Raw genomic sequence first — 121,896 nt, forward strand, 5'->3', positions numbered from 1 at the left:
TGCAGCGGATCACAGCGATGCGATTCCGCTTTCGCAACTCACGGGAAGTTTCGCAATTTTACCATTGCCCAGGCGGTCCGAAACGATTCAAGCTATCGTGCCAATTCCGGATGCCCTCGTTTCCCGGACTTGTGTGACCGGAAATCTGTCAAGAGGAGCACAATCTTTCCTCTCTCCCGAGATGAGATATCTCGAGCGGAGGGGAGAGCATGCACAATTGTTCGTCTCACATGTGGTCAATTTTATATTTTTGCGGCTTTGGTTCCCAAAAGGCTATCAATGTCAAGTTTTATACGAATTGGGTTATTCGGTCAAAATTTATCATTGATTCTTTTTATATTAAAAGTTATAAATTATTTTAAAAATATACTTTTTTTTCAAAACATTTTTTATATTTAGATATAGTAGATTAAAAAAAATATACATAATACAAAATATTAATTCTTTTAAAACCAAATTACAAGTAACTTCTTATTTTTCTTAAATTATTAATGTTGAAAATTTTGATATATCTATATGACAATAGCAAAGATCTGTTAATTAAAAATAAATTAAATAACTCGTTGCCGAGACGGGTTTATTAGAAATTTATTAGCCATTGGTTATTAATTTGATCATAAACTTCAAAAGCATAGCTGCAGAAAGAAACGTAACAAACAGCAGAGCGGAGAATGCAATTCCGATGATAACTGTCGCTCGTTAACGTAGCGGCACCCTGTAATAAACCTTCGTGGCCTGGCATACGATCGAGATTTGTCTCGGGTTGTAGCCCTTAATCTCTCATCGCGATCCGCTGGATCGCTCTGGAACGAAACTCCCGTTGCAGGTGCAAGCGGGAATGACTAATAAGTTCGGGTAGCGTTGCGGGAGAGAGAGAGAGAGAGAGAGAGAGAGGGCATTACTATCAAGTAGTAATACTTGGAAGAATAATTAATAAGTGCGACTTAATTATCGATCGCGCAGGATAAACATTTATTTCTGAAGCCTATTTTCAATTTTTTAATTATTTTAATCTGATGCATTGCAGTATGCTTCGTGCAATTGTACATCTAAAAATTATCGTCCTTATCATGAGAACGTCTAATTCTAGATATGCAGATGACGAGTGATGGTTGAAATTCGTGAAAGAATTTAAATCGTGGAATAAATCATAGAGATTATAAATAAATATGTTTAAAAGTTTCTTCAGTAAAAAATTTTTCTATCGATAATCAGAAACATAAATAGATAATATGAATCGAACTTGCATAAAAATTTCATAATTCTATAATTATATTATTATATAATAACAATAACATTAAAATGTAATATTGTAATAACACTGCAATTTTATAATATTGCATAATATTTATCCCATGATGTTAACTAGTTTTTTTTACAATATATATATATATATATCTGACTTTATAAATAAATTTCTATAGGAATATAACAATTAAAGATCTAAAAAATTTAATGATGTATAATGTATGATTAAATTTTTGAAATACAGTTTCCAGATTGTCGAATAATATAGTTGTGATGCTGAAATCACAAATAAATTAATCACTTCTTTTTCCGGCATATTAATTTACAAGGAGCAAAGAGTATAACTGTTTGTAATGACCGGTTTGACCAAATGAAAACACGCTGCCATCGAACTTTAATTCCTATCTGCAAGGAGCAAATTCCCCGATACCCGTGGCACAAATTACATTCTTGCCTTATCTCTTGTCGTTATATATTTACTATAAACAGGAAGCGGGGACGGCATTCTCGCGTGTAGCAGGTGTAAGCTAAATCGTCGCACAGAGCGAGTATAGGAGATTTAACGGGGAAGTGGGGGCGCGAGTACGGGTAAAGCAATAATTAACCGGTACGAATAATTATGAGGATGCGCGAACGGGAAGGTTTGGCGGGAAAAGGGAGAAGAAGGGTGGAGGGAAAGGGGGAGGTTGAGTAGGGAGGACGCTGACATGTCGAGAATGCATGAAGATAACATGTTGAAAATCCGGTCTCCTCGCCGATTCCCGTTAACTTCCAGGACTTGAGTCAATCCGAACTCTCATCGCGCCACTTGTCGCGTGTCTCTCGCGTGTACACGCGCAAAGTTTGTGAGCGGCTGCAGATTTCACGTACTCCTCTAACAAACTCTTCCCGACAAAGTGTTGTAGCGCGCGATGCAAAATATACGGGCGCGCGAACAACACGTTTCACTTTTCCCCCACTTTCGCCGTTATCGACATACAGCCTTCTTAAAGTTATGCATATGGAATTATGTTTTATACTGATTGTGTCTATCGATATATAAGCCTAAAAATCACGTACATTCATATGAATGTTATAGATCAATTTGAAAACTCAACTTACAGCATTAAATCGCAAGAAATTTATAGTTGTGGAAATCTGTGAGAAAAATCATGTGACTTTTTTAGTGCCTTAAAATTGTAAGACATACAATATGATTTGTCGTAACGAATCCATCTCGGTGAAACATTCGATGTTCAAGACATACAGCTTAAGTTTTTTTCTTTAGAATCGCCGTTAAATTTTGTATTTAAATGACGCTAATCTTTTATCAGACAATTCAAAGTGACAATCTTCTTTTTGATACGACAAATAACACACGATTGATATATTATTAATATTATTAATATGAAAAAGATTGAAACGGATAATATATATCTTTTGTAGTACAAATCTTTGTAGTACAAAGAAATTTCTTTTAAAAGATTTCTTTCAGAGGAAATATGTAATTTTGCTACATAAAAATTAACTCATATTATTTATAATATTAGTTGTGTTATTTTTTTTTTGTTCTTATATAACATAATAGATACATCTTGTTGCACGACTAATTTCTTTGTATGTTGTATCCATTTCAATCTTTCTCACATTAATAATGTATTGATCCGTATCGTTTGTCGTACTCATATATAAAGAAGAACATTATAACTCTGAATTGCTTGATAAAAAGATTAACGTCATTTAAAAATATGCGATTTGAAAACGATTATAAATAGCAACTCCAGCATAAGCTGGATGTCTCGAACACGAACGTTTCACCGAGGTGGGCGAATTCGTTGCACGAAATGCCTTCCTTCCTCATTTGAATTTGTAATCTTTTATTCGCGCATGAAGTCTCTCAGCCAGCGGGGGCTAGCCACCTGCGCTCATCTTTCGCTCCTAAAATTAAGTAGTTTCGTTAACGCTCGAAGAGTTGTGGTAACGCTAAAATTTTCAGAAGATTTTTAAAAATTAAAATCATTATCTGCTTTACTTCATTATGCAGTCGTGCATTTTATTTATTTAATTTAATGTTTTCTTATTGAACGGGAAAAACACAACAGATGTGATTTTATTTTAACACATAACAAATTATGTAAATTGGATGGGATTATTTTAATTTTTTGTTTTCTTTTTTAAAAACTTATATATATAATTTTTCGTGTGCTTTAATCTTTGCATATTTTATTACTCTTTACTCTTTTCTAGAATGGAGTTAATAATTTAAATAAAATTTTGTTTTAAAATAGAGAAAAGGGGAGGGAGATAAAAAGAAAAAAAGACAGAGAGAGAGAGAGAGAGATAGATAGATAGAGAGAGAGAGAGAGAGAGACAGACAGACAGACAGACAGACAGACAGACAGACAGACAGACAAACAGAGAGACAGAGACAGAGACAGACAGAGACAGACAGGCAGACAGACAGACAGATAGAGAATTTAAATACAATTTTTCTCTTGACCAACTTATGCAAGATTATAAACAAGTATAAAGTTTCCTGATATGCAATCATTAATTAAATGCATTATATTACCGTATCGCACTTTTGTATCAAATTCTAGATAAGCAAGTTAATGAAAAAAGTTTACTTTATTAATTATAGATCTTGTATGTGCGTAGAGAGGAATTGATCTGATCGATCACTATCCTCGAGAAGGGTGGATTTTCGAGCTGTTTCTTTCTCTTTCGGGCATGTTACTAAAATCCACCAGTCACGCTCGATCAGAGACGCGTGCACCAAGGATGCACCTAAGAATGCACCAACCGGAACGGGCACCCGACACGCGTTCGCGCTCACAACCGACTTCCCTTCCCCCAGGTAGAAAAAAAAATGTAAGCGGATCCGTCATTGGCGTACAGTTAATATTTCTTGAGCAACGATATATAAATTGTAAGAGAAAGTTGCAGGACAAGCAATATTTTTGCTCTAAAAAGAAATGTATTTCATATATGATTGTTCTTAAAAAATTTCTGTAAAACATTTATTTGCATGAATGTTTAAAAATATGTTTAAAAATAATATTGTATAAAAAGAAAAAAACTTTAATGCAGAGAGAGAGAGAGAGAGAGAGAGAGAGAAAGAGAGATATCTATTTATAGAGAATATTATAGAATATATATAGAATATTATATAAAAAAATTATATAGGATATTATATATGTATAGCTTGTATAAAAAAAAATATTTCGAAGTATTTAATAATATTAAATGCATATACATGTTTTGTTGTAATTTTGAAAAAAAATTATTTCCGATAAAAGATACGTGATATTAATTCATTATATATTTCTTATTATTATTATGACTGACGTTTTAATTTTATAGACATGAAATAATTGCTTTGATAGGAAATCTTAGGGGCATATCGGAATAGATAGTCATTACGCCAATGCTTGGTGAGCACGTGACTCGGGCACACGCCGGCACGCGCCACGTTTCTCACGGAGAGCACGCGCCTCTCGCTTATTCCGTGTCTCGTTCCCTCTCTGAATCTCTTACTCCCGCGCTCCATTCTCCCCATCTCTATCTCCTTTTTGTCACATTTTCTTCTTCCTATCTTCTTTCCCTTTTTTATTTGTCTCAAATACACTCTGCTTTCATGCCCCTTCGATTTCGCATCTTCTCTCTATTTTTCCGCTTTGTCTCTTTTCTTTTCTCATATTTTGTGATCTCACATTTTCTGGTAACGATTGTTAGTTTTTCGTATTTTTCATATTTTATCTCATTTTTTTATTTCGTATATATTATACTGTTTCTATTTACTTTTCCTCTCTCTCTCTCTCTCTCTTTGTCTGTTTCTCATACTTTTCTGTTCCTATTTTCTCAATCAATGCACAGAATTTTCTTTCTTCGTCCATATTTTTTTGCCCTGCATAATTCATCTTATTCTTCTTAATGCTTGGGGTTATCCTTCATAAGTTAAGCACAAGCATAAAGTTTTCGCCGATTTAAATTTATTATACAAATTTTCTCTCGGTATTAGTTATTTGTCGAAAGCGCTGTACAAATATCTTAAAAAAATCAATCTTAAAAAACCAAATCATATATAAAAACCTAACATATATCTAAAAATATGTGTGTGCACATATATTATAATATTAATTCATTTGATCAATATTATATGATTAAAAAAAAGAATAATAATAAACTTTCTCTCTCTCTCTCTCTCTCTCTCTCATTTTTATTTTAAAGTTAAATAATTTTCACGCACTTTATCTATCGACAAAAAATTACGCATTTTTTTTATTTATAGTACTAAAAAATTTGGAATTCTTGTATCAAAAATTATTATGATTAGATCTAATCTAATTATATAAATGATTAGATTAGATTACCAGAATGATAATTTGATTGACAAATTATATAAACCGATTTTTGACGAATTTCTATATAGAGCGGTATATGTATATTATTCTTTTGACATCACAACGACGCGTACACGCACGCACGCGTGTGCGAAGCCAAGAAGCAGCTGCACGAGCCAACGGTCATATACGCCCGCACACGCTTTGCGGAGAATGGCGATTAAATAAAACGAACAGCGGAAAACGTGAAAGAGTCGCGTACGTGTGAAGGAGAGTTAATGTGTCGCTGGTAGCCCGGAAGTGTCTCTAACGATGCTAATAACAAAACACCTTACGATTCGATTCGAAGTACGTACTAACGTTTTGCTTGCGACGCTACAGCATTGCATACAATGTTATCTATTGTGTACAGCTAATATTACAATATTATGCTTATTACACCTCGAAAACGACGTTTAAGAAATAAAAAGAAAAAACAGACAATTGTATATTTTGGTATGAAACATTTTGAATGATTTATTGCCTCTTTTATCCTTCGCGAGAAACTATCTTGATAAATTTTCTAATATCATAAATTAAAAAACGCGTATTTTTTCTTCGCGGTGTATATCATATAATCGCAAAAAGGAGTGAGAGTATACTTGACGTCTATTGAGTTAAAACCATTTACAACGGCGACAAAAGCTGGTTAAAAGTCGTGGCCAGGAACACCTGGTTCAAAGACTGCTGTAGATAGAGCCGTGTATGGTGGTCGTTCATCTCCTGCAGGGTGATTAAATGAAGCATCACGATTCATGAAGGAAGCCAACTGTGAAACGTTGGTTGCGCCCCTATATATGTATATGTATATATATTTCAGAAACTCTGGACAGATTCGTTCGAATCAAGAAGTCAATCGCACGAATTTGATACTATCCAATTTGTCACTTAAAAATGAATACGCTAGTAATATAATACTTTGCGTTTAATTAAAAAAAATATTATTTGATTAAAATCTATTTTAATTTTATGTTTATAATGAGGAATCATCAAAGGATTTCGAGATTGAAAGACCAAAAAAAGACTAAAAACCTTAAAAACCAATGCAAAACATCTTTTACATACAAATAAATGCAATATTACATAGTTATGATTATAATATATTATATTATGTAATTTAATAATATATTTTATATTATATAATTTAAATTATTATAACAACAGATGATATTGATCAAGTAAATAAAATATGACAATATTTATTAATTTTATTATATTTTTAACTATTAATTTTAATAAATATTGTTTGAATTACGGGTGTGTGTGTGTGCGTGTGTATGTTGAAGATCCACGCGAGAGTTATAAAGAAATAGTTATCGCGATGCCAGCATTTTCGCCTACTTGGCGGAGTACACTTCATACATACATATATGTCATCACTTTACGACCGGTTACTGAAATACGATATTATCTTTACATTTGTGCTCACTGATGGCCTAGCTCAGTTTTATTGCCGCTAAAAACGCCAGTCTCGAGGAATAATAATATAGTATACGCACATCGCGAGATGATTTGTGCCTCGTCGTAAACCGTGCGCCTATTCTTAACATTTACATCTGTGTTTAGTCGACATCTACATCTATTTTTTTTTAAATCAAGCTCATTTAATTAGTTAAATAGCAAAACGTAATGATTTATCCAATAGTAAAATTAATACCTTTAAAATCATTGAGAAGCGCAATTCTATCCTTCTTTAATTCTTAATATCTTTTTTAGATATCAATTATTGTAAAATTTTTTTTTATATAAATATAGACAGATATTAATTTTATCGGTGGAAATTCAATACATTGTTCCGTTTATCTAGAAAAATTTTAATTAGGTTATTTGATTCTTTATAAATCGCATAGAAACGTATATATATTGTTGCATTGATTCGATTATTTTCATCATCTCTTTGAAATTGTACAGAGCTTCACGCGGTGTAACCTAGATCCATTCGTACAGGTACACAAGTGACAGTAAGAAAGATAATTCACTTGACAAGTGCATTAATCAATCCATCGCGCGAGAAAACGGAGCGAAAAAAAGAAGAAAAGAGAAAAAGATCTGTCCTCACTCGATTATGCAGGCCGTTCTCTCGATATACGGAGATACCGTAATTACCACTTAATAAAGCAATGACACAAGAGATATTCGGACCGATATGATACATTCGACGGATATGATACATTCTTACACATACGCAAGTACACGTGAATACGGATCTTGTTTTATATTTCCGAACGTGTGCTACCGGCAGATCGAAAGAGAAAACCGATCATGGTGTCTATCCATCAACGAGACGCGTGTAATTGATAATTAATGTTCTTTCGTTTTTTTTTTTTTTTTGATCTTTATTCTCACTTTTCTCCCTCTTTCTCTCATATATTTCCATTTCGCTTTTATAATCTATGTATGTGTACCTATGAGAGAAAGAGAGAAAGAGAGAGAGACTCATCTAAGGTAGATTAATGCATCAACATCGCATAAAATGCTCATGCGTTAGCTTAACATGTTGCAATATTCTAATTAAATAAAAGCATTTGTCACTAAAATCGGGGAAGGCTTTTCAAAATTGAAAGTGTTGTCATTTTAATTTGCAGCCACTTCAGCTTTTTTCATTTAATAAAATGCAATTATCAAATCAAAGAAAAGAGATCAGTAATTTTAGAAACATCTTATTTAATATGTTGCATTACAGGGTTGAAATTAAGTTGCGCACGTATCTATCGTATAGGGTAATAGCGGCTAGAGAGTAATCGGGAAAATCCCGGAAGAACGAATCCCGGAATGCCCATCAGAGGCACGCGACTGGCACACGACGCCCAGCGAGGGTGCGCATAAGGTGCCCTTTTTTTTTTTTTGGACCGCCCTTCGCGTATGCGAGTTTGTCTGTGTGCGGTGTTTGTCTGCGCATGTTGTGTGTGCTCGAGGAACCGTGGTAGATCTAGAGTGGTTACTCGGTGTCATCTGGCAAGCAGAGGAGCCCGCAAACCCTGAAAACACATGGGTGTTTTGTGTCGTCGTGTGCACTCCTACTTATAACGCGAGTCTGTGCGCGTCGACATAACGGTTGAATCAGTCGATTTGAACCGAATACCGGTGTGCGTGGCGTATCGTATGCGAGAAAGAGAGAAAAGTATTGCAAAACAAGAAGAAAATTCGTTTATGTTCAAGTTAATTTGATTTTAATTCCGGGAAAAAATTATAAGTTTATTCGATAATTCATCGATTTTTTTGAGAAATTAATTTAAAATTCGTCAAAGCATAAAATTAAGGTTTTTATAATGAACTCTGAAACACGAAGCGAGAATTTTTTTTTTAATATTAATTGTATCAAATTGTAGATAAAATTCCACTTTATTAATAATTTAATCCAATTTCACACTACACTTAAAGAAATAAGAAGATTCTATGTTATAATTTAAGAAAAAAAAATATATTTTGTGTATATATTATGATGATTATTATATAAAATTTAATTATCATAATTTACCACAATTTTTCAAAATTATCAAAACTACATATTTCTTTTTCCATGTTACTTTTTAAGAACGTCGCTTATTATTGTCGGAATAATGTACATCCATGCGGTACGATCCGCATCGCTGATCTGGAGCGGTTAATCAGTTAGCCACACACACTCACACATACACAAATACGCACGCGCGCGACAAACCGATGCGATGCGCCTGATGGTTTTTAATGCCCTAATTGAAAGAGGCTGATGAACCATGGGCTCTGTTGATCGGGGAATTGGGATAGTCGTATAACCTGCTGGAACGATGAAAAAGATACAAATGAGGAAACGGAATGGCTGGCATGGAATCTCATTTCATTCGACTGTGCATTCGAATTAATTTTTAATTAACATTGCCATATGTTATACTTTGATTCAAATATACGCGTTGGCTATGATTTTATATAAAATGAGGAACATATGCCACCTAAAATAGTTTTTAGCATTTTGATAGTACATAAGTTTTTAGTATATTATTATAATAAATAATTTTTGTAGTCTATGTCATTATTAAAATTAATTTAGATTTAAGAAAAAGAGGGAGAATATATATAAACATGTATGTGTGAAAAATCATGTTTCTTGAAAAAAAAAATATTTTTGATATTAAAATTGCTTTTTTTATGGAATGAGAGTCTCACGAATAAATAATATGATGGAGTAAAATCAATTATACATATTGAAATAAGTAAATATAGAGTAAAGACAAGGCGTTTCATAAACTGGGAGAAAGAAATTGAGAAGAGATATATGCCGGTATAAATACAGGGGTTCGACGATACCACTCAGAAAACGATATTAATGATTCGATTATGCTTTCTCTACCTCTCTTTTCTTCTTATTCTCTCTTGTCTCGTCGTGGGTGGCGGTCATCTCATAACTTTCATGCGTATGTATATACATGACCAGCAATATGTTACATGCACATATATATATTCCATTTACCAGATTTACCAGATAGTCTTTCAACTACATATTCTCCGATCATTTTGAAGACGATTTTAATTCAAGGAAAAGTCGATGGACGAATATTTTAATTTCTGACATTATCTTAATTCATCCAAAATTATACATTGAATTTTATTTAAGATACATACTAAAATAATATAAAATAAAAAATAAAATTTTGCAGTCCACTTATTTAGCTGTTTCTAATATATAAACAAATAAACAATTTTTTAATATTTCATATTCTTTAAAAAAAGATCTGAATCGATAAGAATAAAAGAAAGCAAAGAAACTTCATCTATAATTTCTTAAATAATGCTGTCTATAATGTTTGTTGCGCAAACTGATAAATGATATATACAAGCCGCTTTAATAACTTACATTTATAAAATATGATAACAATTATTGAAGACTAGTTTTTCATCAGCGTAACTTTCATGAGCTTGGTCTTATTGAGCGCGGTTTGTATTTTCCACAAAAAAGTTTCAAATTTTAATTGGACACAATCTTTTCTGGGTTGCATCAGTTAATGAGCACGTGGATTAAAGGAAACGCGTGCGCGCTGCATTTCAAGTGTAATAACTCAAGCAGCACAGTCGAATCATCTCCACATGTCCACCTCGATAAAGCTTCAGCGACGCTGTCGGAATTAAAGATGAAGTCATACGAAAAGATTTATAATCTTTATTAATCTTGATATTAACCTTTTCGCTACGGAGCGCTTGCGCCACAATGTGATCGCTGTGAACGGACCGCATTACTGAGTAGTTGACACTGAAGTACGGACGTGGAATCGTGTCCACTATCACTTGCGAAAAATATTCTCTTAAATTTTCTTTTCCCATGCTTTGATAATGGGTCTAAAAATTAAATACTTTAAAACTCAACATATTATCACAAAGGTAGAAATTGAATATTTACCTGTGAATTATTAAAATTAAGCTAACAAAATTATTGTTGAATTATAAATTCGAGTAAACCTTTTAATCACCACTATTATAAACTGCTGGTATATATCCGTCGCTGGCAATGTTCTAAAGAAGACTGAAACTGTGTATCGTTAAAACAAAACACAATATTGTCTTGTCAATCGTGTTTTATTTCATGATAGTCAATTGCTTAAGGCATGCAGCGTTGCCAGATACTCGATTAACAAAAGTATCTCATGTAAAGTATGAAATCAAAGTATATATGGTATGAACGTATATATACGCTCTTCGTACCCACGCGCCCACTTTTCCAGAGCGTATATATACGCTCTTCGTACCCACGCGCCCACTTTTCCAGAGCGTATATATACGCTCTTCGTACATGAATGGTCATTCTTCGAGGGCGTATATATACGCCCGTCGGAGCGAAAGGGTTAATTTTGACAATTTTTTCTTTATGTAAAAATATTTGTCAATTATAATATATACTAATTTTTAAATTTTCAAAATTTTACACTGCTAACATAATTAATGCATTTAATGTTATAATAATAAAACAATTTAAAATAGTTGTAATTATATAAATTTTAATAACTGCAAATAAAATTTTTTTATTATCCCAGAAGTATGTTTGTACGATTAAAGATTGAGATTTCATTATATATTATAGCTCATTATAATTATAGCTATTTTAATATATAAGCTCCAAATATTTTAATTTTGTTTAAATCCTTTGTGTTTAAATAAAATTTTTTTTTTAATAATTGTAATAAAAAAAAAATAAATTTGACACAATTATCATATATCCTAAAAAGATGAAAATAATTAACAAAATAATCGATTTTATTACAATAGGCATGCAAAAAAACGTGATTATAATATTATTATTAATGTGTATTATTACATATGCGTAAGATCGTCGTTTATCTCTTCACAGCACCTGCTATATACACTATTTATATATGTAGCATAATAATCAGCCGTTACAATGCCATCCAGTGTGTGACGTTCGCTTTATTTGACCGTAAATTAACGAAAAGTGAAAGCGATCAAGAGAAGCGATCTTGCCATGTAAATTGTGCTTGCGTCGCCGCTTTTAATGTGACAACTGCGCAAAATTAAATGGAGACATCTCGATAACATCATCTTGTTTCAATATATATTGAAATGGTTGCGCGAAAGAAAGATTTATATGTTTAAAAGTAATTTTACATAAAATGATATTTTCTATCATTTCGCATTTCTTTCGATTTGTACGTTATAATCATAAGTTATTATTGTATTACAATATTTTTATATGCGCATAAAAATATGATTACTTAATTCTCACATTACCCTCGGACATCGGATGACATAATAACCACATGCATGGCGAACGTTGGGTCAATTTTAATTTGTAGTTAAATTTTAAATATTGTATGTATGTATATACAGAGAGAAAAATATTAATAAATAATGCATATAATATATATATATATGCATATATATATATATATATATATATATATGCATTTATATGCATACATAATTTTATTTTTAAATATTTTTCTCTCTTAAAAAAATACTACTTGTACATAATAATTAGGTAAAAAATTACACAAATAATTTGTTATTGATTTTTTGTACAATGCATTTATAAAACATGTTTCGATTATTGCATGAATTTTATAAAACATTTTTGATATGGATCATGAATAATTCAACGTCTACTAGCGGAAAATTAATAAATCTAATCTAATATATTTCTGCTTTATATTATTTATATTATAATCCTATCTATGACATAAGCAGAAAAAAAAAATTTATTTGGCCAGAATTAACGCCTAAGTATATGTGTGTATAATAATTTTTGACGATATATTTTTTTTATCAGTTGTTTATTTTATTCGCACTGACATCGCGCGCGTATGTACGACACGCATACAAAGACCGTATGTAAGGAGCGAAATTATTATATCTTGGGTCAGCTTTCGCGATTGCGTATGTGCGAACCAGGCTTCTCTTGGTCATCTGAGAGAATACGCGAGACACATGGTTGAAATTATGGAAATTGGCCAGCGTGCCATGCATCGGAGTGTTATGACGGTGTATGTGTATGCGATCGCGCCGATGGCAGGCACGACGGGGACTGGAACGATTGAACTCCCGCGCGGAGAGAAGCAACGTACGTATATGGAGAACACATCAGGTATCATTTGCCATTTCGACGCCATTAGACCGGCCGAAAACGCGGAACCGCGTTTTACGGACGTCTACTTAAGTGATTTCACCGGCGATTAAAGTCACGTCTGTCCGACCAATTCGCTCTGGATAAAACCGTGCCATGATCATCACCAGAAGCGAAATTGGGCCTCAGATGCATGGTCTCACGAGAAACATAACTTGCTATACAAATGAGAAAAATTCCTCCTTTCGTTGAGATTTATTCCAAACTCATATGTTACCATAAATATTGAAATGTTAAAATATCAGTGTTAAGCTTATGTCAGCATAGGCGACATGTTTCCGAGATAATTAGATAAAAATAATTAAACCAACCATCTAATTAAACCAACAAGTAATTTAATTTAAAAAATATATTGATTTATTTAATTATACCCTTATTTTAATGTTGTGTATATTTTGAGATAAAATCATCTAAATCTGGATTTTTTAACTTGTAAGATGTAAAATGCGTATCCACGATATCTGCATTCTTATTAGACATGGTTTAAATACCAAGCATAATATAAATCATAATTAAATATAAACTATAATTATTTAAATAATCATTTAATAATTCTATATATTTATAATTATGTTTTATATTTATATTGATATCAATTTATCTATAATTGTTTGTAAATTACAAATTTGGACACAGTTTACTCCGAAATATGGAAATTCTCTAGAAACTTCTTAAAAACTATATTCAACTAACTAAATTATCATTAATGAAAAGCGCGAAAAAGCTCAAATCCTTTCTCGAAGAGGAAATCGTAGGGAGGGAGTGAGAGAGAAGGGTAACGGTTACCAGCTGCACATATGTGCTTCGAATCTGCACCTGACCATTGAGCTTCTTTTCCAAGCGTGATCAGACACTCCATCCATGCGGGTTCGTTAATGAGACACTCTCCTCGACTTGAATTTGCCCCTCTAATGAGGGGTTTTCCTTTTCCGTTACCAACAGATTGTGATCTACCGTTCGCACGCATATAAAAAGGTGCGTCTACGTGAAGCTCGATTCCGAAGCTATCTCAATTTCACGTTTTTGATACAGGAGTTGTAATTCGGTAGCATTTTAAAGAACAGCGGTTTGAAAGAGAGAATCCGTTATTAAAGTACATAAATTCGAATAATGCACAATGTATATGCCACATATTTTTAAATCGGAAGCTTGCAAAATCACTTTGATTTTAAAATTAACGAGAACGTAATCAGTTTATAATGAGTAAAAACTGTATTTAAAAAAAATTTTTTTTTTAAATAATCTTATAAATTGTATTTTTTTAATTACATATTAATTTTTATGATATCAACTTATTTAAAATTTGATTAAAATTTGAATTTTTTAAGTAATAGTTCCGAATCGTACATTTCTCGATGATATCCAGCCGATCATTCCATAAATTTTACTTAGTTATTAATTACGTAATTCAATAATATAGTAATTTACTCTGTCAATAAATTGGTTTTTAATTAAAATTTTATGTAACGTACATCATCATTCTTGGTTCCTCTTTCTGCCACTACTTCTCTCGTTTACTCGTCGACAAAGATAAAATATGATTAATGAACTGTTTATGTCGTACATACTCTTAACTTTTTGTCATTGATTTTATGCAGGTTTTACGCAGGATCATTGCATTTGAGAGTTGAAATCTCAAGCTTAACAATTAATATATCCGCATTACAGCATAATACATATATCATTATTACAGCGCAAACACGAGCATTGATTTGATATTTTCATGTATCATCGTCATTTATTTTTATACTTTTTCATGTTTACTATTTGTAGTCGAAGAAAATATGATGCCTATCTTATTGGTTGTATATTACAATTCGGTGCGAAAAGTATGTCTACTTATTACGTCTTCATGTCAAAGAAGAAAAGATTTGTTAAAAAAAGCGATTTTTTTTAAAGTTAATCCTTAAGAATGTATGTAACGAGTATATTTCTACATTGTATTCTAATTGCATAAAAACATGTATTTCCAGTTGCTTGGATTAGGAATATTTTGCGAAATAATTCATCATAAATGTTAGAATAATACGCAATAAAGTAATTTCGAACTATTTTAATCTACTGTTTTTTGTTTTTACATGTTTTTGTTGTCTTTTTATGCTCACTTTATGCTAACGCAATTAAAAAGCCAATAAAAGGGATACTTGATGACGACGACGAGTGAAATTACAGACTAGTTCTTTTTTTCGAAGAGGGATAATTGAAAGGGTGAGAAGCAACCCGTTATTGCCTCAGGGTTGAATGAAAAGGGTAAAACCGGCTCGTGCTTCCGTTTATGGCGCCTTAAAGTATGGGGTATGAATGAACTTGTAGAAGACCCTCCCCTCGCTTTTGGCCAATGAATGAAGTCGCAAAACTTGTCGATTCCTGACGAGACGCACGCTCCTCTTCAATGAGCGATGAGAAGTGGTTGTTGCTTTTACATTGTTACATTTACTAGCACAAAAATTTTTACTTGATCAATTGTCGCGGTCGCATAAGAAGTGAATGAAAAAGAATTTTAACGATTTTAAATATGTATCGCAATTATAAAACGCAGCTATTCGGCGGTCGAGAACGATAATAAGGACCGGCGCTTTTATTAATGAAGGAATGCGAGAACATGGGCCATTAATCCCCTCCCTCCTACCCTTCCGGATCGGATCAGCTGTTCCTCGGAATTCTTCCTCATGGTTGCGCGTAAAGCGAACACGCCCCTTAAATCTCTGTGGCGGATCATAAAAGCTAAAACGACTGCAAGATATGACAATGAACCAGATGCCTGTTGATCCGCAGCTCAAGCTTCCTTAAAAATCAAATATCATGATTGCGAATAATATTTCCGTGATTTAAATGCCTTTTCAAGCATCATGTACTTTAAATTTATGAGTGTGAAAAATATCATAACTGTTTATAGTATCTATATTTTATTTTATTGTGATTTTATTGTTATTATTATTCCAAGTTAAATAAAACTATGTTTTAATAATAATAATAATAATTATTATTATTATTATTTAATATTATAATTATTTAATATTATTATTTAATATTATTATTTAATATTATAATTATTATTATTATTATTATTATTTATGATAATGAATCAATTCTTAAAAACTGCTGTGATAGAAGGCAACTTTTAACTCTTTTCTTAAGTATAATCATTTTGCCATTGATATTGCAAAATATAATTATCAAACAACAAGTAATATAATATTCTTTGGTCAACGTTAATAATAATGAAATATAATGAATTGAGTGAAAATGAATTTCTATATAATTATTTCAAAAGTTATGTAACATGTAAATGATATTTAGAAAATTACAAAAATATAACTGTAATGATAACAGCAATCAAACTAAATCGTTTCAAAATTGTGAAAAAATCTGAAATAAGGTCATTTCATAGTAAAATCGAGAAGCAACAAACTTGCAAAATGATTTTTTTTATCATCTCCCGATATTTTTTATGGTCGAGATCGTCTGAATATGGAACGGCGCAAAATAATAAAACAGTGGGCAGAATTTATGTTGAGTCCGCGGTTAAAACGCACGATTATAGGATCGTGAAGGGCTCCGACAAAGGCGAGAAGACCGTAATTGACTGCGCCGAGGCATATGATCTTGCCGATTTATTCCCATGAAGCATGAGTTAAGCTTGATTTAAGCTAAATGTCGATACTGAAATGCCACATATCCTTGCTGCCTTCTCTCTCTCTATATTTTGATGTCGTTAAGGAAAGTAATTAAATTATCATACGTTAACTATCATTGACTGGGATTTTTTGAAATTCCCGAAACGAAAGACAATCTCATATGCTTCCATTATTGATTATATGCCTTTTTATATGTTTTGTAGATAATTATACACTACAAGATTATTATCAGTTAGATTAGAAACATGCATTTTTAAATTTTATTTAAATACGTATTTCGAAGTTCATTAATATAGTATAAAATAAGTTAACAATAAGATAAAAAAATAAAGATGGTGCAAAATAAATAATTAAATTGATATCTCTTTATGATATACTTATAAAATTTTTTAAATTATTGTTGATTATCATTTATTTTAAAAAGCATTCTTATTTTTTTATAAAATCATAAAATTTTTATTTTGTTCTGAAAATTAAGGGAAAAATAAAATACACTATATTATTATATTTTATTAAGAAAATACGAAAAAAAAACGAATAGGATTCACGCACACTTTAATTGTATACGAGAATCATATTACTTAAGCATCGTAAAATTTTAGGGAACGAAGCCAATTTTCTGACACCTTGCAACGTATCTGCTCATGGACGTAGTATAAGATGATAAAGGGTGTGCACCCATCTTAAAGAGCGTAAAATCATTAAGCAGCGGGGTATTCAGAGAGGCTATATTGCGCTAGGCTATATTGCGATCGTGTTACAGGCATGTAAGAAAACAGCTGCTAACTCGATCCAGCGGGTCTCCTTCTTGGAAGCTTAATTAACTCATCTGATCTCTTTAATTTTCACATTCAAAGTCACGAGCTCAGATTTTATTTAACACTCTGAAAATATTAAAAAAAAAGAACAGTCATTTATATATTTATATAAATAACACATTAACAATAGCGTACTAATGTTTACGCAGCCAAGGCCGAATATCATGTTATTGATAATATATACATATTGTGGTATTCGACTTTGGCCTGCGTAAACATTAGCTCGCTATTGTTAATGTGTTACATCATTCGCGCGGCGACACTCGAACAGTAAAGTAGTAGAGCGTGAGACACTCTGTTAAATTTCCTTTTTAAACGCGATTGGAACAAACATTGGAAAATAATTTGATATAATAAATAATTATGTACCTTAAATAATATGTAATTATATCGCAAGAATAAATCTCGAGACGCGTATTTCGTGTGTGATGTATGTATATACAATTAAGAGTTGAAGTAACAGGAATCAAAATTATAAATTATTTATTTTGTCGTGATCTTTCTGTTTCCTTATAAGCAATAATTATTTCTTTAAAAATATTTGAAGGCCAATTATATTTCGTCCAATGCTTTATCGTCTCTTTTTGATTTCAATTTAAATATGATTCAAATTGAGAACACGCAATAAAATAGTCAAATCGCAAGTCCGAGTAATTAACATAATAATAAGCTTCCTGATACATTAATCGTTTATTAAATAATTTATTAAATAAGTGATCCATATAATTTAATATTTCGCTTGTACGCTATATACGTCATAATACGCAAAATATTTTTGGCTGCGAATTATCAATAACATGATATTCGGCCTTGGTGATGTAAACATTGGCGCGTTATTGTTATCGTTTTGGCTTATTATTCATACGGTGACTCTCGAACAGTAAAGTAATAGAGCGCGAGACACTCCGTCAAATTCCTTTTCTAAATGTAATCGCGAAAAATATCGGGAAATAATTTGATATGATAAATAATTAATTATCTTTTACCTTAAATAATACGTAATTATATCGCAACAATAAATCTTAAGGTGCATATTTCGCGCGTGATGTATACACATATAATCAAGAATCGAAGTAACAAGAATCTAAATTATAAATTATTGGTTTGTCGTGATCTTTCTCTTTCCTTATAAGCAATAATTATTTTTTTTTAATATTTTTTAAAAATATTACATAGATAATTGTCATAGCCGCGGAAGGCTCGTTGTATCGTTGATGCTGTCATCGTACCGCGGACGGTTTTCGCGTCGCGTGTTAACACAGCATTGCCACGAGTCGCACAATGGCTCATATGTGTCGTTTAAAATATCTCGCGCGTACAAGTGCGGAAGTAATATAACAAAAGTGCGGGAGTGCCGTTTAAAATATTGTGTGAATCAATCTGAGAGGAGGAGGAAGTCTAGGAGAGGCATCGCGCAACGGTGGAACAACTCTGTGGTAAGTAATTTATTATTTATTAATTCCGTATTTATTAATTCCGTGCAATTTAAATTAAACAATTAATCACGTAATTTGATTTTGTAATTATATGATTTAAACCAGAGAGAATTAGAGAGAAAGGTTTTTACTTTTAGATTATAGCTTTTATATAAAAGTATTAGAGTTATTAGTAATTTTTTTCAAAATTTATAAAATTATTTTATTGATCAGCTTATTATTATATACAATACATCGAATATAAAATTCAATGCGTATGATAATTTTTTTTAAATATTAATTATTTTAAACGTTATTTTAATTAAAATCTCCTATTTATATAATGTTACAGATCAACGATCCTGACATCCTGAGAGGAGGAGGAGGAGGAGGCCTAGGAAAGGCAGCTTGCACCGGCGGAGCAACCCAAGGGTGAGTATTTATTATTTGTATATTGTTAAAAATTACATAACGCATTAATCTGGTCTCATTATTTAAATTAATTAAACAAAAAAATTAGAAACAAAGATTTTTACATAAATCTTATAAAAATTTCTATGTGAAACAAAGATTTTTTAGAATTTATTTAGAATTGTTTTATATTTATGTATCTGCTTATTATCGTACGCATAGGATATAAAATTCGGCAAAATAATTATAATTTTTTGAAATTTTAATTATTTTTTGAGCGCTGCTATAATTTGAATTTTATATTTGTATGTTATAGACAACGTAGCCTCAAGATCAACAATTCCGCTGTTGCGCATCAGTGCTGGTGAGTGATAAATTTTATTTTATTTTGAGATAATGGATCTGTAGATATTGTAAACGCAAATGTTTGCAAAATTGTAGATTGTAAATAGATCCATTGTTTCAAAATGGATGGGCTAGAATATATTAAATCAAATAACTTTTAATAGATTTTTTTTTAATATACATTGAAACATAGTACAGATATATTTTAAAATATAAATTAAAACCAGACTTTAAAAAAAATACAAAATATATTTTTCAATTGATAAATTTTATATAATTTGTTGAATAAAGAAGGCGCTAATAATTTTATAATTATATGAAATAGTAATAATAATTATTTTTATGTTGTGCCGTTTTCTATTTTTTCATAGCCCATTCATCTATATTATCATATTAATAAAAGTTTTGTTTTAATTGATGTAAAGCTAAATTATCAATTTATTAAATTATGTAAAATACATAACTGTCTTATTAATTTTATTTTAATATAAATTATGTATTATTATAAATAATATTATATATTATTATAAAACTATATATTAATCAATATTTTAATCAATTATTAAATTTGATTGATAACTTAGCATTAGATAAATTAAAGTAAAGTTATATTGAAACAATATTGCGTGACAAACTGTCATGCCATTAACGAGCATAAAATTATGCTCACCGGCGGCAATAATTAGCCAGTCATGGAAAGAACTTTTTTTCTTCATTGACCTCCGATAAAGGTCAAAACTAATCTCTGGCTACGTATAGCCAGGAATATGGCCAGGATCAACGAAAGGTAAGTCCAACTGGCTCAATGGACGGTGTATTCTATTAGGGCACGCGAATAGAACACGCGAGCAGGACGCGTGATCAGGATATGTGATTAGGATATGTTCCTTAAAATTTCGGTAATCCCTGATTCCCGCTGACTTAGCAAGCACAAAAGTGTAGGGTTGTTAAGACTATCTTAATTTACTTAAGATAATATTCTTAAGAAATTAATAAAAATATAAATAAATAATTTAAAATAAATAATAAAATATATAATATAATAAAATATATAACATAATAAAAAATATTTACTAGGAATTTAAAAAAATACTAAAATTACTAAAATATTGAGGAAATAAACAAAAAATAAAATATAAATAATATAACGTTTAAATTTATTTTCATGTAAATTTAAAAAATTGAATTAAAATTATCGTTCGTAATAGATATACTGTCAGATTTTCGCAAAATATTATATACCAAAAATCGAGATATCTCTTGCAATATTGGTTGGAGTGTAAAAATTAACAGTAAAAGTTAAGAATTTCTTTTATATTTCGTGGCGTGTTAAATAGGACTTTAATTAAAAAGCCGGAAATATAAAAAGATCTATTTATCCATACTTTTACTTGTTCAATACTTGGATATATTTTTATACAAAAAATTATAATGTCCGAAATGCAGAAATCTATTTTATTATAATTATTTTATTTTCCTATAATTTTAACCTTGTGTTAATTTTAACTGTGTTTTTTCAAATCTATAGAGTCTTAATCATTAATAGCGTTAATTAATTTTTCACGTACACACACATATTTATAAAATTAATTATATGTAATATAATAATATATATAACTTTAATTACCGATTTTTTCAAATTCAATTAAATCAAAATTATACATACATACTTAATATTTGAATTGTCAAATTAGCAATGACTAGCTTTTATTGATATGAAGTATGTAGCGCAGTATCGAGATAATCAATCAACATTGAGGAAAAGAAGCAAAAACTTGCGAGTATCGATATTAATTGTATTATTGATTGCAGATTTACAGATAAAGCTTTGGTTTATTTAACAAAAACAAAATTTGATCAAAATATAAATGTAATTATATAGAATTTGCTAAGTTTTTTGTTTTCTTTTTTTTTGTATGATGACTCTTTTTCTTTTGTGTAGTTTATTATTTTATCCTTTTTACGACATATGTACACATGTTATCTTGATGTATAATTCGTAAACAATTAATGTGACCAATGCATCTTACTGTAAAAGGGAATCATGTAGAATTTCTTATAGATCATCGGTTATGAGAGTTTTCAACCTTAATTGTATTTCATTATTCGATATACCGATGCAACATCGATAAGGACTCTTGGTGCATAAGTTTATCATTTCTCGCGACTTTATCGTCCAAAGATCTTTAATTTACGAACCAGCGTTTTTATTTCTTATCTTCTTAATTGGTATATATTTACGGCTTTAATTATCTAGCATATATATATCATCTAACTCTGAACTAATCAAGACAATTCGACAAATCCAGGTGAGCAATACAAGATTATTAATGCATATATGCAACAAAATATCGCGTCCTATAATTCACCGGTCTTAAAGATTCTGTCTTTCGACTTTCTTTATGTGTATCGTATAAATTAAACTTGTAACCAGGTCGAACATTTATAAATGCTACTACGTGCGGCTACAAGGTGACGCGTGTTCGCAAGGAACGTTGTACGGTAATTTAACGATATCGGGCATCCTCTGCTTTCACGAGATACGTGAACAAGGTGTCGTAAATGCTAAAGGTCAATGTGCTCGCCACTTAATTATCGATTATGTAAATACTTTTTCACAAGACAAGCGCCTCTGCGTATCGTAACGTTCTTTCTTTCGCGTTTATCTGTAACTTTAATCTCCGCACTTTGTATTCGTATTCTTCATATTTTTCTTCGCTATAATTTTATAAGAATTTTATGAGACTATTCTTTGCTTGCTTGCTTGCTTGCGGCTAAAATCAAATGCGTCACGTCAAAGCACATATTATAAATTTTGAACTTTGCTCATTTTGGAGATTTGGATTATCTTATTTTTTCTCATTATTGAATCTTATACCTGCAGGTTCTTCCAATGTATGAAAAAGAAAAATATGACATTCACGATTGCGTACTACATTTGCATGAATAACTTGTGTACAAGATCTGATCGTGTTTCGATCGAACCCAGTATCGAGTTACATTTGCATAATAAATGTATATAAATATCTACAATTTATTATTTGATATGAGACACAAACGTTTACAATATTGGCACCTTCATATTTCGAAATATATATGTATGCATCACTTCTCGCTAAGGTATAATAAGGAATGAAATATATAATTTCTTCAAAAAAAATTAAAAATATTTCTTTAAAACTTTCTTTAGAATAAAAGAAATTTGATTACGAGAAATGATTCATATTTTATATTCGGAGAAATAATTTATTTTAAATTGATTTTTTCTTGCATCCTTTACAATTTTTTAATTACCTCTTTTATGTACTAAAATAAATGTATCAGATTTTATATTTGATATAAAATAATAATTAGTATTAATTACTTAAGATTAAAACATGATGGAAAAATAAAATTATTATTCTTTTTAAATTTAGTATATTTCTTGATCAAGAGAAAAGTTGATAAATTTAATTATATGTATCTCTTTGACTATATTATATTTTAAAGATATTGTTATTCGAAGTTTTTCAATGATATGCTCGTTTGATACGAATAAAAAATATTGGATGGTTGTATAATTGACATAAGGAGTACCAATACAACCTACACGCATAAATAATTATATATATATATATATATATATATATATATATATATATATATCAGTTAAAGTATAATAAAAGCATTTAATGAATTCATTAGCGCAAAATATACAAGTGCCATCATACTTTATTCGACATTTATTCATGTGTTAATAATTGTAAATTGCTTAATCTTATTGAGATTATCTTCAAAAATATATACTCTGATAAGTTGATACCATTAAAATAATACATATTCTTCATATATTTCTCCATTTGATTATCACTAGTCCGCGGTACAAAACGCGTCATAAAATTAAGCGCGCTGGCTTCTTATTTTCGCGTGCGCTAAGAGACGAGATGCGAATGTATACTGGGGCCATGTAATTTTATAACTCAAATTCTGTCTAAGCATTAAAATTAAGAATCTGTTGTAACAGGATGCAACTTGTATCATTTTCATACTGATTAGTTATGAGTTAGTACCTTCTCAAAAGTACGATTCGTCGATTCTTTCGTATTAATTATGAATAGGAATTTTTCAAAATTTTTGTCTTAAAATCAATATTTTGTGTTATTTTTTCTCTTCTTTCTCTCTCTTTCTTTCAACAGTTTCCGTAATTATGTGTATATGATACAGTACATTACAATATATAAGATAAATGACTATATAAGCGTTCTAAGTTTAAACAGCATTTCTCTCTCTCTCTCTCTCTCTCTCTCTCTCTCTCTCTTCTCGATAGTTGAAGCACAATGCTTTAGGCAGTTTCACTACCGGCACGATACGTCATCATTGCTGACTAATCTCATTCTTAATTTGACATTAATCTTTATAAACCGGTACTGATTATGATAATTAATATTCGGTCGGTTTGTCGCTCGCGGCGCAACGTCTTTTATGCCGATTTTTTGGCCGCTCTCTACATTTTTTCCGCTTTGAGAATCATTCTTTTATAAATACTAATATTATAAATATATTTTATAAATAATACTATTTTTGATAAATAAATATTTTGTTATTATAATTAAGATATAATTTCATGGGATATAGCAGAATAATTATATTGTAAGTAATAAAATACGGAATTACGTTAATCATCCTGAATGTCTGACATGTATAATTTTTCTCAGAAAATCTTTCAAGAAAAATGTTATACGTCCAATTGGACATTACAGGTTGCGAGTAATCAAAAGTAATTGCTATGTTAATAATTGCAACTAATAAGCAACTTTTGCCGGAAGTGCATATGTAACGTGATAATGCAAATAATAACGGTTTTTGCGTTCATTGTTTATTAATACAGCAATGTGCAAGTAATTCCCGATAAAAAATAATTTTTAGCAATTATTTGCAAATAAATGAGAAATAACTATCATTTTTAGATAGAAACTAAATTATATAATTTCTCTCTTTCTCTCGTACGCTCTATATCATATTATTTTAAATTTTTTTCAGTCTTCAATGCAAGTATTCTTGTCGATACCAAATATATATTATTTATGTGAAAGTTTCTAACTCTCATAATTTAAGAGGATATAATATATCTGACGTGATCTTTGCATAATGCAATCGAATAAATTCTCCGATCTATTTTTGAGTAACATTATTCTTTGTCATTTGTGCATCGAGAACGAAAGAATGATGTTAAAAGAGAACGAAAAGACGATGTTCAAAGAGGATTACACAAACCCCGAAATCTAGTAATCCCACCCGAGAAGCAAAAAAAAAAAAGAATAAATTGGTCAGTTAATCCAGCAGCGCGTTCTGGCGAACGGCTGTTCATTCTGCTTCTTTTTCTCTTCCTGCTTACACACGTGCGCAGTAACGCAACGTAAGGCCCCGATGTGCCAGATGATAACACCGCCGGGAGTAAGACAAGTATCGTTGAGGATATCACGTAACGTCGTGTGTGAAGTTAATAGGTCGAACGAAACCCCGAAATATATTTTCGGTATAGCTCTCGGATAAATGACTTAAATTTCTGCGATTAATTATAATAATAATATAATATTTTTTTCTCTGTCGCGTTGCGCAAAATTATATCACTTAAAACCAAGAGAGAATCATTTTTTTTTCTTTTTTCAAAAAAGCTCTATTCTAAAAAAATTATGATCAAGTGTTGTCACACATTTCCTGATTCTTTTTTAGAAATGATCCCCATTATGTATTTACTGATTTTTTAAGGGGGGGGGGGAGAACAAGAAACTTATAGGTAGAAAAAGACATTTTCCCGAATGGACGCGATCGCGGTGCTTCGATTGAAATTCCAATGTGATATATCAGCGCAGTAATATATCTCGATTTTGATAACGCTTTTAAACGAGACCGAAACAAAACGAAACCGATTGTGTTGAAACCTTCTCTTACACCTGGAAGTGACTGCCGGTTGGGATCACCCTGAAGGTCCATCCGAGAGATCGCCACTTTCATAGCGGGATACCAGGTTGAGTTACGAGATAGCGAAGAAGAAGTAGGGGGCACCTGTGCGGCAGGTGACCACTGTAGAACACGACAAAACTTCAAGATGCTTACATTTTCACAATGCATACGGGTCCAATTAAGCTATACACATACACACATACACACCCGCGCACAATTCAATTTTACTAACAATTATTATTTATTTTTGTCATTTAAAAAAATTTTTTCCTCTGTATTTTAATTAATATACATCTATATTACTTATATAAATTGCATTTTATAAAATATTGAGATTTTAAAGTTGTGATTTATAAATAAAATAATAATAAGAGAGAAAAATAATTTTTGATTAAATAATAATTAATCAGCAAATCATGGAACATGCATAGAAACAATTAGTAAGTTTTTCGGATTTATTATCGCATCCATAAAAACACCTTCACTGCACCGCAAATTGACTGCCTTCGTTTCGCTGATTCATCGCACAAAAAATGGTCGTTTCGATTACGGGCGAACGCTTACTACGGCCACTTAAATTCTTCATACTTCATAAGTGGGTTCATAAAACTGACTATTCGAACGCAAAATCGATATATAAAAATTATCGAGTTCCCATTTCCGAATTTTATAGCAAAAACGGTTATTGCACCGAAAGATATCAGACAAATACTATCAGCAGAATCAATTACAATAGAATACCGAAACTTTGTACGATTATAATCAGCAGTATTTATAAAACTTTTAATATTTCACACTAAGCAATAAATTGCCACATACACATAAATGGGAAAAGACGATAAATTCCTCCACCTCCTCTTTCCAATGTCACATATTGATTGATTTAATGAAAAAATTAGATTTATAAATTATTATTATATATTTTCTATCCGTGTTTGTAATTTTTATTCGTATAAATTTCAAATTGATTAATACGCAGGATATTTCCATGCGATGCAATTTAACAGAATCAATCATGACAGCCAAATACCATCAATGTATTTCGACCAAATATCAATTACAGCGCGCCGAGAGGGCAATAAACGGTGCAATCGTACTAATTAGAAGGCGCGCAATAGCCGCTTAAGTTTCGTTCTGTACGAATCTGCGCGTAATTTACCGGCGCGAGCCGGCGAGGTGCAATTAAAAAAAGGGTGATCAACCGGCCGGCGGTGGCTGGGAAAGGACGAACCTCTGCAGATACATAAAAAGGCTTTCTCCGACCGCGTTCGTTAGGGCGCCGTGATTGGTTTCATGACGGGACAGGTGCGTATCGTGAAACGAAGGTGTACAAAGGGAGATTCTGCCTTCGCCGCCAATATATTACTAGCTTTTGTTACATAGAACGTCTCTCGAATCTTTTATTCATTTGTTCGATATGCTTTGAGTTTGTTTAGAAGATTTCGAAAGAAATTTTCAAGTAAAGATCAAGCAAATTAACGAAAATGATTTATCACAATTTATTGTGAGACACTCACTCATTTTTCAATTAAAAAAAAATTGCATAAAACCTAAGATTTATATATTTATATATAAGTTTTTTATTAATTCTTTAATAAGTGTAAATTATTTTTTACTAATTTTTAAAAATATTAAAATGCTTAAAAAAATTTAACAAAAAACATATTTTTTTATTAAAGTTTTGTTCATAAAATTTGTACTTTTACAATTAAAAAATAGTGTATTATCAGTAATATTATTAAATATTACATATATTTCTGTGCAAAATCACACCGATATGTAGATAGCGCATATATTATCTCTATATATGATCATCATCAAAATTCGTAATAATGAAAGTTTGTGACGTGTCATCATTATGATTCATTATCGGATAAAGAGAACAAACGGATCAGCGATATTTAATTGCTGATAGCGTGAGCAGAAAAATTGTTATCCATAAAATACAAAAGAGAAAAGAACGCTGGCTTCTCTCTGTTTCTTTCTGTTAACGCACTCATATGCGCGCGAGCGTAAAAAGAGTTAACAAAAGAAAAATTAATATATAATTTTTTGACGGATATCATATTAATCAGTCGAATAACTTTAATCGTGCTAAACAGCTGATTGTATATTTTGATATAATAATCTGTACATAAAAAACTGAAGACGTACTATACGATCACGTGTAACCATAAGAAAAAATATTTTTTCTTTCTAATTAGCAAAAATTAAAATTCTTGTCTTAATTTAATTCAAATTATTTTCAAGATTTGTCGATACATAGATATACATTCGGTCGTTCATATTATTAATGCACAGATGTATCTTTTATAAATTTCAAAATCAAGCAGATGAAAAGATCCGCTATTTACGAGATCCATTCATCATCGCAAGGAAAACGGCGTGGCGACATCCATAAATGACGTTCGAGATTGTAAATTGGCTAATTAAAAAAAAAACATACGGAAAAGAGGCGAAAGCAACGTTAGTTATCTGATGGAAAAGGACAGGTTGGTATTAGGAATAACTTAAGAGAGGGATATGGGAAAAGAAGCAGCGTGACTACGATCAGCACACATGCTTAATCGATATTACAAGTCGTGTGTGTTTAATTGCAAACTAAAATATTTAATCGTATTCAATCTATCCCCAAAATTGGCTGACGTAACAATTAGCATCAACAGCTTACTGAATCATGTTCCGCAGGTTCTTTACGTGTATAATATGTAATATACATAATCAAAGATAAAATCATCAATTTTTTTTTTTTCACAAAACATGAATTAATTAATGCCATGTCTTGCTTGAAATAATATTAATTATTAGTGTAAAAAAATAACTTTTTTGACGTATTTAAATGAAAAAAATCATCATAAAAAAGAATAAGAAAAGTTTGGGAAAAAAATCTTTTAAAAAAAAAAATTATCTTTTCAACATATAAAGTAATGAAAAAAATTACGAGATAAAGATTAGTATTATAGAAGCCACATATTAATGTCACTTTAACATGATGGTTTTTTTAATTTATGATTGTCTGGTGTTCATGAATGCATTATAATCTCTCGAATTGTTTTCTAAAGATGATTTTTTGCACACCTGGTGTGCAGACATCATCTGTAGACAAACATGTGGATCGAAAATCTCGTCGCAAACCGGATGGTATGAAAGAGCCTTGACTTCATCTTCCCTCTCTTCATCTTTTTTCCACTCTGCACTCTTCATGGTCGATATCCGGTGCCTAAAGTCTAACATCTTTCGATCTTTATTCGCGCAGAAGTTTTCGGAACATTAATCGCGCAACTGCTGTTTGCTCTTCGAGCTCGACGCGATCGAATCTCGTTCGCTTCCTATCCTCTTTCTTTTTTGCTCTTTTACTCAATTAATCACCCAATTTTTGAGCCTTAATAGAAAGTACTTTCGATTCTCATCGGCTCATCGACGATGAGCACGATATCCCCGATAATCGAATATGTACACAGAGAATTTTGAACGACGATTAATCGTAATGGCAAAATGTGCGTCAACACGCACAGTGAAAATTTCGTATATAAATTAACACGAGCATGTTTCGTGCATGTTATAATTTTTTAAATAAGCATTTGTGCCGAAAAATTCACAGCGCGATTTTTGTTCCTTTATACACATATATTTATTTGAACACATAATTAAATGTTAATTACATGATAATTATATGTTATTCACTAATTTACATGTAAATAGAAAGAGATTAAGAGACAAGGGAGTGAGAGAGAGAGAGAGAGAGAGAGAGATTACTACATATATCTTTAAGATTGACAGACAATTGTAACATTTTTATATTTCTTTATAAGACAATTTTGTCGTCGCAGAATATAGAAACAAAAACAAATGTATTTCTATATTATTTTGTAAAAATAAATCCATTTTTTACACGAGGTATCTTTCGATAAAATATTCGGAGACCTAAGACATCGTATCTACATGTATACATAGCACGTCAATATCGATGATTACACCGCCGCCGATGAATGGGTCAGGCACATAAAAGGGGCGTGTAACTAATCCGGTGTCGACGACATCATTACCAACCTGACGCGATGTGCCTCGAGCGTGTAATTAATATACACAGGCTGCCCGTAACTCAATCAACAAGAACCCCTTCCCCCCCCCCTCCCCGTACGATATCTCTCTCGTTTTCTTATTCTCTCTCTCTCTCTCTTTCTTCCGTACTGCACTTTCCGCCTTCTATGGCTGCATCGACCGCTGGCTGTGAAAGATATCGATTCCTCTCTGCCGCAATACCGCACAATCGAATACTGCATCACCGCCGAAGCTGCTCTGGGCCTGGCACGCGCCGAAAGCCGATTCGTCCGTTTCCACGGTCGGTTGCCCGGCAATTTGCCGGTTCGCTACCTCTCCAAAAAAAGAAAAAAAGAAAGAGAAAAAAAAAAAAAATACCCGGGGGCCCCACTTTATTTCCTTGGCTTTACTTTACTTTCTTCGCAACGGTGGTTTTTGCGTACGGAAACGAGTGCTCGCGAATACCTCGATATCTCGCCCACCAACAGACGAAAAATCAGGATTCCCTTCTTATAGAATTGATGTCACATAGATAGAAGAGAAATATTTCTAAAAATATCATTGTCTATTATTTGCTCGCCCACATAGACAAATAATAGTTCTCTATCCCATACGTTTTTTCAAGCTCTAAAAGTAATTTTGTTTCCGATTCACAGTATTATAATATTAATAATTAGTATGCAAACTCCATACTTCTTCTTTTAAATAAATCTAAAAAATAAATGTACTATATATAGGTGTAATACGAATTATATACTTTCTCCAAAGAGAAGTGGTCTCTTTTTTATGCAATGGAGCCTGTGATCTGTTTGAAATGAGAGTTGATTAATTCTTTTATAAACATTATAAATGTATTCGCCGCACAGCGCATTAAGCAAACGTCGCGCGACGATGCATGACTCGAAGAGTAATGCACGGAACGTATTATGCAAGTAATTCGCTACACGAGAGTACTTTTAAACGGCGGATATCTCGGGCCGCCGGCGCGCGTAATTAATCGATCGCGATACTGATAAATCAAGGGGAGCAAACAAACGCGCAGCGTTAAGTACGCGCGAATTCTACTTTTCGCCCGCCAAGGAAGAGAATTGATTCGAGATACGGAACCTGATACCGTTATACAAGTACGCATATAAATGATCGTCCGGCTCGTAAAGCACCCGCGACGTTTTATAAATCATTGCAACGAGAATAAATGAGAATGCGGCACTGCGTTTATCGATCATTTCCGGTCTGTCGATCGCATCGATAGACAGATAGCTTTGTAAAGGATACATTATCGTATTCTTAGAGTACGCGACGATCTAATCATATGACATTTTAACTTTTTAACCGTAGATTTTTTTCTTTAAAACTTGATAGAGAAAATTGTTTGTCAATTGTTTGTCACATTTATAAATTTCAACATTAAATATGCTTGAGGCGCAAAAAATGTTCTATGACAATTATGTTATTGTTTAGATAATTATTTTTTGAGTGTGGAAAAAATAATTATGTATATATATATATATATAAAGAATAAGCTATATAATTAGAATAATTCGGTTTGCAAATTTCGTGATCATTTTAATAATAATATCAATAACTTTTTGTCCTTTCAATAGTTGATGAACTGATAAACATTATAACAGCCAATTTCAGAAATTTTATCGATAAATCATTATCGGTTTGGTGTCAGCTGAAACGCGAAACTGGCGAAAATTCTTAAAAAACCTGTTGGCCGAATTGAATTATGAGACCAATTACACAGTAACTTTCGCATAATCAATTGATTTTATGCGACATATATATATATATATATATATATATATATATATATATATATATGCGTGTGTGTATTTGATTGCAAAAAACCAATAAAAGATGCATTATAAATTACAATATAAGAGAAATATTTGCCGTAAATCTTGGCTTTTTCATAAAGGATCATTCATAAAATCAATATAAATATTGGCCAATTAATTAAACCTTATAAATATTTCATGATTGATTGAACTTTCTACGATAAAAGCATGAACGACGTGAAACTACAAAATCACACAAAGAGAAAAGATGAAAGAACAGAAGCAAAATGCTTCGTGTAGAATTGAATATCAAGTTCATTGTAATACAACTTAAGAAATAACTTTTTTGTTGCTAATCAACGACATGATGTGATACCAAAATTGCGATATAAAGAACAAAACAGGGATCAATTTAATGCATGAAATTTAGATCCGACGTATCTGTTTTTCAAAACTGTTTCTTGCTGCAGTTTTTCAATCTGCACCGTGTATTTTTACATTTTTTTATTTTAATTAATATAATCACTCAATGTCCGTTATACATATATAGATCATTTTTATTTTAACAGATTTGGAAAAAAAACAGATTTTATTAATTTTTGAATTAATTTATTTCAAGATAAATTTTATTTGGTAGTATAGATTAATTTATTAATAATGAAGTTACTCAATAATTACACAATTAGCTTATTTAATTTTCCTTCTAATTACATTTTCTCAAAAAAAATTATTTGATTATTTCAGATATAATTAATAATATTTGCGATACATAGAAAATACTGGTTTATGATGTCATTATTTCAGATGTAGGATATATTGAATATGCGATTACTTTCTCTAATCGTACTGATACATCCGCCGACTTTAAAACAACACGTGTAATCTTCAGGTGGCCGCCTATGGACCCTATCCCTAAGCTGAGCCATCCTGCACGAGACTTTACAGCTTATTCAAAGTAGCGGTTAAATTTTATGCACAATTAATTTTTACGTTGAATTTTGAAAAACCAATAGAGCTAATCGTATGACACATGCGACCTAATCATTTAAAGTATGGATTTTGTGTATTAAACGTAGTTTTAGCCTTTCAAATCCTTCTCCCCTTCCTCTCTCTCTCTCTCTTTCTTAAAGAAAAACAAGTAATAAAAGTAAAATGTGCAAAATATAAAATAAATCATAACGCATTTATTATCGACAAGACATTGTAAAAAAAAAAAAAACTGAAAAAAAACTCTTTTTGAATTTGGAATGGATTGCTGCAGTCTTATGATACGAGTATATGATAGTTGTATATCACAAAGTATACATCACTAATTGCATAATTACATAATGCATAATAATGTGCTTATTGTCATTACTCTTTTTGCGGATGTACAAGAGAAAAGCTATAGCCTCCATCTTAATATATATGCGCATAATTTTGCTATATGCATTAATATGTACATACATGTACAGCGAATGACGTACAGTTGTTTTTTTAAATAAAGTGTAAAACCATAAGAATTATACGATGCAATAATTAATCCAATCATGCGGCACTTGCCATGGCATGTGACTGACTTTTATTATTGCGATTTATTAACTTCTTTGCTTCTGCGTAACTGCATCCGTAAAAATATATGCAATGGCTCTTCTCTGATGCGACAATTAAAAATCTGGTCAATTAGCAAGTTAATAAAATGTTAAGATAAGTACATTGGCGTGATCGTAAAAGCGAGTTTTGCTTTATGACTGTTTGCATGCGAATCGGTAATATACTTTAGTGAATCGTAATCAATATAATAAGTAAATGCAATCTTTACGTATTTATGAGAAAAAATTGATTTATTTTATTCATTATTTAAATTGCTCATTCAATTTATCAATTAATTTTAACTAGACATATATAGAAATACGATATACAAATATAAATTAACGAAAAGATACATGAGTTACATTTAATAAAAGAAAATAACACATTTAGAGCAAAGTAATAGGAGGATGGGGAGGGGAAGGGGGAGAGAGAAAAAAGAAACAGAATGGATGCAACAGAAGATATTGTAGAATTGATTGACTCATTTTCTCGCAGATGAAAGCACAGGCCAAATTACATAACTTAATTTGCGAAGCTCTGAGTGTCAGAATCATTGTGCACAAATTAGTCTGATGTCATCGTTATTCTTAATCAAACGATGCTGCAAACGTTGTGCGCAACAACATAATTTTTAAAGCCAAGTGTTAATTTATATTTTTTTTTACAATTAGTTAAATTTTATTGCCTGGTATGTAGAAATGTTGCTATAGAACAGTTTTTCTGTTTCTTTTTTCCTCGCCAAAAAATCTATTAAATCTATTTAACAAAACTATATTCATTGTATAAACCGCAATCTTGTATACAAAGTAGTATTATCAGAGTTTTTGCATAAAAATTTAATCCTGAGAGAGAATTATATTTCTCTTCTCCCCCTTCTTTCGTTTTCTCCTCTTTCTACCAATCTTTTCGTGATGTTAACACAATGTATAACTGTGTATTGCGTAAAAAAAGAAATTACTTTGCATACGTGCATTGCGACTATGTAGATTAATAAAAGACGTAATGAGAAAAAGGGCCAGTAAATTTTCGAAAATCAAGTATAAAACATTATAATGTATTCTCATGATTAACACGTAGCGTCAATGTGTTTGCGGACTTCTCGCGAGCGATTTCATAAGAAATAATAAGAAATGCAAACTGCACGCAAGATACAGCTTTAAATGCTCGTTAGCGATGTGAGTGTCGGAGACTCTCCTTATTTCGTCGAGATAAGTGAAGCTCGCAAATCAAATTCGCTAATTACGTGACGGAATAAAAATTGCTAATTATGGTTGAAGTGGCAGATTGAGGCTTATTTACCGGAAGTTTTCGTGAGCGAGAAGAAAATTAAAGACATAAAAAGATTGCACGACCATGAGCATGTCGCATGCTACAAATTCGAGTTAACCATTTTCAGATTTAATGCTCTGCATTCCGAATCTACATTCTGATAATTTGGAGACTTCGTATACATTAATGCAAAAAATGCTTATAACGATTTATCATTCAATTAGATCAGAATTAGCTTATTTGCGAAAGTAATTAAATGTGTCGGTTGACATTATTTAGATATGGCATACAAAATATTCATCCAAGAATCCGAATCGGATTATTTGAGACGAAGAAGCATTCATGTGGGGCAAATAGTGGCAGGAAATATAGATTATAGCCTCATCTTTAATTTGGAACAGAATTTATTTGCATATGATTATTTTAAATCCGTCAAGGCGAAGCCGTTTGCTTCATCGAGTCGGAGAGCTGTACGATTATGACAGAAGAGTTAAAACAACCATTAAAAAAGTCAACAGGCGTTACGTATAAGTTAAAAGACATTTAAACAATTCTCGTCCAATATTAATCTAATGTATTTTGTTATATTACATAATATTTTGTATTATATGTATGTATGTTGAAATTGCTACACGTACAAAAATTTAAACACTTTCTTGACATTCGCGAGGGAAAGAACGAAAGCTACTTCAGTAGAATTGCAATCGTCAAAATCGTCTCTCCCAAACCTTCGTTTTACTCGTCATAATTTTCTGGAATGCACACAAACACACGAGCATCCTGCGGCATCCAGTGCGCGCGGGACATGTCGTCGATATAAAACGTAAATCCGGAAGAGATAAATGCGGGACGGAGCGAGGAAAGGGCGGAGAGCGGCAATGTTCGAGATGAAAGAAAGAAGCGCATCGGCAATTATCGCGAGTTATTCTCGCAAATGCATTGTAAAAATCGCTACCAAAACAGCAGCTGCCGTCGCCTCTGCATTCCCAGCGGTAGTTCCTACTCGTGTGTGGCAACGCGAGAAGGAGACAATAAGAGCGAAAAGAAGAGAGAGAGAGAGAGAGAGAGAGAGAGGAAACGAGAGAAGAAGAAAGCGCACAGGTGGACGCGAGAAGAAAGGTTGATGCGCGGCAACATCAATCACTGCATCACCGCGCTCGCTTATTCACACACATCAACGTGCGTGACTTAAGCACAATGTACATACAGTCGAGACGGAACGATCGTGTAGCACATTGCGTACGCGTGCGCAATTTGTTGAGCCTTGCATCTCGCATTTTGAGTCTTTTTTGTGGGATAGCGTAATATATTTTCCTCTCCGAGCGCAGAGCCGCGTCGACATAATAAGTCTCACCGAACGCGAAACGACGAGATAATTTATCGTTAAGTCTTTCTTGTAATTATCACGTCGTGCGCGTAGTTTATTTCGAATTCGGAAGGCTTGAGGAAAGAGAGAAAGATATTTAATGGACTTCTGATTACGTTTACATTGTAAATTATTGTGTTTGTTCATAATCTCTCTATTTCTTTTTATATTAATTATTTTTTTTTTTTTAATATTTTGGATTAAATAATAATGATTGTGTTGAGAAAAAATTTACTTCAAATTGAACAAAGAATTCGTGAAAAAAGAGACATTCAAAAATATCTCGCGTGCAACGAGTTAAAAAACAATACATTGCCGTTACTTTATTACTTCATTACTTCCGTAACTTTATTACTTCCATAATGTCGAGCAAAAAAATATATCGCCGCCAAGAGAGTTTTATGTATCTGGTTTAATCCGCGTTTAATGTAACCGACGGGAATATTGACGCAAAAAGCGGATTACCAAGACAGATCGGCCATATTCTTTCTCTCTCTCTCCTCGTTATGTTTTCTTTGAATGAAATAAAAAAATTAATAGGGCCACAGTTTTGAGATGAATCTGTCGAAAAACGATTGTCGGGATGCGGTAAATATCGCAAATTGCGCACGCGGCGCACAATCTCAACAAAATATCCTACCGTTCATTCATCACTGTCGCCGGCAATTATCTTTTGCGACCATGCATGAATTTCACAGATACGGACACAGTTCACAGCTCCCGGACGGCCTGTCGAGCCGAACGCCTGACGGGCTGAAAGCGGTGATACGTTAATCGTAAATGACGACTAAATACAAACGCAGCCACGGGCCGAAATATGTATCTTCATCTTGATGAGAAAACGTGCAATGAGACATATTAAAATATAGTTTGCACTTATTTCGGTGCCGTTGCAGAATGTTGTAAACAGACAACTGTATATCGAGGCTATTTAACTTTCCTTAAATTTCTCTTTTTCTCCCTTGATTTATACATATATTCTTCGAAACGAAATCGTGAAATAAATTTATGAAATATAACGTAGAACAAAATATTATATATATATTGATCGTTTGATGTTCGTTGGATTATTTTAAAATCTTAATTAATAAGAACTCAGTTATTAAAAATCCGTAACATTGAATATTAAATTGTGTCAGTTATTTTTTTCTAGCATTTTGCTTAGTTAATTCCAAATTCATTAAAGTTTCTATTCTATTAAAATTAAAAATGGATGTTTTCTGTGACATTCTATATCTTTAATCATTGCACTGTATGTATTTTATTTCTTAATTAATTTCTATTATTTATTCTATAGTTCAATTATTAATTTTATAGAATTTATATAAATTTATTGCACGAAAAGTTCTAAAAAACACGGGTGCCAGGTGGTTTGTATGTTATACATATAATTCAAATTCTGACGATGGCATACATAAGATACATGTTGCATTGAATGCTGCCAAGCCCTCGCTAGAGGCGATCGAGATTCGCGGCATGCTCGGTCAGTGCATCCCGTTGCATTTTTCACGAGATGCACGCGCCGCGGCATCTTCAAGACACGCGATGTAGCGACCCCGTTAGCGACTTGTAATTGATGGCTTCGAAAATCCGATGGAAAGTAAAAATCACCCAACAGCAACAGTAGTAACGACAGCGACAGTGACGACCAGCAATAATCGATAAATGGCAACTGTAGGTGGAGAGCGTTCTTCGAGAAAAAACGACGATTATCGGAGTTAATTTCTTTCATTATATCATTCGTGAGCCGGTAGACTGACCCACATCTCTGGGGCTTCCGCTTTCGGAGAAGACGACATCGAGTCGGATGGAATCTGCGATTTTAAATTGCATCCTTGAATTGCAACCTTGTTGAAATTTGAAGCGTTCTCGCAATAAAAAAATTTATATTAATATTTTGTCTAATACTAAGCAGCGTTGCAGAAATAACAAATGCGATAAGTATTAAAAGATGCTAAACGCGATTATTTTCTATGGAATAACAGGAGATTGCTTCTTGGCGTATATAATTAATCTCACGATTGATGACTTCTTAAATATATCAAGGCAACGCTTATTTATCAAGGCAAATATTTCGCGCAATATACATTTCGAATAAGAGAATCAAAGGGACAGATTATAATAATAAATTTTTGTTTTATTTTGATTTTTACATATAAGCGTTAATTTTTTTTTTTTTTAAATAATTTCCGATTTAAATATTTTTTTCACCCGCTTTAATTTCCGTAATTTTTATCGGCATCGGACATCTTCATCAGTTACCGTACACTTATCATGGAAATGTGAGTCGCAGGCATAAAGACATTACCGTTAATTGCGCGTTAAATATATCGAACGTGCTGCGAACGTAGGCCATAAAGAAAACATTATAAGAGTTTGTCGATTCTGTAAAACCGGACAACAAGATCGCACGTTCTTTCCCGCGGCAGTCAATATGCAGAAATTTCACTGCAACATGTGCAAAGATCGAACGAAGGCCACCGCCGATTATCGCAGCTAACGAACCGGCCGGCTTTAATGAATTCACGTGCACGATCCAGAATCGATAAAATTTACCGCGCTAAATAGGTACACATACATACATATATATATATATATATATATATATATATATATATATATATATATATACACGCGGGAATGGATTTCCACAAAGCCGGATAGTTGGCCCGAGGGCGATGCCTTGTACGGAGAGCGATGATGAGCGAATGTGTGCTCACTTATTAATTAACACATAAAAGTCGGATGCTATCATAATAAAACTGAATGACGGGGAAGCAAATTGGGGAAACAAATTGCAATCGAAAGCATATAGAAGATTTGCTAAATAAATCTCATATATCGCAAATATTTCTCTGTACTTGCTTGAAACATAAGGATGTTTGAGTAATTTTGCTTGATCTATGATTGATCTATAATTATATATTCCGAGATTTGCAAAAATTATTACAAAATTACTTTAAAAAAATATTAAATGGAAGACGCCGATAATAATTAATTTCAAATTATTCAAGTTGCGAGAGATATTATTTAAAATAATAAACATGCTTTTCTAATTTGCTTTGATAAGCCACATAAATTAAAACATCACATTATATCTTATACCTGATACATTTAATGTTCATTTCCTCTTTTTTCTTCTATATGAATTCTATTTTTAACCAAAAAAGTTGATGAAATTCTTTTCCGCTTTAGGAGAAACCTATTCTCAAAGAATTTTGAATCAACAAAAATTTCCTCAGTTTTTCTACGTCATGCTATCTGAATGTCGTATAGCGGGTTTCGAATATGTTTTACGGATATTTTTACGCTTTCACGTAATCGGCAATTGCACGCGCGACATAGCTCGTTGTAGCATCGCATTACATCGCGTCGCGTCTGGCGTTTTAAATGCACGTTAAATGAATTCCATCAATATATCGAGCAAGGAGCAACGGGAGGTTCCGCGCGAACGTACACACCGTCACACCATTACGATTTCTCCTCTCGCGTGGTGTCGCGAAAAACGCTCGACACTTTCACGGCGCGGTGCGTGTGCGTGCACAGCTGCCACGGCAAAGAGGTACTCGTTACACATCCGACAGAGGGGAATATTGGCGTGCTGTCGCAGGGAAACGTGAACCCTCTCTCTCTCTTTCTCTCTTTCTTTTTCTCTCTCGGCTCTCTCTTCGGGGCCGAATATCGATCTTCATGATTCAAACGAGTGCGCAATCCGATTTGACAATCATTCATTAAAATTGTACGCGATTTTTTCTCGAAAGTTATCGAATCATGCGTCAGGTTTTACAAAAAATTAACAACGCTGTAGGGGGCTTTTTCTTCCACGTAACCGCTCGCGGTGCATCATCATTATAAAACATCGATTGCTGTATTAATTTTTAATTTATAAACATGAAGACTATATTCGAGCAATTTGATTAAAATATACAAATTTAATGCTCGCGCGACGAATCATATATTTTTGACGGATTATTTCTATTCTATTTCTCATTGAGTATACATTTTTTCCATTTTTCATTATACATATTTTATCATAAAGTTGCATTCTACACAAAATAATGCACGAGGATTATTCTTTTTGGATTATAAATAATTTATTACACAATTTTTTCAAAGATAGATTCTACAATTTATTGCATTCAAAATTAATTCCTATTTATTTGCATTTATTTGTCATTCTGTATGTTTTGTCATTCACAATGTTGCACATCGTTTCTCATATCAGTAATTTTCTGCAAATCATGCTTTGTACTCCACGTTATTAAAAAGAAAGTGCTTTGAGTTTTTCAGCCACTGACATTATTATTATTACATAGAGCGACTTATCGTCGATTCTCGATCTTCTTTATGACAATCAACCGCGATGTACCGTTCCGAGGCTCGATATAATCGCCACTTTATAACGTACTTTACCATTCTTACATGTTTCTCGTATTACGCGTTTTACGGCACGCGCAAGTCCAGGCACGTAAACGACATTATCCTAATTGCGGAGTGGCGTCGATGCTCGCGAAGGCGATAAATCGTTGCGCCGCGAGAATAAAGGCAGTGCGTCTCGAATAATGAGATTATCACAATTATCAGATCGCTGCCATTGCATATTATTACGGGGGGCGGTCGCCGGACATGGCCGTTGCATGGCTCGATCCAAAAAACGGTTTTTTTCTCTTCCTTCTTTTTTTTTTACAACGGCCAAAAGAGAAAACGAGCCCGCAGCTACGCGAGAGCAACCGCGTCTCGAACGCTTTGAACGCGACCGCGACTGCCTGACAATTTGTGCAAATAATATTGCAAACTCGATCGAGAGAATGGGGAGTGCGACCCCCGATTGCCGAGGAGAAAATCTGCTTGGAGCTATGGAATCGCGTGCATAACTGAAAGCGAGTGGCATTTGCCGCGGCATGTGCCGCTACGATCGGCGCGGCGGCGTATCGGCTGCAAGTTGCCGGTCGCAGCATCTGCGAGACACACACACACACACACACACACGGTAACCAGAAAATTTTGTTCGACAAGATCGACGAAAAATTGCGCAATGTGTCGCGATAATATCGAGACTCCTGATGCATCTGAAGGTATATTGTGAAATTAAACTTTGATAATTATCAGAACGATACTGACAATGGATTACGTAAAAATTCTAATGTCATGTATGAATCTACCATATTTGCAAAGTGCATTCAAATTATTGTGTGATACATATATATTTATTTAACTATTTTATATGTATTTTTATTATTTTATATATATATATATATGTTTATTTATTTGTTTATTTAACTATTTTATAGATAGCAATACATATATGTATTTATTGCTTTAGAACAACAATTTTATCAAATCATAAATTATAGAGATCTTTTCAAATCCTAAGAAAATATTGTTTAATTTTACTTTAAATTCTTGAGAATAGATATTTGAATCGATTAAAACAGCGTATCGAAAGAGAGCAATAAATAAAATAAGAGATAAATGAAATCCAACGAGAAGAAATGGTGCAAATTTCAGCGCATATGCTTGATATTATGACTAAAATTATTGCTTAAAAAAGAGCGCACACATTTGATTCATACGCACGCACGTATCGAAAGAGAAACTCAAGCAGCGGCTGCTGCGCGTGGCGCGTGCGTAAGCGAGCGTGCAACAAGTGGCGTGCACGTGGTAACGGTCACGCGTGCCATTGCGCGCACGATAGTCATCTCGCTCGTATAATGAAGGAGAACGATATTGACAATGAGACAAAAAAGAATCGAGAGGTTCATAGAGATAGATTCGTTCATTAGTAAAAATGAAACGTCCCTAATCATTCATATTCTAATTGCATATTCGTTGATATCTAACACCGGGTTCACATTGATACACACACACACACACACACACACACACACACACACACACACACACACACATGCGGGCGCACATATGAATATGATATATCATTAGAAAAAAATCTTTTTATTTTAATTTAACATGAAAGTTTAAATTCAATTTTTTTTTTAAATTTTTTCTAATTATTTTAAAAAAAAAGTTCACATTATCAACGTGTTTTTTTTATAAGAGACTATTGAACATAATTATGTTATGCATGCTTAGGAAATCATCTTTTATCATCTTTTGTAAAAAAAAGATATGCTTAATGTAGATTCTGTTTATTAACATCGATAGAAAAAAATCTTATTTTAAATTCAATTTTAGATTTATGATATTTGGTAGATTTCAAAATAAAATTAATTTATACTGCATAAGTGTGCCGTGTATTTCGATACATGTGTATAGCCTATATATTCTAATATGTTTTTTGTATTTTGATTCTTCAAATATATTTTATATATTATTTATATATTACACAAATCATAAAATTATAGAGAATTTTATTAAAAATTTTCTATCATAAATTACAAAGGCTAAGGAGGTTTTAATTGTTGAAATAATGATGTTACGATCCGTAAGTCTTTTTTACTAAAATAACAAGAGCAGAAAAGAAATATAGTTTAGGATGTTGTTGGTAAGATACGTGTTTTTCGACGTTCTCAGAAACGGAACGAGATGGAAGAAGACGAATCGAAGCGGGCTCACAGCACTCACGAGACAACGGCAGCTGTCTTTCGTTCGCGCGCTACCAGCCTTCTGCTTATTAATTAAACCGGCACACGCGAGTTTAACGCGCTACCGTTCCCTGACTTACGTTGGCAAGCACCGCATCTAATTAAGAATCATCTTCTCGCGCGGAAGTCGAAGGCCGCGTGCTCGTGTCGTAAAAACCGAATATCGAATGCTCGATTAGTTACTCGCGATTGCCGTTTCGGATTAACCGCTCTTCTCGAACGGTGCCACGCTTTCGGTGCGTGTCGCGCTTAATTCGAATGCGTAACGGTAGTGAGGACGTGTTTTATTTGTCTCGAAAACGAGACAGCATCGTAATCCACTTGTAAATTACCGCGGTGCCCGTATGCGAATTTTGTTTATCGTCGCTTAACTGCCGTGAGAAAGATGGGAGATTTTCGTTAATTAAATAAAATATACAATTATTATGTTAATTAATGCATTTTTGGAAATGTATTAGTGATAAGTTTGTATTATATTGTCTTGTATTGTTAATAATTATTTCATTATTATTTCCTTATTTCTAATTATCAATTATTATAATGTTAATTAGCATAATTAAACTTATAGGGATATTTTGATTTTTTTACAATAAACTTCATATAAGAATATAAAGACATCCATTCATAGTCAGGTGTTATTATATTATGTATCTAAGGATTACCATATAAGAAGTCAAGGCGATGATTTTATAAAAAGTCAACAGCCATAATTCTTAATGGCCAAAGCTTTTTTTAACTGACATTACACGAGCGGGTGCAATCTTCGCGATACATATAGGATCGGACACAATGCAAAAAAAGGCCGACTTGTTTATACATGGTTAACATAAAGAAGTAGAAGAGGAGGGGAGCATAAACAAGCCGAATAATCGTTGTTCGTCAAATGTGGACACGACATTATCGAGTCGTGGAAAAAACGTACCACGTGCTCTTACGGGAGGAAACCATAAATGGCATTACAGCTGCGAGCGCGTCTTCTCGAATGTATAGTGGGAAGAAAGAGAAGACGAAGAAGAAGAAATCGCAAAGCCATGAATCAGATATCTCGGTTGTTCGATCGATTCGGCTCTCGAGTCACTTTTGGACATACTTTAGCGCCGACCCGATCGCGAGTCGCCTTTATGTCGCCGATTCCCGGAAACCGTGCAATTAAATGTTTCGTCTGTTTGTTATATGAATCTTAATTGCACGACGACTCTTGAGGACAATACTAACATATTTTAATCATTCATCAATAGTAGAGAATACAAGATTATTTTGTAGAATTGATATTTTCATGGCGTTTATAGCGTTAACGTAAACGCGACCGGTGTGATAAAAATCTTTTTCCCGTAAAATAATTGTCTCCAAAAAATTCAGAGACATTTACTTCATTGTCCGACGAAATAAAACGCAAACGAGTTTGACATTTGCGAAACATGGGAAACAATGTTCACAATGTGAGCGCAAAACGCTCGTTGCAAACGAAATTACAGTATCCGCATATCTTTGCGATCAACACCTTGCGAAAATTGTAATTTAAGGGTATTAGCGTAATTAGGATTTCCTTAAATTTCTCCGTCCTTGAATGCGGCAATTGCACGCGACAGCGATGTAACTATACTTCGCCATCGTGATTATTACCAAATGTCATTGCTCTGGCTGATTGCTTGTGTGACGAACGCATGTGCAGTATTTGAATCAAAAGGGGGTCGAAAAGGAGAGGGGGCGCGGGGGACAGAGAGAACTGCCAGAAAGATCGCCTGGAGCAACTGGAATCAGAGAATTAACGAACGTATAAGCATTATTTATGTTAGTCCGGGTCTGCATAAAGCTGTTATTACATGCAAGCTGTAACTGCCCGCGATTCAATGCCTTCGATTCGGGTGAGAAAGTGTCCACCCAAGATGGTTAATAATAATTTTCCCCTTCGTGACGCGGCATGGTGCACGCAGAGCACGACGATTGCGAGCGTAACGAATCGATGGAACGACGAGTGAAATGCACTCGATAACGGGTTATCACTAATTTTGTTCTGCTTAATTATTATCAAGCACAGTCGAACCACTACGCTTCATCAGATGTTAAAAATTATGCCATAGATTATTACGTTTGAGTTATACTGTAGTGATAACTTCTAAGCACGTATAATATTTATCAAAAATAAACGCTTTACATTTATTGTATTTTTGAAAAAACGGAGAAAATATGCTTAAAATTACGAAAAAGATATGTAAAGGAGAACTCATTCAAAAATATGACAAAAAATCATTTGTAATATCTTTTACGTTAGTTTTATTTTTTATTTCAGCAAAAATATAAGAGATTTCTTGTATTAGTATTTTTTTAGAATATCTGTCAAATATCTCTTAAAGGAGTGGAAAAATCTCATTATCATATTTATTTTCAAATAAATAAAGAAACTTCTTTTTGTATATTCTTTTGTATAAATATATAGAGAACCGATAAAAGATAATATATCTAAAACTTAACAAAAAAAAAAAAAAAAGATAAAATCGTATCTTTGATCGAATATCGAATATGATTGTACAAGATTTCCACGGAACTTTGAACTATCTGAAACTTGTTTCTTTCTTGAGAATATATCTAGAGAATCCGTTTTCAAATCGATCGATTACAGGTTACATTATAGTATATCACGCGGGTGACAGTTCCGAATTAAGAGAACATAGTCGGAGATGTTATCGGTCTTTTCTGACCCAGAAATGTTATTTCGCCGATCAAAGAATCGAATCTGAGTAGTCATAAGTTTTATTGGCATACATTCCGCGCCTCCAATCAAAATGGAGCAGAAGAGTGAGTAATTATATTGACAGTGAGATCTCGATATTGCTCTCGTGCACGAGAGAGCGATTTCGGGAGCACCTGTTGATATCATTCCAGTTAGAGGGAAACATAATATATAGTACGCTTTCGATTTCCGTATCATTTTATAGGTGTTATTTTTATATTGTAACGTAACACGAGATCGCGTTATCAAAATTACTGTAATTGGTATCTTAATTTATTCAATAATGATTGATTGAAAACGAGAGCGAAGCAGCGGGAAATTGTTTTATATCAAATTATCATTTATATGAATAAAAGATAATGTGACATCGTAAGAATAGTAGAGTATATTAACTAATAAAAATTCTAGAGAATTAAAAAAAGTGAAAATTAAAAAACTCCTTTAATTTTAATTAGTAATGTACTAAATAATAAAATTCATATATATAATAAGATATATATAATAAGATTCATATATAATTATTACTTAATCCTATTTATTCTCTTTGCTATAATTACACATATAAATATTTGAAATATCATGACTTTTTTTTATCTTCCAATCGATATGCATATTCAGATATCCCATCATTTCTCTTTTTGTTGTTGAATAATTTTCAGAGGCTTGAAATTTTAATTTGTCTCTTTTATAATTTTTTAATTTATCCTGTCACGATACGGCAAACAGAAATGATGGTTCATTGCTTGCGCAAGTTTATTTCGTTCGCGAATGATACGGGTAAAAGCAACGAGAAACATCACCATATAATAAATGATTCTTCCTGCTCGCCGTTATGTCAAAAAATAGATTGGTAATAATTAAAGAGTCAGCCAGCTGCGTCCCATCAATTTTTATCAAAATGAAGCCCACCAGAAAGTTGACATTTGATTTCTAGTTTGTACCTTTGCAGTTGCGCGAAGGATGATCCATCGCAAGGAAGTATAGCATCGATCCTTCATTCCGCTTCAGCAAATACGAACTTCATTCTAGAAGTTTTATCTTGATCTTTACTATTGCATTTTTGTTGCAATTAAATTGTTTATTATCTCTATTTTTTATATATTTTTAGTACCAACAATATATATATATATATATATATATATAAGTTTATATCATTTTATTACAATGGAATTTTGAAAAAAGAGCTAAAGTTGTAAAGTGTTTTAGTGGAATTTATATGTTCTGATTAGTAGAGTAGATTAGTTTAGATATCAGTTGAGAATTTTCTTAGTTTTTATTTCAATATTCATATAAACAAAATAAGATATATATATATATATATATATATATATATATATATATATATATATATACATTATATTACATTATATTATATATATCAGATTTTTATTAGATTTATATTAGATATTTACATTATATTACATTATATTATATATATTAGATAAAAATATGCAATTACATTATAGCTGTGCTACTATTTTTACATAGAATGCATTATTAGTTATTAATAGCAGCAATATAACATTAATAATGACATATATACATTAATTGCTCTTATATAATATAATATACTTTGAATTATCAATCAATTGTGTGTCCATAAAGATAAAGGGCTTAATTTAGTAGTTCCACGATCGAGAATTAGATATGCAATCGATGAAAACGATCGATATGTTGTTAAAAGCTCGTTAAGGATCTTTGTGCGGGCCGATGATCCTTGAAACCGGAAATTTCTAGGCGCTCCCACGAGCATTCCGTGTTAGTGCCTAAGTCGCAGGTGCTTATTTCTAAGTGGCTAGGAATGAGGACTTCTTTTTGAAGCACGTGCGCGAAGAGAATTTCCCGCCAAAGTCTTGGTTTAGTTTCCTACATTACTCGCGCAAAAGAACAAAGGAGATAAAACCACCTGCAACATCATAGAATGCAAGAAGGAAAACTATCCTTAACGTATTTTGGTGCAATGTTATTTTCAGGTGACACGTGTATGCTGCCAGCTTATATCTATTACTTAATACTCGAACAGTTATTTCTTGCGCAAAAGAAGTGCCAATGACAACACGTGCTTGAAAAACGATGTTATAATAACGTTAATATATAGATCGTCTTGAGGAAATATTCTAATTTTTACCCAATTTTATATTTTATTAATTATATTAATACATAAAAAATGTAATACAATATTTTAACATTTTTAGATTAAATTTAATCTCTTATACATTATGTCTATTTTACACACACACACAAAATATAATAATAATTTTTATTCTAATACAAAATTATGCCACATAATATTTATATTTATGAAAAAATTATTAAAGTATTTTATTTTAAAGAGATTATTTATTTTGTAGAAAATGTACTTATTAGAGAATTTTATATTTTTTTACAATTTATCTCGAAACCATAAAGTATGTTATATTACTTACGTAATAAAACTGTTACGTAGCAAAACATCCAAATTGGTTATTTTTTTATGCATCAAATAATTAGCTTAACTTCAAGGCCATTTTCATACCGATCATGAAAGAAATAAATTATTGGGAGACGAAGAAAAACGGCGTTTGAGAACAGGAAACGACGCTATCGGCGCCATCGTCCGCCCCATTGGACAGTCTACATAAGTAGCGGGAATACACTAGTACTTACAACGGTGACTGACAATGAGTACAAAGCAACGTCGGAAAGTACCCAACGACAACGATCTATTTAATTACATGTGAGGTTTCGCAGGTGTAGTTACTTCCTCTTGTCTCTAGCCGCCTTCCCCTTGTCCTTTCCTTCATTTTAATTCGTCGTCTTATGTATCACAATCGTATAATCAATCGAGCGTGAGAACCGTTCCTAGCAATGACATCGAAACAGAAAAAATAATGTTGGAACGCCCGCATTAAGAAAGAACGTCACTAATTTATTATGTGGGAACACAATAATCATGCTTAAGTTTTCAATTGACCGTGTGAAATTCTCTTGCTTCTCCTTACGATATCATGATAAGGAAAATATTACGGTGACTTTTATTGGTATTTATTAATTATAAATGCGGAATGTTTTTATTTATATAATAATAAAACAATATTTAAATATTTTTATATACAAAGAATTAAGATCTTAAAAACATTTTTTAAATCTGCTTTCTAGGACTTGAGAAAAAGATATTTTGTGTTGAAGGAACATTTATGCAAGTTGTTTTTTGATGTGTTTAATTTGACGAATTCTGAGCGTTATCGTCGAAATCACTCGAGACAAGATTTATCCGACTAATTCATCTGATAATTGGGCGAATTTATTGTAGTATAAAGCATATGATGTATATGTTTAAGCAACAACTGATGGTTTCGATAGACGTTGATATGAAAAGAGAAACCTGGTTATAGGCCGAAGTGCAGAGCCGACAGAGGAAAGAGAACTGATACAATATGCGTGAAAAAAACCGAAGGAACCGACCGATCGACGAGAAACCGCATCGGGCGCGACAGGTGGTCTTACATTGTAATATCGAATTGCAACAATGTATGATAATTATTGTCTTGCATGCAATAGGAAGGCGTAGAAAGGTAACGAACAGGAAGGATTATTATCCGCCAATATTGTTCGCGAAATTGGAACATAGGGAACATTGGAACATATTATATATATAAGAAAGTTTTCTCGTCACGGAAGAGAGGACGCGCATTCTCTTGTTGCTCAATCACATATGCTTGTTCGAAAGGAAGTTTGATATATTTTCGCCGGTGAATTGTGCCAAAGGTTTAATCGAAAAAATGAGAATGAAAGCGATAAAACAGAATTTGCATTTGATAATGTATCTTTAGCATGATAAATTATAAATTATATTTATTTAATATTCTTATAAAATATTCTTAGTAAGATATGTTTTAAAAATATCATTTCGAAAAGAGAACGTAAACATTTTTCATTTCCTATATTTTCTCTTGCAATAACTGGCTGCTGATACTATGCATTCATCATTAGCACAATCATTAATAATGTGTCTCTTGCAATATTATAGGAATATTACAAAGACAGAGAGAGAGAAAGAGAGAGAGAGAGAGAGAGAGAGAGAGAGAGAGAAATAGATGCCTTCGAGTACAGTATGTAGCTGCAAATTCTCTAGCAGATGGTCTTGGGTCCCCCCGAAAGCTAATCACTCGAAAATGATGAAAGGGCATCGAATAAAAAAGTACGTGATGACATACGAAAGAAGGGGTTGAGAGGGAAGAGGGAAGAGAGTAAGAATGGCAAAGACGGAACGATATTCTTGTAGAATCTTGCTGCACGCACGACCGCAAACTGGCACACGCGGTAAAGTGATGCTATCGATGATTCGCCTGCATTTTTATTTCTTCTCCATTCCATCTTTCCCCCTCTCCCCTCTTCTTCGTTTGCTACTTACATACCGCTACTAAGATACCGCGCGAATTGTGTTAACCGTTTTAGACACGGTGCAAAAATAAATATAGATAAAAACGAGAAGATAGAGTGAAAAGAATAAGGACGGTATAGAGAGAGCATGGGAGAGAAAGATGCGAGGATAAAAGAGAGGCGGAGGGAAAAGGTGGAGTGCAGCACGAGCCACTCGCTCCCTGCACCATCTGTTACACCGTTGCATCGAAGACGTTGCGCCCAAGCCTTCGCAGGGACACCATATGCTTACTGTATGCCGCACCGATATTACAGGACTATGGCGCTTTTATTGTTTTAAATATCATACCTGTCGTACGTGATGATTAAAATCTTGCGATTTCGAAAGAACGTAATTTCCTGCATCAGACGAACGCTAAGGATCCAAACGGCGGCGCATCTGTAATAGGCGAAGAAATTGTATCAGATCCTTATCATTAATACAATCATAGTTACATACATTATAAATTTGTTTATAGATTATTATAGTTAGAATTCAAACTTTACGTTATATACCGACGACTCTCTCATGATGAATAAATTACTTTGACAGTATTTTACGAAAACTTAAACTTGATAAAAATCGCGTTACCAAAAAGTCTTCTCATTCAAAAAGTTACCTCATTTTCGGAAAAAATCAACTGTGCAGTGTTTATTCTCGCCCGATATAGGATCTTGAAAATCGTGCAAGTTAACATGAATATTTATAAATAAAAGATGCAAGATTATATCATTCCACACAAGAGAAGAAAGCAAACATTTTCTTCGAAAGTTGGTTACACATTTTTTATGCATATACATATATCAAATTCAATCAAATCTCTTATCTTAATTTAATATAATTGTAAACTGACGATAATTATAAATATGTAATTATCAATAATAGTTGCAACATAATAATTATAACAGAATTTATACAAAATAATGATAAAAATTATGATATTGAATCAAAACAGAATTTAAAAATTTTATCTGTTATTTTGAAATAACTATATATTCATACTAAATTGTAAGTCTAATTACATCAAAAAATGTTAAAAAATTAATGTGTGGAAAATAACAATACACGGACAAATTGTATGTTCAATTATATTAATTTTTATCAATAACTACATGTATCGTGCTATTTTATAAAAAATAATCAAAACTAATAAATAAGAATATAAAAAGCACAAAATATGTATAGACTGATTATAACATTATGAAGTGCTTGCTCGTGCCGTTCCCAAAGATACAATCCACTACAAGCGAATCATCAGCAGGTAATCTCACGAAATGAGTTTGTAAAATCGCATTCCTATTCACATTCGCGTGGAACGGCGCGCGTTACATCAAAGGTATCGCGCTGCGTCGTTCCGGGGTACGAAACGAGGACGTTGATATACACATACGCACAGGGTCTACGCACGAGCGCGTCCAAGAATGGCTTTTAGCTTCCCTCTTTCTATCTTTTTTTTTTTTCTACCTGAGCCACGTGGCGACGCGTGCTGGCTACGGGGGACAGTTGTCGAGGGCTGATCGGCCGATGCCTCGCCCGTCGTGTGTGATTCAAGGTATCTTTTGGACAGAGAAAAGAAAAGAGGATAAGAAACATCGATGAAATTGGAAGAAGAGCTACTTGTTGGAGAAAGAATCCCGACAGTTCACGGCAGGATGAGATTGCCATTCGATTCCTCTTTATCTTCGACAATCGTGACAGGTCTATATTCTGTATTTCATGGTCATTAAACGCGGAATATTTTTGGAGAATATAATTTAATTATAATAATTGTTCTTAATTTTTTTGCGTTTTTTGCATTTCCTCAGCTGGTTATCTTGACAATTTTAATATTTGTCACAAATTTTCAATAATTGAGAAATTCCATTTTTTAATAAATAAACCTGAGATATGTGAAAAAGTGAAATTCTATTATTAATAACATATTGACCTTAAAAAATAAAAACTATGAAGTATATGAACCGATTAAAACTTCGAGAAAGATGTAAAATTTATAATTTATGACAGACCATCTGTCCCGTATATATTGGTTTTAAAATCATATATCCAACCCCATCTATAATAAATGGTCACGTGTTTTCTCCGATATTTTATAATACTATTTGGTATTTGCTGTGGGTCGCGTGCATGGGAACTCATAACAACGAAGATACTCACATTCTTTTTATGTCAATCATGAAATACGATCTATATTTCGATCATTTCCTAAACATATCTTTTTTTCTTATGTGTTTTTTTCTGGCTATATAATATATATTACATTATTACAAAAAATATTATAATTATTTATTACTTTATTTATGCATAAAGGTTTTATTACGTAACTTTTGTACATCTTTCAATATTGTTACTTATTATGTTCTTATTTTTCTTTACACATCTTTATTGATCATTTTTCCATAATTTTTAGTACTTACATATAAGAGAAGCAGTTCGAAAACCGTTATATAAGATGACGAAGCATCGGCATCGTTCTGAAAGCATTAAATTTTATACACGTTTTCTCTAATTAATTTCTGGAAAATCGACTGCATCCCCTTAAAGTGTGACATTCCATTAGCCACATGGCACGTCTGTGCATTTTACATAAGCCATTTACGATGTAAACACTCCATATTAATTTGTTTCTATACGCAGTCTTTTTTCAAAAACTTTTAGAAAAAACCCGAACAGTAAATTAATTGATACATATGAGAATATATTTTATTTTAAAAAAAATTGCATCTGACATGCATTATAGATCATTTCTTCATTATTCAAACATGAGTCACTCTCGGCAGGAGCTTCTCGGATTCGAAAAATCGCAGGGAACGACAGACATCGGCGATCGACACCGCTCTGCTGGGGTGGATTTAGTGATTAGCAATTAACTTCGACCCTCTTGCTGCCCGCCGATGTCCAAGTCCCTCTCCCCTCCCCCCCCCCCCCTCTCTCTCTCTCTCTCTCTGCCTCTCTTCCTCTCTCTTTTTCTTTCTCTTTTTGGATTATTTTTCTACGCTCTAGCAGCCGCTGATTTCCGTTCGTCGGAAACGTCATGTGGCACATTAATTGGATCCGCGCTGAATAAAAGGAGGAGGCTCCTACATCGAACTTAGAAACGCCCGAACCAGTCTCCATTGAGATATAAATAGTGGCAACATGACAGTGACTGACGTGGATAAACGGTATCTCAAAAGTCATATGTATGTGCTGTATATGTATGTATATATACATATATGAATTCTATATATTATATGTATATAATATTTTGTATAATTATTTATATTATTATAATTGCATTATTAACAAATTAATCCAGGTAGCAAGCGCACGTCATTGTGACATCAAATGACGTCATTTTGACGTTTAATGACATTATTGTGACGTGCATTTAGTACCTGGGAATATTAATTTGTTTACCTTAAGGTAATAATTTTATTTTAATATTTTAATTTTGCCAAACTTAGAGTTAAAAATAAGTATATATTTTTTTTTCTATTCCAGCATATAGCCTATATAGAAGGATCATATTACAATAAAATTATTCGTAATTACATGCTAAATAAAGAAATTCTGCATTTCAAATTATCGTTGTAATCTTTTAACGGTATGTGATAGCGATTCATGATACTGATAGTGATTCATAGAAATCATTGGAGAAATGATATAATGTCAACGCAAAAATTTCTCGCAAAAGATAACGGAGAAAGTTGTCCGATATTCTTTTTCCACATTGGCAATGTGATGACAAATTAAAATGGCTAAGAGAAGCAGGTGATGTCGTCTTGATAGCTCATTTATTTTACACGTTGGTCGATTCTTAAATATGGTTAATCAAAACTTCAACGCGACATTAAAATTGGCTTTTTATTCTAGTTAATGGAAATTTTGTGATGTAGCGCATATATAATGAGATATTTTTTATTAGATTACGAAATTCTTATCTCTCACTTTGCTGTTTTTAGCATATTTTTGGCAATCTGTTTGATACTTATCTAATATTTATTAGAAAAGTAAAATAACGCGCATACATACACAAATACAGAATAGAATAAATATAATTAGACATTTTTAAATATTTTGTGTCCCTTTTAATTATATTTAAATTTTTATAATTATAAAATAATAAAAAGAGTAGAAATGCTTTCTTTCTCTCTCGTAAAATATAATTATATATTAAAATAATATATATAAATTTAATGATTATTTATTTGACATATATCTTATTAAAATTAATCATATGAATATTAATGTGAAATAATGATAATGTAATAAAAATATAATATAATATCGATGCTAGGATATCAATTGTTTTCCGATTACATTATCAAAAATCGCGTCAATCGTAGTATGCATTAACATTAAGCGATGCACAGGCCTGGGAACTGAAGCAATCATCGACAGCGTTGCCGCAATAACAGCCCTCCAGATCGTTCAAGGATTCACCTAGGTTCGCATTAGTTGAGGGTGAATCACCCTGGGGATTTAGGTGGTGTTTAACACGCTCCAGTGAATCGGAGCGTCGCCGTGGTTGAAACGAAAAGTTACGGCGATATGTGAAAGTGGAAACGAGACCGGTATAGAAAGAGAGAGAGGAGGACCAACGGTGCGTGACCCCCTCTAGAAGGGTCAAGTACCGGAAGTAGAGAGAAGCACCGAATGCAGTGCCCCCCGAAAGCACTGGGTCACGTGGATGAACAACAAATTAACCGGCATCGAAGCATCGCCACTCGCCTGCCCCACCGGCGACCAAAAACCTATCCACCCCTCGGTGAGCATCCCTGAACATCCCTCGACTTACGTATCCTGCCGCCATATGCCGCGCAGGTGAAAAGAGCTCAGGCTGACACCGGTGGAACGACTCTACTGTGTTATCGGAGTCCTTGATACACAACTTTGGAATAACGACACATACATAATATACGATGATTATTAATAATAATATCGATGAATTTGTTTGAATTCCATGTTGATGAATTTTTTTGGTAAAAATTTGAATATCCTTTTTTTTATCTTCCTAACGTTCAACATTAAAAATTTTAATTAACAACTGAGTATAATTAAAATTTGGGATCACATGATATACCAAAATGGAATCACATGATATACCAAATACTTTATTGATATTTGCACCATATGCTAATTATTAATATATGGGTAATTATTAGTATATAGGTTAATAGCATATCTTCAATTTTTTATGATATATAAAAATTCTTATTTTATATTCATATTCCACATTCTTTATCAACTTACCTAAAAACTATATTAATTATTGCACCAATCATTTTTTAAAAATAGGTAATTGCTGTGATTTCTGAAATCTAAATTATTATAATTATGTTTTATTTCCACTCAAAATTGATCCATTCAAAATTAATAAAAAGTAGGAAAAACGGATTGCTATCTTCGATTTTATATTTTATCTGAAGTAATTATGATGATTCAAAGAATATTTTATACTACATTATTTATGGGTGGAGGGTTAGTCTTTCCGTAAAAATTATGAATAAGTAAAATCTATGAACTTACAACATAATATATTACAATAATTTATTATAAAAACATCTCAATAAACAACAAAGATTTGATAAAAGAAATTTACATAATATTAATGATCAGAATAATATTTTACATATGCATATACATTACGTTACATTTCGTTTATCAATTCCACGCATTAACTCAATCGTATCCTGTTCTATCCTAATAATGCTAAATGCTTGCTTCTGTATGCGCACAGACTTATTTATATTCCCTATCGTATCTCCAAGGGAACTTAGAAGAAGGCACATAAATTTCTACATTAGCATTAGAAGGCGTGTGTAGATTGTGGCATCACAGAAAGTTTAATTTGAACGGTTTTGTTCCACCAGTTGATACAGCTGCGGAGAATCAACTCTATGCGATTAGATCGAGGATTACGTCTAAAAGAAGATAAAAATTTCCGTTCCGCATGTAAACGTCTTTAACTCACGACCGAGTGGATGGCAAAACGAAGTGACGAGAACTTTTATCGAGAGAGCTCTTTGATAAATCCTTTCAGAAGTAAACAAGACGTCGCGTTGTCAATTGAATGCACGGAAATACATTTATAATCCAGATCTATTTAATCGACGTTTCGATTCTTATGTAAATAAACCCACATTTCTGTCATGGTATTATTGAATGATAAGAAATACGTGCTTCATTTTAGACAATTGCGCAAAATATAATATACTTTAATATTACAAGTTTTTAAAATATGTAAGATTCAAACTCAATGTTTATTATTATATTGTATAGATATATGTTTATAAAGAGCATTATATAATATATATATATATATATATATATATATATATATATATATATAATGTTAGAAAACGGAAACAAATATTATAAATTTTATTTGACATTCATCTTTTTTATTAATAAATTTACTGGAAATAATTTTATAAGTGCAAAAATAAAACATAATTATAATAATTTAGTTTTCAGAAATCACAGCAATTATCTTAAAAAATAATTATTAATGCAATAATTGATATAGTTTCTCTGTTATTGTAAATTGAAAGAATGTGGAATATGAATATAAAATAAGAATTTTTATACATCATAGAAAAATTGGAGATATGCTATTAACATATGCTAATAATTAGCATATGGTAAATTATCAATAAAGTATTTGGTATATTATGTGTGTCCTACAAATCAACAAATACTTTCTCTAATTCATTAAATATAATAAATAATTATGTAGATATTATTTTATAACGTTTCGTTGACTTCGTTACTTTTAAAAAGTCAATAGATTAAATTAAATAAAGGAAAATAGTATCAGAGAACGATCAAATCTTTGATATGTGATGCAATCTCGCGAGTGGGTATATGAATAAAGATTTATCGCAAGTTCCGTTTTGAAAGGACGATGTCGACGAAAAATGTTTCGGACTGAATTTAAGGTAATTGGGAACCTTGTTTTCCTGTGCCACTCTGTAATAATCGGCGCATTTAGTAGTGATGTAAGCAAAGGCAGATGGTCCGTGCTTGTGTCATCGGCTTCCAATGAAGAAAATTATTCTGCTTTCCATCGAGTGTGCCAGATTATCAGCACTCAGACTATCAGTATTCTTCAATGCATTTTTACAATACGTCTTTCTGTTTTTTTTCTCTTATGTGCAAAAGTATATATCCAATATATAATTATATTTTATATTTTATTATATTATCTTATATATATATATATATATATATATATATATATATATATATGTATATATATATTGCAAAATATTACTTAAAATTTGCTTAAATTATTCCATATAAGTTCACATAAACGTATAAATAAAACATAAGTTTTAATCCTATCTATAATAATTCCATATAAATGTTTAAATTATACTTAAAAATATTTTAATTGTGAAACGTAAGATTCATGTGTGTCATATAATTCAATTTAAGTAATTCAATAAATTTAACAAATTAATGAGTTACGCATATTTGTCTTATTTAGCCGGTATAACGTAATCTACCTCATTGAATTTCTGCAAGCGATATTGTATCTATCGGAGGCGTCAAACCATTGCAATTATAAGCTGCGTACCGATGACACCCGCAGTGTTCGTTTAAAGACGCTTTCTGCGGGACCGCAACGGAAAGTATATACGAAGACGAGACGCATCGCACAGGTGGCACTGCAAAAGAACCACCTGCATCAACCGCGGCTACGTACCGCGCGAATGTTCGTTCGTTCGCAACCATTTACTGCATAATCGAAGTTGAAACGGTACTGAATTTAAAGAAAAAAGAAAGGTAAATCTAAGAAAAGTATTATAATCAGTATTTTTTTTCTTAATTCAAAATGCTCGTTTTTAATATATTAGTTGCTTAAAATTTAATAAAAATTATTTTACCAAAGAGAATGGCATATCGGCATGAAAATATCTAACAATATACATATATTATTTACACACTTAAAATGTTCAATTCATATATCTTATATTATATATAGCATTCATTATATATATCGTATATTTTTAATCGTATATCAATGTTATAAAATTTGGATTTTTTTCGAGTTTTGTTTTTCTCTTCTTGCCTCCATCTTTTAATTATGCTCGCACAATGCAATTTAATGATATCTTCCTTCGATGCGCGATTTCCGATTTATGTCAAGCGTAAAATCTCATACATGCGGTGTTATGTTTATAAATTGATTGCGACTACACGGCGTTACGAGACGGTGACCGATGCAAATATTTAGCGGCACGAGACAACGAAACGTAAGATTATGAGGTCAAACAGGCGGTTACCTTAATGAGCCATCGCGTCTACCACTTCTTACCGTTGATTCTCGACGCGGCGCGAGGAAAGTAAAGTCAGCCGGCAGGTAGTTTTTCGGTAGAAAAGGAATAAAACAGGTGCGGGAACCGACGCGTTCGCGCGCACGAGCAAACCATCTAGACACAACACGCGGTTTTATCTACACTGATTTATCAGGAGAAACAAATTGTCTGCGATAATTCACCTGTTGCCTCACCCGCCGGGCAACCGCCGCCCTCGCGCACCGTCCTTAAAAATTCGTTCGGGTTCGCTGGAACAAATAAGCTGATGCGTGATATCTCCAGCTGGACCTCGGGGTGGGAGATCATCGATATTCCCGGAGAATATCCGTGAATATACCTACCCGGTACTTGACTATTACCATGTCTGAGCGATCGTTTCATCAGGGCCGATCATGTCTAATTTTATTTCGATTGATTTTTTGTTTTTTTACAGTATTGTCTTTTCGTAGAACTTAATAAAGAGAAAAAAAATAGAGAATATAGTGATAGTAATTTGTACGATAATATTTTCTGATGCGGCGCACACAAATATAACTAAGTTCTTATAATTTGTTTATAATTTATTGATTGTTTTTAAATTATTTATTGCTTATAATTTTATAGTTGCAAAATGCGTTATCATTTTTTCAATATATACATATAATGATGTTCAAAATTTTATCGCTTTATATAATTAGGTATATTGTGAGATTTATGTTAATATCATTAAATTTTGGTAGTTCAAATATTCAAGTCAATTAATCTCAAGTAAATTAAGAATATCGCTTAATGGAATTTGCTGATTACGGAAGTACTCGAGAAATCTTTGACCGTCAAGAAATCATAATAACATACTCTCGAATTTTTATGCATTTTACGACCGAAGAAGGCGGCAGCAGCAATCCCCTTTAATATATAATCTTCAGTATTACCGTTTCGTCAGGCTTGAAAAATGGACCGATGCGATGCTGTTAAGGATCCCCGTATGGAAACTTGAACGAAATTCGCACGCATTGATATCCAAAGTGCGTGCGTGATCTAAATAAAATTTATTTTCAATGTGAGACACGATATACTGTTATTATATAAAAATGATTTAATAACACCCATGTAAATTTTTTTTGTTAATGCGTATATAATGTTAAATCAGTAAAATTTATGATACAATAATATGCTAATATAATAAATATAATGCTATTTTTATTATTGTACATCTAAAGAGGAATCTTTTTTCGAAACCAACTTCAATTTAATGTAGAAAAGCTCTTACATTTTTATAAATATATATTATTATCATATTTATATACATCATTAAAAATATATCAAAAGATTTTTTGACACTCTAGGACACTTTCGTAACCAGTAAACGCTTCTTCACGTTAAATATTCTTATTTTAATTTCAATTAATTAGCTTTTAAACATTAATATTATTAAAACTTTTGATAACATTAAAATAAATCTTATAATAATTATAAAGCAATCAAATTACGAACATTATCACATATTGGAAAAATGGTGATTCATTCTACATTCATAAAAGTATATTATACAAGCAATAACAAATTAAAAATATAACGAGAAAAAATGCTTACATGTGTTTTTAAATGCGTGCATAAATTTTTATCATATTGTAGCAGTAATTCTATATGTGTTGTGCTTGTTTTTCTCAAGGCAACTTGTATTTATTTGATCGTTTTTATTAAAATTTAACGATCTTCTCTTAAGAAATTATATTGCAAGAACTTTGTGTAAAGTATCTGTGATCGAGCAATTATAATTGGACGAATCAAGCCATCGTGTTCCTTTTTATATACTCAGGTGGAATACATGATTGTAAAATTATCGTGAATATCAAAGAAAAGATTTTATTACTTGATACTGATCGGTTAATTTAGTTGGAAAAAGTTTATTTATGCTGTATACAAGACAATATATATGTAAAGAAAGAAGAAAAAGATACTAAATTAACATTAAAATATAAATATAATTAATTTTACGAACGGTATGTGTATGTGTATGTTTGTGTATATGGTATGTGTATGATTCCCAAAATTGAAGTATATGCAGTTATTCAAGTTATAATGCGCACTTTTCTTTCGTGAAAAAAATTTGCTTCAGACTCATATAAAACTTAATTTACACAACTTTCTTCTGATTAAACGTAAAATCGTAATATATCCTTAATTTGAAAGCACAATTAATATCGTATTCAAAATACAAAATGGACATAATACATCATCATGTTAACTCGATAATTGATATTTTATACTATGTTATATGATAATATGTTATATGATATAATAAAATAATTTATAAAAGATTAAAATAATTTATAAAAGATTTATAATTGAAAAAATATAATTAATTTCTTCTCCATAAATGTCTTTAAAGAGAAAAAAAGGAAAGTGTTTTTTGAATTTAAAAAAACCATTAATTTTTTTAGTAAAAAGTATCATTATTTTGTCATCTTGTAATAACTAAATATTTTCTCTTTGTATATTACATTTAATATTGCAATCTAAAAATAATTGTAATTTCACTCATCGAAATCTTGTTTTATGTCTAGTTAGCATTCCTTATATTTAAGATTTCGTTATAATTGATAGTTTTTTTTCTAGGTGATTAAAAAAAAAAACTGATTTTTCATCATCATTAAACCGGTTTCACTTATATTACCCCAATGACTTCGCGCAACCTAGTTTCGAGAAGTTCACGCCAAGCTCGCGTTGTTCACTTCCGCCGGCTGATCAGATATACGCAAAAGCGAGGAAAACCAACGCAGGTTGCATGATGATGGACGATGCGTATGCTTGTACGCATTGTATATATACTTGTGCAACATCGTGTGCGCGTGCAGACTGCGCCGGCGATGAGAGATCATCGTCGTCTGGAAATTACGAAGGTAATCCTGACGGGTGCACCTTAAACTGGGTCAAGTGTATATGATAATAACTAATTTGCGCGCTTTATCAGATCCCGTTTTTGTACGTCCATAAGTATTTCATATTAGAAAATATATATTTATCTAAAAATGCGTTTTTTATAAGCCTACTTTTAAAAATTGCATAAGAAATAGATGTCTACAAACTTCTAATCTATATTATATTAGAAATTGAAATATTTAAACATTGGAATGATTGATAACAATCAGTATATCGATTTAATGAAAGTAACTTAAATATGAGTGCGTATATATTTTTGTCTACATTTTCTTTTTGACATTTAAATTATAACATTATTTTAATCTTTTTTATATCTTGCTTCTTGGGAAACACGTTAATTATTTTCCAGCAACTTTGTCGTTAGTTTAACAACAATGAAAGGAAATGAGAGGACTTTCGAAGCGGCCTACAAAAGCGTGCTCGTAATATGTTCATTTGCATATATAAATCTACGTGCACGCAATGCGCACATATGATTCGGTCATGTGATCATACGCACATGATGTACGTATGTATGTGCAGCTTCAGCTGTCTCTCTGTTTAACTGCGTCTTAAGAGAAAGAGAGATCTCCGGTAGAGAGGGAGAAAGAGGGTACGTCGGTAAGACTGTACGACACTTATTTTTATGCCCGCTCATTTGCACCCGCTTATGGTCGGGCACGTGCTACCCGGATCGATGGAGCGTGGTTTGTGTTGTGTCACATTCATAAACCATAAATGCATTTAATGTACATCGGACAATTCTTATTATTATCTTTTTCTTTTTATTTCAAAAAAAATATTCTGCATTTTGTCGCTGCCCAATTAAAGCATCTTCAAAATTTAATCTACTGTTTAATAAAATTGTAATAATCTTTATGTAATAGAGATTTAAGTTTTATCATGTATCTTTGGTCTCTGGTTACAGTATTTTTTATGTTTTTAAATATTACTTTTTAAAAATGTAATTTTTCTTATTCTTTAAATTTTATTTACTTATAACATTTTCATAATTTATATAAGAAAAAATAAAAAGATTTATATAGTATATAAAGATATATAAAAAGATAATACGAATAAACGGTACGCGCTATCTGATCGGTGCGCAATCGCGCTGGCCCTCTTTCATCGCGGATTATAAGATGCCCGGAAGACATCGTGTTTAGTTACGAAAACCGCAGTAACGTCGCTTAAGAGGATCAAACCCGTAATAGCGCATCACAAATTTAAAATTACGCTGACGACTCACTCCGCGCATATTCGCGATAAACATCATTTGTTGGCTCCGTCAAGTCGATGACGCAAACTGATCGATAAACCGCAATAAACCATAAATTAATGATCTTCGGGACAGCAGTAAATAAAAATTTTATCCTTCTCTCCTTAAAAAAAAAAAATGCGTATAGTGAACTGGGTATTATTGAATGGTCGACTGGTTGATTGGTCGTCGCTCTGTTTATTGAATCAATTTGCATCACAGATACGAATGCAGCGAGAAAATATGATCTGTGATACAAATTGTCAATTTGATGGATACTAATTTACATTAGTAAATATAGTTTATTGTAAAATATATGAAAATAGAAAATAAATATAAAAATGTATGAAAATGTAAATAGGTTTACAGCATGCATAAGAAAAAGGAACATAGATTGCATATACACATAAACCGGATTTTTCGCGATTGTTAATAGAAAAATACTTTTCAGAATCTTATCTCAAATTATCTTATATACAGCACATAAATTTTATTTTTGAATGCTTCATGCGCATCTGTAGAAATAAATAAATAAATAAATGTAATTATTTACGTGGACAAGTCAAATATAAATCAAACTTTTTCTAAAACATTGTATTAAAACATTTTATTCGATTAAAATATTTTTAGCGCATACTCAAGTCATTTTTCTACATATCTACTTAGATTTTAGTGGAAATTATGTAGAAAAAAATGACATGGGTGTGCGTAAATATATTTTGATCCAATAAAATGTTTTCGAAAAAGTTCGATTTATACTTTGTCCACGTATATATAATAGTATCATAAATTTTCAATTTATTTTTCTCTCGAGACGCATTTTTACACGCTCGCATTCTCTCTTAAATTATTATGAAGCATAGTTGAACGATGAAACCGCACCTGTGGTTTTCGGCTGTACTAGTCATTCTCGCATAATATTTCCGAATTATAGAACTATCTATGTGCGGACATATAATATATGAGGATGTGCTATCTTTAATCGAACGAAAGACAAAAGGGAAGAACGCTGAAGCCCAATGACTCGCGCTTTTCCAGACTAAAAGAACGTCGGACAGCTGGCACAAGGTGCCTCCTGCCCCCCTTGCTACATTCCCTTGTCGAAAGTTTGTACATACGTTCGTTGGACGTATAAACTCTGCGCTTCTTCTTCATAAATAAATATCATCTACGTATTTTATATGCAGTGGAAGTTATTCTAGATTCGACTAGCTTTTCTTTTAATGGAAAGTTTTATGAACAGATCTTTGGCAGCCCTATGGGTTCTCCGTTATCACCTATTTTAGCAGATATTGTGATGGATGATTTGGAGACACATTGTTTAGAGTCTACTTGGGTTTGCGGTTCCTGTATATTATAGATACGTAGATGATATTTTTGCTATTGTTCCACGTGCAAATGTTGACGAGATTGATTTGATTTTCAATAATTATCATCCACGTTTAAAATTCACACATGAAATAGAGTCGGATTCATGTATCAATTTTTTAAACACCAGTGTTATCCGTTCCAACGGAAAAATTTTAACAAACTGGTATAGAAAAGCTACGTGTTCCGATAGATACATAAATTTTATTCGAGCCATCCTTTTAAATATAAGTTGAACACCATTTTTAATCTTGTTGACCATGCTATTTTACTATCTGACGACCAGTTTCATGGAAAAAACATTGATGTCGTGAAGCAGTTCTTACTTAATAATTGTTTTCCGACACACATTGTTAATCGTTATATTTGTAAGAGACTGAATTTTTTGAAACACCGGAGCAGTAGCATTCTAGGTGATGGGGAAATTGATACAGACAAACCCTCCTACATCGCACTACCGTTTGTCGAAGGCTTGAGTGACGATGTTGGTCGGTTGCTTAAAAATATGGGACTGACAGTGGTTTACAATATACCTAAAAAATTAAATTCATTGATTAAACGCGGCAAGGACAGTTTGCCTATTAGCGATAGAACGGAGGTTGTTTACAAAATAAATTGTAAGAATTGTAGCGCTTCATATATTGGCCAGACAAAAAGACACTTAAGCACCCGAGTCAAGGAACATTGTAATAATATAAAAAAGCACGAAAGTAATTTATCCGTAATTAGCAAACACAAACTAAAATTTGATCATGACTTCGATTGGTCAGCGCCTGATATTCTACATAACGAAAACATGTAAGAAAGAGAGAAATAGCTGAAATGTTTTTATTAAAAATTTGACAACACTATTAATTCCCAAAAAGATACAGAGAATTTAAACAACATATACGATAAATTAATAAAGGTCGTTTAGTTGATCTCAGTATTCCAAACATAGTGGTTGACACAATGTCAGTTTGACATTTCGATTTTTCTCTTTCTACTTTTAATTATAACGTAAGTTGCTTAATCCTATTTTTTTTTTTTTGTAACATGACTATCATTATTTATTATATTGTAATTTTAGTTTCACTTGATAAGGACCAAAACCATATGGTCGAAACGTCGTGATATAATAATCAAACAATAAATTGCCAGTTTGGTCGTATAAACACTTGTTTATATATATATATATATATACGAAAAAGTTCTCATATACGGAATAAGAATATTTACGATACTTACATTGTCATTTGTAGAAATTCAAACGAACATTTTGAAAATATTTAATTATCAAATGAATATTTAATGAATTTGATGATAATTAGAGAAATTGATATAATCAATTGCCGGTAATATAGAAATTTGGTAATATAGAAATAATATCGACTGAGATATATAAAAAGTACAAAATTCATTTTTAAATATAATTTTGATTTAATTTTACTAATAATAAACAAAATTAATTAATTAATTAAAACTTGCCAACATATTCAACCAGTATTCTTTACATTGTTATATTTGCGTCAAAATTTGTTATTTGTTATTACTTATTTTTTTTAGAAAGAAGCATTATTTTTATTTTAATCCGCGAATGTCGCAAACGCGATCGATTTTTTCAATAATTTATTGATATCATAATTATAATTTCGGGAAACAACAATTTACTATAATTATATATGATTTTTAATAACAAATTCTATTAATGCGCAAAGCAAAATTACATAATGACATAAAATTTGTGATTATCAAATCACTATTTGTTATTCAAATATTATAATTAATATATTTATCTGCAGAGCAACAAAATATATATACATACCTGGTAACAATTGTGCAGAAATTGCGCTTTTGCTGCATTTCGGCAAGAGGATAAGCTGAAGAATACGAGGATGTCCATACGGTACGACGCCGATATGAATTCACTCACGAAAATCGATCGTCGAAACCGAAATTATTATTAATATTAGCGTATAATACCGATCGTATATGATGTACACATTTAACACGTTACGACACACAACTTATGACACTTTACGAGAGATTCACTGATTTAGATTTGCGAGAAACACAGAATGATTCGAACGCGATTCGGAGCGATGCGTGTTTCTCGTTAGTAATTTCGAAATCTATCGAAACGCTATGCTTCGAGAATCGAAACTCGAACTCGATGCAAATCACGCGATTGCGAGGGCGCCCCTGGAGCCTCCCCCTCCATCCTCCTTCTTGGAGCTCGGAGCTCGGAGGTTGAGTTCATGAGCGGCTGGGGTGCTGGGGTAACCGATGCGCCGTGCATCATCACGGAGAAACATCAAAATGAGAGCACCCTCGTGATAGCTCGCGGCGCGACGCAGTGCAAGTCAAAGTTCGCGGTTTAGCTCCGACCCGAGGAACGTCAACAACGGACGTTGGCAACGTCCGATGTTTCGTGACAGGCGTCCCCGCTGACGCAAAAACGGCGAGCCGAAAGCAAGTCGAGTTCATTGATAACTCTCTTGTTGATATCGTCTAGCGGTTCACGGAGAAAGCAAAGTGTGTACACACGGATTCTAATGACTTTCCCACTCCTTAAGTATTTATGCTTGTCCTCCTAGAACGTAGATTACTTTGAAGAAGATGTGTAAGAGACTTTGGAGATATTGCGAAAAATTGTGTACTTCTGAGTCATTCTTGGAGCCTATTTGAATTGGAGCAAATAATGTATTTTTTTAATTTTTTTTTTATTGCTTTATACTATTTGCCAAAATTTTAATCAATGTTAATGAATTTAAGTTAAATGAGTTTAATATTTTTTCTATATTGTAGTGTAGTATATTTTGTTTTTTAAATGTGAATTTTTAAGACTAACATTACATAAATTTTTGAATTGTGAAATGTATAATTATATATAGAAGTGCAAAGATCTAAAAAAAACATTAAAAGATAAGAGACACTTTGTATACAGCTTTTGTGAAGAAGAATAATAGTTATCACTTGCAAAAATTCAGTATGATAAATTGATGATCAATAGCTTATATCCGGATGAGTCATATGCTTATCATATAGCTTTAATAGATATTACAATATTTCATAGATATATATTTCTCTCTATTCATTATTACATTTTATCTTCTAAAATATAACATATCTTTTATATAAGATTATGTCATCTTTATACAAGTATAATCTTTTTTTTTATTTACTTAACAATATATATTTCACGTGACATTACATCATCTTGTCACTATAGGAAAACTACAACATTAGGGGATCCGCTGCAGGCACATTTGAGACCTGCGGTGGTTGGTGAATGGTGTTGCAGATAGATTCCGTGTGGGGCTGGGCGTCACCCCCGCTGCGCCTCCAGCTAGCCGGGGGGACCAGGGGTGCCTCGGGGAGAGCAGCTGTGGGTGCCCCATCCTCACAGAGGATGGGTGAGATAGTTGTAGAACGCGCTCCTTCCCCAGCACGCCTCAGTCATACTTCTGAGAAGCATCCTCGTGCAACTTTAACCGAGCTTAATGTTCTTCGGCGTCATCGGGAACTGTGTGATGTCGTTCTCAATGTTGGCTCTAGAAAAATATTTGCACATCGTGTCATTCTCTCAGCATGTAGTCCATACTTCAGGTAATGTCATATGCAAATAATATGTTTTTGTTATTCAAGAGCTATGAAGAATCTATGTAATGTTGTAATATACACACACAAATTAAATTTTTATCTTTAGGGCAATGTTTACTGGGGAGTTGGCGGAATCTAGACAAACTGAAGTAACAATACGCGATATAGATGAGATGGCTATGGAATTACTCATAGATTTTTGTTACACTTCTCACATTATCGTCGAAGAAGCAAATGTTCAAACTCTCCTTCCAGCAGCGTGCCTTCTTCAATTAGCAGAAATTCAAGATATATGTTGCGAATTTCTCAAACGCCAATTAGATCCGTCAAATTGCTTGGGTATCCGAGCATTTGCGGATACCCATTCGTGTCGCGAACTTCTGCGTATTGCCGATAAGTTTACTCAACATAATTTTCAAGAGGTATATGCAAGAAAAATAAACATTAATTAAATCCGAATTTGGAAATATGATTTTACGAGTTTATGTACTTTCCAGGTAATGGAGAGCGAAGAATTTTTGTTACTACCTGTTGGCCAATTGGTGGACATTATTTCATCGGATGAACTAAATGTACGTACGGAGGAGCAAGTATTTAGCGCTGTGATGAATTGGGTTAAATATAATGTCACGGAGAGACGACAACATCTATCTCAAGTTCTGCAGCATGTGCGATTGCCGCTACTTAGTCCGAAATTTTTAGTCGGTACTGTTGGATCCGATCTGTTAGTTCGTTCTGATGACGCTTGTAGAGACTTGGTGGACGAAGCGAAGAATTATTTGCTTCTGCCGCAAGAAAGACCATTGATGCAGGGACCTAGAACGAGACCTAGAAAACCTACGAGGCGGGGAGAAGTGTTGTTCGCCGTTGGTGGATGGTGTTCGGGTGATGCTATCGCTAGCGTCGAAAGATTTGATCCTAATACTGCTGATTGGAAAATGGTCGCACCTATGAGCAAACGAAGATGCGGAGTGGGTGTAGCGGTATTAAATGATCTGTTATACGCGGTCGGTGGACACGACGGACAAAGCTACTTAAATAGCATTGAACGATACGATCCACAAACGAATCAGTGGTCTTGTGATGTTGCGCCTACCACTTCTTGTAGAACCAGTGTGGGTGTTGCTGTGTTAGATGGATTTCTGTATGCAGTTGGTGGCCAGGATGGAGTGCAATGCCTTAATCATGTGGAAAGGCAAATATCTATATTTTCAATAAACATTTAACATATAAATATGTAAAATATTGTTAATGTATAATTTTTTGCAGATATGATCCTAAGGAAAATAAATGGTCTAAAGTGTCGCCAATGACTACCAGAAGATTAGGAGTAGCAGTTGCTGTGCTTGGAGGATATTTATATGCCATCGGCGGGTCTGATGGACAATCACCCCTCAACACTGTAGAAAGATATGATCCGAGACAAAATAAATGGTCCCAAGTGTCACCGATGTCTACGAGACGTAAGCATCTAGGCTGTGCTGTATTTAATAATCTAATTTATGCTGTGGGAGGACGAGATGATTGTATGGAGCTCTCCAGTGCGGAACGTTATAATCCCCATACGAATTCCTGGAGCCCTATAGTAGCAATGACATCTAGGAGAAGTGGAGTAAGTTAATTTTTTTTTTATTACAGATATGTAAAATATAAAAATGTATGGAAAATGTGTTGCATGATTTGTTTGCAAATAAACTATTAATGAATTTAAATTACTTTATAATTCTGTATAACTATGTACAACAGTAAATACATAAATATTAATAGTTGTCATCATGAATCTCAGGTGGGTTTGGCGGTAGTAAATGGTCAATTGTACGCAGTGGGCGGATTCGATGGAACTGCGTATCTAAAAACAATTGAAGTGTATGATCCGGAACAGAATCAATGGAAACTATGTGGTTGTATGAATTATAGGAGACTTGGCGGAGGCGTGGGAGTAATGCGAGCCCCACAAACTGAGAATTACATTTGGTAGCTCAGGCCCCCCTCTTCAGCCCAAATGGCTGAAACTCCTCTAACTCCTCTTACACCGATAACGCCTGTTACACCTGTAACCCCTCCCGCCCCTGTATCGGTTCCTGTTGTTATAACTAATACTAGAAAACGCTACCGCCGATCGATGAGCATTATATAAGTAATGTATGCATTTTGTAAAAGACTTTGCCTTTCTAAAGTTTCATGAAAACGTCCTGCATCCAGTTTTTTGGTATTTAATTTATTAATAACTTCGAACTATTTCTTCGCTCATTCCAATATAGATTATGCATATAGAAAGAAGATGCATAAAAAAATGCGGATATTCCATCGATTTACTGCCGTTATTTTATATTTATATTACATCACATTATTTTACAGGATTTTTTTGTCAATGATATATGTATTTTATATACAAGCAATACACAAACTCTAATTATTTTAGATTTAGCTGTCTAAAATATTCTTAAAGAAATGCCTGGTCTGTCACATAGAATTTTAAATAATGTTTTTCTTATATAAAGAAAAAGAAAGGCAAAATCTCTTCCCTACTATTTGTCAGAAACATACATATTTTGAAAAAAAAAATATTCACACCTTCCATTTTTCGTGAATGGTCAAAATAAAAATTTAAGTTGTCAGTTATAGTCATACTTTAATTATAAAGGGTTGCTTCTACATGATGCTACCCAATAATGCAAAAATGTAATATAAGATAAGATAATTTCTCTCTATGTAAGGCTAGATTGCTTTTTATAAAAAATGTATGGATACTTCTTTTGTTTATAAGACTGAATCTCAACCAGAAAATATTAAAATATTAAACCGTGAAACAGTTTAAATTTTCTTGTAAAGATAATAAATTATATCATTTACAGTTAAAATTCTGCTAACAATTTGTACCTTTCTAACTGATTTAATGCATTTATTACTTATTATTAACGATTTATGACAAATGTCAAGATGCACGTCCAGGAAACACAATATGTATAATATTTAAGATTATATATTATTTAAACACGACATTTGAAATTGTTCTTTCGTGTTGCTGCAAGAAAACGTCATTTATATATAACCAACATCCGTTATATATCTTTAAATCTACAGAGTAGCCTTATCGTACAAAATGGTGATAGGGATCATTGATCAATAATCTCATAATGTAACACATTTGTTATAATTATGTAATAAAAATCAGAATTGCTTATAAGAACGACCAAAAATTTTATAAATAATGAATATTGTGTTTGCAATTTATTTTAGTAAAAATTGAACAATGCATTATTGGGATTATTTAAAAGATGTAAAAAATGCTTAAATTGTCGCTGTTACATGTATGAGATTGTTGAAGGCAGCAAAATGCATGTCTAGTGTAAGAACATATTGATGATGTAATGTAATTCTTTCTAAGCAGCTGGTTGCAGATATAATTATTCCGATTTACTGGTTAATGGAATAACCATTACAATGGCTTATTAATGCATTTCTCAATTAACTGCTGGACTATTCTATATAATCAATTATTATGTATTTAAGTTATGAATTTAATATTCGTGATACTATAGAAGAGAAATTGTGGATTACTGTTCAGTTAATCAAACTAGACATTAAAATGGTACAAATTATATTGTAATGCGTGAACAAAGTTCAAATAAGTGTTCAATATCCAATCTCTTACCTGATTTTGAAGAAGTTGGAACCCTATATCTGGGAAGAAAATATAATATTATTATTTCCACAATATTTAACATGGATATTACTAACTGATTAATTTTTACTCTTATGTCAAAATTCATACATAAGAGACATTATACTGAGCTTTAATACAATCAGTTTCCCATAAACGAGAAATATTGAAAGTGATTGTTATTAATTATTGCAAGCAATAATCCTGAGTAAAACATAAAGTGTTAATACAAATATATTGTTTTCTCATCTTACAAAGATCAAAACTATATTGTGTACAATTGTACAGTACAAAGGAAGAATCATAGAATTTCTTTTCTTTGTCAATAAATTAAAAAAAGTGCGCATTAGAATTTGCACAAACCATTATGTATACTGTTATTGTCTTGTATATAAAATACCCTGTTATTTCTTCTCTTGGAATAATAACAAATTTTTTTTTATAAAATATGAATTAAAAATAAATGCAAATTAGATTTCAGAGAACTATGAGTTTTATACAAACATAATTTATTGTTCGCATAACAATGAAATTTATTATTTATTATTTTTATATTTGATATATTTCAAATTCAAAAGAGTATTATAAAATATCTCATTACTTTGTATGTGCGTGTATTTATTGTTGTTAGTACACATTTACATTTGTATGTGATTCAACTTTATAAAAATTCGTTACAAAAAATATTAACCTATATAATTTTTAAAAGGATGAAATGAAATAATACATGTCAGAGAATAAAAACTTGTGCTCAAAATTTATGAAATAAAATGCTAAATGTACTAAAAGTTAAACATATATTTACTAGTTTTTAAATGCCATTTTTATTTGAGAAAAAAATACGATATTTTTTATATACTTTCAGTGCGATTTAAAATCAAGTGACTTTTATTGAGATTTCATTAATTTTTTTCTTTAGAAATATTTTGTAATAAAAGAATATAATAAAAAGTTTTTAGATTAAAATTCAAAGCAGTGATATATGTATAACATATATGATGTACTACCAATTACACCATGAGTCACGAAAAGAGTATGTTCTTACTTGCATTTTCTCTGTACTTTCTTACAATTCTCTCTTTGTCTCTCTAACGCGTGGATGTATATTTATTTCATTTTAAGTGCAGAGAGTGTCAAATTGTGCAACTAAAAGGAATACATCTATGTGACGTATACACTGCATAAGTCAAACGCGAAAAGGAGATGGCGACCATAGTGTCGTAGAAGTGGGTGAATTTTCGGTTTTGATTTCGAAGTACATGCTCGTATCACGATCGAGAATAATAATTAAATATTCAATAGATTGAAAAAAGCATAATACGATGAGTTTCTTCACCAAAGTGTTCGGCGGCAAGAAGGAGGCAGCTGCTCCTTCGACGGCCGAGGCGATTCAGAAACTGCGCGAGACGGAGGATATGTTGATAAAGAAACAGGAATTTTTAGAAACTAAAATAGATAATGAAGTATTGATAGCAAAGAAGAACGCGTCAAAAAATAAGCGAGGTATTAGTTTCGCTCTTTCTGCAAATCGAGTCTCGTTTCGTGGGTTTTAAATTAGTTACAATTCAACTGTCATCGCGTGACGATATTTATACATGTCAGTCCATTTCATTCGTAATTCACTATTGTGCTGGATTATGATCATTTACTTTGCGTCCAACTAATATCTACATAGTCTTACATAGTTATAAATAATTTAACTTGTCATGGCATGAACAATAGTTTGAGCACTAACCATATCATCTTTTTTAGCTGCTATCCAAGCATTGAAAAGAAAAAAGCGATATGAAAAGCAATTACAACAAATTGATGGTACGCTATCTACAATTGAAATGCAAAGAGAAGCACTGGAGAGTGCAAACACAAATACTGCCGTTCTTACCACCATGAAGGGTGCTGCAGATGCAATGAAGGCTGCGCATCAGCACATGTAAGATATTTTTTTATTTATATATTACTTATCATATGTATTATATAAAATATTGTAATAAGTAACAATTGTATATTTTGACAATTACATAATAATTTGTGCCTCTATCTACATTAGAGTATAATTATTTTTTGTTTTTATTTCAGGGATGTTGACCAAGTGCATGACATGATGGATGACATAGCGGAACAACAAGATGTGGCCAGAGAAATTTCCGATGCTATATCTAATCCAGTAGCCTTTGGCCAAGATGCTGATGAAGATGAATTAGAAAGAGAGTTGGAGGAGCTTCAACAAGAACAGCTTGACAAAGAATTACTTGGTATTGATACAACGACAGATGAACTGCCAGCAGTGCCAACATCAGTTCCTGTTGCACCAAACAAAATCCGCACAAGTAACTATTATTTTTTTATAAAGCACATTGTTAACTGTATAGAGAGATTTTAATCAATTTGATACAAAGTGGTAATAAGTATTATTATAATTTATGATATTGTGGCAATGTAAAATATTGTCATTTTATTTTTAGAAACTAAACCAGAAGAAGATGAAGATTTAAAAGAATTGGAAGCATGGGCATCGTAAAGTGATATTAGAAGTGACATTGAAATCAAAGATACAGGACGTTTTTAGATAAATGTAAAATATATATTATTATTACCACGATATACATAATATTATATTATATATCTTGCATTAAATAACTAAATTAATTTTTTAATATAAGCTGCAATGTTTAGCTTCTTAAGCAGTTTTTGGAAAAAAAAAAAAAAAAAAAGCTATTGAAGTTAATTATTAAGCTTTAGTAAAGATTATATTGCTTGTATTTTTATGCTGGTAAATATTACTAACAATTGAACAACAACAAATCTAACTGGATAAATACCAGTGAATAGAGGGGAGAAAAATTGAATAGATATATATTTTATATTTACAATAAATATATTGATATAATAAATGAATATAATAAATGAAGGTAAAACTAATAAAAAAAGATGAATGTAATTCATGTAATATAAATGAGTATAAAGAAAAAAACATAACCCTGCTTGTGTATTATGTGAAAAAAAATTGATAAATCATAAGCGTAAACATATAAGTATATGTAATAAAAATAGACCGAGCGACCTCAATGCTTACAATTATTATTACAATTAATATTTTACAATAATAGTGAGAATAAAATAAATAAAAGAGGAAATATAATAAGACGAATCTCTTATTCTCATTCATTCTGCATCTGCTCAGTGATTTTGATTTCTTTTTTTTTTTTAATTAGAAAGAAACAAAGACTCGTCTTAGGGTGCATTAGGAAATTTTATCTGTGGAGTAGAGTGACAATTAATCCATTAGGATAAAGAAATTTTTGCTTTTTTTATATAGTCAAACGTTACTCTCAAACGTACTCTACGGGTAGAATAGGATCTCCGAATCCTTACAAGTTCTCTCTTTAATTCTCTTTGTCAGTAGAAAATCTACTTGGGATCTGTCAGACCCCAAGTGGAAAACCTACTTGCACATTGCCATCTCTATTTTCATTGTATTGGGAACAGAGACTGCGCTATGTCGCGGGATGCTGAATGATCAATACTGTCACACTGGACCAAAGATCGGACTCAAAAAGGCAGGACATCATCTAACAGCATCATGAAAACCATACCACATACCTGCGTGCCAGGTATCGCTGGTGAGTATATTTTTTCGACCTTTAATATTATTTTATATATCTTTCCAATTATTTAAATATTAGAAAGTTATTAAAGAATAAATGATCAATTACTTGAAGCGTTACCAACCTCCAACGTTCCTCCGCATAACTCCGTAAGAGAGTAATCGAAAATTACATCATTTGAAACAAGACATATATAAATGTTCGATATTAACACTAATTTTTCTAAGAAAATAGCATAATTTTTACCTAAATATACGCTATAACATTTTCTGTTTTATCGGAAAAAATAAATGTGTTTATATACTAATGAATTAAGAAAAGTCGAAGGTGGATAGAATAAAAAGTATATCTCAAGAGCAAAAATATCTCGTTGTTTTTCAATATTTTATACAATTATTACACACATACACATATATATATTTTTTTTTAATTAAATTTTTTAATCTTTATAATTAATTATTCATATGTTCGCTTAATCAAAAACAGTTTGTCTCCGCGCCATAATATCATACTTGCATAAGTTACAGATCTACCCGCTGAAGAATCAATCGAAGAGATTGCCGAATCAGTGGATGAATTGCGAGAGAAACTCGCCAACATGAAAAAGCTCATGGAAGAGAGAAAGGGCACGACACTGGGAGAAATTAGCGCCCGAAAAAGAAAAGAGACTTCCGACATAATAGACGGCAATTTCTTGTCCTGGATTTTCGGATCAGTCCTCTTAGTAATTTTGAGCGTGAGCTTTTACGCCTTCTATAATCTTTATCACGCAGTGCTGAAGAAATTCCCGTCCCATCATACGGAATTATAAAAAAGTGTATGAAAATGAGAAGAAAAATTCAAACTTAAAACTTTCATACAAAAACATTTTATTAAAAATGCGAAGAGCGGCCTCCTTTAATTTTTCTCCTCTAGAGTCAGATAATATAAAATGCGGACAGTCCCCAAAACAACAGATGTTTCTTTCATTATTCATATATAATTTTTTCAATCGATGAATAATAACTTTTTTTCTTACAAAAATAATCAAAGTTTTCGAATAATTAACGATTGAAGATAAAAAACTAGCGAGTTAAAATTAATAAAAGGAAATAGATTATAATGTCATATTGTTTAATTAATTTCACAGTTTACTTATTAGAATTTTAATTTGAAACGTACAAAAATATGTAATGTTAAGAATTTAAAAATATATGATAAAATCTCTTTGATGATTTTTTAAAGAGATAATCATCCAGATCGATCAAAAAAATTTAATTAAAAATTTAAAAAAGACATCTAATAATTGAATAAGAAATATCAGACATTATTTAATTATTTACTATTGAATTTTAGGAAGATATTTCAAATTTAATTCAAGTTAAAATATTAATGATATGCTTTGTCAATATGTGAATGAATTTGATGATCAATGAAATTTATTGTTAACATCCAAAAGAATTGAAAAATGTAAATGATGAACAGTATATTTCTGGAGAAGTAAAGTGCAATATAAATTTCAGAAAGAGGAGAGATATTTATTTTATCTATACTCAACCAGATAGAATTTGTAATGATAAAAGACCTGACAAATTTTTTAGGATCACAAACTAAGTGCCTTAAAAAACTAATGAATTAAATGTTCTGCTATATATGTATATGTTATAATATTATTCATTATATGTATAAATATAGACATGTATAATAAATTTAGTCAACTAAGCACTATAATTTGAAACTTCAATTGAATTTGAAATAAATCAAACATATTATCTCAAGTATTTACCATAAAAAATATATATTACATTGAGCTAAATTTCTTTTTAAATTTTCAATTATATGCTATATAATTAATTGCTATAATCCTACTAGCATGACGAGTTAAATAATAAAATAAGTTCTTTCTACATTAAATATCACTATATGTAATATGTGAATAAAAGATAAAAATACAATTAAATCAACATTTCAATATTTTATTCAATAGCAGTTTTAGATATATGTGTAATTACATGTGAAGTGACCATTCAAATTGTTGTATTTTTCTTTGTTCAAATCAGTAACTGAAATAAATACGATGTTATATTTATGAATAAACTGTTAAAAAAAAGATTCATTAACGATATCATACAGAATATTACTTTTTTTCTACATATTTTTATAGAAAAATTATTAAGTATTCTATGACAGTTTCTGATGCCTTGTTAAAAAAACGCAGATTTAAATATATATTGAATAATACTTTTTACTTGCATGTTTACATTATACAGGACACCCAGCAAACAAGATCAATATTTTTATGTCAGTCACATATTACAATCACAAAATCAATCAATCCAAACATTAATTGAACGATTCGCATCTTTAATATCTCATTCCTAAATTCTTCTCATTGGAAAGACAATCTAGAAACATGATCCATTAACAACTTTATCTATTGACACATTTTATTTTATTGACTCAATTTAGTTAGTTTAATTTTATTTATTTAATATTCAAACCTCGACTTCCGTTTTACGAACGTCTTTCTTCAATTCTGCTATTATACTTTTGTATCGATCTCGATAGAACAAAGGTCTTGTTTTCAACATCTGATAAAACATTTTCTAGATTTTTTATTTCATCTCGGGATTGTCGAAACTGAATTTATAAAATTTAATTATACCAGTTCATCGAATATTACATAAAATATTACATAAAAAATACAATTATGTGTGCAATTTAACATCTTTTGTATAGAATTATCTTGAAGATAGGACGATATAAGATTCTTAATTATAACTGACTTTGGAAGAAACCATTGATACCTTTAATATGGTTAAAATCTAGAGAAAAGAAAACGGTTTATATATAATTTTGTAAAGAATTTAATTTAAAATCTTAATTATACTCACACGCTTTTTTAATTCCAACATTTCAGTATTATGCTGAAATAAATACATCACAGTTGAAAGTTTTGATTCTAAGTAAGATAAAAAAATGATATTTTCTCACCAAAAATATCAGGAATGACATAATGCATAATTCGACGAAAGTAAAAATGCATAATATTTTTAAGTTATAAAGTTTTAAGATTGTCCACACACACATTTTACAGTAAAAGCAAAACAGCAGAAAATATATATAATTTACACAAAAATTTTGTTCCTACTATTAATATTAATTTTGTAAAATGTATTTTATATACGTGATAATAATTTAGATCAATTTGAATGTCGTCATTTTTATAAATCGATTTCTCAAAAAGTATATTGCGATATATTGATGAATAAATAAAATATAACGCCAATTAATTAATTTATCAATCTCACATTTAGAAAAAACGAGGAAATCTTTTTCTTGATATAAAATCTTTTGATTCATCTTATCAAATTTATGTTTAATATTTTTATATATTTGTAATAATGAGTTTTATTGTTTCACTAAAAAATTATTATTCAGTGGTCATAATACATATATATGTAAAATAATTTTTACTCTTTCAGATTTTAGAGATATTTTTTATTATAAACGGAAATTATTATTTATGATGATAACACGAACTCTTCCTCTTTATTCTCTCTTTCTGTTTTATATATATGTGTATATATATAATTTTAGGGGTGGTTATATATAACCTCCAAATAACGTTATATATTTCAATAATATATATTCCAAATTACGAATGTATATTATAAAAAAAAATAGCCTACATCACAGAAAAAGAGAGCATATTTCCATTTCAAAAGTTTCATCAAAGCTTCAGATTGCGCGAGTTTTATAAAATACAAGATTTTACTTTTTGTACGACAAAGATGCGAGATATAGTATATATATCTCGCACTTCCTAAATTATTTGTTCTCTTCACTCAATTGGGGTTGAATTTTTCTTAACAATATCGGCAGTCGCAAAACACGCTTTTTGCTACTGCAAATCGTTTTTGCCAGTGTTTAATGTTAAGGCGAACCTATTCAAAATGTATATGTTTGTCATTCGAAAAGAAAAATATAAAGGGTTCTATTGGCGCACAATATATAACCTACAGAAATGAGACTTCCCTACGATATTCATCGACAGATGCTGAACGCAAATTGTCATCCGGCAAGAAGAGTTATTCATCCGATTCTCCGCACTTGCCGTCTCAATCTCAAATTGTCATCGCCGGTGCGGGGACAGTCGCCAATTCGGTTGCTTATCACTTGATACTGAATGGATGGAACGATGTTCTCGTTCTGGAACAAAACACGTAAATTTATTTCTAATTTATATAATTTATATTTCAGATTTCGTCCAACTCATAATTGTCTTTTAGCTGAATACTGCATATCTAGAGTGAAGAAAATTCATATATAGCAATTGATATTTTTACGTTTAGGGAAACAATAAGTTAAATAATTGATTAAATAAATATTCTCTGATTCTAGAATTGGCAGTGGATCCTCACACTTTGGTTCTGGTACACTTGGACTCTTTAAACCAATTTCACGCAGAAATCTGATTGCATATAGCCTTAAATTATATCAACAGTTGCAAGATATGGGCTATGATATAGGATTGAGACAATGTGGTAGTCTAAATTTGGCACAATCCAAGGATAGGATGGTAGCTCTTAAAAGAAGAATGGCTTACAATATACCAACTGGATTGCATTGTGAAGTATATAATTTATTTTTTACTATTCATAATATAATGTATATCATATTGATTTAATATAGATTGGTTGTGCTTAAGTAAACCAACTAAAGATTGTAATGCTGTAAAGAATTCTTGAGGAAAAGTTAATTATACATAAATATATAAATATATATATATATATATATATATATATATATATATATATATATTTCTAATATAGTATTTTATATATATTTTGTAACGATATTGAAACAAATCACATATACATTATAATATGTTAAAATCAAGTTTATAAAATTATTAATATATTATAGATCTTGGGCAAAGAAGAATTGAAAAAATTACATCCTTACTTATGTGTTGACGATCTAGAAGGAGCAATTTTGGTACCAGAAGATGCTGTTGCTAATCTAAGTGCAATTTGTAAAGTCTTAGCAAAATTGGCAAAGCAAGGAGGAGCACGATATATTGAGCACTGTCATATAGAAGAAGTAAAGACTGAGAAAGGGGCTGTTAAAAATGTAAAAACTGAACATGGTACTGTTTCTTGTGAATATTTCATTAACTGTGCTGGGATGGTAAATATGTGTTTGTATTAGTTTTAAATATACATTAATGATATTCATAATTAGAATCCTATATTATAATATAGGACTCTATTTATAATTAATCTGATATATTTGATTGTCAATACTTCAGTGGGCTCGTGAATTAGGATTAAGATGCACTCCACCTGTCAGAATTCCTGCATATCCTGCAGAACATTTGTATGCTGTTATACCACCTTTGTCATCAAAAATCGATACATCTCTGCCATATATACGAGATTTTGACTCATATTCATATGTGAGAGAATGGCAAGGTATATATATATATATATCTTTTCTTATATCTTTAACATTGTGTTACACATTATTGATGGATAATAAAGCATATGTAGCATTTAAAACTGCATGTATTATTGATGATGATAAAGCTGTCAATGATAATGACATATAGGTGGATTTTTACTTGGCTGGTTTGAACCTAATGCAAAACCTGCATTTGGAAGCAGTCGTGTTCCTTCAAAAAATTGGATGGACTATGTGAAAAATGATCCAGCTCATTGGCAGCTATTATGGGACAAAGCTATACATAGATTACCAATTTTAAAAGAAGTGGAATATCCAAATATATATAATTGTCCTGACAATTTTACTCCAGATGGTAGATGGATATTAGGGGAAAGTCCAGAAGTAAAAAATTACTTTGTTGCTGTTGGAATGAATGGCAATTCATTGCAAGGTATACTTTTTAAACATGTCTAAATTTGTTAACTTTTTTACCATATGTATATTTTTATTATGTATAAAGCTTGATATTTTTAGCTATATATTTTTTCAAAAGGTGCTGGTGGAATTGGTAAAGAAATCGCTGAATCTATAATAAATGGTGAATCCACACAAGAAGTGCTCCCATTCAATGTACAAAGATTTCTAGATTTGCACAATAATAAACAATATTTACAGCAAAGAATGAAGGAAATAGTTGGTCGAAATTATGCTATATTATATCCTCATCAATCAGAATACAAATATGCCCGTAAATTACGTTGTTCACCTTTGTATTCTGTTTTGGAGGAACGTGGTGCAGTTTTTGGTGTAAAAATGGCCTATGAACGTCCACTTTATTTTGATTCAACTTATAGACGTAAGTTCTTTTAACAATACATTTTTTTTTACATAAATATTAACATTTTTGGTATTCACAAATATTATATAAATTTGAAAGGAGGACAAAAAAAGCCAATTATGCCAAAAGGCAGTTTCTATAAACCAAAATTCTTTGACTTTATGAAGGAAGAATTTCAAGCATGTAGAGAAGGAGTTGGAATAATTGATATGAGCTCATTTTCAAAGATCGAAATTAAAGTAAATGAATGTTGCAATTAAAACGATGAAGTTAGAAACTCGTTACAAGTTTTTTATGCATGTCACATTTTTCAAATTTCAGCTATGAGAAAAGTTTATTCTCTATTTAAAATTTGTAAAATTGATAAAAAATGTATAGTTTCTGATTTCATCGATTTAACTATCTTCTCATTTTAATGATCGATTTTATTACAGTCTAGTCATGAAGAGGTAGTAGAGTATCTACAACAATTGTGTTCTAATGATGCTAATATACCAGTCGGCGGAATAGTTCATACAGGAATGCAAAATGAGAAAGGTGGTTATGAAAATGACTGTATACTAGTGCGACAAAGCGAAAATAGTTATTTCATGGTCTCGCCCACATCACAGCAGACGCGTGTTTATCAGTGGATGTCTAGGTAGATGATATTTTGCTTCTAATCTTAAATAAAAAGATACATAACATTAGATCAGATAAAAATCCAGTTTTAAGTATTAGTAAAAAAATACCAATACAAAAAAACATACTTGGAGAAATGCTTTTTGAAAAAGAGATTTTTCACTATAAAAATTAAATTTATTATTTCGATTGCCCAAATTAGTCCTTTTATTTAAGCATCATATGTAAATGTTATTATTATTATTATTAATATAATTAATCATCCTTTTTTATCCAATAAAATAGACATTTGCCAGCAGATCATTCGGTAGGTCTTAATGATGTAACATCAAAATACACAGTGATCAATGTAGTAGGTCCCAAAACCACTGAACTGCTTTCTGAGTTATCTAATTCTGATATCAATCTTTCATCCTTCACTTATAAGGTCAGATTATTTTCTAATCATTGCTGATAATTCTTTTTTACCTTTTTTCATATGGACATTTTGAATTAATTATGTTTTTAAAATTGTAGACAGTAAATATCGCATATGCTTCAGACGTTATGGTAATGGCATTTACACATACGGGTGAACCTGGCTATTGTCTCTACATACCTTCAGAATATGCTCTACATGTTTATTCAACATTAATGGCTATAGGAAAGGATTATGGTGCAAGAGACGTTGGTGTTCTTACGCAACGTTTTATGAGGATAGAGAGATTTATTCCATTCTGGGCTGAAGAATTGACACCATATGTAACTCCATATGAAGCTGGAAATGGCTACAGGGTAAAATTGAATGTTGGTATCGGAAACTGAATGTATTTTTCTGTGTATATTTATACATTTGAAGATAAAATGAATGCTTCTATTTTAATACATAGTCGTTTCTTTTTCTTTTTTTTATATTGTACAAAATCAAAAAATAGAAAATTGCTAAAAAAAAAAGCTTAAAATATAGAAGCAATATAATTTATATTAAAATGGAAAGTTGAAAATAGCCAAGTTAAGATAGTTTAGATAGGGTTTGGTATTAAATATTTGATAATTATGCTGCACAGAAACAAGATTATTTTATTGGAAAATCTGCTTTACAACATCAAAAGAGGCAGGGAGTAACAAAGCGATTAGTTTTATTTGTACTCGATGGTATGGATTTGAATAAAGATGTATGGGCATGGGGTAATGAACCACTATATCGAAATGGTGAATTTGTTGGTACTGTTACATCAGCTGGGTAAATATCTGTTTTTTTTTATTAATTTTGGATTATTATGTTATCACTTGTTTATTTCATATTATTTTCTCGTTGGCACATTATTATGTTACTATTACTCTTTCAGCTATGGTTTTGTAACAGAGAAACTCATTTGTCTTGGATTCATTGGTCTCCCTGGAGCAAGATCTAAGCAAGAAAGACATGTTATTACTAAAGACTTTATAATGGATCCAACAGCCCATTATGAAATCGATATTGCTGGTACTAGATTTCCTGCTAAACCACATATCCACCCATTGCCTATACCAGTATTAAATAGCAAGTTAAATCAAAAATATATTCCTACTCCAGTTATCTCGTATCAAAGTGATATTTCATGTTCAAAATAATAGTCATTTTTGTATAATTTTCATGTCTGAGATTTAAGAAATAGAAATATAAACATTATCTGTAGTTCGCTATATGATAAATAATAGTTTATGGAATGTTTAAAAAAGTGTATAAGTTATGAAATTAAAATTTAGTAATTTATTCTAATTATTATTCCCTTTTATTTCTAGGTTACTTCTCTCTATTTAATCTCCGATTTCTTATTGCTTATAGCACTTTAAAACACTTTTGACCACTATCTTTTTGTATTGCTTTCTGCGATTGCGTGATTTCTTATCTCACTTTCTTATTACACGTAAGCATTCTGTTTGACGTTACAAAATTCGAATTTGCTTGACCAATTAGGACGAAAGGGACAAAGATTTCTTGCACTGATTGGTCAATCAAACGCTTCAAAACTATTATTAAATGGAACGCACCAATAGTCACTTAATCACACTAATGTCGTAATTCGGTACGGATTTTTCGCGCATATGTCACGTGGTAAAGATAGTAAAAGCGTATTTGCAGAGCGTGGTAAGGATAGTAAAAGCGTGTTTTGTTAGGTTAGATTAGAATAGAACAGTTTGTAACTTGTAACATTTCTTATATCATCTGTGATTTTTAATTGAAAAATTGGAATAATAAATCTGTTCAGATATGTCTATAAATGAGATAGAATTAGACGAAGAAGACGAAGTAAAACCGAAAAATTTTCACGAATTAGAATTAGACGACAGACTATTGAAGGTAATTTGAATAATTTAAAGAATAATATGAAGAATATACTAAGAAATAAAAAAATTTTTTAGGCTATTGCAAAACTTGGTTGGACAGAGCCCACATTAATACAAGAAAAAGCAATACCTCTGATACTTGAAGGAAAGGATGTCTTAATTAGAGCACGTACAGGTTCAGGCAAAACTGCTGCATTTGCAGTGCCACTTATTCAGAAAATATTGGTAAATAAGCGAACACAAAAGAAACAGCAGATTAAGGGTCTTATTGTTGCACCTAGTAAGGAACTATGCAAGCAAATTTATGATGTTATCATGTGCCTGACTATAAAATGCTATAGAGAAATTAGAGTAATTGACATCAGTCCACAAACAGATTTAAATGCACAGAAACCATTACTTAATGAAATGCCAGATATTATAGTGGTTACACCTGGTCGATTATTGCAGCATCTAAAAGCAGGAAATTTGATGCTGAAGCATAGCCTAGAAACATTAATAATTGATGAAGCTGATCTGGTACAAATTTATATTATAGATAATATATATTATAGATAATAAATTAAATATTTCTAAGCAGAATCATTTAATGATGTTTAAACTGTGTCATTAATTATTTCAGCTCTTTTCATTTGGATATGAAAATGAAATTAAAGCAGTATTGACTTATCTACCAACAGCATATCAAGCAATTTTAGCATCTGCTACGTTATCTGAGGATGTCAAAGCTTTGAAAAAATTAGTTCTACACAATCCAGCAATTTTAAAACTAGAAGAACCACCTTTGGCTCCTCCAACTCAATTAGCTCATTATATTTTGGCTGCAGAGGAAACTGATAAAGCTGCCATTTTATATGCTTTGCTGAAGTTACATTTAATTAGGTAATATATCGTAATGCAATATTTTATATTTGGTTATATTTTTGAGACAATTTAAAGATCTTATATCTATTATCTTTTTACTACTCATATTGTTGAGTTTAGTTACTTGATGCTTGTAAGCATCCAAGATGCCTTATCTCATCTATTGTTTTTAAAGCTTTTTCACATACTTATGTGTTACAAAAATGCGAACGAGAAAAGTGTGACATTTGAAAAGCACTTAAAAAATACAACTAATTTTGAAGTTTTAGACGATATTAGAACTTCATAATTTTTTTTAATAGAAAACGATATTTTTCAATTGTAAATCAATTATTTCTTATTATTAGGGGGAAAACCATAATCTTTGTAAATACAGTTGATAGATGTTATAAATTGAAGTTGTTCCTGGAACAATTTGGTATTCCCACTTGTGTCTTAAATTCCGAGTTACCGGCGACTTCAAGATGTAGAGCGGTTTCACAATTCAACAGTGGCACTTATGATATCATAATAGCATCAGATGAAAAGGCATTAGAAGAGGTAAAAAAATACGCATGTTGTAATGAAATATATTTATATTATATATATCATTATTTTTATTTTTTACAGCCACATATAATAAAAACGAAAAAGGATAAACGAAAGAAGGACAAAGAATCGGGTGTAGCGCGCGGCATCGACTTCCAATTTGTGTCCAATGTAATCAATTTTGACTTTCCGTTGGATATAAATTCTTATATACACAGAGCAGGACGCACTGCTCGCGGGACAAATCAAGGAACTGCCCTTAGTTTTGTAGCGATCAGAGAGAGACCGCTAATGGAGAAAGTAGAAGAGCATTTGAAGTGCATATACAATTGCGAAAATCTATTTAAGACTTATCAATTTAAATTGGAAGAAGTGGAAGGCTTCCGGTATGTATTGCTCAATTCTTCTGATTTTATATATATAATATATTGTTATGATTGAATTGTAAAACAGTACAAAAACACTTTTATTCCTTATTATTTGTTTCATCTTTTTATTTTTCATCTAACATTACGTTTTTTGATAATAAATTTGTTTCATTTTGTAAAATTGTAATAATTTTAGTTATCGTGCAAAAGATGGTTGGAAAGCTGTTACAAGAATTGCTGTCCGAGAGGCACGATTAAAAGAAATTAGACAGGAAGTTATAAATTGTGAAAAATTGAAAAGTTACTTCGAAGATAATCCGCGAGATCTGCAATCATTGCGCCAAGACAAGGCATTACATACTGTGAAACTGCAGCCACATTTAAAAGATGTGCCTGAATATATAGTACCACCAACTTTAAAAGGTATCATGGGAATAGGGAAAAGAAAAAGAAAATTTGATAGGGATGCTGCATCATCAGGAGCAACGGCTGTCAAATCGAGACATCAAGCTCGCGCGTCAAATCCGTTGATAAGTTTGCAAATACCAAAAAAAAAATAATTTTTTGTAAATTAATTCAGTGTACTTTATAAATCTGTTACGATTACACATGATGTATTTATATATAATCATGCATAACCACAAAAATTCTATCTGTAAGGACCCTTCTATCTTGCAATTAGCTTACTGAATTTTATCATGCATACAGAATGAATTGAGTTTAGTGTATCTTATAGAGAGAAATAGGCTTAATTCATATCAACTCTACAATAAAAATAAAAAATATAGAGTGATTTGAGAGAGAGAATCAATCTTGGGTATCTTTGTTCTTTAATAAGTATTTATTAATTAATCACAATAAAAGAAGCAAAGATATCTTTGTCTTGATTGGTCAATTAAATGCTATTGTACATGAAAAAGTTTTAATCGTAATCATAAAGGCCGTAAACAAATCGACCAATCTCAATCGAGCATTCGAATAACGTACAAGAATGTTTATGATTGGTTGATTTGATTGTTGGTAGGATTTTTGAATGCACGAGGTTATGTGGGGACGCTCGCGTTTTAGCATGTATAAAGTTTAATTATATTTCAATAGACGGAAATCCAAGCAAGAAATTATAATAATAATTAGTAAGTGTACATACAGAGAACAAGAATGCGCGATTCACGATCCTATATGTCCCTTCTGCTGCTTCAGAGGGAGCTAGGATCTTCGCTTACCACAGAACAGATTCTCTCCAAGTAGGAGCAGGACGCTTGTCATTCGTTTGACATCTTCCATGGAGAGTTATTAATCTGGACTCGTATCGAACAGTATAAAATGAGCATGATTGAGACTGATTGTGTAGATTCCTCGTGATCGAACTGCTGGAGCGAAGTGTAATTGTAATGGCCGCGACTTGACTTTTCTAGGCAGAAAGCACATTTGTAATGTTACGTGAAGCAACACGAAGGCAAGAGCGAATGTAAACGAAAAGAGAGAGAACTGTATATATAATAAACTATATAAACTAAATGGACTGAGAATGAAACGCGATTAACGCCACTGTGTCGTGTCATTATCGTTCCCGTTATCGTCATCGAAGCTTCAATCGCTCATTCGTCATCGAATCGACGAACGGTGCAATACAGTGTAATAGCTGTTCTTGCATACATATATACATCTATAAGTGTACATATGTGCGTGTCATACAGCTTCGAGTAGGTGGGCGAGGCGTGTTCTCGCGCTCTGGTTCTCCTGTTTCCTACACACGGCGAGGATCACTCGCGCGCGAGCGACTCGTGTGAGTAGGCACGTGTGTGTGCGCGCGCGCGCGCTCATGCGTATGTGTTGCGTGTACGCGTGTAAGTGAGTGCATTCGAGTAGCGAGTGAGCGGTGGTGCGTCGATCGCGCGATCGGCAGCGATGAGCGACGACAGGAGCGAGGATGATCCGATAATGGACCTCTGGTACAGCAATTGGGAACAGCAGTGCGTCGAGGCGCTCGAGTCCGAGCCCGATTACGAGAATCAGCTGCACAATGAAAAGGAACTCTACTCGCAGCAGATGTGGACGAAATTCCAAACCACCGCGTCGGCCATCGCCCAATTGTACAAAGGTGATTCTACGTTCGCAATGATGTATGTATTTCCCGATTTCCTTCTCTATCTTGAAATGCGCAATGGAGTGCCCGAATCATTCGATGACGATCAGTTGCTGTAAATGCGTGGTTATCGACATGTCTGTCTCTCGTCGCGAAGGTTACGAGAACGATCTTTTACGCATGGCGATCTTACGACGTTTCGTTCTCGCAGCTTTTAACAGACCCGTTTTATACGGATATCGATCCAGGAATATAGCCATTAAGCCTTTAAGCCTTTAATTACCATTTTACAGACCGCACGCTGGGCGTCTCATTATGGGTGCCCTTTCAGACCGCCGCTGGTACTGTAACATCGTTATACAAAGGTGCGTGTCTCTCAGTTTTATGATCACCTTTGTCAACAATGACCCTTAGATAAACGCGTGGCCATCCCTCCTTTCTCTGTTTTCACCTTCCCTTCCGCCATCTCCTTTTCTCGTGTCGCAGCGCTTTAATAAAGTCTTGTATTTTTTACGCTTAATCTTCGTTTCTTGAAATATGATTTATATTTGAAATATGACTGTCATTTATGAAGCTGCAAATAAGTATAATGGCTGGCTATACTCAGAGTCAGCTGTTACTGATTGTGAACAATAAACGCAATTTTATGATTGATACAATACCGAGAAATTAAAGAATGCTTATGTGTTTTTTTTATTTTAAGAGATTTTATTATATATGTAGAATTGAAATGTGTATATATATATATATATATATATATATATATATATATACATACATACATTATACATACATACATACACAACATACATACATACATACATACATACATACATACATACATACATACATATATATATATATATATATATATATATATATATATATATATATATATATATATATTATAGCACACACACACACACACACACACACACACACACATATATGTATATATATAATTTTATTATATTATATATGCAAAATTAATTTATTTGCATATATTATTAAGTTATGTAAGAAAGTTTTAAGCTTGTTTAGCAATGTAATTATTACTCACACATTGCAATATCTACATATAAAGAAAATTTTTAGCAAGTCATTGCAATGTATCTTATATTGGTTATGTATATATGTTTTTGGCAAGCTATTATTACATCTTCTCATATATAGTGGATGTATAATGAAAAAATCACTGTATAATAGTGTTTTTGCACCATGTTTATACTACATCATTCTTTTTATACTTATAAGCAGAATATGCTTTTGAAGTTTGATCATGTATTTCTGTGTCTGTTAACCAAAAATTGTTTAAACAGATTCAGTGGATTGTATGAGGCGATGCAGTGATCTGGGAGTGGAAATGGGGAAACAGAAACATTGTAAAGAAATAATGAATTGGGCTAGAAAAAAAAGACGTATGATACGCAGGGAAGATCTTCTTGCGTATCTTGCTGGCAAGCCGCCACCACCACCTCGACCGCATCCACACAGGTTTGTTTCTATGATTTATTTTCAATATTATTAAATTGGACTATTGTCCAATTGTCCATTGTTGACTATTGTCTTATTTTATTAAATTAACAAATAAATGAATAATGTTGATTGCTTTTTAAACTAATATGACGCAATGTTACAGAAGTTCACCTAAGCCTCGCATGATGGTGTGTGGTTCTCCATCGTCACATAGTCAAACGCCAAGTATGGTTATTGCACCAGCACCAACAGCAGGCAGTGATCCAGATCCTGAGTTACACACATTTAGGGAAGCCATTGCATTATCTGGTATATTATTTTTTTATCTTTTAATTTAATTTAAAATAATTATATATTTTATAGACTTTTTTAGACTTGATGGTTATATTATTTATGTTAAAATTGCAATATATTTATTTAATTCTTTCTATAATATTTCTATTAAAATGTGTATATAAAATTAAAAATTAAGATACAATCACATTTAAATATAGAACAGATAGAATTTACATAGAACAATATACCTATGATGAAATTTTGCAAAACATTGTGACATCTTTCCAGGTTCTCCAGTATCTCGACGTGGCGGAAGACAAGCCGAATTGTCGGCTTTTATTAACAACGAATTGGCTCGGCATCATAAACGACCTGCTTCGCATGATGTAGATATGGGATCACCCACGCACAAACGTACGCGTACTACACTGTAACGGCGCGCGATACATATGGTAGCTTTACTCCCTCGCTCCCTGTTGATTAATCGATCCGACTAATGACTAATAACTCAACTCTCCTCTACATAACTCTCGGTTATATGTTAATCATTGGAGGAGAAATCGGTGGTGGTTCACACTGCCAGGTAAGTACGTTCGTATATATCTTCAGTAGCTTCTGCTGCCGATCTCGATTTGTATCATGTTCAAAATTATTTAACTTCTTAAAGCTATACTTGTACAGTTAGTTCTGACCGACGCATATAATTTAAAATAATTTAAATATAGAGACACAAACTATATATATATGTATATATAGTATATATGTAGGGAACATTATGGGATGTTTATTTTGGCAATATATTGGCAAAATAATAATTTACACATGTCAAACGTTTTTATTTTTAATTATATTAGATTTTATTAAAATTTATAATTATATATATTATATATATTATATATATGTATTTTTTGTGTTTATGTATACAAAAGTACAGAAACGAGAATGCATAAAATATTATGTTGCAACTTATAATATTATTTAAAATGCTCACGTTTACTCATGCATGATGATTAATTTCACTTTTCATATGCAAAAGTTTGTATCATTAGAATCATCATATTATCGATTTGTAAATCAATCTAATAGAAAAATTATGAGCAAATGTGTGACGTTATTTGAAATGTTAAGTCTATATGAATTAAATTTATACATATATTGATATGTATATTCAAATTTGCAGTGAATAATAAGCATCCTGATATTTGTCAATCAATTTTGTTGCCTTCTTATAAACATTCGAAATTTTCAATAGATGAAACAAAGAATATTTATATGCTATTTCAAAATTAATAAGCCATAAATTGCCATAATTTATGGCAAAATAAAAAAGCGAAAAGATATTGTAAAATATTTGTTCTTGCATTAAAGTTCCTGGTTTTCTCACTGATGTTATATTGAATTATAATGTCAGAAATGAAGAATCATACAATTTTTTTCTTTAACTACATTGAAATAAATTAATTTTGTGTATGTTACCACTCCTACTTGCTAATATAGATTGATAAAATGTATTGAAGGCTTTTTTGTCTCGTGGATTAATAAAAATAGCCAAAAATAGCCAATCTTGGCTAATTATCATAAGATATATTTTTATTGAGAATGTAAAACACAGATGAGTTATATATATATTATATATAAAAAAGGTAGTTTTTATAGTAATAGAGAGAATAGTGATTACAGTATAATATTCTACTATTAATAGAATAACAGAAATTTTTAATAATAGTAGTATTTCATTAATATTTTATCGAATACAAGTGGTGGTGTACAAAAAATTAATTTATGATATATGCAAGAAAAGTTTTTGTCTTTTCTTTATAGATTCAAATTTTCTGTTTCTAAAATTATAATTTAATGTGACTGCAGTGATAAAATAGGAGTTTTAAACATGTTTTTAAATTGCTTATTATATAATATTGATTTTAGGTAACAAATATAATAGTATGTTATTAATAAAAAGTTATAATAGTATGATTCATATACACAAAACTATCGATTTTTGTTACATTTTAAATTTTGTTTAACAGTTATCAAAATTGACTAATCTATTCTCATGTTAAAGTATTTCTGAATATATAGTAAATTCGAACCTCTATTATTTATAATACAAGTAATATATATATACCTGTTTTTTTGTTTGCTGTTTATTTATTTAAAATTCTTTGCATTTTTTTCTGAACACTGTGCTCTCATTTCATCAAGTGTATTGTCATAGATGGAAATTATTATTGTCCAATTTTGTAATTTATATGGTCAGACTATTATGTTATTGAAATGATTATGAAGTCAGAATTACAAAATTATAGTATCAATATTTCAAAGGAGAATATTCAAAATATTTAATAAAACATTCATTTCTCAACTCTATATAAAAAGCGCTAGTTATGAATATTATGAAAATGTAATCGATAATATCTTTTAAAGAGATCTCTGTGAGAGAAAAGAAAGAGTCTTGATTATGATAAACCAAATTTTTAATATATATTTGAAATGTGACAAGCAAGATGAAGGAGGTAAATTAAAGACGGTAGGCATGTGTAACTGATCTATTATAATAAATCAATATCAATATAGCGAGGAAAAAGTGATGCGATAGTATAAATTTGATTTATTTTCTTTGCTGAAAAAAGAAGAGGTCGTCAAAAAGATACCAAACTTTTACATCTTGAACAAAGTCTACGTTAATACAAAAAATGAATTTAATATTCCATAGCTCCATAAGGACGTGTTCACTTAATAAAAACTTAATATACGTAGACTTTGTTAGGATAAATGGTTCCAATATATGTATACATGTATATATGTGTACATATATATGTTTTATGTACTTTATATATATATATATATATATATATATATATATATACATATATATATATATATGTATAGAGCAGTGTATTTTATTAAACAAAAAAAAGAACGCTTAACGATTGTGCGTTTAATGTTTTGTGCCAGAGAGTGAGAGCCCCACACATATGTCCAATATGAAAGTGGTTGATTGTAAATGTACATTATTTCTAGCTAATACATCTCATATTGCTATGTATCTGTATTTTCACAGATTTTTAAAAATCGATTTACATTATACGACAATTACACGACAAAAACTGTCGTGTATTCACACATACCATATATAAGATAACATGTTTGATTTTGACTTTAATATAGAAAGTAAAATTAGTTGAAAATGTTTAAAAATAAATTTTGGTCATAAAAGAGATTCTATATGATTCTTCATTATTGGATGAAGAAGAGAAAGATCAAAACAACATCAACTTTGGGGTTCATCAGATGTTAAAAAGAAAAAAAGTTTTGAAGAAGTTTTCAATATCATATTATTTACTATTTTCGAATTACTAGAAAAATGATGAAAATTTTACAAATATTTCTTAGAATTAACAATTTAATATTTTACTTTAAAATTATATGTGACCTCAAAATAATATTCAATCATCGAAGGAGCTTTAATAGAAGATTACAACATAAAATTACACACATTTTCTCAGATTTTTTTATATAAAAGCAAAAAGTCTACCATTTTTGTACTTAAATTTCGTGTCTAAAGTCATCTACATTATTAGGCAATAATACATGATACGACAAAATATTCTCTTCATTTAATATTCGAAACGTCATGTTCTCTCTGTTTTTATCTTTAAATATGCCGATTTAACGCATATGTTTATATATATTACAAAAAAAATGTTATTGTGTCATGCTATACTATGTCGTGCCGTATCGTATTATGTCGTATAATGTGCATCAATTTTAAAGCTCCTAGTCCATTATTAAATTATGACGTCTGAAATGAGAAATTATATACATTAATCAATATGTCAAAATAAATTACTTTTTTAATGCCATTTGATAATTTAAATTAATAAAATATATTAAAGATATATTGATAAAATATATTAAAGATATATTAAAAATGTATGTTTTTTTATTTTGAAAAAGAATCTAAATCTTAATTAATTAAGTTTGTAAAGTTTTTTACTAGAAATGAAGGACCCATGCAGATGAATTATACATGCATTTGTCAATAATGGAAAAGTTTTTGTTTTGATATATTTAATCTTAATCAGTCTATATTTTTTTGAACGCCTATATATGCAAGAGGAAGCTAATTAATTTAGATGACTTTCGTAAAAAATTTATATGTGATTTCTCATTTCTGATGATATAATAAAATATAGCTGCAATAAGAAAACAGGAGCCTTGACTGCAAACAAATAAATAAAATTGCTATTCGCGTTAATGAATTCGTTATCATTTGATTTATAAATACAAAATTTACTTTTATTGTTTAATTTGTTTGTAATAGTCCGTTTTGAAAATTACATAGAAGACGATTCCTATTTCGTTTCTTCGTAAGATTATTCGAATGTCATTCTCATCAAAGGAGCAAAAATTGTTCAGTTGTAAATATAGCATATGCTAATTATGATAAACATAGATATAGTGCTAATAATTAATATCATTACTAATATTATCTACTATGCGATAGCTTTAACAATGATATTTATCAATGATATCGTGCGATCGGCAATTAATAAAATGTCGAGGGCTTTTCCCTCAATTACAGTTTTCTGGACGAGGTTGACGATACGTCAATTTCGCGTCAGTAAGAACATACAGCAACGGTGGAGAATTTATTTTTTGCGAACGAATCATTTACATGTTTATTGTACATGCAGATGATGGAAGGATGGTACTGGTTTCACGATAATGTAAAAAGACCGAATGAAAAATTTGTACGTTTACATTGTTCTTAAGACATTTCTTCCTTCCATCTGATTTCAGTTGTTGAAAACATTTTCTGCGTAAATGTCGTTTTTTTCGTAACTCTATGATAGAAGAAAGTAATACATTACTTAGGTATATATTGTATGTGAAGATGCCATACTTAGGTACACTGTACCCATAAGCGAACACACCAAATTCGACGAAATGATGTCGAAGCAACTCTACAAACGCACCGACTTGTTTTCGTTTCCGTTCCAAGTATTCGTGATACTTAACTGCATAATCGAAACATCTATTCTTGATCGATTAATATTTATTTGGAAAAAAATATATACTGTCGAGAGTTATTTTCTCAAGTCATATTTACGAATACTAGTGAAGGATACGGTAGAGAATTATTCTTTTATTTACTTATAGCTTCTTACTCTCTTTACTTCCGAGAATTACTTACAACTGAGATCGTTGATAATTATATATTCTTTTTTCTTCATTAGCGAGTAGACGATTCGAACATTGATGGATTTCATTGATGTAATTGGCATTTTCCCATCTTGCGTAATAAACCAACGCGTACGAGACGACACTTTGAGATCAGCGAAAAAATTTTCCCACATGTGAGGAACTTTCCCTTTCTCATAGAAGAATTATCTCGTCGGAAATCTGTGAGCCATTATAAGATAATATATCTACAGAGACAATGCGTCGAGCAAATTTGAAATTATAATGGTTTTGTTGATTAAGATATAATTAAATTTAGATACAAAAAACAAATACATGTTATGTAATATTGAAAAATTATATTTTAAAAATTTGTTAAAAATCGGTTTTTAATATAATACATTTAATATAAAATTATAATTTAATAAAATTCAATAGTTTCGACGAACAAAGTTTGTACGGAATTGTATTAAACCAACTTGATATAAGAAATATTTATGTCAAAATACGAAAAAATATCTTTTTATGTTTATGAGTATAACGATATATTTATACGAAAATATGTAAATGTATAATAATATAATGATGAAGAGACACGCGTTTAATAGATGTCTCTTCAAAAAAACACAAAATACATATACTTGAGAATATAATGAAATCAATATACAAAACCTCTTCTCCCCTGTTGTAATAGCATATTTATAAGCTAAAATCCGGAGATGAAGAGAGTGAGGAGGAATCACTTCATGTATTATATTATTCACAATTATATTGTATTTCGTACATTCATGACGCGTAGAAACGTATAAACATACGTTTGACGAACGTAAGGCACCAAAAAATTTTTTACGAGCCTATTCTTTGCTTCCTTTATTATTCCAATGCACATTACTGCAAGTTGCATTGGTACACTTTTGCGAGAATGTAGATGTTGCGAGAGTGTACATGAGACTTGCACGAATATGACGTCTTGATCAAACATGAACATGTGTTCATAACAAGACGTGAAATGGTGCTGTTACTTTCTTTACGAACATAAGAAGCTTGTATATTTTTGCGCCTCTTGTTTGTAAGATAATCATTTACAAATAAATCACGAGAGAAAGAAACTTCTCGTGGTCGTTTTCTTGCCTACGATTATTATTATGATATATTTTTTTCTGTCTGTGTGAATAGTGACTATCATGTTTGCATATATACATATTTTATTGTTATATATTTATTTTGTACATTTTTATTGTTATACATTTATTTTGTACAGCAAGGTGTACATTTTGTACATATTGTGCTATTTGTGGATATAATACGCATCATACATGATGTTACGAAATTAATGTATAATATAATACTGTAATCTAATTTATATCTTAGTAATTATCAATATTCTCTTGTTTATATTTGAGATATGATTATAAAAATCAAATTTTACCACACAATTATTGCCACCTAAGATCATCAGATTATTTGAAAGATAATCAATATTTATTATCTTTTGTTATTGTTGCTAACTTTTTTTTTAATAATTGCGCTTCACGCATAAATGATAGTAAGTCTTGATTATACATACTATAAAGTTCGTCAGTAATATCTAAAATATTTTAATATCTGTTTCAAATGATTTAATATAAATAATTAATATTTAATTAATTATTGTAAATATTTAAGATTTTATATATAATAATGTAATATGTAAAACTAGAGTAACATGTCTAATGGATGTTGAGTATAAACATCATTGGCATTACATTTTATGGCAGTATGTGTTGAATTTTTGTTTCTTTTCTATTATGGCATAAACTGTATTCTATTTTTACTTAATAGTGAAGTGCTTAGCTTTCTTTTTTTTCTTTTCCTGATTTTCAATATTTTTTGACGATTATTTATGATTATTATAATCGTATGTAATATAGTCTCCAATAAGATTATTTAAATTTAGTATCTTATAATATGGTATTGATGGAAAAAATATATGTTGATAGTAAATAAACTATAAAAATTAAGGCACAAAAGACTTTGATATTAAGATTATTCTGATATATGGTAAAAATTATACAAATATATTGCTAAATATATAATAGCGCTACCAATATATGATTTAAGTAATTGAATAATTTAATAATAATTTTAATAATTGTTTCTTTTTTTTTTAGACAATGAGTTCGATAAATTTTCACAAAATTTTTGAATATTTTATATTTAGGATTTCAAAATTTTAATTTTGCACAAATCAATTAATAACTACGTCTCATACATATGGACGGATAATTTCATCGATAGTAATAATTATCCTCCGTGGCTAATGAAATATATTTTATAGTCTACTGTCCTTAATAATACTTTCCGGCATGCTCAGTGCTTTTTTCCGGTTTGCGATTGCATTAGTGAGTTTCCGTCTAGGACCGAGCGGAAGTTTGAGGGCTGCTATATCAGTCTCGGTAAGTAGCATTAGAGCCTCCAGATCGATTTGCTCTGATTCCAGGATAGATTGTATGGACGTGAGATTATTGGCGACTAAAAATCTCTGCAAAGGTGTCCATTCCTCGTCTGTTTCTTCACTTTCTATTTACAGATAAATTCAACAATGTCATATCCCGTTTTTACAGATAGGATGCAGCAAGAATGAAGAAGGATAATAGATTACTATGTCACTTCTTACAGAATATAAATCATCTATGCAGGGGACATTGTATTATATAATAATATTCCCATTATACTTTGTGTAAAATTTATTTAACTTGCCTGAAAGTAAATCCTCATCCCATGAACTTTGCCTGCGTGCCAAACTGCCAGCACTCCCTATACTAATCTCTTCATTGTGTCCATTTGGACTAAATTTGTTACTGTTTATGGATCCATTTGTGGAACCATTACCAGAAAGATTGCTATTTTGCAATTGAACATCCATCTGCGTGACCGGTAGATTGTCCAGTGTAGATGTTATCTATTAATAAAAATTTTAATATAATGTATAAAAACTTTTAGAAATAAATTATATAAAAAATACTTTTTTAAATGGTTTTTTTTGTTTATAATTTTTTTTAGCTTTTTTAGTATTAATTTTATCGGAGATAAGATATGTATTTAATTCATTGCAAATGAAAGTATAGTTTACAGGTAACAAAATTATGACTAACCGCTCTTCTAAAGGCCACCGAACCGAATCCCGGTCGGTTAAAGATGCTGGCCGGTTCTCGAAGAAAAGCGTTGTCTTTTGCAATGTTCAAATTCTCTTCTTGTCTATCTTCCTCCTCCTCATCATATATCCTTTCACCTAAGAGATCGGGCGTGCTCTGAGATTTGCTTAGAGTACCCCATACATCGGAGATCTTTCCTCTTCTACCTATATGTTGAGATTCAGTATCGTATGTGCCTACGTACATAACTTCAGAATCCCGTCGAACGCCGGTCAGACTTCGAATGGATTTTTTACCATTTATTTCAACCTATGATAATGACATATTATGCATATACAGCATTATAATTGGAATGTTATATATAATTTTGTAATCATTAAAATAAGAAAAAAAGAATTATCATATACATATACGATATAAGTTTAAAATTAAAAAAAAAAAAATTTAAATATACATTTTTTTTTTTAATTTTCTTATTTTGATGTGGCTTGATTTACAATGTTATATTTTGATGTGATTTTAGAATCGTAAAAAAATGAATAAACTTTTTTAAATCTTTTTTTACCTCTACGACCTTGAAGTCGCTAGCGGCTTTCTTCGCTAAGGCTTTCCGACATACCGTGCTGCCGTGTCTCTTCGTGGTGGTGCCAACGATATCGCTAAATGTCGGCGAAGGTTTTATTCGGCCTTTAAAGGTCAATACGCCAGATCGTTGAGAATTCAATTCATTCATCGTCTCAGAGTCAGATCTAGCACGATTTTTTATGAGTTTTTTCTGTTCCTTTTCCGCTCTAATTTCAGCCATCTTTTGTTTTTTCATATATTCTTTTAATCTTAACAGATAAATATTTTTATAATCGGCAAAGTTGAAAATTTATATACTTAAAATAGAAAACAACAAATAATAAGTTATCTTATGATAAGTGATCTTTGAATTTATAGTTATTTCTGTGATAAGATGATCACAGAATGATCAGAGATAAACTTTAATATAGTTAATACAAATAAAATATCTTACATTAGTGTTTTTTATTTATTAGTCATAAATTAAAACCGGGATTATTTAATTAGGTCAATAATTATTTTGCGATTATACCTTTTTTCTGCATCCTTCTCTGCTTTTTCTCGGAGCAGACGGCTTTTCTTGCGACTATTCAATTCTTGATCGGCCTGGGCGAGGTCTAGGAACTGCAAAATTCTCTCGCAACCGTTTATCGCTGCAAGTTCTCGGGCGGAATGTCGGTCGATGTCCAATGACCAGATATTGCAACCAAATTTCACCAGGAATTTCACGCAGAATTCATGACCTCTCGCTGCTGCCAGATGCAAGCATGTATTACCGAAATAATCAGTCTTGTCCGGATCCCCTCTACGATGAAATCATTACATTATGTTGAAACGAATACAAAACAAATTCTTTAGACTTGAAAAAGAAAAGTAACATATAAAATATAATTAATAATTTTTTTTTTAATAAGCAATAATTAAATATATATATATATATATATATATATATATATATTTAATATATAATAAATTTTATTATTATATATACATACATTTATGTACGTGTTTAATATAGCGTTTAATGTAATTTATATATCATTAATATAAGAAAAAAACATTTAAAATCTGTATGAACTCTGATATTGCATTTAACAATAAACACGAGAATTCAAAATAGTCACGTGATCCGCCGCACGTGTAGCCAAGATCATAGATTATAATAAATATATAGATAGTACATCTAATATCTTATTCGTAAATGACATGTATTGCATAATTAGAAAGAATTTTAGAAATGTATTTGATTATTTTTTTAATTTACTATAATTTCTTCAACTCTTATATTTGATTAAACTGGACTTGTCAAAATTTTATCTCTCTTTTTAAGCTAGACACAGTGTCTCGGAATGCACTCTCTATATTTTTTATAATCTATGGATTATGATCAAGGCGATCGAACGATAGATCAAATTCTTACGTTGGCTCCACTGTTTTTCGAAAACGTATAGTTTTAAAAAAGCTTGTACCCGCGTAACGTACTTCTTCTCGCACAGTTCAACATCAATTTCTCGGTAAGATTTTAAAATATTTGGCTGCTTATATATACAGCTTCATAAAACTTTATGGATTGTCTTGAATTGTCAGAATATGAAAGAAATATTAGTTGTGTTAATTATATTGGAAAAGTATTAACCTTTTCATTTCATAATCGTATATAGTACGATATGAGTAATATAGAAACATCTATTTATGCAATTATGTTAGAAATCAACATAGCAACGTGCTTCGTTTTACGGTTTTCGATATTTTAAATTATTGTTATTCATTATATTTATTAAACTTTCAGGGATTTATTTTGGATTGAAAGTTTCTGGATGGTACAGAAATACAGATTTCTCGAAAAAAATTGGATCTGTTTCTGAAACAAGATAAATATTTAAATATTTCAATCCTCATCATTTCATCATACGAATGGTACGTATTTATAATATTTGTGTGTTTATTTGTATTTATTTATTTGTGATATATATATATATATATATATATATATATATATATATATTTGTATACGAACATTTTTATATACATCGCCTGGAATGTTGCCAATTCTTAATTCTTTTTTTGTAACATTTTGACGACATCAATCTTTTGAAAATATCTCGAGTTTGCTTGAAATGTCGCGTGAAATATCAATTCAGAATTTTGCGACGATCAATCGTTTGTTCATTCGGGTTGTTTGAAAAAAAAGACGATATTAATATCTCATTCATCAATTCAGTCGTAAATAGAAGCGAGAATTTTCGTATCGCGAATATATAGAATTTGCTGCGTACTATTTTATCAGATATGCGTTGTATTGTTTTTCATTCGTCCGATCACGATTTCCGCCACCGTGCAGTCGATGGACACCTGCAATGCGTGCTTCCGGTTCCGCACATATATTATTATCATGCAGGTATAGCAGAACTGAAGGCACGATGATAGAACTTTTAGGAATGATGCAATTTAAGTCGTCATTTTTGTTGCTATATGTCTAATATATATATATATATATATATATATATATATATATATATATATATGTATTTGAAAATATATAACAAATATATAACAAATAAATTTAAATAAAATTAAGTTAATAATAATTCTGTAGTTTTTGTTAAATTCTTAAGTTTTTCAATTTAATTTATTTCTTGATGCAATCATTTAAATATGGATAAATTATAATTTTATTTATGTACAAATATATTGCAGTTTATTAGTACGATTAATATTATTATTTCTGATGTTTGTTACAGAAATTTTCCAGTATTTGACTAATTGTGTGCGGTAAACGATCGAAAATGTCGAGGAACTTTTCTGTATTTTGGAGCTGACACGAGCAGAAGGTCTCTGCATGTTCGGTGAGCACTGGGCTTAAGGTAAGTACTAATTATGAAGCATATATATACTAGTGGGGCTGTCGTGTTCATGGGGCACGACGACCTCGTGCCTGATAGGTACTTGTGTTTCGTGTGAGTGGTTAAAACACGATGTTTTACATATGTTCTGCCGAATATATTCTACTTCGATTTCGCAACTTATATTGTCATTGTGTTGATGCGCAATTTTTTATTTCATCTTTATTTATTATAGTATGAGAGAGATATTAATCTTATATATTTGGTTTATAATTAGTTGCGATAATCAAACATCTTATATCCAGTCATATGAGAATATTTTGCTGTATGCGTTGATTATCAAAATGTAAAATATGACGTTGATCACACTTATATATAATTATAGTACAAAAGAAAAATAAGATATATTAAGCGTACATACCCCCTGGTGACTAGCAGTCTCAGAGCATCTATGTGACCTTCGAAGGCTGCCCATAATGTTGGGGTCATTCCTCCTTCATCTCGCGCGTTACAATCCTTTCTCGTAGCTTCTTTCAGAATGTCCAATGCTCCTTCTCGGGCGGCCCTTTGACAAAGAGAAGCTTTATTATATCGTTCTTTGTCCGATCTATCAAATGTTCTTACAATTAGTTCAATTTCTTAAATTCGTGATCGTATTAAACATCAAATATCGATATTTATAGAAAATTATGTCTGTAAGTAAATGAAGATATGATACATCTGTTGATGAATAAAATAATACATATACATACATACATATATGTATATATTGATGATTGTAAAAACGTCATTTATCAACAGATATCATTTAGTATAATAATTCTTCAAAATACGGTGTCGTAAACTTCTGTTATATTATCGTACCATCTATCCCAGTATCTTATCTGATTTAAACCGTGTCGTTATTTTAATTATCGTCACGTTTCTTAAGGAAGAACCGCGGATTTTATCGTAAACAGAAAGTTCCGCGAAGTATGCCTATCTCTATTTCTTATATGTATATGTACATATAACATTTAATTATATGCGACATGTTTTGTTCGTGATATTTATTTATAAATTACAATTTAAATTCTTAATACGCAATACACAACACATATAAATAAATGCGATTTAGAAGAACAATAGGCACTTTCAATTTGCGAATGTTGCTTTTCGAAAACTGTTTTAGCACATCAGCGAGAAAGTATTCTTTCCTAATACTTCATCAATAATTATGACTTCATTAATATACACTCTGTCATAATATTAATGACCTCGGTTGCAATTACCTCTGAACAATAAAAAGATATAATATAACGAGCTAAATTTATGTAATATATAATATATTTTATATATATAATATAATTTATTAATAATTTTTTGATATTATTAATATAAATAAATATAATTTCTTAAAATAACTTATGAATTAATTAATACGATTGATACGTACATATAAAAATTGTATACATTCTTATTATTAATTATCTTATTATTAATCTATGTTATTTTGAAAAATGTAATAATCGAAGTTAATTTTTTACAAACTCTTTGGAGATGAAGTTTAAAAAACAATGAAATAATAAAAACATTTTTTACTTCTAAAGTAATTAATCTAAACTAATTAATATAATATTGAATTTTTAATATTCTTTTTATTCAAAAATTAAATATTGAAAATTTAGAGAGAAAGACACTTTAAAAAAGCTAGTTTTATAGACAAAAAGCTATTGCTAAGAAAATACATCTTGAAATTCGATAAGATTGTAAAGAATAATAATTTTTGGTGCCATATATTGTTTATAAAGTTAGTAGATCAAACGTGTGGTGCACAGCACTGTTCGATGCGAGTAAAAGTTAATAGAAACGCTTGGAATTTCTACAGATGATCTGAACGATAAATTTCCGTAGTGAATGAAATAAGAGTTCTTCTCATGCATAAATTCCGCACGCGCTCTATCGATGCATACGATGCTATAATAAACAGTCCATGATGACGATTATTCTGTACTTGTAGAGATAACTACATTTTCGAAATCTTTTATTTAATTAAGTATATCTTTATTTAATAAGTGTATTATATTTGCGAGATTATTATCATTCTTTTTATTTGTCAGATATTAATAAACGTTGTTAAAGCATAATATATTAATTATAATGTTGTTGAAACGTATCTCTATTTTAAAAATTTATTACACATATCAGTTATATAAATATTAAGAGAGGATTTTTCTTAATATCTTCTTATTCTGCCCCAGTTGCTTATTACACCTTGACACAATTTTATCGGCTTTTAAACCGGCCTGATAAACCAATTATTATTGATCTTGCATAAATTATTTAATTTATTGTTTATGTATTTTATATGTATAAATTGCCAATTATATACAGTATGTATATGTGTATCCGTATTAAAAAAAAATATTTTAAAATGTTACGTATAAATAAATTTTAACTCGTTTTGATTGCAAGAAATAACGTAACATTTAAATAAATTTTTACGCAGTTAACAAATTTTTAAATGTTATGCTATCATATTCATATTTTTCATAGTAAAACAAAATGTTGAAAAATTATATTATACATTTTAAGTCTTATTCAACTTGCAAATTTTATCAATATTGCGTTTATGACTTTCGATCCTTAACCGTTTTATTTTCTTTGTATTATTGAATCATTTCGCACAATCAGCCGTATATAGTTAGACTCAAAGATTTTTTCAATCGCGAGGCGAGGCTTGTTCCACGACATTTCTCTTCACTTTCCGGACCTCAGGACAAGTCCTACGTGGAAGCGCATGTATATAAAACAGGAGCAGAGAGAAAGAGGAGAAGAAAGAGAAGAAAAGAGAGAGAAGTAGAAGCACATTCTCAATATGCAATTCTGCAGATACACACATAGGATTCTTTGGAAAAAAATGCACTCACTTATGAAATCGCTCGGATGACATTTCGCGTACCGTTTGCTATTTTGCGGATCTGCTATCCAGATAACATTGTTCGTAATTTACAAAAACAATGCGCGAGCAATTTTGGCGAATTGAAAAAAAAATATATGACGATGTGAAACGATATAATATTAAGGGGAACCGCATGCCAAGTTTGCGTCTGGCAATGTACTGTTCGAGCGAGCGGCAAGCGGCAAGTTACACCTGGGTCCCCCGCCAGACTGTGGCCTCCCTCTCGTTCTCCATACTTTGGCTATCACGTTTCGCTCTGCTGATCCGACAACTTTGCCTCTCGCTCGCGCGATACTCCAGACGATTTGCCACCTGTGCTGTTCGGAGTATTATCCGCCACCTGAAATTTCTTTCATGCAACTACACATGAATCAATGAATGGCTTGAATTCAAATTATTTGCACACAAAAAATTTTATTTTTATTTTTTTCTTATAAATTTTATAACTATGTACTAATAGAACATTTTTACACATTTTGCTAAAGCATGACATATTTTTACATTTCTTGCAAAAAAAATAATTGGTTAATACAAATGCTTTGCATAAATTATGAATATATTTCACTTTAAGATGATAAAAAAAAATTTTAAAAAAGCTATTGTGCTTCGATGTTATAATTTTTGTTGTGCTATATGTTATAATATATGCTTTTTATTATATAAAATGAATAGCAATAAATATGAGTTTTTTAATTAAAAATAATTAAGCAGCAGTCTATTTGTTTATGGTAGCAAACAAACAAATTTTTATAATTATATCAAATTTTTATATCATATATTTGCTCCTATATGAATGTTCTTTATAAACTAGCTGTTATTGACAGTAAATTGTGAATATCTAAAAAAATTGTGTGGCTTTTTTTTCTCTTTTTTTCTCTTGTATATATTAAATATGTATACATATATTCTTTATTATTACTATTAATTCTTTAATATTACTATTACGATAATCTTGAAATTCAATAATATGTTTCATAAAATTCCGGAGAATTGATGTGTTAACATTAATTATGTGTATATATATATATATATATATATATATATATATATATATAATTAGAGTACATATATATATATATATATATATATATATATATGTACTCTAATTATATATATATACTATATATAATTATATATATCTAATTATATATAATACTATATAATATGTACATAATTTTTTCATGATGACTCATGTTTATTTTTTTATGTAGTTTATTTCTGATTTATTTATCTGCACATATCGGGTGCTAAAACATTTATTTTCCGCTTCACATGTTTCATATAGAAAGAGCGATTAGAAGCGATCGCAGGTAAATCCTTTACCGACAAATTTAAAGTCCCATATTGTTATAGTGATAGTAACTCTCTATAGATAGTGCCATATGTTCATTTATCTCGTTTATTGTTTAAAATAAATGGGCGTTCAAATTCTGTCAGTTTTAATTGTTAGTTTGAATTGCAGTTGAACCTAAAAAACTGCAATATATAATCTAAAATATTTTATATAAGATGCCCAAACAATTTAGAACCAAAGTGATATAACGTGAAGAAAGGCATCGACTGAATTAAAAATGGAATCATATTCTTGCACGCACGCGCAAAAATTTTTTAGTAAAGAATTATAAAAGATTACACAATGAGCTAATGACAAAACTGTAATAATTAATATTAAACTCTCAGAAAACATGTAAACAATATGCACAAATATATATTTGAAAAGGACTGTTATTATTGGTCTAAGAATATTTTTTTTATTGATATGTTACAACAATTAGCATGCAAGAATTACATTGACTTAAAACTTTATACTGTTATTTATCTGTTTCAACATTGTGTTCATGAACTATATATAATAATTATAACTGTGATTATGTATATGTGTATGTGTGGCATTTTATACAAACAATTTTTAACTTCAACAAGATCTATTGCTGCGAACAATATCGTTAAATTTCTCGAAAAAATTAAAATAATTTTAGTATCTGATTGTGTCGTAAGAAATTTTTTAAACTGTTTATATTTTTTATTAACATATTAATTAAATTATCAATCTAAAAGTTGGTATAAATTAATTTTTTATTCTTTTATAAAAATTGTTATCAAAATATTAAGGAGATAATTATTTTTTCTTAGACTATAAAGATTTGTTATGTTGATAATACACTTTGGGGAATGCTTTAGGCAGTAAGACTTAACAAAATTCTTCTTTAATACAATTGAGTTTAAAGGATTTAACTTTTGTCCATCGCGTATGCGCAAGGAAAAGTATATATCATTTTATTTTAAGAATATCTTTTATTTTTTATTAAATTTGACAATTCTATTTTAGTCACTTGTCTATTTATTTTTTTTATTCTCAAATAGCATTGCTGTTTGCACTGATCAGTGCACATTTATTAGAAACATCACTCAACTTTCTTATTGAATTATATCTTGATCACAGTTTGATTATATTTACTTCGTTAAATATGAGTTATACATTTTATTATATTTATATTTGCTCTGTAAAATAGTACCTGTTGATACAACTTAATATTTTATTATGTAAAATTGCTATATATAAGCTTTTCAACAAGGAGTTAGAAAATTATGAAAGACATTACTTGATACATTAATTATTACATTTTTGGTAAAAAAAATACCAGACCGTTTTAAGAGAAATACTGCTATTTTTTATATTTATTGATATCGAGTTTATTAATTTATTAATCAACAATATATTGCGTACAATGATTACATTTTTTTTATTACATTATCTCTTGTTGAGGTTTTTTGAATGTTATTTATGAAATTATTATTTTTGTACGAAATTAATTGTTTTTTAAATAATGAATTTAAGGATTTAACAGATGTTAGAGTATACTCAAGTAAGCTTAATTATACAACATGTATAATTTTCGATTTTAAGTTTGATAGCAGATCCGCTTGTTTACTTTAATTATAGATATTTGAAAATAAAGCTTTATCATAAAAATTATATCATAAAAATTTATTATTTATTTAATAAAATTTAATTTAAGATTTAACTGTCAAGATTTAGTTTTAGTGTTTTAGTAAAAAGTTAAAAAAATTTAGGAGATTTAATACTTTAAATATTAAATATTTATTAAAAATTTATTAAAAAATGTGTGTTCAGAATTTTATTTTATAAATTTTTAAATTTTTTATTAAGTGTTAACTATATATGTATATCTAACAATGATTTATTATGTACGAAGTCGAAAGCGTTTTCGAAGGCAAAATGTTACGTCAGAGCTTCTTGTTCTATGATTCTTTTTATGCTCATTTTCTCTATTTGCGCTTTTATCAGTTTGTTACTTATTTATACATTACATGTATGTGATATCGGAGTATCGTGATTTTGCGAGATAGTTTTTTTTTGTTATGTAACGATTTTGCTCAAAAAAAGAGATCAATCTAGATTTCTTGGGTATTGCACATGTTTTTTAATATTAATAATGATTTGTTCGTGATGAAGAGAATTGTTAATAAAATCTCCCGAAAAGTTAGAAATTAATCTGTGGTTTTTCTACTCGCAATTCATAGAGTGTCATGAAGTCTCATTTTCATGTTCAAATCAAATTAAATTTATTATATTTATGGCATATAATGATATCTGTTCATATAGTTTTTAGAAAAATCATTTTTTAAGAAATCTGGAATTATAATTAAATCGGAGAATTTTGCGAGAGTATACATATTTTATCTGATCATTAAAAATAAACTATGATTTGCAATTGAGTGTAAAATCTCAAAAAATAATTCGGTCTATTTCGAAGAATAATGAAGATAATCATTATCATAGAACGACATATTAGAATTATATATTCTTTTCTTAGATAAATGAATTTCTCAAATACATTTTTCTTAAATCAGAGTATTAATTATGCAAGTTTTGCTTAGAGATGGAAAAATAATAAATAAAAATTTTAATATAAATTTATCAAAATGACGATCTCGTAATTATATTTAGCAAAACTATCGAATATATAGTATCTGGAACAATGGAATTTTATTGCATGAGATTAGTAAAAACAGGAAATAGAAAAGTTTACTGACAATTATAAATTCGATAATGGATGCTCTTAAATCAAAATGATCTTTGTTTTCGTCGAGTTATTACATTTTGCTGTTGGGTTATAAAAATATACATATTACATACGCGGGGTTGTACCGTCACTTAATCAAGAACAGTTATTATATACTAGATACTATTAAACTGTGCCCCATTTCGCTAAAAATTTTGTATTTCATTTTTCATTGAGTGAGCCAAATAAGAGATTTTGAGTTTGTCGCGTTTGTTGAATGTTTATACATGAGATGTCATTGAGATTCTATGAGATTACATGTTAATTGAAGAAGTATGGAATAGGCCACAATTTTGCGTGCAAACGCATTAACAACAAATTGGAAGAAATCTGAAATCTATAAATATTCATTTTTTATATATATTTTTGCTTTATTGACTTCAAGAAGAGATTTAAAGATACTTTTGATGATATCAATATTAGATTCATAGATCCATATTAATCCAAAGATCATATTAATGTATATATATTAATCCATTCATTACTCTTTTCTAAATTTGTCGCTTTTTAATAACACATTAAATACGAGCAATTTTTTTATTTATTTTTTACAATATCATGTTTTGATAATAATCTGAAAATACAAAATAAAATTCTGCAAAAACTCAATTTGCAAGAAATGTTTGCATTCAAAATTTAATAAAAAAACATGAATATAATTTATATCTAAAAAAGAAATTGTATTAAATAACTAATAATTGTATAAAATTAATTGTATGAATACATTTATGTGTTTATTAAACACATGAATGTATTAATGAAATAATTCAAACATAATGAAAATATAATATTTAAATGTATGGATCTACAAATGTAAAATAAATAACAAATATACTGAAAAGATAATTTAATATTAACATCAAAAATATCTTTAATTTATCTTTGTATTACTTAATATATATATTACTGATTCGTAACATTTTAAAAATATTTTTCAACTTAAATATATTTTTACGTCGAGCAAATCATAGTAATTCCCTTGTATAAAAAAATTATACTTTGTATTACGCGCGCATATAAAAGTAAATTACAATCTTCTTATATCTTACTTAAAATAACGCACGTAGAAATGATTGATAAATATTCTTCACAAGAATTTTTTAAAACCACTCTTTACAAATATTTATTGTGTATATTATGCATATATATAGGGTTTCCAGTATTTTATACTATAATTATAGTCTACATAAATGCCTTGGTAGATTTATAACAAATTAAAATTCAATTAAAAAATAAAGTATACTTAAAAATCTACAATAAATAACATTTTCTTATTTACTTGTGCTTTTTTAGAAAATTAAATTATTATTATGATATACTTTTGTTACATTAAAACAAGGCATTTTTTTTTCTTTATTGCAGTATTTAGAGCTGCGAACAAGTGTATCGCATCTGGGATAATCTGCATTTTAAATACATTGTTTCTCAATATTTCCCATTGTTTAAGATTCATTTCAAATCATGCTACATATTTCTCTGATATTTTTTAATTAGATTTGACACATTAATGATCGTTCGAACAAGTTAACTTGAAATATTTACAATTGCATTTTTCTTGTTACAAGTACAAAAATCTCTTCGGTATGATTAATCACGCATTTATATTTCAAGAAATCTTACTTTATATATATATATATATATATATATATATATATATATATTTATATACGCATGTTAGGTCTATTAACCATCTACGTGCTACGTCAAAATTTGTTGGTAACAATTATTTGTCATCAATATTACACGCTTGTTACCTTCGTGCAAAAGGCAACGCGAGATGCCGATAAAAAATGATTGTCTCGTTACAAAACGCAATTCGTACGTGATCTCGTTATTATTTATGCCGTGTTTAAATCTTAAATTGTTGAGCATAATTGCATTCAAAGACAATCGTTCGACGTTGTATAATCATTTCCAATTTGCGAAGAAACGTTATCAGCAATGTTACACATAACATCAATATTTTTGCTTCGCAAATATCATCATTATTTTCCCACGATAATCTGAATTTATTGTTAATTCTCAAGAATTTTCTGTTCTTCACACTTCATCGTCTTCTATGTATAAAGTAGTTTTACATTTTTCATTATCCATTTGCATCGTTTTCTCGTCAACTATCATTTGCGAGTCTGTGTTCTCGGCAATAATTATGGGATTTTGTCCTCGTAATATTGCATCTGTCCTCTTGTTCGATCTGTGAGATTCGCGAGATTTTTCGTCATCAGTTACGGAACTTTCCATGTCGATCTCCGTGACATTTTCCAATTCCGGTTCTTCGAGCAGCATGTCAGCTTCCGTGGGTACGTCGCACGATAAAGCGCCTGCATTCGCTTCCTCGATATCTATTACGTGACTCTCGTCGGAATTGTCGGCACGGCTTTCTTCAGTATCGAGAGACACCGTCGTAAAGTACTTTGGCTCGCAATCGGGACCTTCCACAACAGCTTGAGTGTTTAATGAGTGTCGACTCGATTGAGGATCCTTCGAATGCTTATCGAAGGATCGCCTTCTGTTGTCATCCGATTTGGAATGATACAGCTTAGCATGACGCGCTTGTCTTCGCAAATTCTCTCCACTGCTCGTTTGTGATTTCATTTCCGTCTCATCGAGCATATAGCGGGTACAATCGACGCTGAATCTTTCTATTGATAGTTTCCTAGAAATTTAGTTAGAAAAAGGATTTTGTTGCTCACCTTGATAAACGTTAAAATGATTAGACATATTAATACAAATTATATTTTATTATATAATGCAATGCTAGGAAAGATTGGCTTTACATATAAACTAAGCAAGTCGCGATTTAAAGCTTCGTATCGAATTGCGATGTGCGCAATCTCAAAAAATATAATTGTGAATAAATATATTTAATTAAATATATTTTGAGGTTATTTTATTTATTATATATTATTTTTATTATTATAGCTTATACAGTCATCATAAATTCAAATCTGATAATAATTGTAGAATATTATAATTGCAAGCATTGCAAGTGACATATGTGAATTATTAACACAAATAATAAGGTAATCATTATTGTAAAAGTTGATACAAAATTCTCTATTACCTGTAATCTCCTCTGCGAAAATCAGGACTTTTTCTAAATTCGAGACTAGCTTTACGATATCCTAACGAAGCTCGGTCGAAGCGGCGATCACCGCCGATTCTATCGAAGGACATTTTACGAAAGTTCGGTGATGAGATTTTTCGGAAGTCTCGCGGCGAGGCCTTACTAAATTCTTTTGATACTGCCGTTAATTCTTCCAACAATCTCAAATCTATGGAATTTCTTTTTCTTGGCACGAAATCATCTGGGTATCTGTAGGCACCTGAGCGAGATATCTATGATTATTGATCCTTATTTATAGACCTTTTTAATGCTTATTCGGATAATTTCCTTTTTCCGTTTAAATAAAAAAATAATAGTCTTAATTTATAAATGTGATCAGATTTAAAATCTGATTGCTTGAATAAAGTTTAGCATGTATTTTTATATTTTATATAAAAGGAATAAATTTGAGATTTACAGTTTTTAAATTGAATAATATCAACAAAGTTATTATCTCATTTTGTGTATCTCTGCTAGTGATGTGATTACAATAATGATCTCATATATTCTGGTAATCATAATTCAGTTAAAAATCATTTATCTATAGTTACCTGGCAATTTAGGCGAATGCACTAAGGTCGGTGGTGGTCGTATAGGTTCGTCCACTTCCTCGACATCTTCCACCTTGGTCTGACGAAGTAACTGATGTCGTCTTGCTGTATCGGATCGATCCTTCACTTTGAGCGTAACAGGACCTTTATTTGGAATGTGCAGATCCATCGCCATTGAGACTTGACTACCATTCATCTTTTGATGTTCCAGGCTCTCTCTGCTAATCTGTTAATTATCGAAAAAAGTTTTTATTGGTCGTAAGTTTGCTTCCTTAAAAATAAAGACTTTATTATTATTTTGCAAAACGTCGATTTTGAAAGATGCTGAATACCTGATGCGGACTGTAGCTCGGATTATCGACTGAAAGAGCGTGTCTCTGCAACAATTCTGGATTCAATAGCGAGCAACCTGCGTATTTAGGCGATCTTCGGCGCGGTGACTTTTTGTCGATTAATGTAGGCGCGCTCGGACTCTTTTTTATGGAATGCGCTACGCTTTTCTCCTGTAAATCTTTCGAAAATCGCATGAATTCCGCCGTTAGTTGTTTTCTGGAGACTTCATGCGTGCTGGGACTCGGGCTACGATTTACTTTAAACAGGCCCAACTGATGATCCCATCTTGTTGTCTGGCTTGATGTCGATCTTCTATTACGCTGGCTTTTTGAGCCTTTTATTGTTGATGCTTGATTGAAGCGATAGCGAGCTGGTACTACCTTAGCCGCACTATCACGTGCTTCGAAAGTCATCACGCAGGCAGCTACTACAATGAAGCCTGCAAACGTCGTTATTTATGTATGTGATAGAACGTAAAATTTGCGTATAAGTTACATAAACGTGTGTCATCAGATTTTTTGTCATTATTAATTGAATATGTATTTAATTGTAAGTCAACGCAAAACAGATTTTATAAAACTGAATAATTTTTTAAAATTTATTATAATAAAAAATATTACAAAAAATATTATAAAAATTTAATATATTAAAATATGTGAGATCTTATTTTATTGCATTATTATTTGATTCAATAAAATTAAATTATTCTTATATATGAGATAATAATAATTATACAATATATAATTATCTTATTATTTATCATTTAAAATAATCTCAAAAGTCGACTTTGTGTGCGTATGCAAATCAGAAAAATCATAAAATATTCTAAAAATATTTTTATTTTTAATACAAAAATAAATGTATTTATATGTACAAAGAACCTATACGGTGCGCGTTAATCTAAAGTTTCTGGAGCCTAACTTTGCAGCGTGAGCCTCCATAGCTCAGGGGTTAGAGCACTGGTCTTGTAAACCAGGGGTCGAGAGTTCAAATCTCTCTGGGGGCATTCTTTTTTTTTCATTTCTATCAAGTGTTTTTATTTGACCGTGATATTGCAATATATTGTACATTTTTCGCGTCTCATCTGCAATTTTCCACTCTACATCCTCTCTAGACACGTTATATTTTCCGATATTTTTGTTTTTAGTGGTTTTCGACCTTGATTCTTTTCCGTGCAAAATTAGCACATGTGTAAAATTTTGTAATTTTATTTTGTAGAATTATAGCGATACATTAGTATATAATATAAAAAAAATGCTATTTATAAAAGATTATTACAGAAATATTATTTATAAAATTAAATAATATTTCTAATACATAAAATAAAAAAATATAAAATTACATATATATTATATATACATTAATTTTACTTTAATAATAAATTGTGGAAAATTATAATGCAAAAAGATGTCCTGATTTTTATAAAAAAAATATTTTTTTTTTTACTTTAAGAAATTTGTAGCATAATAAATTAAGAGCATTTTAATTTTAATATAATTTTTCTCTCTTCCACAACGTTATTCTATCACATTATGATTCTAATAATTATATCAATACATATGTCATGTATTACATAATATTACATGCAATTAAAATAGTATCACTACATCATATTTATGTCGTGGAGAATGCTTATATACATTCTGCGATAATTTAGTGCTTATTTAGTACTTATTTAGTGCGCACTTGTATTATTGTATTTCAAAGAGATCAGTGTCAAATAATTAGTTGCTCAATCGCACAAGTATATCGCTATCGTAAATTATATGTTTGCAATGTGTATTACTGTTACCTCCCAGACCCATAACGACAGGGCCGGCGTAGCTCAGATTATTCAGATGAAATCCGCGCGATTCATTCTTCACTTTAACCGTGATGTTACCTCTGATCTCCTGCGCCACCGATAGCTGATCTGCATAATATCCTATTTAATGAAACGAGAGAAATGCCCTTATGTCACATGTATATATGCAATTATCGAATGGGGCAGGATATATTAGATAAAATTAAAATATCTTGATTTTAAATATTATTGCGATGCTTTTTATTTAAAGAATCACATGATATTTCTATAAAACATTTAAGCAAATTATTTTTTCTCGATATATCAAGAAGTATTATATTATATATTAAGACAAGTAATATTTTCTGATTAATTTTGCTTTCTCCCTCTCTCACTGTTCTGTTATGTCGCATTTTTCTCACTTACAGTACAACAAATAGATAAAAAAATTTTTTTTTTTATATAATAAATATTCAAATAAATATTTTGATATCCAATTAACAGTCAAATGTCTTATAATAGCCCAATAGCCAACAATATTAAATAATTTTATAACATCCAATTTAAAAAATCTAGACATTGCGACAATTTGGATATCCAAAAATATTGGCCATATAGCAATGTTATATAAAATGTGTAATTGTTGTTAAAAATAGTCAAATCTAATTTAAATTCTTTCGATTCATGCACGCAGACATAAGTAAGCAGTAACTGCAAGCTTGCGCATATTAAAGAAAAAGATTAGCTTTTTGCAGTCTATACATAAGTAAATTAGGTACAATATTTATTATATATATGTATATGTATATCAGAAGAATATATATTAAAATATGTTTCTTTTATTTTTTAATTCTTGTAAAGACTATTCTATTAACAATACGTAAAGTGACTTTGGAAAATTGCAAATCTACGGCATTAAAGATGACAGAAATTAGACCACAAAGGGTTAATCTTATGTTAATAAAATGTTTTTTGCTTTGAAGCGGGTAGTAGCTTTGGGATTAAGACAAAATAGCATTCGATCGAATCGATGTTTAATTTATATAATTCTACTCACCTATGGTCGCCATGCAAGCTCCTAAAAGCATTAGCAGTAGCCCAATTCCGAGAGCTTTGCAGGCGTGCCACAAGCACCGCGTTGTCACCTTGCCTCTCACCACCTGTTTGATTTAATTGCCGCCATTAACAGTTAATAACCTGGACAATGGTCCAGTTGTTTACCAGCCGCAGCGGCACAAACACACGCGTACGAGCGCGTTTACGTGGTAAATCGATAAATCAATTACTATGATTTAGGATATAGCATTAGGTTGTAATGGCATAGTAACGCTTCTCGGTGCTGATAATCATGAGCGATATCTTATGCAGCCATTTATGTGGTATAAATCACTGCATAGTGAAAGATAGTATATTGTGCTAAGATAATTAATTTATATAATCACAGATTGATTAAAGAGAATATAAAAAATTTTTTCTACGAGCCTTACATTGAAAATAGTTTTTTAGCATTTACACAAAAATTGTCGTGTACGTAAAAATTATTAGCAGAGAGCAATAGTAATTCTTGCCAGCAATAATTAAATAATTGTAATTTGTGCTCGTATAAAATGTTTGTGTTCGTATAAAATTTGCGTATATTTTTCTCGAGGCAAATTCTCTATCGGAAGTAATTTCTGCAGGCAAAATTCGTGCTAGAAATGATTAGAGAGATATGTTCCTACAGTATATATACATGCTCTCTACATATGTACACTATTTGGCTCTCTCTCTCTCTCTCTCTCTCTCTCTCTCTCTCTCTCTATAGCTAATTTTCATCGGCAATCTGCTTCCTAATAATTATATTAATGAAGCCGATAAAGAGTCTTATCTTTCCAATATGATATATATATATATATATATATATATATATATATATATATATATATATATATTGTACTCAATCTCGAGTTTTGAAATGATGAAAGTGTACCTGAACGTTCCAATTAGCCCCAGGCCCGCAGGCTCTTCTCTGCGTCCCCTGCCATTGAATGCTTCCTTGTGGCATCCTGTACTCATAAAAGCGGATATTTTTTATAACAACGTAATACAAAAAGTTTATATATATGTATATATATATATATTTGTGTGTGTGTATATATATATTAGATTGCTTACCCTCACGTTTTCCAGATCCTTGGGCCTGAGAAACATACGCTCCCAAATTCTGTAAGATTTTTGTTAAAATATTAAAGAAAAAGAGAGACAAATTAATTGTTAAAGAAGAAAAAAGTTAAAAAAAAAAACTAGATGCCATTTCTACAATAATGCTAAGTAGATAGAAGAGTCGAAAATTTGATATTTTTATTTTTATTTACAATCTCTACTTTTTATCTATTAGTTTTACTTGAAATAGAGTTTTCATTTTGCAACGGTGAAGCATAATTCTCGCCGCGACTCCGTTAATTAATAATCTTGAATTCATCTCGCGATATTATGCGCACGATCTTTTATCTGTTTGTGGTTTGCCGCGTAGCGTCGTTCCGTGTCGGCGCTTTAATTTGACGTATACGCATAACGAGCACCGAGTGTACTTTCTAACACATCGACACACATTTGTATATTGTCTTGTCATCTAGCCACGCATACGTCACTCGACTGCCGCACACAATAGATACGTGAGAGTTATTATCTGACTACGTCGTCGGTGTGCATCGCTCTCTCGTATACGGCGGATGCAGCAGAAATGCATTGTTCGTATGCCTGTACCTCCCGCATTTCGTCTTTCAGCGTCGAAACTTCGCGTGTTTCCTATCGATTCAAATCCCTCTTTATAGTTGCAGTCTCAATCCTTCTTTGCGTCTCAAAAGTTGGCCATTTACGCTTTACCAGATTCTTAGCGGCAATAAATTTCTTTATTTCGACTATAGAGATCTCTAATGTCGAACTAGTTTGCGTTTGTGTTTTTAAAAGTTTGTCTTTTTCCTTGGCAAATATATTCGAGACGTCTGACCTTTATTTTTATACAGTTTATTTCTTGCATAAGAAAACGTGCGCAGAAATTTATGTTAATTATATATTCGCGAATTAAAACAATTTATCTCTTTTAAAATTTCGAATTGCGAAAAAATATTTATGAAAGTGTAGTTCGTATTACACGTAAAAAAAATATTCTTATCACAATTTAATTAATTGAAGCAATTTAAACGATCATACATTGCATGATCATGCATTCAATAATGTATTTTGATGGTAGAAATTTGCGTATCGTTATTCACGTTAGAATATGAAATTTCATGCTGAATAATTAATACGCGCGATTTAATAATATAGTTTGTAATCGCTTTTGTGCTCTCGTCTATCTACAACAGCACGTGCACAACTCTACTTAAATTGCATGTGAATCCTACTCAGCTATTTTAGACTGATTCGATCTGACGAGCTTCCAAGAAACTTCTTTCCATTGAATTGCTTTTCACAGTTCATTTCGCATATCGTAGTATTCAATTTAGGAGAATGTTGCGCGCCATGTTGTTTCAAAGTTTTTAATTAGGTTGATTTAATATGTGTGAAATGTTAAAGAAATTGTTCGTGATCAACAATCTTGATAGAACTATTTGAAAATCTCTTTGTTTAAAAATATCGTGCTATTTTTTCTAAACATAAGAAATTTGTATAAAAAATTTTATTTTATATTTTGATATGCTTTAAATTAAATTTTTTTGAGATTTGTTACACGATATATTTATTCAATTAAAATCTTTTTGTGAAAGCTGAATAAAAATACTGGATATACATATGTATATATAAATATATATATATATATATATATATATATATATATATATATATAAATTTCGGATCCTCTATTATATACAATCTTTCAGAATACAAATAGTAAAGTTTAAACTTAGAACATTTTTCATTGAGAATTTTATCGATTTTTTTACAAGCGACTGAAAATGAAAAGATTTGAAAGAATGAAATTTCTGATATATAGACAACTCCAACTTGCGCTTGCAATTAATTTTGACTGGATTTTAATAAAAATTAAATTTATTTAATGATATTTAATAATCTCAATACATTTATCTGTTATATTTAATTATCATATTGACAAATTATTTTTTATTAAATAAGAATTGAATCTATATTTGTTAGTATGCGGCTATAATGTATACATATTTTTTTGCATACACAGTTTTTACAGTTAGTTCTAAAGATACTTTTAATTTACGTACACATACAATTCCCACTTTTTGAAATTGATCAAAGTTTTTTGCATGTTATCTGCATTTTAGTCAGATTAAAAGTTTTAATTATAGACATTACAAGTAAAAATAGAATGCAATAAACTTAGGCCCAACCCATTGTCACTCTTTACATGGACAAAATTAAATTTGCTATTTTCTTCTACTTTTACACGTTAATATGTAATGTATAATGTAATATATGTATATCACGCAAATTATTTCGATTAATATAAGAAAATAGTGATTTACTTAGCTAGCGTTTTTTTCGAGAGCGTAATTTTTGTTTTTAATCGATTTATCCGCGATTTTCAGCAATGCTATATAGTTTCGAAGCATTTTCGCACAATTTACCTATATCTAACTTAATTATTAACATCTGACACCTGTGCTCTTGCACTCGTCACGAAACCGAGCGCTACGTTACCGAGATAAATAATGGATTTCGATCCTCGTGCAGAGGGTCGGTTACCATAACAACCGACTCGGCCAGTTCCATTTGTATACCCACCGACCTTTCGTTATACATTGTATGTTCTTCCTTGTTCAATTAAAGCCCGCTTTTTGATGTATCGCGGCAAAATATCGGGTTTCCGCGAGTTTTCCAATTATTTTTTAGACCGTTGTCACGCGAGATTTTTGTTGAGCTCATAGTGATTTTATGATAACTTGTTTGATGTTACGCTGGCTTCCGAAATCATCTGCGACGCGCGCGTAAAACATTTTTCGCAACATCCAGTCAATATCCCAGAATATTTTTATCACGAACAATATTTTTCTGACGTTTTTTTTTTAATATATAATGAGACGTTGATTATATAATAATAATATTATAAAACTTTTGCGAATAAACATTAATTGCGTACAGACAACATAAGAAATACCATATTATATTATTATAAATTTAATAAACGCATCCGATAATCGAGTCTTATATTGTTATTTCTTAATATCGCGCGAATATCATATATATAGAGAGGTCGCGGTCTATATTTAATCCTTTGAGGTATGTTGAAGCAAACCAGGTAAACGTCGAGTGTTCACGAAAAGAATGGGATAAAAAAGCTTCTAATACGACCTACGCCGTCATGAATATCGATGTAATCAATGTCGGATATTCTTTTGCTGCATATAATAAAGTCTTAAATGTGAAATTTACATTACAATAAATATTATTTTTGGAATTGATTGGAAAACTAAGTGCTTTTGTAATTAATACTAACAAATTTGTTGTCACCATCAATATTGTTACACACAGATTCGTAAAAAAAATTAACGTTTAACAAAAAAGAGAGAGCGTTGCTTATAATATACTTTATAGAATTATTTTTATCTCTATGTTTGTTTATATTTAGTTTATATATTTAGTTAATATGTTTAAATTTTCATTTAAATTTTGCGAGTATTACCTTAGAGAATATAAAAGTACACGTATAAGCGAGAGATTTAATAAGTCGCCATCACCCCGCCACTTGATTTTGCATTTTTAATTACTCTTCGTAACGCAATCTTCTTGATGCAGAGACCTCGCACATAGTCGCGCATGAGTATTTCATCATTTATCTTGCCATTTTCATACATATACTCTACATACCTTTATATATTATGCTCTGGAATGATATATAAAGGTATCTTTCTGCTATTTATGCGCATCCCATTTTGCTTTTGTAGACAAGCATATGCGTTTCTTTTCAAAATATTTGAAAAGAAAAGTTATTTAAAATATTATTTAAATTACAATTAATGTTAATAATAAAATATAATTAATAAAATTTAAATTTAAATTAAATTATAATAATTATAATATTATGTTGCAATTTACATAAAGTTTTTTCGTTTCTTTTGCTTTTTCTCTGTTGCTACAACATCCCGTTCGTATTCCGTATTTCGTCTTCAAAGAATCAAGCTCGACAATTATTTATGATCGTCTATCTCTGCTTCTTTCTTCACGATGAGTCAGATACGCGAATCAAAGTTCTATTGGAATTAACGAGACGATGCTTTCGCTTTAATGTTTCACTACTACCATTTTACGCGGTGCTATCGAGTTATCTCATGTAGTAAATATTGTAATGTGCACAACATTCGACATGGCTTGATAAATTTGAAAATTTTTCGACACCGTATCGAGAGCATCGACATGGTTTTATTTTTATTCCGACACGTGCTACGTATGCACAGCGGGGAGGGCAAACTAAGAAAACATGATGATATTCAGAGCGATTTGTATTCGTGCCATGTCTTTTGCCTCGTCATTTTACTTTCATTATTTTCCGCGATATAATTAAACTGTCAGCTTCTAAAGACATAACGCTTTTCAGACACTGATATAAATTGTTTAATGTAACGTTGTGATTGACTATGTAATGCGATCTTCATAAATCATTTTCTACAAAATATTTTCTCGGATATAAAATTTGCAATATATAACGAATCGTTAGAATATTATATTTAATTTATTCCATTTTATATAGATTCACATTTACTTAAAGTTACGATATGTCCATCTTTGCTTGTTAGAAATGTAACTACATTGAAGAGAAGTAGCACTTTGATTAATCTTTAGAATATCTTAGATTATATATTCGATAGCTTTATCGGGGCCAGCGAACCGAAGAGAAAAATTGCACTAAAATCGGAATTTGGTTATTAATAAATCAGAGTTTAAATCAGGTGCTATCGGACTCTGAGTGTGACAAGAGGAAATCAATGAAAGAGATTATATATATATATATATATATATATATATATAAAGTGAAGACGTCCGTTATAAGATGTCCGTATATAAAACGAAGTCGAGTTGGAACAATGAAATATTCTGTTTGACTGCAATGCGTTTTTTGGATTCCTTTATATATTTCCCCATAAAACACTTTAATATATTTTATCAGTGAAATATTTCTTCGAGGTAAGGTACTTATATTTTCTTATTATGCCTATATCTTATATCTGCGTTCGTTTCAATCTCGTAATCCTCTCATTATATTCGTGTTTTGTATTTCTACACGAAGAGAAATTTTTTTACAAATACTTTTCTAAATTATTGTAAGATTTCCCCAAAAATTCATTCTTTATTTATATAGCTGATATTTCTATCTAATAAATGTCCATGCAATAAATCGAATCAGGAGAAGAATATTTTGATGAGACAAATCAAATTTTTAAGTTAAACAACTTTCCCGTAGAATTTTTAGTAATCGAATTAATTGCAATAGAGAAAATAGTTGAGTATTATAAAGATTGCAAAGATTTATCAATCTAGCTATTGTTGCATTGTACGCATATTTCAAGCTCACCTTACGTTTTCCGCTAAAGATTCGAAAATCGCTCACCTTGTCAAAATCCAGCGCATTGAAGAGAACACTCGATTATTGTACGTTGCGAGCTGATCCCGCGCTCATGTCAACTGCTTAACTTCTACATCCTGATTCCGATGTTCTCGTGAGTTAAATGAACGCGCGGGAAGAATCTCGAGGAACACTATTAAACAGTCTATCCACTAAATCATCGACCGATCGAAACTTTTTTGTCGTGTCTCTCACCGACACTGTTTTTCACTCGATTTCTCTCCTGTATTCCATTGATGCGCGCCAAAGAGGATTGCCGATCCTTGCGCGCGTTTATCCTTGCGGCCCTTGTAGACGAATCCTGGTGTAGTCAGCAAAATCTGTGGGGTACGGGATAAACGATAGGCTCGAGAGAATGGTACTAAATCACCATCGTCGCGGTCGGTGGTACCCGAGGGAGAGACGCTCGACGAGATGCTGCTCGAGGGAGTGTCCTCCTCCTTCCTCGGCATCACCTGTTGGTTATCGCGCCGTGACCCCGGTCACGGTTTTATACGGGGTGACACGCTGAAATCTCCGGAGCGGCGCGGCGCGGCGCGGCACCTCCCAGTGCGCACTCGCCAACGACAGATCAATGTGTGTTAAATCGTGAATTTCTGTCCGCTCTCTGAGAGGATAAGGATCCCATACAGGGTGTCTTTCCTCTTCTCTCTCGACGGTCGGTTACGAGTATGATGTCGTTATAAATTTACCCGTCGGTTTTACGACGGTATCAAATGCGTCTGCTACAACTAGATAGCGTGCAAATGACAGCTTCTGTGGTAGA

The 121,896-nt window shown here is 31.0% G+C and overlaps 8 protein-coding genes, 1 long non-coding RNA gene and 1 other non-coding gene across 15 annotated transcripts; 7 read left to right on the forward strand and 3 right to left on the reverse strand.

The window, feature by feature from the left end:
- Positions 1-47,766: 47,766 nt before the first annotated feature.
- Positions 47,767-65,281, reverse strand: LOC126849276 (uncharacterized). Its single transcript, XR_007687385.1, has 3 exons — positions 65,190-65,281; positions 49,865-49,954; positions 47,767-47,994 (listed from the first exon to the last, which is right to left on the reverse strand). It is a non-coding gene; the product is annotated as an uncharacterized LOC126849276 (long non-coding RNA).
- A 293-nt stretch (positions 65,282-65,574) lies between these two features.
- Positions 65,575-70,997, forward strand: LOC126849172 (kelch-like protein diablo). Of its 2 annotated transcripts, none has more exons than XM_050590783.1 (6): positions 65,575-65,899; positions 66,597-66,973; positions 67,074-67,389; positions 67,465-68,162; positions 68,237-68,579; positions 68,754-70,997. In XM_050590783.1, exons 2-6 carry the CDS (start codon positions 66,657-66,659, stop codon positions 68,943-68,945), a joined length of 1,866 nt encoding a protein of 621 aa, XP_050446740.1. In that variant the 5' UTR covers positions 65,575-65,899; positions 66,597-66,656; the 3' UTR covers positions 68,946-70,997. The 2 variants fall into 2 exon arrangements, with proteins under 2 accessions (XP_050446740.1, XP_050446741.1); XM_050590784.1 differs by having other exon boundaries at positions 66,628-66,973.
- An 811-nt stretch (positions 70,998-71,808) lies between these two features.
- LOC126849246 (charged multivesicular body protein 4c) lies at positions 71,809-73,773 on the forward strand. The gene is made up of 4 exons (XM_050590918.1): positions 71,809-72,134; positions 72,384-72,561; positions 72,708-72,958; positions 73,094-73,773. Exons 1-4 carry the CDS (start codon positions 71,954-71,956, stop codon positions 73,147-73,149), a joined length of 666 nt encoding a protein of 221 aa, XP_050446875.1. The 5' UTR covers positions 71,809-71,953; the 3' UTR covers positions 73,150-73,773.
- Positions 73,774-73,918: 145 nt separating this feature from the next.
- LOC126849265 (uncharacterized) lies at positions 73,919-75,946 on the forward strand. Its single transcript, XM_050590948.1, is given in 4 exon segments — positions 73,919-74,163; positions 74,165-74,198; positions 74,200-74,251; positions 74,764-75,946. Coding segments are annotated over 4 exon segments (396 nt in total). The 5' UTR covers positions 73,919-74,137; the 3' UTR covers positions 75,048-75,946.
- Positions 75,947-77,905: 1,959 nt separating this feature from the next.
- Positions 77,906-82,863, forward strand: LOC126849149 (pyruvate dehydrogenase phosphatase regulatory subunit, mitochondrial-like). Its single transcript, XM_050590740.1, has 12 exons — positions 77,906-78,441; positions 78,620-78,851; positions 79,145-79,408; positions 79,530-79,692; positions 79,830-80,114; positions 80,217-80,519; positions 80,601-80,740; positions 80,936-81,141; positions 81,408-81,549; positions 81,639-81,908; positions 82,169-82,344; positions 82,451-82,863. The coding sequence occupies exons 1-12, from the start codon at positions 78,149-78,151 to the stop codon at positions 82,713-82,715; spliced, it is 2,739 nt and encodes a 912-aa protein (XP_050446697.1). The 5' UTR covers positions 77,906-78,148; the 3' UTR covers positions 82,716-82,863.
- Positions 82,864-83,197: 334 nt separating this feature from the next.
- On the forward strand, positions 83,198-85,798 carry LOC126849176 (probable ATP-dependent RNA helicase DDX56). 2 transcript variants are annotated; one of them, XM_050590791.1, is made up of 6 exons: positions 83,200-83,445; positions 83,508-83,951; positions 84,055-84,314; positions 84,644-84,836; positions 84,906-85,210; positions 85,389-85,798. In XM_050590791.1, the coding sequence occupies exons 1-6, from the start codon at positions 83,356-83,358 to the stop codon at positions 85,750-85,752; spliced, it is 1,656 nt and encodes a 551-aa protein (XP_050446748.1). In that variant the 5' UTR covers positions 83,200-83,355; the 3' UTR covers positions 85,753-85,798. The 2 variants fall into 2 exon arrangements, with proteins under 2 accessions (XP_050446747.1, XP_050446748.1); XM_050590790.1 differs by having other exon boundaries at positions 83,198-83,445; positions 84,644-85,210.
- Positions 85,799-86,306: 508 nt separating this feature from the next.
- Positions 86,307-95,323, forward strand: LOC126849239 (telomere attrition and p53 response 1 protein). Of its 2 annotated transcripts, XM_050590903.1 has the most exons (5): positions 86,341-87,293; positions 87,572-87,643; positions 88,598-88,772; positions 88,918-89,063; positions 89,319-95,323. In XM_050590903.1, the coding sequence occupies exons 1-5, from the start codon at positions 87,101-87,103 to the stop codon at positions 89,462-89,464; spliced, it is 732 nt and encodes a 243-aa protein (XP_050446860.1). In that variant the 5' UTR covers positions 86,341-87,100; the 3' UTR covers positions 89,465-95,323. The 2 variants fall into 2 exon arrangements, with proteins under 2 accessions (XP_050446861.1, XP_050446860.1); XM_050590904.1 differs by lacking the exon at positions 87,572-87,643 and having other exon boundaries at positions 86,307-87,293.
- A 78-nt stretch (positions 95,324-95,401) lies between these two features.
- Positions 95,402-103,846, reverse strand: LOC126849189 (pre-mRNA splicing regulator USH1G). Of its 2 annotated transcripts, none has more exons than XM_050590813.1 (7): positions 103,665-103,846; positions 101,177-101,320; positions 98,445-98,717; positions 97,914-98,181; positions 97,349-97,657; positions 96,954-97,155; positions 95,402-96,773 (listed from the first exon to the last, which is right to left on the reverse strand). In XM_050590813.1, the coding sequence occupies exons 1-7, from the start codon at positions 103,685-103,687 to the stop codon at positions 96,526-96,528; spliced, it is 1,467 nt and encodes a 488-aa protein (XP_050446770.1). In that variant the 5' UTR covers positions 103,688-103,846; the 3' UTR covers positions 95,402-96,525. The 2 variants fall into 2 exon arrangements, with proteins under 2 accessions (XP_050446770.1, XP_050446771.1); XM_050590814.1 differs by having other exon boundaries at positions 95,402-96,769; positions 96,950-97,155.
- Positions 103,847-109,470: 5,624 nt separating this feature from the next.
- On the reverse strand, positions 109,471-121,607 carry LOC126849174 (uncharacterized). Of its 2 annotated transcripts, XM_050590787.1 has the most exons (9): positions 121,116-121,607; positions 115,712-115,760; positions 115,527-115,602; positions 114,615-114,717; positions 113,567-113,698; positions 111,774-112,213; positions 111,442-111,667; positions 110,849-111,110; positions 109,471-110,440 (listed from the first exon to the last, which is right to left on the reverse strand). In XM_050590787.1, exons 3-9 carry the CDS (start codon positions 115,599-115,601, stop codon positions 109,825-109,827), a joined length of 1,854 nt encoding a protein of 617 aa, XP_050446744.1. In that variant the 5' UTR covers position 115,602; positions 115,712-115,760; positions 121,116-121,607; the 3' UTR covers positions 109,471-109,824. The 2 variants fall into 2 exon arrangements, with proteins under 2 accessions (XP_050446744.1, XP_050446745.1); XM_050590788.1 differs by lacking the exon at positions 114,615-114,717.
- Positions 112,708-112,780, forward strand: Trnat-ugu (transfer RNA threonine (anticodon UGU)). Its single transcript has one exon. It is a non-coding gene; the product is annotated as a tRNA-Thr (tRNA).
- Positions 121,608-121,896: the final 289 nt, after the last annotated feature.

This window comes from Cataglyphis hispanica, chromosome 4 (genome assembly GCF_021464435.1).
Source record: "Cataglyphis hispanica isolate Lineage 1 chromosome 4, ULB_Chis1_1.0, whole genome shotgun sequence".
NCBI classification, from domain to species: domain Eukaryota; kingdom Metazoa; phylum Arthropoda; class Insecta; order Hymenoptera; family Formicidae; genus Cataglyphis; species Cataglyphis hispanica.

What these genes read in the sequence shown, in the direction of transcription:
- LOC126849239 (XM_050590903.1), top strand. Translation starts at nt 87,101, where the DNA reads ATGAGCGACGACAGGAGCGAGGATGATCCGATAATGGACCTCTGGTAC. An exon ending in CATCGCCCAATTGTACAAAG is followed by an intron (nt 87,294 to 87,571) that starts GTGATTCTACGT and finishes ACCATTTTACAG; the next exon opens with ACCGCACGCTGGGCGTCTCA. An exon ending in TGTAACATCGTTATACAAAG is followed by an intron (nt 87,644 to 88,597) that starts GTGCGTGTCTCT and finishes TTGTTTAAACAG; the next exon opens with ATTCAGTGGATTGTATGAGG.
- LOC126849174 (XM_050590787.1), bottom strand. Translation starts at nt 115,601, where the DNA reads ATGCCACAAGGAAGCATTCAATGGCAGGGGACGCAGAGAAGAGCCTGC. An exon ending in TGTCGTTATGGGTCTGGGAG is followed by an intron (nt 112,214 to 113,566) that starts GTAACAGTAATA and finishes CGACGTTTGCAG; the next exon opens with GCTTCATTGTAGTAGCTGCC. An exon ending in CGAGCTACAGTCCGCATCAG is followed by an intron (nt 111,668 to 111,773) that starts GTATTCAGCATC and finishes GATAATTAACAG; the next exon opens with ATTAGCAGAGAGAGCCTGGA.
- LOC126849176 (XM_050590790.1), top strand. Translation starts at nt 83,356, where the DNA reads ATGTCTATAAATGAGATAGAATTAGACGAAGAAGACGAAGTAAAACCG. An exon ending in CTGAAGTTACATTTAATTAG is followed by an intron (nt 84,315 to 84,643) that starts GTAATATATCGT and finishes TCTTATTATTAG; the next exon opens with GGGGAAAACCATAATCTTTG. An exon ending in GAAGAAGTGGAAGGCTTCCG is followed by an intron (nt 85,211 to 85,388) that starts GTATGTATTGCT and finishes TAATAATTTTAG; the next exon opens with TTATCGTGCAAAAGATGGTT.
- LOC126849149 (XM_050590740.1), top strand. Translation starts at nt 78,149, where the DNA reads ATGTTAAGGCGAACCTATTCAAAATGTATATGTTTGTCATTCGAAAAG. An exon ending in GAATGGCAATTCATTGCAAG is followed by an intron (nt 80,115 to 80,216) that starts GTATACTTTTTA and finishes TTTTTTCAAAAG; the next exon opens with GTGCTGGTGGAATTGGTAAA. An exon ending in TTTCATCCTTCACTTATAAG is followed by an intron (nt 81,550 to 81,638) that starts GTCAGATTATTT and finishes TTAAAATTGTAG; the next exon opens with ACAGTAAATATCGCATATGC.
- LOC126849189 (XM_050590813.1), bottom strand. Translation starts at nt 103,687, where the DNA reads ATGTCATCCGAGCGATTTCATAA. An exon ending in TCATCCGAGCGATTTCATAA is followed by an intron (nt 101,321 to 103,664) that starts GTGAGTGCATTT and finishes TCTTTGTCAAAG; the next exon opens with GGCCGCCCGAGAAGGAGCAT. An exon ending in AGACTGCTAGTCACCAGGGG is followed by an intron (nt 98,718 to 101,176) that starts GTATGTACGCTT and finishes ATTTCATCGTAG; the next exon opens with AGGGGATCCGGACAAGACTG.
- LOC126849246 (XM_050590918.1), top strand. Translation starts at nt 71,954, where the DNA reads ATGAGTTTCTTCACCAAAGTGTTCGGCGGCAAGAAGGAGGCAGCTGCT. An exon ending in CGCGTCAAAAAATAAGCGAG is followed by an intron (nt 72,135 to 72,383) that starts GTATTAGTTTCG and finishes CATCTTTTTTAG; the next exon opens with CTGCTATCCAAGCATTGAAA. An exon ending in ACCAAACAAAATCCGCACAA is followed by an intron (nt 72,959 to 73,093) that starts GTAACTATTATT and finishes TTTTATTTTTAG; the next exon opens with AAACTAAACCAGAAGAAGAT.
- LOC126849172 (XM_050590783.1), top strand. Translation starts at nt 66,657, where the DNA reads ATGGTGTTGCAGATAGATTCCGTGTGGGGCTGGGCGTCACCCCCGCTG. An exon ending in GCATGTAGTCCATACTTCAG is followed by an intron (nt 66,974 to 67,073) that starts GTAATGTCATAT and finishes TTTTATCTTTAG; the next exon opens with GGCAATGTTTACTGGGGAGT. An exon ending in CTCAACATAATTTTCAAGAG is followed by an intron (nt 67,390 to 67,464) that starts GTATATGCAAGA and finishes TGTACTTTCCAG; the next exon opens with GTAATGGAGAGCGAAGAATT.